The sequence below is a fragment of the Solea solea genome, chromosome 2 (assembly GCF_958295425.1).
Source record: "Solea solea chromosome 2, fSolSol10.1, whole genome shotgun sequence".
Taxonomy (NCBI): Eukaryota; Metazoa; Chordata; class Actinopteri; order Pleuronectiformes; family Soleidae; genus Solea; species Solea solea.
Genome location: NC_081135.1, coordinates 22,504,859 through 22,613,857, shown reverse-complemented (window position 1 = coordinate 22,613,857; position 108,999 = coordinate 22,504,859). Strand labels below are relative to the sequence as shown.

At 42.1% G+C, this 108,999-nt stretch overlaps 7 protein-coding genes across 10 annotated transcripts; 3 read left to right on the top strand and 4 right to left on the bottom strand.

Moving 5' to 3' along the window:
• Positions 1-4,131: 4,131 nt before the first annotated feature.
• Positions 4,132-13,768, top strand: si:dkey-229b18.3 (uncharacterized). Its single transcript, XM_058622528.1, has 7 exons — positions 4,132-5,471; positions 5,821-5,894; positions 6,516-6,741; positions 8,335-10,340; positions 10,870-11,088; positions 12,508-12,648; positions 12,907-13,768. Exons 1-6 carry the CDS (start codon positions 5,123-5,125, stop codon positions 12,610-12,612), a joined length of 2,979 nt encoding a protein of 992 aa, XP_058478511.1. The 5' UTR covers positions 4,132-5,122; the 3' UTR covers positions 12,613-12,648; positions 12,907-13,768.
• Positions 13,769-29,341: 15,573 nt separating this feature from the next.
• bcl9 (BCL9 transcription coactivator) lies at positions 29,342-58,020 on the top strand. Of its 4 annotated transcripts, XM_058612959.1 has the most exons (11): positions 29,343-29,496; positions 29,628-29,875; positions 31,777-31,943; positions 46,127-46,617; positions 49,995-50,308; positions 50,913-51,020; positions 51,162-51,348; positions 52,327-52,423; positions 52,535-54,740; positions 55,181-55,453; positions 55,616-58,020. In XM_058612959.1, the coding sequence occupies exons 4-11, from the start codon at positions 46,331-46,333 to the stop codon at positions 56,653-56,655; spliced, it is 4,512 nt and encodes a 1,503-aa protein (XP_058468942.1). In that variant the 5' UTR covers positions 29,343-29,496; positions 29,628-29,875; positions 31,777-31,943; positions 46,127-46,330; the 3' UTR covers positions 56,656-58,020. The 4 variants fall into 4 exon arrangements, with proteins under 4 accessions (XP_058468933.1, XP_058468942.1, XP_058468952.1 ...); XM_058612950.1 differs by lacking the exon at positions 29,628-29,875 and having other exon boundaries at positions 29,342-29,496; XM_058612969.1 differs by lacking the exon at positions 29,343-29,496 and having other exon boundaries at positions 29,512-29,879.
• Positions 58,021-58,889: 869 nt separating this feature from the next.
• acp6 (acid phosphatase 6, lysophosphatidic) lies at positions 58,890-65,135 on the bottom strand. Its single transcript, XM_058612992.1, has 11 exons — positions 64,998-65,135; positions 62,822-63,044; positions 62,571-62,699; positions 61,535-61,665; positions 61,291-61,370; positions 61,117-61,204; positions 60,820-60,952; positions 60,187-60,287; positions 59,944-60,036; positions 59,684-59,849; positions 58,890-59,593 (listed from the first exon to the last, which is right to left on the bottom strand). The coding sequence occupies exons 2-11, from the start codon at positions 63,035-63,037 to the stop codon at positions 59,459-59,461; spliced, it is 1,272 nt and encodes a 423-aa protein (XP_058468975.1). The 5' UTR covers positions 63,038-63,044; positions 64,998-65,135; the 3' UTR covers positions 58,890-59,458.
• Positions 65,136-67,013: 1,878 nt separating this feature from the next.
• Positions 67,014-69,000, bottom strand: LOC131455456 (gap junction alpha-5 protein-like). Its single transcript, XM_058623094.1, has 2 exons — positions 68,955-69,000; positions 67,014-68,452 (listed from the first exon to the last, which is right to left on the bottom strand). Exons 1-2 carry the CDS (start codon positions 68,998-69,000, stop codon positions 67,707-67,709), a joined length of 792 nt encoding a protein of 263 aa, XP_058479077.1. The 3' UTR covers positions 67,014-67,706.
• Positions 69,001-73,648: 4,648 nt separating this feature from the next.
• Positions 73,649-75,020, top strand: LOC131448315 (B-cell CLL/lymphoma 9 protein-like). Its single transcript, XM_058620648.1, has 3 exons — positions 73,649-73,986; positions 74,558-74,665; positions 74,807-75,020. Exons 1-3 carry the CDS (start codon positions 73,695-73,697, stop codon positions 74,995-74,997), a joined length of 591 nt encoding a protein of 196 aa, XP_058476631.1. The 5' UTR covers positions 73,649-73,694; the 3' UTR covers positions 74,998-75,020.
• Positions 75,021-77,657: 2,637 nt separating this feature from the next.
• On the bottom strand, positions 77,658-85,507 carry LOC131448302 (lysophosphatidic acid phosphatase type 6-like). Its single transcript, XM_058620623.1, has 12 exons — positions 84,259-85,507; positions 83,693-83,900; positions 81,585-81,777; positions 81,334-81,462; positions 80,298-80,428; positions 80,054-80,133; positions 79,880-79,967; positions 79,583-79,715; positions 78,952-79,052; positions 78,709-78,801; positions 78,436-78,601; positions 77,658-78,347 (listed from the first exon to the last, which is right to left on the bottom strand). Exons 3-12 carry the CDS (start codon positions 81,768-81,770, stop codon positions 78,213-78,215), a joined length of 1,242 nt encoding a protein of 413 aa, XP_058476606.1. The 5' UTR covers positions 81,771-81,777; positions 83,693-83,900; positions 84,259-85,507; the 3' UTR covers positions 77,658-78,212.
• Positions 85,508-87,989: 2,482 nt separating this feature from the next.
• On the bottom strand, positions 87,990-101,002 carry LOC131448309 (gap junction alpha-5 protein-like). The gene is made up of 3 exons (XM_058620634.1): positions 100,787-101,002; positions 90,293-93,604; positions 87,990-89,930 (listed from the first exon to the last, which is right to left on the bottom strand). The coding sequence occupies exon 2, from the start codon at positions 93,510-93,512 to the stop codon at positions 92,367-92,369; it is 1,146 nt and encodes a 381-aa protein (XP_058476617.1). The 5' UTR covers positions 93,513-93,604; positions 100,787-101,002; the 3' UTR covers positions 87,990-89,930; positions 90,293-92,366.
• Positions 101,003-108,999: the final 7,997 nt, after the last annotated feature.

Genomic DNA, 108,999 nt, shown 5'->3' with positions numbered 1-108,999 from the left:
AAATAATTCATAAGTATTCAGACCCTTGCTCAGTACTGAGTAGAAGCACCCCTTTGAGCTAGTACAGCCATGAGTCTTCTTGGGAATGATGCAACAGGTTTTTCACACCTGGATTTGGGGATCCTCTCCAGTTCTGTCAGGTTGGATGGTGAACGTTGGTGGACAGCCATTTTCAGGTCTCGCCAGAGATGCTGAATTGGGTTTAGGTCAGGGCTCTGGCTGGGCCAGTCAAGAATGGTCCCAGAGTTGTTCCAAAGCCACGCCTTCGTTATTTTAGCTGTGTGCTTAGGGTCATTGTCTTGTTGGAAGGTGAACCGTCGGGCCAGTCTGAGGTCCTGAGCACTCTGGAAGAGGTTTTCTTCCAGGATATCTCTGTACTTGGCCACATTCATCTTTCCTTCAATTGCAACCAGTCGTCCTGTCCCTGCAGCCGAAAAACACCCCCATAGCATGATGTTGCCACCACCATGTTTCACAGTTGGGATTGTATTGGGCCGGTGATGAGCAGTGTCTGGTTTTCTCCACACATACCGCTTAGAAGTAACGCCAAAAAGTTCAATCTTGGTCTCATCAGACCAGAGAATCTTAGTTCTCATAGTCTGGGAGTCCTTCATGTGTTTTTTGGCAAACTCTCTGCGTGCTTTTATATGTCTTGCACTGAGGAGAGGCTTCCGTCGGGCCACTGCCATAAAGCCCTGACTGGTGGAGGGCTGCAGTGATGGTTGACTTTGCGGAACTTTCTCCCATCTCCCTACTGCATCTCTGGAGCTCAGCCACAGGGATCTTTGGGTTCTTCTTTACCTCTCTCACCAAGGCTCTTCTCCCTCGATTGCTCAGTTTGGCTGGACGACCAGGTCTAGGAAGAGTTCTGGTCCTCCCAAACCTCTTCCATTTAAGGATTATGGAGGCCACTGTGCTCTTAGGAACCTTGAGTGCTGCAGAAATTCTTTTGTAACCTTGGCCAGATCTGTGCCTTGCCACAATTCTGTCTCTGAGCTCCTTGGACAGTTCCTTCAACCTCATGATTCTCATTTGCTCTGACATGCACTGTGAGCTGTAAGGTCTTATATAGACAGGTGTGAGCCTTTCCTAATCAAGTCCAATCAGTTTAATTAAACACAGCTGGACTCCAATGAAGGAGCCGAACCATCTCAAGAAGGATCAGAATGGACAGCATGTGAGTTAAATATAAGTGTCACAGCAAAGGGTCTGAATACTTATGACCATGTGATATTTCAGTTTTTCTTTTTTAATAAATTTGCCAAAATTTCTACATTTCTGTTTTTTTTTCTGTCAAGATGGGGTGCTGAGTGTACATTAATGAGAAATAAAATGAACGTTTTTGATTTTGGCACATGGCTGCAATGAAACAAAGAGTGAAAAATTTAAAGGGGTCTGAATACTGTCCATGTTAACAAATAAACACAACATATTGGCAAATATCTCCCTTTATTTTAACATTACCCTGGTGCCTCCGGATGGAAAAATTTAAATATTCAATCTTGAGAAATTGTGTGGATTGGGGTTTAATGTCACACACTTCCCATCATTTAAGTGTTTTTTCTTTGTATGTGAGGTTATTTGTGTAAGTACAAAGTCAACCACTCATTTACATTTACAAAAAAAGAAAAAACTCATCCAGAATGATTATCAAGAAGATTGTGTTTTTGGCTGCATTGTCTGTTTTTGAGCAGCATAACTCGTAACATAAAGCACTGAAGGTCCTGGACAAGAAACCCTTTTGTTATCATCACTGTAACATTGTCAACAAGTGCAATCTCTTAACTTTTATTAATTTTAAACATTTTATATCTGCTTATCTTATTTATAAAGTTTTACATGGATTAGCTTCCGCACCGCTGACTGAGTTCATTAAACAAATCGTTTAGTTTTCGGCATCCTTTTTTGAAAACGTCCTCTCATTCAAAGGTTGAGCTTTTTGGAACCGTGTCCCACCTTCAGTGAGAGAGTGCTCAAGCCCCGCAACATTTAAAAAGCAGCTGAAACTGTGGTAACCAAACATGTGACCATGTATGAATTTGTGTAATGATGTGTAATGGGGTTTGTGCAATAGGTTTATGTGCAGTTAATTAACATTAACAACCTGCAGCTCAACACCTCAAAGACCAAGGAACTGGTCATCGACTTCAGGAGGGACAGACCCAGTCCGACACCAGTTCTAATAGGAGCAGAGGAGGTGGAGGTTGTGCAGACCTACAAATATCTTGGGCTGTGGCTGGACAACAAGCTGGACTGGACAAGCAACACAAAGCAACTGTACAAGAAGGCTCAGAGCCGGTTGTACTTTCTGAGGAGGCTACGATCGTTTAACATCTGCAAGAAGCTCCTGTGCATGTTCTACCAGTCTGTGGTCACCAGTGTTCTCTCCTACGCTGTGGTGTGCTGAGGCGGGAGCACAACGAAGGCAGACCTCCACAGACTGGAAAAATCAGACGCGCCGGCTCGGTGGTCGGAATGAGGCTGGACCCTCTGGTGACAGTGGCAGAGAGAAAAACACTTGACAAACTGCTGAGCATCCTGGACAGCAACAGGCTGCTCCTCCCAAAGTACAGGACCAACAGGCTGGGGGACTCGTTTGTCCCTGGGGCCATCAAACTGTACAACTCCTCATGGGGGGTTACGAACTAAAGAGTACGAACTAAACAATTGTCCATAATCACAACTCACAGAAATGTGCAATAACCACAACAAAAACTCATAAAAACATGTGCAATAAAACCTTGAGCAATATGGGGTAACTGTATGAGTGTACATGTGTATATATGTATGTGTATGCATGTATATTTGTGTGTATGTATGTATGTATACATATATATATTATATAAATAGTTCATTTTTATTCTATATTTATATTTTATTTTACTTTTTTATTCTATATTGTATGGTTTTTGGTACCTGGGGTGTTTTTCTTTCCTGTCTCCTGTAAAGTGTGACTGACTCTAATTTTAACAGTGCTGTGTGTGGATGTTGGAGCTTTTAATTTAATCTAACCTCCCAAAGGGATTAATAAAGTCGTCTGTCTGTCTGTCTGTCAGTTCCACCAGAGAGCAATATTTTAAGGGGCTGTGTGCAATCAAGCAATTACGCAACAATGCACTTTATGTTTTCTATATAATGTACTACAATTGACCTGTCTTTAACATTAGCACTTTACTATCATCCAATGTCACTGGCACTTCATTAACAGCTGTGTATGTATGTATGTATGTATGTATGTACTGTATATGTTTAAGAGTATGTGTGTGTGGGTATGTATATGTTTGTATGTGAGTATTTCCTCCTTTATGTTAATTTTGTATTTCTGTGAGCTCTCATGTTCCTATGTTTTTGTTTTTTTTGCTTTATAACATATATATATATATATATATATATATATATACAACGACAGGCGGATATATTGCTGCTATGTCTTTCTCTTTTTTTATATAATGTATTGTTTCCTTGTTATTTTATAGAACTCTATCTTTGCTTTATGTGTTTGATACTGGGAATTATTTGCTTATGTTTTTTTTATTTGATTTATAACAAATGTGGAGATGTGAGTAGATGTGAACATAAATGGCCCAGAACAAACTTAGTAATAAAAAAGAAAAAAAAAGAAAAATTCAATCAATATTAAAGCAGCTTAACTGTCCTTTTTTATCAGTTGAAATAACATGAATCTGATTTGTTCTGTTCTGTTAAATTACATTGAATAATAATACTGACATTTGGGACATTGACATCAAACATATTTCAATTCTCAAACAACATGATTCTAATTTGCTCTGATTAGATAACATTGATAATAACTAATTATAATAATTGTGGTTGATATTGAGAGCAGACATGTTCAATTCTGATAAGATTCTCATTAGTTCTGATGAAACGTCACCAGTTTATTGTGGCGGTTGTTTGCTAAACAGGATCCTCCTGAGTGTGAAGATGGACACCGGCTACTGGGTGGATCATATCAACTTCAACTAAAGGCAAACACTAGTGCACTGGCTTCCTGAGTGAACAACCTACCATGACTGCCAGAGGGTCGAAAACTACTTGAGTGACAACTCTCTCAGCCAATCACAGCGCGTCTCGCGCACGGCCTTTAAAGCGTTAACTAATGGCTTTTGTGTGAAGGCGGGGAGGAACTGGCTCGGTTAGGCAGCCGATTAGCAACAAACAGAAGGTTACGAGTTTGATAATTCGGACTGTGCGACCACCGGACAGGCTTTACGGGGACGGGACCGGAGTTAACTATGTCGGGATTCTAATCGGAGCATGTTGAATCGCTTTTGAGTGGGCCCAGTGCGGGATATTTACAACAGTTGACGGCTGAGTGCGGAGACAACCTCGCTTTTTAGGTCGTCGGAGTGGCGATGCTGAGCCCATAGCTGCGTCATCATGTTGCTTCTTCCGACTCGAGTTGTCGAAAAGAAATCTCAAGTTAACGCCGGAGGTGAGGCTGCTCGCCGTCTTACAGCCGCGGAGGCCACTCCCGGACTCTGAAGTGGATGGAATACGGGCTGCTGGTGAGGAGTGGTCGGCGGTGAAAAGCCTGTGTGCGCGGTCGCTGTGAAACTGGTGACTTTACATCACTTGGCGCGTTTACTCTCGGGCTGAATTTATTATCTCCAGTTGGATGGACAGTCGGACATAAGTGATGTTGATGTTGCGTAACGTTTAAAACACACAGAAGAAGCGTACAGAACAGAAAGTACAACTATGGTAAAGAAAATAAACATTTTTAAGGATGTAAGCGTTAGCTTGGAACAGTGATGATTGACTCGGGTACAAAGCAGGACCCTCCAGTGACATGCTGCTGATCTCAGCATCTGACAGAGACTGAAAAACAAAGCAGGTGCAGGAGGTTATGATGTTTACCTTACGCTAACTGACTGTACGGCTACAGAGCCAGGCTGTTTTTGGGGTGTGGAGGAGTGTTTGTTGGGGTTCATTTTTGGGTCTGGTGTCTGCTGTCACCACATCCACGTGGACTTTGTCTGAGGACGGTGGGTAAAGTTTAGCTCGCCGCCGTGACAAGAAGAGAAGGGGGTTCGTTTAATCTACACAAAAGCAGGGGTGTCCGGCTTTATATAAGTTGTATTTTTTTTAAATTAGAAAAATGGCTGGCGATTGCACCCACATCACCACTCGTTACACAAAGTCTGAGACGTTTTGTCCGTCCAAACACTGGTCGAATGGAGACAGGGAGAGACCCAGGAATGTGAATGTGTCAGTCGGCGATCCACACGCGCTTGGACCCTCCACACTCCTGTCGCCCAACTTTGAGGTGATAGACGGGATACTCTACCGCAAGAAACTGGAGAAGGGCTTCATCAACTACCGGGAGGTTTTGGATGAGGACCGGCGACATGAGGCCATCTCCACCTTTCACCGGCGTCGGCCTGGCCAGCGCCACCTTTCCCTGGAGGAAACCTACAAATGTGTGGCTGAAAACTACTGGTGGGATGGTATGAACACCAGTCTGCTTTGTAACCACAGCTTCTTACTTCTAATTGATGATCCTATCTTATCTAATCAGAGTTTATTCATTCATTGTTTTTGTCGTTAAGCATAGGTACTTTTGAAACAGGCACCCATCAATGATTAAATCAGTCAAAGATCAATAAACCTACTGAGTTATGTACAATGCCTTTTAATTATGATCCAAAATTAGTAGCTTTTGTGATTAGTGAGCTAAATGTCATCCAGTGTCTTTATTCAGAATCTTAATCTAATTCTAAGGTTGCTGTTGCAGTTTAAGGTTATTTATTTATTTTGCCTTATTGTCTTGTCTTTGAACAACTGTTTTCCTCACAGGGATGTATTTCCAGATCAGAGATTTTGTCCTGGGATGTCTAGAGTGTCAGAGCCACTGTACCAAGAAAACAGAGGTAAGAAAAGCTGCATTTCCAGCAAATGGTTCAGTACAGTTCATCTTGTCGCAGTATGGTTTGGATTTCGGAACAGTAAACCCTGATCTGGCTTGTGTTTCCATTGTGTAGACACAATGTACCCCGCCTGCACACAGAAATTATTTATTAAAGAAAAAACATAAACAGCATGGAACATGTTGTGTTTTTTGTTTTTCACTTTCCATTCTCGTCACCTGAAAATGATGATTCTCTGTTGACCAATCAAAGGACTGCAGTGTGTATGGCTCATCCTTTGAGGTGCTGGGTATCCCAACAGAAGGGAGCCAAAAAGTGGGACAACACAGATTAGTTATTTTGCTTCCCTACACAACCATTTGCAATCAACACTAATAATTGTATAACCTACTCAACTGAACCAAACTGTAACGCGAGGTGGAAATGGGGCTAGTATACATCAGATTAACAAAGGCTTGTCTGACAAGATATTGCACCTTTTTTGTCTGTGCCTAATTTATATAAAAAAAATAATAATTAATCACATTTTAGATTTGCACATTCTCACTCTTGTTCTCACTTATTGTGTTTCTCCTGCAAGTGCTCATATGTCACACATTTTATTCCTCCCTCTTTGTCTCTCAGACGAGTGGCAGAGGATGTGTCACAAAGACAGTGGTGTCGCACAGTGAGGACATGCTGAGCAAGTTGAGAAGTCAGCGGGAGGCGGGGCTGTTCTGTGACATCACCCTGCGGACTAACGGCCGATCTTACTCAGCTCACAGAGCTGTCTTGGCAGCCGTCAGTGATCACTTCCAGGAAATCTTTACAGAGATGGACTCGAGCATCAAAACAGACATAGATCTCACTGGTAAGAACAGATACCTGGAGGCTAAATTAACACTAGAAGACAACACTGAACTGTGTTTAGTGTAGGAAGCAGGGCCTGGATCTAGAGATCAAACAAGCCTGTACCCTCTCTCCAGATGAATCAGCCTTGTCCCACTGGCAACAAAATAATACATTTGGCCCTTGAACAGTTCCTTTTGAACACGTAAGTTAAACCAAATCAACCCACAGAAGGTTATCAATGCTAGAGATGTAATATTCTACTTCAAAACAGCTTTAAAACCAATTCCTTCCACACAGTGATGTGATGTCAGATTTTGGGATGAGGTTCTGTCCTGCAATCAATACATCTGGCCCATAGCTGCTCAATTTTATCAGAACTGATTTTGAATAGAAACCTAGGTCGAATAAATTTATTGATTTTAGTTTTTTCAGTACTGAAATCTCAAGGTATTTTACCCAACAGTGGATCAATCTTAAAGGAATACTTCACAGATTTTCATTTAGCTTTGTATTACTAGAATAGAGGTAGTATTTTTGAAAAATTTGTGCTTCCCAATAGAGCTGAAACTAACGATTATTTCCATAATTGATTATGTCGATTATTTTCTTGATTAATCGTTTGGTCCATAAAATATCAGAAAACTTTAAAAAATGTTGATGTTCGTCAAAACCTGGAAATGATGATGTTCTCAAATGTCTTGTTTTGTCCACAAACATAAATGATTAACTTGCAATGATTTCTTTGTTATCCAGAGCAAAGACATGAAGACAATTTTCACATTTAAGAAGCTTAAACAATCGGGAATCTTGTTTTGATCAGGAAAAAAGCTTCAAACCGATTAATTGATTATCAAAATAGTTGTCGATTAATTTTGTAATCGATTAATCGTTTCAGCTCTACTTCCCAACCTCAGTTTCTCCTGAGTCGTGAAATATCTTCCATCTTTTCTTTGTTATGTGCCCACAAGTGACACTTGGTCCGAGGCTTGAAACTGCAACGCTAATTCCACATTATTTGTCCCCACTCGTAGGGGGACAGGACCACATTCCCAGAATGTAAATAGTGTCCGCCGTCCGTTAAGCTAACAGGACCAAGTGTCACTGGTAGGCACATAACAAAAATGAGAAAAAATGAACCAAAACCAATCCTTGAACCAAATTACCCATTGTCAAAAACTGTTTGCTTCTTTCATCCATCAGCAACAATTGTGTTCTTAAACATCCAAGTTTATTACCTTTATTACCCTCTCCCCATGGTGCAGGCCCACAAGACAAAACACCAACAAAAATGACTCTCACACTGTAGATAATATACTGATTGTTTAATGTTCCATGTCAATTCAAGCAATAGATGTGCTCTAACTGAGTTACATAACATCATTGCAAAAAAGAAACTTTATATGACTCTCAATTACATCATCACCTGTGCCTGTGAAGGTTACCTCCCCATTTTGAGTTTGAGTTGTGCAGAGTAAACTGAGCAGACACTATTTACTCTTGTCTTTGATGTGAGAAGAGTCTTTGATTAAAGCTATTATAGTTTATCTTGGCCTCCATTTTGCTACCACTCTCTGGTTCTGGATATCTAATCAAAGGCTCCCTTCTCTTCCAGGTTTCAGTGAGGACAGCCTTCTGTCATTGCTGGATTTCTCTTACTCCTCCACTCTGTGTGTTCGCCGGGAGGACTTACCTGAGGTCATTGCCATGGCCCGCCACCTGGGCATGTGGCCTGCAGTTGAAGCCTGCTCAGCCCTCATGAAGGAGCAGGAACAGCAACTTCATCCCCGAAAAGGCTTTAACTTGGCCTGTGCTGGTGCATTCCATGAGCGTCGTCACCAGCAGAGGGAAAGCAAAAGGAAACGAGTTTTAGAACTAGAGGACAATATTAGGGGTGGCTTTAGTCTGATGCTGGATGCATCAGATGAGTCTTTAGAACATAGTCCCAGGCACAACTTGCGCAGAAAACCCCAAAGTCACAACGGCCTCCCTGTGAGTCCCTCACACAGGATGAAGCTCATGGACTTCAAGTCTCCGTCTTTAAAGAAAGCTGCTATACCTCGACACACCACAGCCAACCTTCAGTCACAGAATTACTCACCCATACCTCCATCAAACGCACGTCTTCTCCGTTCCTCTCCGGGTGCTGCAAAGGAGGTTCGGAGGTTTCTGCCCATGCCTGAGAGCCCGCGACGAAACAAAAAATCTCACTCTGTCACTCTGCACTCATGCTCCTCCAGATCAAAGCCCACTGGGGCATGCAGTCCTATAAGGGTGAAGCAGGAAGTAGTGGAGATCGGAGAAGATGAGGAGGATTTTGCAAGAGCACAGGAGAAGTACAAGTTGATGAATGTTCTGGGCTTACAGAGGACTGCTCTCCTTCCCAGACCTGAAGATCTTATTGGCTGGAGACAAAAGAAACGTCTGCGGAAGCTGAAGGCCAACAACTATTCACTGACTAAGAGGCGGAAACCACGCGTCATCTCCCCAGTGCTACCTTACGGGAGTATGACGATGTCTCTTCCCCTCTGTAACCCTGTCAATACTAAACTCCTCAACAAGACAGTGAAAACCAAGCCTGTAGTCCCAGTCATCACAGAGAAGATCGCGGCAAAGAGGCCGAAGACTGTCCTGAGACGTGTCCCTCCAACCGACAGGAGCATGAGAAGTAAAGGTGTGTTACCAGACATGTTCCAACCTGCGTCCAGGCCTTCCTTTGGGGGTAGAGAACTCAGACAGTCAGTGAGGAAGGGAGACCATGGCCTCCTTTCTGCTAAGCAGCCTCTGCGACATAACACCAACAAACCTCGCATGAAAAACACAGTCAGGATAAAATCAGAACCAGCTGAATACTCTATCTCAGGTCTCACTCTTTCATTAAATGGTCATTGTGGCAACACATCTCACAGATCCCCACCTTCACAGAGGATGCCGGCCAGAAATAAGGTCAATGTGGAGGCAGTAAAAACACTGCGTTACAACAGCAGCCGACCTGCAACAAAGGCAAAGCTTAAACGAGGCTCCACAAAACGGGTCGAGAAAACCAAATGTAAGACCAGGGAGGAGGGGAAGAAAGCAGGGAGTCAGCTGCAGAGAGGAGTCATGGACACAAGACTGAGAGTGAAGGATAATGAACCAGGTGGCCTCCAGTTATCGGAGTATGGAACTCCATCTTCCATTTACAACCATCCACTGTACAAAGTCATTAAAGAGGAGCCAGCAGACCCAGTGCCAGTTGCTGGACCATTCCCTGATCCTCCCTCACCAGACCTGGGCAAACGCCAGAGCAAGCCCCCCATCAAATTACTGGACTCTGGCTTTTTGTTCAGCTTTTGTCGGTCTGCAGGGGGGCCCATGCCGGGACTGAAGAAGGAGGAAGAGAGTGTGGATATCTGCTTAACTCGCTCTGTGTCACAAATGGAGGAAAAATTAAGAGCTGAAGAGCCTCCATACAGGACGCTGAGGGCCAGAGGGCCACCCCCCCTGCCTGTGGTGAAGAGGGAGAGGCACGAGAGGAGAGTGAGCCAGATTAGAGTTCAGAAACCTAGGGGAAACCCCCGAAACAACACGCTTCATCCGACCAAATCTGCTGGGACACGGGTCACACGGACTATGTCAAAGGTAGATAATGTATGATGATCTCTTTTCTAGATGTGACTCTAATCACTGACTTGTTCTTATGTGTCACTGTGAGGCTGGGTGGCTGTTGGAGGTTAGCAGACTACTACTGTCGAGGCAGACTACATGGAGTAGCTAACATTGCTGAAGTAATATTGATGTCTGTGTATCTGCCATTGTTGGGTGGCTAAAAAATATTAGCACCTTTGTCCCAGAGCTCTGTTTGAGTCTTGTAGTGTTTAAACTAAACGCCGAAATGGGGTTTGATTGGCTTGAGAATGTGTTGGTATGTTTGCAAAACATGTTTTGATTGGCTGACGCTCGCACTGATGTTTGGGAAGTTGAACATTTCTCAACTTCTTCTCTACGCAATGCGAGCAAAGCAACGCAACGGCCCCTCAATGCGGTTTCGTAATGCTTGTTGTACATGTTAGTCGCCCGGTAATCATCCATGAGTGGGCAATGAAAAAAACTAAAGTAGGTAATCTTCTTGTATTAATGTTGATATCTTCTCTCCTTGCTTTCTCTCCAGCAAAAGGGTAAAGTCCTCGCTCTTAACAGCAGGAACTGTGTCAAGCTGGATGCCGTACGACGGGCACGGCTAAAACAGCTTCGAGGGCCTCGCAGTCAAGCCCCTAAAGTCCCAAAGGCAGCCCATACGTGTCTGCAGTGCTCAGCCTCCTACAAGGACTGTGATGCTCTGATCATGCATCGCCTCAGGCACATTGAGGGCAAGCACTGGCCCTGTCCGGTAAGCACTGGCTTTTGTAATCTATCAACCCCAGAGACAACTGTGACATAGAGCACAAAAAGCCTGCAAATGTCTTATTACCATCAAACATGATACCAGCCAATCACCTGTAGGTTGATTTAATGTAGTACAGACAAAGATAACAACAAAAAGCTTTATTGTTATAGTTCTGTTCCATTTTGAACAATGAACACAGTGGTTATTTTGCATTTCCACTAGCGATAGTACTTGGAGCCTGGTACTTTTTTTAGTACCTGCTCTGGTGAGGTTCCAAGTGACCTGAGGTGATACTATGCGTGACGTCGCCAGACTTCCTGGCCACTGAAGGCTCATGCCACAGGAAGAGGGCCTTGTGTCGGACAAAGTGAATCAAGGCGAGCTGGGACCATAGGTGGAAAAGAGGCTAAAGTGAACAATGCAGAACTGTAGATCAGTTAAAAACATGCATACATTTAGCAAGGAAGTGTCTAAAATCTCAACACTGAAAACAGGAGTCTGGTGTATTGAGCAACAGCACTGCTGACTGGTTATCACTAGGGGTGGAACGGTTCGGTTCATTTCACGGTTTTGGGTCACGGTTTTCGGTTTGGTTCTTATTTTTTTTTTTTTACACTAACAATACCATGTATCAGATATAGAAAACTTAGACTTTTAAAAAACTTTCAGTGGCCCTGGAGGTCCATCCATCTGGAGTAAGAGCCACGTAAGCTGTGTCGGACAATCAGTTGACAATTCATCGTTGTGTCTCTTCATAAAGTTCAGGAACCACTGTGTTGAGTCAAGTGAAGGGGGGATGGAATATTGTACCGCGGCTCAAGTACTTTAATCATATGCTGAAATCCTGCATCCTCCACCACGGCTTAAGGCTGCATATCTTTCGCTATAAACGCCCCCATTGCTTTACTGGTGGCTTTTGACCTGTCCGACTTCACACTGAGTACCTGTTTAAATGCTGTGGGGAACAGATGTGAGACCAAATGTGAAAAAAGTCTTCACTGGGTTACTGGCACAAGACTTGCGCTACATTGCGCGTCATAAACCGAATAATACACACGTCCCGAACCGTGACAAGCGTACCGAACGGGACGGATTTTTTGAATGAACCGTTCCACCCCTAGTTATGAGCTCCATCATAACCCCTTTTGCCTTATTCTAGTTATTCTGTCAGGACGTACTGAACAAATCTTTTTGATTAACTCATTCTAATCCAATCCAAATTATTTATAAAGCACATTTAAAAACAACATTGTTGACCAAAGTGCTGAACAGTAATAAAGCAAATATTTAAAAAAACACAAACAGAGCATGACACACAGACAGGTGAGAGGCAAAAACATACACAGCACAAACTCACACCGAGTCGAATGCCAAAGCGAAAAGATGAGTTTTTAAGAGACATTGATTTTCTGCTCTTTGCAGCTCTGCAGTAAGACGTTCTTTCGACTAAGGAATGTACGAAATCACATCCGCACCCATGACCCCAAGTTGTACAAATGCCGGAGCTGCATTGTTGCTGGTTCCTGAGGCAGCTGGAGGGCCTGCTTGTCCACCGAAACTTGGGTAGGTAACCCCTTTACAAACCTGAGCTGAGAAATGAAAAGCTAATATGTTTAGTTTGCCCATCTGTCATCCTTTGTGGTGTCATGTAAAGTTGTCACAGGATGAGAGGAGTATGTATTTGACTGTCACTCTGTTAACGTCTTTCAGAAGGTGCTGTCAATACACCACTGCAATGGGATCATGTGTGTTCAATATCAGCATTGATTTTCTGTAAGGTGCCATGTCTGTTTCTTAACACAAATGTTAATTTTTTTCCAGGATGAAGGCTGTCGATGTCCGACGCCAACAAAGTGATGTGAAACCAGAGGCACATGATCGATCAGCAGCTTGTACATAATTCATCTGTCACACACAAGCACAACTCTCTGCGGGAATAAAGGCATCATTACTCTGATTCTAATCATCGCCGTTATCACTGATTTGCTAACGATATTTAAATAACCAAACCAAGGTTGCTGTTCCCGTTTTCGTTTCCATAGCTACACAAGGTTAAACTTGAACATTGCTCTCAGGGGGTGGGGAATGTGTTGCCACGATATAAAGTGATGCAACATCACAATTGTGTATAAAATGAAATGTAAAGTGATTGTTATAACTATTACCTGCTACTTATTGGGGTTCAATTACACCCGGTGTGAGGATCCTATTGTAATTGCTCTGTTTATTATTATTATTATTATTATTTTTCTATGTATAGATGAATTTTGAGTGCACTTATTGCTTATGTTGTAAACCTAAGAAGTGGTGATGAAATTGAAGGTGTGAAGGCAGAAATACTTGAAGTTTTGCTAACGTTGGAGGGAATTCTTGAAGTTGGAAGGGATCACAGGAGTGACACTGTCCTTTGGCTGATTTGTTGGGTCTTTGTCCTTGTATGTGCTAACGACTTGACTAGTCTCCCTCCTTTCGTATTGATCCACTAGTCTCGCATAGTCCACAAGTCGGGGGGCTGGTTTGGTGACATCACTGCATGTGTATTTGCCGGGCCTTTTGTCGTCGACTGTTTTTTCTAAGGCTGCCGATTTTAAGACAGGAAATGCGTCTCGTTTTTAATGTGAAATTCTGAATAGATATCAACACAACTGTTTTCATTACTGGTTTTCCTTTCACTTCAAGCCAAGACACTTCAAATCCCCCCTCCTACTGAGTAAATGCAATGTGTGCACATAAAGAAACGTTTCTTCAAAAATTGATTTTAGAAATAAAGAGCTGTCTGCTATCTGTTAAAAGACTGAATAAATTTTTGACTTTTATGTCCTGCCATTTGTGATTTAATTACACTGATATAGCCTTTACGTTTTGGCCTTTACAATGTGATTTTTTTCATTGACTACATGGGGAATTTAAAGCAATTTTCTGGAAGAAAATGTAAGGAAAATTTAGCCTAAAATGAAGTGATGAGAAAAAAATGTTCACAACTTCCTCCTTATTTACTTTTGTTCACAATTCACAACTTTAAAGTTCAACTACACACGTGCACATAAAACAGCAATAACTGTGTACAGTTTGAAACCTGGTGTTTATAATTATATTCACTTTTCTGTGGAGCAGCTGGAAAATACTCCCATGTTACTAACGCCACAGTACCTGAACTCAACACTAGATGGCAGCACACACAAGATAACAATGGCTGTTGAGTAACAATAAGACTAAAAGGCAAAATGGTTCCAGCCACATCGAACCTTACCTCTGGAAACCTCAAGACACTCGTCACATGGAGAGTCTCAGAGTGAAGAACCTTTTTAAGACTTCTACCAATGCATTTAAACATTAATTACTAAATGTTTTTATTAAAAGACAGATGTTTATATTGTTATTGGTTTAAACTCCCAAGTGACCACCATTTGTGAGAGACGTTAACTGCATTAACTGCCCGTGATGACAGGGAAGTGGTGACAATTACATGTAAAACACTGCTTGTGCTTAACGAAGACAGACTAATAATAGGATGTTGTTGTTTCCCTTAATGAAGGCCAAAAAGAAAACATGTCCATGTTAACCTCGCAGTACCATTAGCCTCAGTATCGTTTGCAGCTTATTATAGAGTCGAAACTCTCCGTGCCCTCACACTGCAGCATTATCTGGGGGCCTCGGTGTACTTTTTCAGACCCACAACCAGCGGGGGCTTACTTGGGTTACCCTTGTCCCACCAGCGACCGCATATGTGGGCTTATGTGAGTTTAGGGAGCCATGGAGAGAACGCCCAGGAACAGCTGACAATTTATGCTAGTGGGGCCCCCACATTCTCAAAGAGAGAGAGGGGAGGGAAGGGAAGGGAAGGGGGGAGAGGAGTGTGAAGAAACGAGCGTAGAAAAGGGAAGAAGTGAGGATGGGTGCGAGTAAAGCAAAGCTAAAGTGAAGGGGGGCAGAGGAAAAAAGGGGAGAGAGAAAGAGAGAGACAGAGAGGGGGTATGGGAGGCTGTCTTGTTTGTAGCTTGTCAGCAATTGCTTGAGACAAGCTTCCCCTCCATGTGTGAAAGCTACTTGGCAGGAATGCTTGGTTCGTACCAAGTGTGGCCAGGAGAGAGGGGGTTCCATCCACAAGAGGATTCAGAGGCTAGTGTGTGGTTGAAGTAATCCTTCGTCGGTGTCGGCGCTTTGATGTTGTATCTGTGTGTGTGTGTGTGTGTGAGAGGGAGGGAGGGAGCAGTGTGTGGGTGTGAATGGGGCTGGAGAGAGCGTTCTGCATGGATATGTGCTCTCTCTCTCTCTCTCTCTCTCCCCCCAGCAGCAACAAAAGAGAGGGAATGAGACACCCCCCTCACTCCTCCTCCTCCTCCTCCTCTGGCTCTCGAGAGAAAGAAAGCAAAAAAGGGAAAAGAAGATGATGAAACCTACTGTGGACCCAAGTGGTCCTGCAGTGTGTCTGTGAGTATCTGTGTGTACGCGCACGTGCACGCGCGTGCGCACACACACAGATGCTCACATGTGCATCTTAATATGAGTCTGTGTGTGACTCAGTACGCATGCCAGTGTGAATAGCATCTCCAATTTAATCTGTTTACTAACAATCTGTATGCTATTTGTGTGTGTGTGTGTGTGTGCGCGTGCCATATCTGTGGGCTGGTTTGTGCGTGCAGTGGTCCTATGTGTGTCCACAGTGTGGTCATGTTATGTGTTTCCTCCCCAGTAGGGGCTGTTATTGTCTTAAGAATGTGTGTATGTTAATATGTCTGTGTGTGTGTGAGAGAGAGAGAGGGGGGGGGGGGGTTCTAAAAGTTGTTACTAAGCTTTGAGGTTACAGAGACAGGGAAACAAGTCAGCGTTGGTGTGTGTGTGCGTGCGTGCATGTGTGCAGCAGGGTCAGTCTCCAGTAGCCTGTTGCTTTCAGTCTCTGACTGCTCTCAGCTCTACATCAGGAGGAATGCAGACTGAAATGGATTCCTGCAGGATTCCTCTTCTTTGGCTTCATTACTGCCGCCGCTGAACAAAAACACAGAACAACACGGAAAGACACACACACACACACACACACACACACATTTCAGCTGGTTTTGTGACATGAAGCAGAAATCCTTCAGCACAAACATGTAGCCGTTATTAATGATGAGCTCACCGTTTACTCCTTTTCCCTCAAAACTTAAACAACTAACTGTACTCCACTCTAAACTACAATGCTCCCCTTTACCTCCTGCCATTTTCTTCCCTTTCACTCACTCTGCCATCTATTTCCCTTACCCTCTCTCATACACACACACATGCCGCAGTCACAGGGTTTTATTTCATCCCTCATCCTTGGAGTGTGTGTGTGTGTGTGTATACGTGTGTGCATTTGTGGCAGTAAACTTCTCATCTCAGTAGCGACAGAAGGGCTGGAGCTTCTACGTTACACAAGGAACTAAACTCTCTCTTTTTCTCTTCACCCGTGAAAGGAAGAAAGACATGGGATGCAGTTTTAAAATTAATTGGGCCGTAAATAATTTTCAGAATGTCAAAATGTATTGGGCTGAAGTTGTTTATGTAATTGGAGCAGTTGGTTCACTGGTACACAGCTTAAGAGAGGACATTCTTTATTAGGACTGGAATGCACACGTTCATTTGGTGCACGAATGTGGTCGTGCACAAGTACGCCAACACCTGAGTGATGTGGCTGATGGGCTCAACTGTGCTGACCTCATTTACATGTTCTCCTGAGGTGGTGCACTGTAAAGAGGAGAGGAGAGGAGGAGGGGGGAAAGGTATGGAGAGGAGAGGATGGGCAGAGGAAAGTAACAGAAAGAAGAGCAAAGGAACAGGAATATGAAAGAAGAGGAACATAAATGAGTGAGAGAAGGGGCGTAAGGAGGAATGGAGAGGCTGAATGTTCAGCAAATAGGTGATGATTAAAAGAAGAAGGGCTGCAAACATGGCCTAAAAGAAGACGAGGGAATGCAAACGGAAACGGAAGAAAATAAGGTAGTAAGGTAGCAGAGAGAGAGAGACAGGAAAATGTAAAATGAAGGGGAGAACAGGTTAACGGAGGAGGGAATAGAGGATGAAGAAATAAGGAAAGAGGAAGCAAGGGAGGGCATTAGAAGAGGGTGTAAAGGGCACATGAAAGAGAGGGAAAGTTGAAAGGTAAACGGGGTGGAGTAATGAATGAAAACTGTAGTGAAGCAAGGCAGGGATGGAGAGAGGGAGAGAGGATGACAGAGGAGGGAAGGAGGGAGGGAGGGAGGGGAGTGAAGGGAAAGGGAGGAGGGTTGATCTCTGGGGTTTGAGACACATTAGTATTCATGGGGAAGAGGAGGCCACAGACAGCAGGGAAACAGAGGGACCAGACTGAGAGCAGCACACACTACACACACACTACACACACACACAGGCGCACACACATGCTGTATACGTGCCCACACACATATTGCTGTGTGTTGTTTGGATTTAGATGCTACAGATGCTGCCTAACCACTCCTTGTGCAGAGACACAAACAAAGTGGTGACAGTTGTGCTCCATCTTGTCTAATATCTCCAGGTTACACACGTCGATGTGCACACGGGTTCCTGAAAACCCTCTCAGGAGATGGTTCGTGGTTGAGGCCTCTAAAACCACATGCACCCCCGCTGGCTTTAGATCGAATCCTGCTTCAGAAGCGTCTCTCCTGTGTTTTCACCACTTGGCATCCCTATTCCCTGCCTCCTACTCTGTCAATAAAAGAAGAGGAAAACAGACTGGAGGGCTGTTCATGACGTCTGTCTGTTTTGCTTTAGCTTTTTGAAATAGAAGACCTAAGCAGCTACTGTATTCCTACAGACGTGTGTGTGTGTGGGGGGGGGGGAGACGATGGAGTGCAGGTGACTCATTTCACTGTGGGAGAGAAGGGCTGTGCTGAGCTCCAGGGGGAGAGGGTGGAAAGATTCGTATCTTGTTGGAGGCCACTTGCAAAACACTCGCTGACGGTGGCAGGAGGAGAGCAAAGAGAGGGAAGAGGAGGTGGAGGGAGAATCGGCAACACTCTGTGGGTGATCTATTCTTAGTCTCACTGTCCTCAGAATCTGTGTGCGTGTGTGTGTGTGTGTGTGTGTGTGTGTGTGTGTGTGTGTGTGAGTATGTGTGTGGGCGGGCAGGTGGTGTACAGCTGACAGTTGATTTGCTGTGACACCAGACACACTGGCTGCCATGGACTCCCATGGCCTAGATATAAGTCTCCCTCACACACACACACACGCACACTCATCTCATTGCTCCTCTCGTTCACATAGACCTATAATTTTTGTGATCAGCAAGCATGTGGTCTTTACTGAAGGCTCTTAAGGGTTTGATGGGGGGGGGGGGGGGGAACTTGGTATCCATAACACCAACACATAACGCAATCAGCAAAGCAGCAGGCAAGTGGAGGTGGAGAAAAGCAAAACGGAGACAGTGACGAGAGAGAGATAAATAGAGAGAGAAACAAGGAAAAGGGAGGAAAATAAAATAGGGAGCGGAGAGCAGGAAGCAGATAGAGTGATGGAAAGAGAGAGAGAGATAGAGAGCGAAGAAGAGTGCGAGATCCCATCATGTAAACACTCTGAAGCACCGCATAGAGATGGAGGAGGCTGTTGCCATGGCGGCAGAGGCTGCATCCTTTTGTTAAAGATGTCACTCAGGGGGAATCAGGGCTAATGAGGAAGGACTTTGCGCCTGCGTGTGTGCAAGTGTTTATTCAATGTGTATCTGAGCGACACTGTCTGCTGGTATTCTGGATTGCGGTGGTGGTTTTCATTTTGGGAAACTTGAATAAAAAAAAGGATAAAGAGGAAGAGGAAGCAGGCTAAAAAAAATAGAGGAGAGCTGAAGTCAAGCAGAGGTTACTCTGCCCATACAGAGGAATGCCAATGTCACTGGTCAAAGACGTGAGACCAAAATCTGGTCGTAATGAGGCAGAACCTCATTTCTGAGGATCTAGGACTAAGATTTGAATTGTTGGTTAGGTTAAGGTCAGGGATAAGGCTTTGTGTAGGCTGTCCTAATGAATGGAAGTCAATGTAGTGTCTAAAGAAGAACGTGTGTGTGTGTGTGTGTGTGTCGAGGGAACTCCATCAAGTCAGGATGTGTGGTGTTGGTGTGGTGCTGTGCTGCGTAGGTGGTTGTTTTCTGTGCTCCTCATCTCACTGTAAATTATGAAGAATCAAAGGCAAACAGGTTTACCTGTGGTCCTTCCCTTCCTTCCTTCTTTCTTTCTTTCCCCTTTCTCTCTCTTTTCTGTCTGTCCTCAGCAAACAGCCTTGAGCCTCCCACAGAGTGAATGCAGACATCTGCCTGCACTTTCTCTCTGCCCGTGTCTGTCTCTTTCTCTCCGCCTCTCCCTCTCTTCTGTCTGCAAACCAGCACACAAACACGCGCACATACACACTTAGCATTTGTTTTGCTGTCAGCACCATCATCAAAGAGAGCGAGAGAGGTCTTCGTACTATTCTTCTATTCTACTCTCTTCCCCTCTCCTCACTCATTCCTCCCCCCCCGTTCTTCTCTACTCCCCCCTTCCTGATCTTCCTCTCTTTCTCTCTTCCTCTTCCTTTATAGACAGGGATAAATAATTCGATCTGGAGGGTTTTGAAATTCCACCACTCTAAGAGGCGTGACGTTAATCTTTTATTATCTGCTCTCTCATTCTTCCTCTCCCCTTTTCCTCCATTCCTTTTTCTCCTTATCTCCCTTGCAGACCCTCCCTCCCCTCTCCCGCCTCTCCCCCCAGCCCGTCCTTGCAGTATTCTAATGATTCATATTTCACATCCAGTGCCTTTTCATTTAGCCTGTCTACACCGCTTCAGGGACAGCTACTCACGATCTTAATTGACTGAGGAGATAGACGGGCTGGATAGGTGGCGCAGGCAACGCCACCATCCAACCCCCACATGTATATTATGTGTGTGAGAGTGAAACAGAGATGCATTCTCCTCCAGCATATTCACATTTGCACAAAATGCATCAATGCGCGGGGTAGGCATGCAGATTTGCACACTGTGGTAATTAAGCTGTCGATTTTTCTTAGGGTCAAGGGAGTGACGCAGGAGAGCAGAGAAGAAATGATGATGTGAAGCAAAGGATGTTCAGATGAGGAGAAATGAGAGGATTCACTCCCTCCCTTTCTCACCTCTTTCTCTTTCTTTCTCTCTCCCTCCATCTCTGCCTCTCTCCTCCCCTCTCTGTCTCTGTATCCACCCCCCACCCCCCACCCCCCCCCTTCTCAATGCACCCTCCCACAACCCATCTCTCTGTCTGTCTGTGCCTGTCTTTGATCTCAGCCTCTGTCCCACACTGCATATTAAGATGCCCGGGCCCCTGTTTGGTATTCTGAGGCGGGCACCAGGATGCCAGTCTCCATATCCTCTCCTCGCTTCTCTCTGAAAGAGAGCAAAAACCCCTCTGTCTGTCTCAAGATGCTTATCCCGCTAAATGGGTCTGAAATAGCTGGAGAACAGGGCGGGGGAACGGTGGTGGCAGCGGCAAAGAGAAGAGGAGAGATGCATGGTGGGGGAGAGGGCGGTAGGGGGAAGTATTAGACACACCACAGACGGGTGGTGGGAGAGGAGGAGGAGAGGGGGAGGAGAGGGGGAGGAAAAGCAGGGTAGGAGATGCAGAGTGATGGGGCTGATTTTAGCTGAGAGGATAATTAAACACTATTATCACAATGGGCCAGTAATACAGCCAGCTTGTACATAGAGAAAGCCAGCCCTCCCATGTTTGCCTCACTAAAAGGAGGGAGGAAGTAATAAGGGAGTAGGGGGAAGGAGAGGGAAGCACAGATTAATAGGTGAGGGAAGAGCAGGAGAAACAGAGATGGAGGGGAGAGGAGGAGAGAGCGCGCGCGAGAGAGACGATAAAATAGGCAAACAGAATTAGAACGGGAGAGTGAGTGGGAGAGTTTGGTGGTGGGGTGATTGCTCAGTGTTTGGGATTAGCATGACTGTCTCTCCCTTTCTCTCTCCATATATCGCCCTCTTCTTTTCTCTCCCTCTTCTTCTATAAGCCCTGGGGATGGCACAGCTTTAGTTAAACTGCTCTATTAAACGGCGCCTGCTGAGAAAATCAAATTATAACTTCCTTTAATCAGCGAGTATCAGTGGCCCACACAGGAGCAGCCAGCTCTGACAGCACACACACACACAGAGGAAGAGAGAAAGAGAAGGAGACTGTGACTGTGGGACCTGAGGGAGGCCAATATGAACCTGTCTCCCGTCTGCTTTGGTTCCCATGGCAACAAGATAGAGTGAGGGTGAATATGGGTTGTGGAATGTCTGCATCTATCGTTACCTCTTGGTAAGCATTCACACACACACAAAGATAGGAGAGAGCGAGAGAATGCACTAACTGAGTGAGGGTGCTCTTCTGTTTGGGAGGCACGTGAAAGTACATGTTTACTTCTATGTCGTCTGTGTCCGCCTTTCTCTGTGAGGCGTCAGCACTTAAGTGCAATTAAGATTAAGTTTCAAATGCATGGATGTTGCATTAAAAGCTTCATTCTTTCGTGTTTTCGTCTGCTTTATCCTCTTGAGGGCTGCAAAGGGGAGCTGCGGCCAATCCCAGCTGACATCGGGGTGCAAAGTGGGGGTTACACCCTGAACAGGTCACCAGTCCATTGCAGGGGCGACAACAGCAACAGTCCTTAAATGGGACCTTCCTGGCTAAATAAAGGATAAAGAAAATCAAATTCACTATCACCTTCACACCAATGGTTAGTTGAGAGTGTTCGATTAACCTAGTTATTATAGGATAATGCATTTTTTAAAGATTTCACCATGATTTCTTACCCTTAAAAAACTGCTAACCAGACTTGTCTGTAACCCTTTCTCCTTTAGGTTATCGTTCTATAACACCAAGTTGCTTTCCAACTTGTGCGGTAATGACAAATGTAATCAATGCCACGACGTTCACAGGTGACTGTTTGAGTTATAATAAATGAAGCACTATGTCTATGAAATGCACCAGAGTTACAGGGAGGCAGTTTGGGTGGAGGGACGGCGTACAAAGCACAGGACTGTAACGCCGGGGATCAGGACTCACATCCTGAGTCCTGTCAGTGGTTTGGTTTAGGCAATAAAAACACTTTGATTGAGGTCAGGGCAACGTTGTGGTTTTGTGTAAATGCTAACAGTGATTGTGTTTCGTGATTCAAGGCACGGGAAACTTTTCCTCTATCAAACCAGCGTCATCATCTTTCCAAAAGCTTAACCAAGTGCTGCGAGTGCCTGAACACAACCATATCAAAGTTGATTTTTTCTTAGATTGTTGCTGTGGTTCGTGCATGCATTTCACATTTTAAGTCAGTGTCAATATTTTTTGCAAAATAACAATCTCACAGTATTGCATTTCTTCATGATGTAAATACAGAAATGAATCTGGTCGGCTTTTACGCTTCCTTCAGAGCATAATTTCCAGCAGACAGGATTGCACATTTCAAGGGTCTATGAATCATGAGCAGTTCCACCGAAGAGACGTTTCTTATGTAAACTTCTGAAATGGTTTAATTCAAATAAGAGTTTGAGGCAATTTTCTGTCTCATAAAACACTAATGTCAAAAAAATGAGATAAATTGTTGTATCAGAAATGTGCTTTTTCATTTCTTGTACTCCATGAATCATCTCATGACACCCCAGTTTTACCATATGATTGACTAAATAACAAAGCTGGACATATTGTTGGTAAAGCTCGCTCCATCTTGAGCTACTACAACTGCGTACTGCTGCGGCATTAGTATTATTAAACATGTCATTTCCAAAAATGCTTGTGTACTTTTACTTAAAGCTGCTTGATGATGTTATTATTCTGCGTCTGTTTCGTCTTTTTGAACAAGATGATGGAACGTTACTCATGTGCTGCAAATTCATCTGAAAACAGCTCTGTCAAGCAAACTAACAGCCTTGACTGAGGGAGCGTTTGTGTGTATACAGTGGCGGCGCATGGGGTGGACGGTGACAAGGACCATTTATCTCACTTCCTGTGTGCAGCATGAGAATAAGGCATAAGAAATAACGGAAATACTGAAAGTGTTGTATGGAGCTGATGGGCTTTAATCAGGAGTGTGAACTCAGTTTGACAATTGTTTGAAATAAACTGATATTTGTTTATATTCAAAAGTTACGTACTACAGTTTTAAAATGACAGTCTAATAATATCTATGTGTCCAACCGTCCATCCATTTTCTACCACTTTATCTTCCACATGAGGGTTGCAGGAGGTGCTGTGCCAATCTCAGCTGACATAGGGCGATAGGCAGGGTACACCCTGAACAGGTCGCCTGTCCATCACAGGGTCACATAGAGACAAACAACCATTCACTCTCACACCTACGGTCAATTTAGAGTGTCCAATTTACCTAATCCCCATATTGCATGTTTTTGGACTGGGGGAGGAAACCGGAGAACCCGGAGAAAACCCATGCACACACGGGGAGAACATGCAAACTCCATGCAGAGAGGCCCTTGTTTCGACCGGGTAATTGTATCTAATATTAACAACAAGTATGAAAATCACCACCTACTACAGGTTTATATGTAGGGCCTTTACTTGTGAGTATTTACACATGCGTACATTTACACTTGAACACATTAAAAGAGATCCTGAATACTTCTTCCACCTCTGGACCTGAGTTAGTTTGTGTTTTCACTCCGCAGGCCTCAGCCACATAAGCATGATGGACTCCTGTGATCATAAACCCTTCTTGTTAGACAATCTAATTGCTCTTCCTCTGATTAGTCATTAACAGTCCAGTTAGTGAAATGGTGAGACGCAGGTGGGTGGGCAACTGCTTAGATCTCCGGGGTCTGCCTCGACTCGTTAATGATCGGTTAATTAACATTGTTTCAGTCCTCCTGCTTGTTTACACTCACCTGCCACGGGGAAGAGTCAGAAAACACTGCTGCGGGGGACAGCAAACAAGAGACGGAGGGAACAGGACAACTGGGCAAAAAAAGAAGGGAATGAAAGTGAAACGTTGTCGAGGCTATTGCATTTGTTACAGTCTCCATGTTTGAAGCCTAATGCAGAACCAGAGTGTGAAAGCGGGAGTGTTGGAGAAATGGGAAAAAGAACGGGCCAAGTGGTATCATCTCAGTACATCAGCCATCATTAGGGATCTGCAAGGCACTGCTTGTCGCCGTAACTCATAGCAACACTGCATACCATGATAATAGGCTGACTGATAATTGGTCAGGCTGCCACACGCTGGTAAGTGACCTCACTGCTGTGTGAGTGAGCTCAGTGTCTCATCACCAAGCCAGTCTTGGTCTTCCTCTCAGCAACACTGACATACCTGTTAAAACTCTAATAGGACCAGCCTTAGATGCAACACAAGAGCCAATAAAGGACACAGCTCCATTATTTGGACCCACCTCACCTCACAGCCACCGGTCTGAGGCTGTGGCCAAGTGTCTTTGTTAATGTACTCCATGTTAATATGACAGAGTGACTCTCTGTACTCGTAAAATGTACCGTGCTTCAGCCTCCCTCTCTGCGCCGTGCAGTGTGTCTCACGCACATAAGACTGTTTATTGACGCTTTAAATAATGCAGCTCTGTAATATGATAACTGAACAGTCAATGTAGGTGTCCTGCTAAAACACACACTCGCATGTCGATGATGCGTGCACACCCACACATGCAGGGAGCAAATGGGCAAAATGTGCTCACACATAGATACAGAGTGAAATAAATATGACGATTGTGTGTGTGTGTGTGTGTTTTTCCAGTTGTTTTAATATAACTCTGGGAAGAACCTAGTTTTTGTTTTCCCCCCTTTTCCAAGTATTTTGGGTTAGTCATGCCGGAGAGTTGCAGTGCTGGAGAGCAGAACATCGACCTGAAGAGCTTTGCATGGAGTGTGCATGTCTAATGCAACCCAGTCTGGGAATACTGCCAGTCTACTGTTACTCCACCAGTGGGGTTTATCATACACACATGCACACACCCACACACTTACAGAACGGGAGAGGGAGGGAGTGTGTGTGTGTGTGTGTGTGTGAGAGAGAGAGAGCGGGAGAAAGAAAGAAAGAGAGAGAGAGAGAGAGAGAGAGAGGGAGAGGGCTTTGTGGTTGTCACTGATCTCTGCTAGCATGCGCAAACATGTCCGATGTAGCCATGGCCTACTTGTCAAAAGTCACAAATATGCAGCTCTCATCCCGTGATTCCGTGTCCATGTGCACAATATGTCACCCTACAGTGTTCCTCGCTGCCGTATAAGGCCTCAGCTGTATAGCTGCTCTTCTATGGCCATGTGAAACAGACACTGGGAGGAAAAGAAAGAAAGAAAGAAAGAAAGAACGAAAGAACGAAAGAACGAAAGAAAGAAAGAAAGCAAGGAAGAAAGAAAGAGAGAAACTTAACAAATTAGATTCATATGGGCATAAATATAAAGATTCCTGTACGCACACATATGCTGCTGGACAAAAGAAGAACCATTGCATGTTTAATGGATAATGTATAATGTATAATTATATTCAGTTACATCCCTTAATGATAAAAAGTCAGTTATTGAGCAAATAACATGCAATCAAGATTGTATTTAAGGACACCATTCTTTGGATTTTTCGAAGATTGTGACCAAAGGAAGCCTTGTTGCTAATGTGAGTCAAGTGACAATACTCCTTCAATAAAAGCTTGTATCTTCAACTTGAGAGGGGAAATCAGCTCAGCGCAGTAAAACCCAAACACATGTGCACACTCACTCACTCACTCACAAATGAACGATCGAGCCAACTAATTATGTGTGCACTTAAACACCAGTTCATTCAATCCCCAGTTGTACTGATTATACATTTGGGCTAAATTTGAAATGTATCATGATTAAATATTGAGGAGGACCCCTCGCACACTGTGCCCTTAATGTTTCACTCATCCTCTGAGGCTTGTGGTAGACACTGTGTGTGTGTGTGTGTGTGTGTGCTGTAGCAGAAAATAATATAAATCCACAAATGTTTTAATGTCATTACTTTCATTCAGACCACGAGAACTATGGTATATTATACTACGTGAGTCCAGCTTAAAGTGAGGAAACATTTCTGCAAAGCACTAATAAAGTTGAGAAATCCTTGGTGATAAATGTTGTCTTTTGATCATGTTTTTTTTCCAAAAGACAGCTGTGTACATCCACCACTGATGTAAACTGGGTTGACAAGAACGTTGAAAAACAGTCCACAGAGCAGCCTTTTGACAAAGAAAATACACTGATCGGCCATGACATTAAAGTCAATCACCTATTTTCTGGCTTTGACTTATTTAAGAAAGGCTGCCTTGTCCAACAATCTCACCTTTCTCATTTTCTCACCATGGCTGGCTAACTGTGCAAGGACTATTATTGTCCGCTGGCTTTGAACTTCAGTCTCCAGGTCTGTGTTTCCATTTGTCACTTTGTGTGAACATCAGAGTACAACACTGTGAAGATTATCCTGGAAGGACAGTCTGAAAATGTGGGCAAGAGCCGACCCTAGTGCACTATTCATTAGTGGTACTACTCAGCCACTGCTACAGTTCTATAATGTCTCCTGGAGGCTCTGAAGAGGTCTTTATCAAGTCTGAGTAAATAACACTGATGGTGTGATGAGCAGGAAGACTACAAATTACAGAAAATGTGTTGCTTTAAAAATGTATTTACCTGGCAAAATGAAAAGTCGTCGTTCTTTGCGCACATGATCATTGTCTTGTAAGAGACTATCACTTTACAGAATGGCAATACAATATTGCTGATTAAGTATTTACTTTTGGAAAAAAAAGAAAAAAAAAAAAGACCAGAGATTGTACTACGACTTGGTTAAAAAAAGAAAAACATCAGGGAATAAAATAGCACATTCATCATAGCAGCATTGACACTAACACCATACTGCAATTATTATTTCATAACAGATTAATCTGCCAATGATTTTCTCACTAACATCAATACTGGCTTTGTTTTTTAACAAGATATCGTATTAAATAGTGCCCATCCCAGATTACTAATGCGTAACTCATGACATAAGGTGTGGCTGTTTTGGATGCATCTGTAGTCAGAATGAGTGCAAATAAAAAGCATTTACCATTTCTTTGTGTATTTACAGTACACATAACAAGACACAGAAACTATCAGTTTATCATAACTTTGTGTCTCTTTGTGATAATTTTTGTCTCCATAATGGTCATTTTGCATTTTGTGTCCCCTTGAGGTTGGTGTGCGTCAATATCCCTCTTGGTCATGTCTCACTGTAGTTTTGTGTTGTTGCCATTTTGAGTGTCTTCATGGTCATTTTGAATCATTTGTGGTTGCTTTGGGTCTCTGTACACATTTTGTATCATGCTGCAATAGTTTTACATGCATTTTGTTACATGTGTATCTTTGCAGTTGATTCTCTGAAGCTGTTTGCTCTCTTTTGAGATAATTTGTACATCTTTTTCAAGTCATTGTATGGACTAATTAAAAACTATAAGACATAGTGGCCCCCTTTACACCTGGAATTAAAACGTGCTTTCTGCGATCAGATTGAAAGCGGATAGTGCCTGACCACATGTAAGTACAGGTGTAAATACACCATGTTATCTGATCTGCGGAGATGCTTTGTGACCACATCGAACAGACGCGTAAATGTGTCTCCGATGAGTCTCCGTTCCACCCACAACAACTGAGGTAGAGGTACGAGCACAGCTAACGTGACAGCGGCATCTACTCTGCTATCATTGGTTCCCCTCTTGTCCAAGACTGCGTTAAGTTCACGGATTCTAATAACAGGTATAAAGGGGGCCATAGTCACTTGACTCATATGCCGAGGCCTGTTTGGTGATCTATCTGTGACTAAAGCTACTGTATGTTCAGACATCAGATTTTATTTTATTTCTCAAATTCACTCTGGCAAAGTTAAACAGCTGACATCCACATAAAAAAGGGAATTTATCAGCTTTGTGACATAAAACAGTAAACTTTGTCCGATGACTTCTGCATGCCTAAAGTTACAGTAGTATTTAAGCATATTAAAAAAAAAGAATCAGCATTTGTGTAGTAAGCTTCTCTTTCAAAATACAAACTACACACTTTGGCTGGTTTGAAACATGGTGGTGCATAAGAGTGGCCCCCATAAAGCAAGGCTCTTGCCCACAGAACAGGTTGTATAAAAGGCTCATTCCAAGGCCTGGGTCATTCTTTCTGCAGAGAATGTTCACAGAGGTCTACTAGCATCCATGTGATGTCCACTATGTCAAATGCTTAAATGTCATCAAACCTACAGTTTGAATCTGCACAGACTGTACGCTGCTACTACATATGCTCCCTGTAGCACAACACTTTGCAGTCGAGTTGGTGGCAAAGTCTTTTTTGGTCAGAAGAGACAAAATAACACTGTAACCATGGATTCTTGCTTGAGATTATGTGAGAAACTCCGCTATACATGCATAATCCATCACTTAAAGAATACCAGGACATACAAATCAGGGCTAACCTCTGGTGACAAATCGCTGTGACTGGAACTGAACATGAGAATGATTATGCTTGTGTGGAACGCTACACTGATGCGGGTTCCTTGTTTAGTATAAATGGAACCGGACGCATGTTCTGTATGCACATGTGGCAATGCAAAGCGTCTCTCTGTGGACATGGATTGCAAAAAGTATGACTTGGCCCTACAAAAAACCCAAACACTTATGGGTGATTTATTCAATTACTGCCAGAACACCCTCCTAAATGGACCTTTAAAAGTCTGAGTCCTTGTCTCCAACTTCTGCACCCAAATGCCGTCAGCACTGGAGTCCAAGTCTGAGTCATGAATGCTGGAGTCCAAATCAAGTCACGAGTCCTGGGAAGCAGGACCCCAGAACTAAAACACTACAACCTCTAAAAATGTGGTTTGAATTAGTTTTTCTTTTTTCCTTTTTAAAAAAAAAAAATATTCTATGTGTTTTTTCATTTGTGCTGTCCAGACTTTCCAAACCACCCTGGATAAATATGCAAACATCAGATTTTCTCTGACAATCTGAGAAAGGTCCAACACTGATGTCTAACAGCGCCTTGTAAAAACTTCCACAAGTTTGATGCTTGACTGCTATTAAGTTCCTTCGTGCAGCAGACTTTTATGTTTTAAAACAAAATCAATTTAAACTAACAATTAATGTGTATTGAGCGTAGTGTGCGTTGGTCACCGTGCCACACGCACGAGACCACTGGTATCTCGCGCTGCTGTCACTGGCACACAGACCTGACCTAGAATTGCTACTTAGAATTCGGGCTAAACCATTACGCTGAAACGGAGGGGGGGGAGAGAGACGGCAGGAAATCTTAACTGGGATGTAATGGAGTAGGACCACTGGAAAGCTCGGGCGAAAGGGGGGGAGACACATTTCTATTCTACAATATTATCGTGAAAATGTTGTGATTTAAAAGGCGCGCGGTAATAAAACCGTCGCTAGAAGAGAGCGGAAATTAAGCTAACATTCCAGGTGAGTACTCGGTTTTTATAGAAAGTGTCGCTGTACCACGGCTCGCCTCCTGGCAACGGGCACACGCGGGTCCTCCTCCCGGGGACATCTCACTCCGGTATCCGTTCTTCTCTGCCTCTATCCCCCCGAAGGGCTGGCTAGCAGAAAAACCCACGTCGTGTTTGGCCTGGCAGACTAGCGAGCACCCTCTCAAACGCAAACGCCAATTTTTCCAGTGGAACAAAAGCGGAATATTCACGATGTTTTCGGCACGGCGTGAAACCCGCGGAGAAATACTGGTTTTTACCCCATTATACTGGAGGACCGCCCGTGCTTCGTGAAAATGAAAAAAGGATACAATGCAGCATGCGTGTTCTGCATTCTTCAGGAGTACCACACCGTGGGTATTGTTTCCTTTATTTAAAAAAATGTGCTTGATGTGATTAATAATCGCGTAGCGAGATCACAGGCCTCGGCTGCTGATTGTGTCGGCCAGCCCCGATCATCTACCGAGCGATTTAATTGTTACGTTGTTAACGGAGCTAGCATAACTTGAAAATGAACATTTGCTTTACGGGGCCCTGGTTTGTTTTATCACCAGACACAACCTTTGTGTTTATTAATTTTCTGTGTGTCTTTTGTGTGTGCTTGTTGTAACCGACGTCGTTGTTCTCGCCTCTGAGCCGCCGTCCAGTGCCTCCCTCTTCGGGGAAGACTTTGTTTGCGCTGGCCGAGGCTCCATGAATGCAAGTGCTGAAGTCCTCCCTTCCCCCCAGTTTTTTGGCGAAACAGGAACAACTTCTTTTAGGAAAAAGAAAAAAAAAGTTCCTGGAGTTTCAAGCGCCATGGAATTACTTTGTCCGCCAAGAGTTGTCCAGTGAGGCGCTGAGATTTCACAGGGGGAAGTGTAGTCTGTGTAGTTGCTCTGTGCTTTACGTTTATTTTGCAGTGAGTTTTTTCTCAGCTTTGTAGATGTCTGTGTCTGTGTTTTAGGACGGCTTCCTCGAGTAGGCCGTTTGTGTGTGGAAAAAAAAACTTGTGGCATTGTGTTGTGTGCTTCACCTTTTCTAGACCAGATGGGGGAACATGGCAAAGATTATTTTCAGGGTTTTAGTTTTTTGTGAAGTTGTGCAACTTTGGTAGCGAGTGGGGGAAAAAAGCCACAGGTCCCTTTTTAGTGTAAAAATATACCCGACAAAAACTCCCCTAATCAAAGTGTTGCATTTCATGACTAAATTAAACAACCCGAAGTTATTTCGTTGACTTCATTTAGCATTTTGCAGTATTTGTCCATGATGTTAAATTGCTTTGTTGTCTCAACAACAGCAGCTTTTTTTTTTTTTTGCTTTGTTTCACTTTTTCGCCCACTAGACCTTTAGCTGATGTTGTAATCGAGAGCAATTTGAAAACAAAACCCACTTGCTCACAAAGACTTTTGATGCCTACAATTATTATTCTTACCATTCTTTCCTGAGTTTGGTTCTTTGTGTGTTTTATTTTTTCCCCTACCCGGTAAAGCGTCATAGTAGACTACTAAAGTAGAATCATTTTAATTATTATTAAATTCTGTGTTCACAGGTAAGGGCTCACTCTTGTCCAAGGACAGTTTTGAATGCAGCTGCTGAGATTGAACCTTCCTGTTACAAGACTGCTCTTCTCAATTGCTAGGCAACACCGCTGTCTGCTATTAATGTACATCTGTTGCATAGTTTTGGGGCTGTTTTGTATTTATCTTTTCTATGCGCATTACTTTCCCTTATTGTCTCTGCACTGTCAATGTCTAGAAAAATATGCCTTTAGCACTGTTTGGTGATATATGACTGGGCCAAAATATAGAGTGAAATTAAGTTCTCAAGTTATTGTTTTATGAAAAAAAATGGTACACCTGGTACACATGCTGACTTTTATTTTTCTAAAATTCAGCCTAAATCATTATTCACCTGTAATGACTGGTTAAAGCTGTGTCTGGGTGGAAGGTGTGTGAACCACCTTTGGCCCAGAAAAAGTTTGAGAACCACTGACTTAGAAGGAGGATTTGGTCTAGCATGCTAAGAAACAAGGAAGCTCTTGATAAAGAAACACACAGTACGTTGTCTTGGCGTTTCATATGTGCACATTGGTTCATGGCAGAAATATAAACGGGTGTCAAGGTTAAAAAGGCAGGTATACACCGTTACTGTACCCCCACTGATTACGTGTTGGTTACATGTGAGTCTTGTCGACATGAACAACCGGGTCTTTATCCATGCCATTTGCTTTTCTTTCACATGATGAGCAAAGTTCTCTCCCTCTCTGTTCCAGGTGTGAATGACTTGTGGCTGTAGGGTGTCGTGAGTGGGCCAGGTTTCCTGCACAGCCTCCGTGGCTGACTGGGAGGGGTCGAGTGGAGAGCAGACATCAGTGCCCAGGGGACCCGAGGCCTGGTTCTCCATATGAGGCCCTGCTGAAAGGGCAGGGGGGCTTCTGAGGTAACCCAGCACAAGTCTGCCTGTCTTTCACCTTCTATCACACAGTTTGAGTCAGACGTACATCCAGGGCATATTTAACTGCGGGTAAACATGTTTCTGTCTTAATGTTTTATCACATCTGCTTGTGAAATTCATCAACCATTTATAGTGCGCCTAAAAAAATCCCAAAATGCATTGAATTACTAAAAATAAAAAAATAATCAGTCATGTGATAATTAATCTGTCAGAAATGATGGAAAATGGTGTCATAAGTGGATGCTGCTTACTGTAAACTGTAAAGTTTCAGCACTGAAGATTGGTGAATAAATGAACAATGGAGTCATTTGGACACAGCCAGGTTTTAGCAGTAAAGTATTTTCTGTTTATGAAAAAAATAGACATGCATTTTTCCAGCTTTACCTAACATTTTCAACTTTTGTGAGAATATTGAGCATGATGTAATGATTGTAATGTCCTTCTGGTACATTAGCCAAACTGGTGATGGCTTGCCCCTGCTATGATGCAGCACTAACAGGCACAGCACTGGGTCTCCCTAGCATTGGTCACTATCTCTTTGACATTTATCTACGGAGTTGCCTACATTGATAGCTATATTTTGATGAGGGAAGCCTTGAACTGTCAAGCATTTACCATGTATAACTAATCTTGGTGCTTAGGAAGTCGGCTTGAAGCAAAAAAAAAAGCTGCACTGTTCTGGACTATCAGTGCGATGTTTGGTCTCATTCTCTGATCTGCACTTGGTGAGGACACAACATGGTCAGGGCGCACTTCCGGAGAACAGCGTGCACACTGTTTATATATCTGCTATCTAAGCTGAAGCGTGTTAACCAAAAACCACAGTGAGGTGAAGGATGCAGGAAAATGGATATTGATGTAAAGCGGCAAAGGATTCATTTCCCCCTCTGTGTATTAGCTTCTCATGTTTCCGTGTGTTTGTTTGCTTCATGGGTTTTCTAATTAAAACCCTCAAGGCTTGTGTTGTGTATGACACGGAGGGATGTGTTGGGTTGTCTTATTGCCTGGGTAGTGGGTGGCTGGGGCCTGTCCTCTCATTTCATACAATAGAGGAGACCCACTATGTTCTGCTTGTAATGGGAATATTCACTCTGTATACATTTTGATGTTCATTCATTTCATTTTTTCTCATTTTGAATCTTCTGATTAAGGCATATCCCATCAAAATAAATTAATTAATTCAGTTTCCTGAATTAGTCCTCCTTACAGTCAGATATCAAAAGTACAGTCATAAGGTCGTCTTTGTTTTTGATCATTATTTTTTTGCCTTAATCTAACACAGTAGGTTTGCAAGTGTATATTACTCTTTTTTGGAAAGGTTGTTGAGATATTGCTATAATGCAATAAAGCTGTAATTACCTAAGTGCTTACCACTACTCGGGCCTTGGCAACACTAACATTAGTGAAGTACTGTACATAAAATTATGATGCACAATTATGTACAGTAAATTTTGACATTTCCCACAGAAGACCCATGATGTTTTTGACAGGATGCATGTTTACATTCCTTAGTCTATAGTAAAGCTACTAGATTTAAGTTGTATATGTTAAGGTCGGATGAGATTCAAACTAAGATTTGGCTTTCATCATGGGCATGCCTCTGAAATAAGTAGTGAAGGGACTTGTTACATCAGATCAGTATCAGTCTATAGTGACCTTAGCCTTATGTGACCAGTCCACTTTGAAGCTGTCTTCGTTACAAAGTGGTTTACATGGTTAACAAGCTAAAACCACAGGCAATAATACAGCAAAGTATAAAATATGGATAGAAAATGGTGATATTGGAAAATAAAATAAAACAAGAAATTTATGGGGTATTACTATTTGTTTTTATCCATTACTCATCTTAAAGCTGTTCCTGCCTATGGGCATATTCAGCAAGAACTACTACATTAATTATTTTTAATTTATTAATAATTAGATTAATTTCAAAGCTAACCATTTTAAACCAGCCACCTGTAAGAAAGGCATTTAGATAATAATAAGAAAGGACAACTTTATTTCAAAACAAATACTTCCTGACTCTAAGGACCAGCTCTAACCAGTAAGCTGTTACAGCCCAGTGTGCCTTTCCAAGCAGTTGAAGCTATAAATATGAATGTGTTTTTCTAATAGAACATTTAATATCTTTTCAGTGTAGGAGGTCTTGGTCTCCCGTGGTGATCTGTGGTGGGATTGTTGCACATACAGAGTCCTCTGGGATGTGTCTGGCTGCGCCAGAATGTACCTATCAATCTGCTTTCATGATCCGCCACTGTGATTGACAGTTATGGCAATGATGGGCTGCTTCGAGGGGAGGGGTCATCACAGACAGAGATGCTCTCTGGTAGAGCCTGGGGGTCTGCTGTGATGACCTGAAGTCACCTCAACTATCAGTGCTAAAATCCCCTAGCTAAGCAGAGGGCCTCTTTAGCTGCATGCTACTAGTTAGCCTAGTTTATCATAGCACTATGATTACAGATGAAAGAGTATGACAATTTAAAATCATAGTTATAGTGATCAAAATGAGCTTGGTTACCTTTTCTGTCACAGTAGTATTGAAAATGTTCAAAACTAACTGATACACGCCTAAAATGTTTTTATTGTTATTACTAATATAATTATTATTAGTCATCTCCACACTTCTTTAAATTCTCCAGCTCTGTTGCCAGCCTTTGCCATGTTTTCGTTAATCCACAAACCCACGTTTGGCTGATACTGGACAATATTCACTGAGTTTTTCAAAGTATGCTTTTTTTTAATGATAATTACATTTTGAAACAGTGCTTTTGGTTGTCAAGACTTAACTGTGTTACCATGAATTCAGGAACCTTTCAACCCTTAACATGACATAATGCTGACCACCTAAGGTTTAAAGGAAACGCCACATTTTAAAGTTTTAAAGGTTTTCAATCGCAATTTAACTAGACACAAGCACTGGATGGTGATGGTATGTACATCTATTGTCCTTTGCATTTTGACCACTACATCTCCCGTAGTTTTTATATAAATTTTTTTTGGCCATGTGTTTCACCAACTGGAAGAAAGAGAGATTGAGATTGGATAGCGCCACTCTTAAGTACAGGTGTAAATACACCCAAGAACCGATTGTTATCCAATCTGCCAAACCATTTCGGGAGGTGACATCAATGCTATGCATCTCCAATGTGTCTCCGCTCCACCCACAACAGCTACTTGAGCAGAAATACATTGGTGGCTTCGAGCAGAGCTAACGTGAAAGACGACTTCAGAATGAGAGGCAGAGTCCACACAATAGTACAACTTAACGTGTGGCTAACGTTGTCGTTGTTGATATGGCAGTGTGCAGTGTGTGACGCTGTAGTCTGCAGCTGGAAATCGTTGCAGAAGAAGGGTGGGAGGTGATGTAAGGGGGGTTGACGGTGATTGGAAAGTGATCAGACCTTGATGTGAACACCAGGTGTAAATGGAGGCTTTGTGAATTTACAATAAATCCTGGTTAATGTGACTCAATTCAAAGCTCTTGGTTTTAGTCTGACTTTTTGGAGGCATTTATATGGATCAATCAACGGTGACATATTATCAAGTGTTCTCCGACTGAATTGTCAGTGTAAAGAGCGAGCTCCTGGCATGTCAAGTCCTTTATGTTCTACAGGTAGACTGTCATTCTTTTACCTTGGTGAATTAGAAAACCTACTGAAGGTTTAAATTTTTTAGAATTGTAATGATTGGTCTATCAGTAAGTCGATATTGTTAATAGTTTTTACTGATGTAAAAGAAGAAAAGATTCATAACCTGCCTACTTTAAGATGAACTTAATAGGTGTGCATGGCAGCAGTATTTTTATGCTTTTCTTTGTACTATTTAATAGTAACAAAAAAAAATTCATTGGTCTGACAGAAAATGACATTGAAGATATCGCATTGGGCTTCACAAAGTCATTTTAATTATAAACTATTTCAGTTTGAAGGAGACCATTCCCAATGGCATAAATAGCCATGTGTGGAAAATATGAATAACTGTACAAACTCCTGTTATTCCAATTTCATCTTTTATTCGAAGATGGTCACCCCAGTTGCTAGTCTTGTTGTCACAACATGAATGTTGCCAAAAAACTGTAGTGGTTTTGTTAAACCAGATACAAATCAGCTGAAGTGACTGAATTTAATATTTGTAAATTAAAACTGGGTTCTTTTTTCACCTTAAATGTCACCAATAATGACTCATGTCACCAGTGTGTGGATGTTTTTCTATGTCTTTTAAATAGTAGACTTGGGTATGACTTCATGTTCTTGCTGGCTTCTTGTAACTCTAGTCTGAACAATAACACAAAGTCACCACAAATCAGATCACATGGTTTAGGTTGTTGTATATTATATTTATTTTTTATTGTACAAAGTGTAGTACTCACCAGGGAACTCCCAATAAAATATTGAGGTGCTGTTTTTATATCGATCAGGATTCAATGAATCCTGTTTTTTTCAGTTTGATTATAGGAATGTTAATGTTTTGTGTTTGCCTTTATACATTGGATTAAGTCACAACACAGCAAAGGCACCCCATATAGTTCCTACCTCTCTGCTTCTTCTGTGTTTTGTACTGTCATGCTAGGTGTACTAACATGTTAGTATTTTTTTGTTAGTAACCTTTTATTTTGTTTTCAAATCGCTCTTATTTTATCAGTATTTGTCATTTTATAATATCCCAAATAGTCCCACATGTTGTACTGTAACTGAACTTACCTTCTTTTTCGACAGGATTTGAGTCACTGCTTTTACTCAAACATGGGGTGAATGTTTTTTTTGCTTGTGACTCATCTCTGATCATCATGAATGCAATGGAAACAAATGACATGCCTCAAATGTACTCTATGTAGATTCTAGTAGGCGTAGTCATTTGAGAGCAGCTACTAGAATTATACACCTAATACAAAGCTGTGACAATAATAAATTATCCATGTCTCCTTTCTTGAAAAGATAGTGTTAGGAGTCAGGGTGGGAGTTATTTATGTCTCTAATATTGGGATATATACAGGATTGCCCGGCAGATTGCATTTTGCATAGGTTACATGGCAGTACGCTATATGCTTTCAGCATATTACCTTGAGGGCAATAACTAGGTTAAAGGTTGTAAAGCATGCATAGTTTTGGAGAAACCTAAGAGAAGTTAAAGCAGAAATGAGCAGAGCTCTGACTCGAGGGAATGGTGAATGCTATAAAGTAGCACAGTTTTCAGTGCATCTTGGACATTATTAGGCTAAATACTGCCACATGTGAGTTTTTCCCTCTGTGTGATAGTATGAGGATGAGTGTGTATATTGTTCTGGGCCTGTATATTTAATTGGGTAGTTGCCCACCAGTGTGTTTAAAATTCCATTGGAATGACACCAGTGCGAGGTGGGGTAATTCAGGAACACAATCTGGTTCATATTCTCTCCAGTGTGCTAATTTTGTTGTTTGATAACAGAGGAGACACGGTTTTGTAGTCAAATATATTTTTGTTTGTCTGATGAACTGCCAGGCCAGTGGAGATGGCTTAGGTGTGTCGCATGGTCTGACAGGTGGAGAATCTATTTGTTTATGTTGCTCAGTGACTTTTAATGTGCAAAACTAATCTTTTGGGCAGCACCTTTCTTGACATGTAATTCCTTTCCTGTCTAATGTTGCAGCTGCTCTTAATTAAGGTTTTGCACAGCGTGGGTTGTATTAAGTGCTGCTTGAAATGTGGATCTGTTGCGTTTGTTCTGAGTTTCAGTATCAAGACATTAATGATAATTGTGGACGGTGGCTTATGGCTTACAGGAAGTAAGTAAGCCGTTTGAGCAGCTAGTGAGTAACGTGCATCTCGTTTACACGTTTCGTCAGTGGTCTGCATGGCCTCTAAAGGGCCAGGCCATTGGGATTTCCCACAATGCTTTTGGCCACAGGGAGACGTCCTCCCAGCATGAGCAGAGGAGGAATGTGGCCCGAGTGTGGGAGCAACTGTCTGGATGGAAGGAGGGAGTCACGGACTAAAGAGCACGGTCAAGGGAAGGGAGGAAAGAAGGGGGTCTGCAGAGAGGGCAGCACAGTTTCTCTTTGGCAAATGGTGGTTCTGTTTGCCATGTCATTTGATCTACAAGTGAGAGAAACCTACTGTAAGGAAAGGCTTTTCGTATTTGCTTTGCGTGTATGCATTTGCTCTAGGAGTGGTTTTACGATCTACCTGTAATATAACTATAACAATATATATATATATACACACACACACACACATATATATATATATATATATATATATATATATATATATATATATATATGTGTGTATATATATATATATGACCACATACATGCATACATACATATACAAACAAAATCTATATCGATATACATATATATGTTCAGACCCAGTCGAAATAGACCTGAGGGTAATAAGGTCTAGATTTAAAATGTGTTTAATTTGAAAGGACCCAAGTAGAGAACACCAGCAGTTAATTGGTTGAAGAGAATGATGTGCCACCAATCAACTGTTTAATTTACCCCTCTGCTTCAGCTTTCTCTGGAATGACTTGGATGCAATTGTGCATTAGACGTTCATTCATAGACCAAGGACCTTTTCTAGACCTGAGTGAAAAGGTATAATTTGGACCTAATCCAACCTAAGTCCATTGTCTGACCTTGCGCACCTTACTTTTGTTTGTTTCCACTGATGCAGTGCTGGTGTCTAATATATTGGGTTAGATGTGTTGTCCTGGCCAAGTCTGAATTTCAGACTTGAGGGTTGTATGCTTTGAGCATTGCTGTTGTTGATGTATGAAAAGATTGGCTACTCTTGTTATTGTATTAGCTCCTTATTACTGTGACTTACCTTGTGTAGTCATGCTGGTCTCATTCTTCCATTTTGTTCTATTACTCTCTCGCTTAGATTCACTCAACAAGAGGCACTTGTTTTTGTGATTACGAGTATCGATGCAACAGTCTGGAACTTTAAAAGTACTAAGTTCTGTACCCGACTTAGTCATGATGTTTCTTTACCATTATATTTTTGGCTACAATAATTGTAGTGTTTTAAACTGGCACACCCCTTTTGTAGAACCACACTTGTGTCAGAGAAATAATGGCACATTGTTACCAGTTACCCAGAACTGAGTTGTGTGGGTGTGTGTGTGTTGTACTAATAGCTTAAGGTGGGTTATGGTAAATATTCAGGAAATTGTCTATGTGTGTGTGTGTGTGTGTGTGTGTAAACAAGACACACACCCTTAGTCAGAGATGCGGAGATGGAGAGCAGATGCACAGAGATGGAAGTGCAGGGTGAAGTGTGTGAGATGGAGATCAGAGCAGGCTGTGGTGCTGAGTGCCAGTCCTGCTGCTGGAGCTGGCCACTAAACATGGCACTGTGCCCAGGCTATGCCAGCAGATGTATCACAAGTGAGTCAGCTCTGTGTGTGTGTGTGTGTGTGTGTGTGTAAGAAGAGATCAACTTGTGTAATACCCACCCCCCTATATCTGTATCATCCCCCTGTTTTCATTGCCCTTTCCATCATTGTGATGGACATGGCAATGCTTCTGTCACTTAGACATGATGTAATAAAATATGACGTTACACACATGTTGCCTCCCTGCAGATAAGAAGGGGCATCATCTGCTGACCATAGGGAAGGATGACGATAGTAAGGTGGTTACCTATATTGTGGAGATGTAGAACAGAAAAGGCAGTGTAGAGACCGCTGAGATGAGTGGTGTGAGTGAGAAGGAAAGACTGGTCGGTTTTAAACTGAATGTGTGTGCAGTGTGTGGCAGCAGCACCTCTCACACAGCTTTGTCATTTACACCAGGTGTGTGTCTCCCGGTCACCTCCTGCAGAGCTGCTGTGGAGCTTCTTATATAAAACATACTTTTAAATATTTTTGGTACTCTGTATTCAACAAAATGCCAGTATGAGGCAGCACATCCATTGGTGCTGCACATGTTTCACAATAGAACTTTGTTGGAAAAAATTATTCCACTGTATGTTTTCCTGTGAAACACACATGGCTCATGTGAATAATAGGCAAGAGGTCTATTATCAAAAAGAGACACGCAGTCAGTGAGAACCGTCTCATTCGTTAACATGTGCCTAAATGAAGAGAGACACGCCGCAGCCATAAAGCACTGCACAGTAATTCAGTGTGAAACCAGCCTAACAGACTACAGTGACCAGAAGCGTGAATGTGAGTACAGGATAGTAGAGAAATTTAGCTATTGTGCGTGGGGAGCAGTAAAAGACTTTGGAGAATGCGGAAAAGCTTAAAATTTCATTGCAAATATTTGCGGTTCATGGTTTGAATTTAAACAGGAGCTCACTTGTGTGTCTCCTTCCTGCCACATCAGATGTGTTATGTCAAATGTAATGTCTGTAGTGTCGCAGATCTATCTTTAGTCACAGTCAGCATTCCTTACATTCTGTGTGTGCCATGTGAGCTGTTAGTGCAGTGACCGGCAGGGTGTGGTTAGGTGAGATAGTGCTCTCAGGAAGTCACCTCAACAGGTGAGCATATAGGTGCTCCTTCAGTCTCACAGATGAGCTACGCTTGGCTCAGTGCAGTTTAGCTTGCCGTAGTGTGGTTTGGAATAAGGGCTGAACAATCAATCGAAATTTTATCGAAATCGCAATACAGCTTACTGCAAAATTTGTTAAAGCCAAAATATCATTTTAGATTTATTATTTCACATCTTATTCGACAGACTGAAGAGAACATCTTTATTTTTCACAGAGCTGCACAAATATCACACATTAATCCTTTTAAATATGTATTTTGAATGAAAATGAGAATAAAGATGTAAAAATGACCATTCCCTCTGATATCGCAAATCGTATCGCAATCACATTTCCTGTCAAAATAATCGCAATTAGATATTTATTCAAAATCGTTCAGCCCTATTTGAAATGGTTAACCCAACCCATTTCAAAGTGTGAAGGGCAACCAGGCTACACACTGTATGTAACCACAGTGACATCATGACACAATGTAACCTGCCAAAAAAACGAACAAAGAAGAACACCGTGTATCCCTGATACGTGCCAGCATTACTTATAAGACAAAAAGCAAAAATGGTCTTGAATCCTCTCTCTGTCATTGTGCAGGGTGAATTTAAAATGGCACATTTTGTTTTTCCAATTCCTTTCTTGTTCACATGTGAAATTGATGATTCTCTGTTGACCAATCTATGAATTGCAGATTCTAGCTCCACCATAAAGGTGCTGCACCACTGTCCAATTGGAGGATGACCAAAAGTGGCATGGTACATATCTGATATTTTGGTACTTCTAACAAGTTGTGACAATCAAAAAGCAAATAATTTTGTAATGTAATGAACCGAAATTAACTGAACCGCTTAGTGGAAACAGGACTATAGAGTGTCCTCTAATGCAGTGGAAGTGTTTTTTTCTTTTTTTAAATTGATATTTGTTCTGTTTGCAGTAAAGATATGAGCAGGTAGGAAGAAACAGAAATGAAATCCACTAACTATTAATAATGATAATCTCTTTTTTTTTATTGTGTAAAATTGTCAAACCTATTCCCTGGTTATTAGATTTGAGGATCATTTGCTTGCCTTTTGAAAGTCTCAAGAGGGAAATTAAATGAATACATCACCCCAGGCTGTCAGAAACCTGTCAATACTGAGTGATAACAGAACCACAATAGGAAAAGTATTGGTGGATTATTAGAAACTAATGGTAGCAGTCCATCAACATTTAGTTAAATAATTGTACATTTAAACCTTGTTTTATCTTGAGTATTATCTTTAAATACATATACGTTTTTTTTTAAATTAACAATTAATGGTCCAGACACACACACACATATATATATATATATATATATATATATATATATATATATATATATATATACAGATGCTTACATCAAAAACTCTTGTACTGTTAATCATTCAATAATGATTATCAGTGTACACGATTTTGCCCTCAGGCCCTTTTTGGGTTAAATTCAAATGAGTAAAACCAGTAAATACACACAGTAGCACCAGGCAGGTAATGTTGACTGTTGATTTCAGCTTTTTTGTCCCATTGAACTTGCTCTTCAGACACTAATAACAGCGATACAGCATTCACTGAGATTTATGGAATTTCAATGTGCCCTTATCCAATAATTACCACCTGCGGCTTCTTTTCAACAAAAGGTGCTGGGCTTGCCTTGAAATTTGCATTTATTCTCATCCTCAAAACCAATTAAATGATTTAGTTTGACTCTGGAATTTCAGTGTAAGAAGTGACCTTTGTGTTGCATTTTCTGAATAACATTTGAGACTAGAAGCCAACCCCAGACCTATCAGATTGTAAAAACCGTCTGTCAGTTTCTGTTGCATCCATACCAGGGAACTTGATTAGAATTAAAAATAGGAACATTTAAGTTGTGCCCTTGAATTAGGCTTTTTTTCTGTTCGAGAGAACTGGCTCCAGCATCTTCTGGATGCCTTGCAGATGGCAGTGAGTTGTCGTATAAACTTGCATAAAACTGCCAGGAGAAGTGGAAATAATATTTCTGATATTTGCTTAAGCAAATAATGGGCTAAAGAAATAGCTGAGATGGAGGCTGAGCAGACGGACGCATCAGAACAAGAAAAAGAGAGCAATACTCCATTGTGACTGAACTGGCAAAATGGGATTTGCATAAATAGGACTCAAACATCAGCAGGTCCTTTTACAGCCAACAGCAGGACTTTGTGTGTGCGTGTGTGTGTGTGCGCGTGCGTGTTTTCTGCACATGCCGCCATTAAGAGAAAAAAGTAATCATAGCCATGTGCTAAAATTTAATCTAGTGGACTTGGTTTGCAGCAATGTCATGGTTCCTCTCTTGTTAATCCTGATCCTTGTCAGTGGAATGCACCACGACTACTATGCACTATACTGGTAAAAAATCCTCCCATCTCCCCCCCAGAAAGAATTAGGGTGACGTAGCTGGTAAGGGTTTGCACCCAGCCAGCGTACAGACTGCTACATAAGGATGAAATTAAATGCTCCCCTCTAGTGCCACCCGCATTGAAGAACCCACATCTAATTGAATTGAACTATTTTCTGCCCTCTTTCCATGTGGATCCCTATATTTGTAGCAGAGGCAAAAATCTAATTTCCAGAGCCTCATTATTCTGTTCTCCCATTAACAAGCATGAAACCACAGCTCCTCGTTAGAGCTGTTATCGACAGTTCACCGTCTTTACTGGAGATAGAGGAAGTGAAATCTCTGAATATCTCTACCCTGCTTTGTCTTGTGATGGTACTACTGGCAGCAGCGTGCCTGCCTGATGTGTTGTGTATGTGTTTCAGGACCCTCCTTACAACAGTTGTTTGAGCAAGGCAACTAATTAGTGTCTCGTTAGCATGCGATTGGAAGGAAAGGGTGATTGACAGGTCCTGCTGTTAGTATCTATGCGTACACATGCACATGCATTTATGAATGATTGGAGCTTAGGTTCACAATGCACCGCTTGAAGATGTGCATGCTAGTTTGGGCTAAATAAGAGAGGAGGCTGTTTTTTGACATTGTGCAAAGGACGTTTTTGTTTTAAAAAGGCGTCTATTTGTATGTCTGGACATTTGTCTGCCATGCTGCTCATTTTAGTCAAGGATCCACCTACTGTAGATGCCCCATGCGAGCATAATCACTACACTCCAAACAAAGACCCCTTTACACCTGGCATTAAAATGTTGACATGGCGACACACAGGATGTGACGCTGTAGTCTGCTGCTGGAAACCTTTACAGAAGAAGAGGGGGGCGGTGACGTAAGGATGATCGAATGGCAATCGGATCTAGACGTGGATACCGGAGACGCATGTTAATACGATGTGTGCATGCATATGGTGAAGCGCTATCTGATCATCTTTAAAATAAATGGTTTTGTATTAAGTCAATTTAGACAAAAGCTCCCTTAAAATTAATCTTTTTTTAGTTCTTTAAATCCCTAAACATGTTAATTTGAGGTTATTTACAAAACAAATAGACTAAATGCCAGTTTGCATTTATCTCCCTATGCCTCTCATGTCTCCAACTCATAAACATTGTGTCTATTGCTTAAGAACACAATTGTTTTGCTAAGCAGTTTGAAAAGACAACTGACCACACTAGGTCATAGCACATAATACTGGATCAATGTATCTTTGTGAGAAAACTGGCCTGGAAATTCCTTGTAAACAGCCCTTGAATCTGCCACTGAGAATGTTGTGGGAATCCTGATGATAATGAAATACGGTACTATGTTACTGTGGCACTTTCACTGCTCATCTACGGCATCTCTTCTGCTCAAATATCTTGAAAACAGTTTTGAATTTTGTCCAAACTGCCCATTTTCTACCTGCATGTTGTTGGTGTTTTTGTTCAGAGCAACTCTTTGGAGGGTCTTCACTGTCTTCGACAAGCCTGTTCAGTGCTTTGATGAAAAAATAACTGTCAATAGCAAGCAAATGCATGCAGTCTGTATTTTTGACCCCATTTTGTCTCTTCCCTCCAAAAACCCTACCACCAGAAACAGAAGAACATAATGTCACACTAAAACTATCAGAGCTGTAGTTTGAGATGGAGTTCTATCTGTGTGCTGTATATTATTGCTGCAAAATGACCCATTGTGTTTCTTTGCCTAGTCCTGTCACAAAATGGAAACATTTCTCTTTATTTCTTCTGATTGCTTACTGCTTGTGTAATCAATAATCAACCCACCACAGCCTCTAGAGATATGCCACACTGTATGTTTTAGTATTTAAAGGTTAGCCTAATTGGTGTCATTTGGATATGTGAGCCTCGTGTGTTCTTTGCCTCCTCTTATTGTATAGAAGCCAGCCAGCCCCTGCTTGTGAGCAGTAGTAATCTGTGTCCCTGAAAGTTGTAAATCACTTCTCCCGTAGACCAGCACGAGACGAGAGTGTTGCTGCTGTAGCAGGAGTTGCTGCATTTGTGTGGTTCCCAGTGACAGCCCACCCCCACTTCCCCCAAAACTCTCCACCCCCTCTCCCCAGGGGAACTCTGGAGCCAGTTACAATGTTGAGTGTTTTGGAAGAGCTCCTAAATATTTTCAGGATGACAATGTAATCTGACTGACTAGGCCACTCTCTCTCCAACAGGATTCTCATGCAATTCTCTTGCTCGCTTACCAAAATGCACACACAGAAAGAAACACACGTTTGTTGGATCACAATAATTGCAGTCCTACTGGCACCACCACCCTTCACTGTTTCCTACACATAGAGTCCACTGCTGGTATTTGTGCCTTTAACTTGATACCCCACCCAAAATGTTTAACCGTCTAAGACTATGCTCTGGGCCTAACCTGACTGCTACTTGTTTAGCCAATACCAGCTTTGATATGTGAGAAGTTCAACATTCAGTAGTGTTAATGGTTATGGCCATCAAAAACATTAATGAGATACCATATTTTTAATCTTTAAAGAGTTTTACTAACAATTTGCATTTGTGAAATGCACTTGTCATTGCTCTCTGGTGGACATAGTATGTAATGGTGATTCTATTTTTAGTCAGAATTATACACATGTTATTGCTTTTTTGTGTGTAATTTAATTAACAACATAATGATATGGCGTACCTCATATTATGAACTATTCTTGGCCAGTTCTAATGCTCCTGCTTCATTAAGGATTCAGTGGAGGGATGAAAAGGGTTGCAAACTGGCAGCTCTGCATTCTTGGTGTGTTTACCCAGTATGTTTGTTCAGTACACTTGTAATACCAGGCACACAGAACAGTGTAGATGGTGATTATGCCACACAAGAGTTTTACTGTGAAAACCTATAAGCACAGGTGGTTTTCTCAACATACAGTACTATGTAAAATCCCTGGGGCACTGGAATTGGGCATTTGGATTGCGACTGAAAGTTGAAATTTCTTGTATGTCAGCAAGCTGACTTCATCTGACACAGGTTTTACCAGTAAAATGAATTAGGATTCCACTCCAGGTTTAGGAGAGCCAAGCACTAAATATTTGACACTTTAATGTATAGAAACTTCATTCATGTTTGCAATATTTTCTTAACGTGTTCCAATAATTTGATAGAGACATAATGGTGGCCTAAGACTTTTGGTCACTGCAGGAAACAGGTTTTACCATTTACATAAACAATGGCTAGGCTCTATTTGCTGTGCCACGTTTCAAGCTTACACTGGTAGTTTGTAAGCTTGTGCTTTTCTTAACTTTCTTTTTTCTCTTTCTCTCAACAGTGTGCCCAAGGGCCGATGAAAGCCCCCTTGGGGGGAGTTTCATAAATACACCCCGAACTAGAACAGACGCCTGGACTATTGTTGTTTTTACACACTTTTTCACTCACTCACTCACACTCTCACACACACACACACACATAAATACACACACGCATCCACACACGCATCCACACACACATCCACACAGACAAGGACATAGAGAGAATGTTGGAGGTCCAAGAGGAGAGGCCAGCGGCGGCAGGTACAGCAGCGACACATTTCAATAAGAAGGAGAGAGGAAAGAAAGAGCGAGAAGAGGCAAAGGACAGTCGGGGAAGCCTTTCGAACATCGGGAATCCTGTTCCTGGCTCAAGGAACGTGCGCGCCAAAGCACCGCTCACGCACACAGGCAGTCCTCACCAGCTGATCACTCCACCCTGTTCTGTAGTCCTGGGACCCCCATCAATGCACCCCAATAGGCTAAAGAATTCCCCGTCCACCAACACACAGAGGTGAGTTGAAAGCATGCAGGTCTGATACAGTTACACAGAGGGATGTGGGATGGTAGTGAATAACTTGTGTGTTTGTGTATCTGTGTGACTGATCTGAATGTTAATAGAATGATTAATATTGTGCATTTAATCAAGACTGTATGAGCAGACAGAGGCACAGCATTTTTACTGCACACCACAGCAGTTTTCAGACGTTAACTTGACTTAAATGACTGGAAAATTGGGTCCAAACATATTCTGGAGATTGTTGTTTGAGTCAAAGCATCCAGACTAGGGGTGGTGCCTGATTTGAGCACAGAGCAGAAAGGACAATCGCCACCTGCTTACTATGAATTATCCGGACCTTTTTCTGCTGTCTCTTGAGGGCTCACTCGGACATTATCTGGAATCTGAAGTCCACTGGCAGGAGACATTTGGAGTGACTTTTGTGGACATTTGCGATTTCACACAGAGCTCCTTTGAACAATTTAAGAAACATTGCCCGAGGTCAACTTATGTCTGAAAGCAGCTCAAATAAATGTAATTCTGCATCTGCAGATAATTCTTACAACATCATTATCAACAATTTGCCCTTCATTGTTCTATTAACGGTTGATTAGTTGCATCGTTTCCCATCTTTAACATATTAATAGACTTTGTTGGGAATAGTGAGAATGGAGAAATACACATGCTTAATCATTTGTTCAAGAAAGAATAAATAGATATAATCAGGGCCCTGTAGTACAAGGATATGTTTTTAGTTATCTGGCTTCAGTAAGCCTGACACTTGCCATCCTTTTATTTATAAGGCTGGTGATCAACTCATTTTTGTAACTCTGAGATTAGCCCTGGTGTTTTTGGTGTTTTTGGTGGAGTTGGAGTTCTTAATTACACGAGACATAATCAGAACAACTAAGAATAAAACACTAAATATGGTATGAGGAAAAACCTACAAGTAAACAGAAAAACAAGTGACATTCAAGTAGATTAAATGGTTCAAACTTATTGAATAACAGGAATTAGGGTTTTTGCTTTTATCTGATGAACAAGGTAGCACATTAAAATAAGTAATGCTGCTGAATGGGGAGAAGAGAAGCAGTCAATGTCTGAGGTCAGTCTCACTGAAATGATCATTTATAATCATGGGACACAGTGTGCACATCATTTTTATTATAAAACACATCAGGGGTTTTGTTTTGTTTTCCATCTGTCTTCAGTCTCCTTGTGTTGTAAAATTGATTGTTAAAATATAATAAGGATATAATAGTTGTGTTTTTATTACTTGTTAGAAGCTTTGCACACATAGTAACTCTGTTATATTATGGATCTATTGCTCTTAGTGACAAGTTTTATTCTGATCTACTGACATTAACTTGCTTTAAAGTGGGCTAGGTGTTTAGCATGATACCACGGCATTTTGTGCTACAGTCAAGCAAACATCATTGTAGCTATAAAAACCCAGAGTTGCACTGGAAGTTACCTTGATAACCACAAATTGTCCTATTTGCAGTACAGGCTCAGGTCTTGCTCATATATAGTACTCTGCAAAAGTCTAAGGCCACCATTAGAGTTGTTGTTTTAACAATGCTATAATGATCATCGGAACACTTTGATAAGATATGATAAATATGTGTGCAGTTTTAAAATAAACACTATCCAGTACACGACCCTCGCTCTCTCAAACCTGGAGTGGAAGCCTAATAATTAATGTTACCGGTAAAAACCTGTGATTATCCTACTATTTTGTTGTTACATTTATGAACAGCTTGCTCATATCAGACCTACCTTTACTCGCATCATTTAAATCCAAATGCCAATATTCACAGGATATGACAGACACAAAAACCACAAAGCTGGTGGTGACCTGAAACGTTTGCATTGTACTGTAAGACCACGCAAATACATGTTCTGCTTCAGTTCAGCACAATAAAGTCAAGTCATCTTTTTTTTGCTGATATGAATGTTTGTTAAGTTATAAGTGCATTCTTCATTCCAATGTTTGGTATTTTGCAAACTCATATCGTACCAGTTGCAAGGTGTGTAATGTGCTGAGTTTCAAATTTTGAAAAAGCTGATCAGTAACAAGTTCACACACAACTCCAACTATGGACCTTATACAGCATTTTTCCTCTGTCATATTTTATTTGTCCCTCTGAAGAAAGTTTACTTATCTAATGATTAAGATATAGTGAGCTACCATTTCTAAGGCCAGTAGTTTGCTCATTGGCAGAGGGCTTTACATTACCTCACAAGCAGGATTTATTGTGGGTAAAAATCTGACTATGTAGAGGAAACTCAGGGAAATTTTCTCTACGCACACAAAGGAATGAAGCTCAGATCTACTTGTCAGCCACAAAGGTATCATACAGCAATGGCAAGTGCTTACAGAGTGTGTGTACATGGTTTGTCTCTATGATGTGACTAAATGGACGTAAACCTGTTTAAGTCACATTGTTCTTATGCTTGTTTGGGTGTAAATGCGTATCTAAGATCAGCTTCCCTGCTCCATTATTTTACCTGAATGATCCAGAGTTGTTCTAAGGTTGGGGAGTCCACTATGCTTGAAAGTGATCTTTGCTGACTCAGGGAACAGCTGTGTGGATTTAAAAAAATTCTGGCTTTGCCCTTTTTCCTTCTAGTTTGTATCAGTGTGCTAGGCTGCGGCTGTGCTTTCTGAACATGTTGGCGTTTTCTTCATGCTACAAGTGTGTGTTTATGTATGAGCGAGAGAGACTGACAGACAGAGAAAGAGATTAGGGTGTGGTGAGGGAATTCTCTGCCAGTTGGATGTGTCCTGCTTGCCTGAACTGCTCTCATAACTAGTAAGCAACAGTAATTTGTAGATGGCCTGTCTCTCAACAGTCTTGTTTGTTCAGCTTTAACTGTGTCCACTGAATTCCCAGTGTAATGGTTACAAAGAAAAAACAAGAAAAGAACAAGGGTTTTACTTTTGGTCCACTCCCTGTCCTTCTCCTTGGTGCCACTCTGGGTAACAAGGGTACATGTTATTGTGGGGAGCTGGGGGATATCAGACTTCATGGATGGCCAACTGCCTGAGTATGTACCCCCCTCCCCTTGTCTGGTTTGTCCCCAATTCCAGAACATTATTACTGGGTAACCTAACTTCGAGCCCCAGGCTTCTCGCTCGATATGCCCCATTTCCCCCTTATTGTGTGTGTTTTATAAATTGAAAGAATGGCAGAAAATATAAAAAGACAAAACATTTTTTTTAGAAGTATGCACAGTCTTTTTTAAGCACACATTTTGTTTAGAGGCTTAAAAAGTTTAAATGGACTATAAATAAAACATCAGCTAAATAAAGCAGAACATTTATTTTATTCATGTTTGCAATATTTGAAGTATTAAATTTCCTGTTGTTTTTCTATTTTGTCTTACAGCCCTAAACCTAAGACGGAGGCCATGGTACGATCACCTACTGTCATGTCCCCCTCTACTGCCGCCCAGATGGACTCTAAAATGCCCAATCAGGGGAAACCAGGGAGCACTGGCAGCCAATCACAGTCCTCACCCTGTGATCCCAAGAACCTGGGCAATAAAGGGGCTCAGAATGTGGCAGGGGGTATGGGGCTAAAGAATGGACAGGGTCTGACCTCTGGCCCAAGCTCCAAGGTTAAGGTCAAAAGGGAGAGAAGCACCTCAGTGGAGTCGTTTGAACAGCCAGAGAGCGGCACACCCACAAGTGAAGAAAAAGGTACAAGCCAAAGTATTTAAAAATTGTCAGACTAATCTGATGTTGAAATGGTAGCTGGGGACATAAATGCTACATTTAAATATGAGACTATTCTCACAATGATAAAAAGTTGAACTATGGTAGGTGGGTGAGATGCCAAGATACACAACCTTTTATGACAGCGTTGGGAGAGAAATTAGAAGCTGTGCTTTCATGCTTTGTTACTGAACCTTGTTCTGTTTGTAATGAAATGCCTTAAAAGGCTTCATGTAGAGAAAAGAGCTGTGGTGCTTCAACAATGTTGTGCTGTTATAGTCAGTAATGTTTGTGTTGTAATTATTACTGAGGCAGTTTATCAAATGTATTCAGCCCTGATTACATGGAGAGGAGGCACAGATTTTGCACAGAGATGTTGTTTGTATTCCTATATTGTGCATATTTTAAAAATGTGCAGCACATATTTATGTGTGTATATCTATTGCATATACAATGCAAGTTGCCCAGAGAAAGCAACAGTTGGATAAATGGTACAACAAACAAAACTCATGAATCATGGTGTTTGTGTGTGTGTGTGTGTGTGTGTGTGTGTGTGTGTGTGTGTGTGTGTGTGTGTGTGTGCGTACAGACAGTAGCAGGGTGAAGAGGATGTGTGTGGCAGAGAGAAGGCAGCCGTACAGTGGGGCTGACTGGTGCTCTGGGGGAGAGAGTGATGAAGATGACAAAGGATTCTTCAGTAAGTGTGCATCCAACCATGTTTAGCACTTCCTCTTCTGATCAACTTGACTCCTGACAGCCCCTTAAGTGTCCCACCACTGTATTGCCAATAAGCTTCTCCTGATACTACATTTATGGTTTTCCTGTTGTGTTCCTTTAGACTGTAACTCCAGCGACGTGAAGCCCCAAGACTCAGTCACACATTCTACCTCCAATGCCGGACTCAGTCGCTCCTCGACACCTTCTCACAATACACTGGGAGGCCAGGGCTCCACAACAGAACCAGCCAGCGGCCAGAAACCAGGCACAAAACTTGTTTACGTCTTCTCCACAGAGATGGCAAACAAGTAAGTAACCTGAGTTTCCTTTTGTGTCGTTTGAGACCGTTGTCATCCTTCTATTTGTAACTCAAGCCATAATTGCATATCTAAATCCTGCATGGGTAGTTTATACTGTATACTAGGGGTGGGCGATATAGCAAAACATTTTTTACAGTAAACTCACACAATCACAATTTGATCACAATTTTCTACGACACGATTTTCAACAATTTAGTTTTTACTGCTGTTACTGAACAGTGCAACCAAACAATGTACAATTTTGCCAACTTGTGCCAAGTACAATGGACATTTAACACTTGAAGTACACTCAGTCTGTGTGTTTATGAAGGATGAAACAAATAAGGTATTGATGTGAAATGTTATATGCATGTTGGAAGAAATAAATGTCCACACTCTAAGTGCTGAGTGTCTATATGTTCTTCACCTGCTTGTAAAAGTAAGAGTGTCAAATCAAAGCAGCTACAGATTCTGTCCCAGAGGAAATTTCTCCCCTGCGATTTCTGACCACAGTCTATAAGCTAAGCAGGAAAGTTAATACAGGTCTTGCTGCATTTCAGGTAAAGACAGCATCAGTTCTGGTGAAAGATTACCTAATACAGTTAGAGTTTAGTTAATGTTTTTACATAAAAGAAAACACACTCAGACTCCCTATCTGTGGTTTTTATTGTCTGTAAATGTAAGTGTACTGCACTAGTCCCAACTTTTACCAAAAACAGCCTACAAAGATTTTTGTGTCTCAGCACAAGCCTCAAGAGGTTGCATACATTTAGCTTAGATTAACATTCTCTTTCAGGAATAAGGGAGCAAATATGTGGATGGTTGGGGAAGGTGTATTTGTGTGATTGCTTCGTCAGTTGACCTTGGGATTACCTTCATGGTTCCATCTACCACTCTTTCATTCAGCCCACTGTATGCACACTTGTATATGCACACACTTATTGTATCTGATGACTGGTATCTGAATGTCTGCCTTCTTGTCCTCAGGGCAGCCGATTCAGTTCTAACTGGCCACACAGAAAATATCATTGCCTTCCACATGAAAAACATCTCCAACAGCAAGGACAAAGCTCATCTCCTCTTGGTAAAGACACAGATATGCTTTTTTTTTATTATGTACATTATGCACATTCATCCACATGACTGTGGGTATTTGTATATTATGATTTAATGTGGTTTCTGTCCTTTTTTAAAGAACAATGCAGCAAGCACTCTCCGAAATGACTCTAAGCCTCCTCAGCAGCCCCCATCCCTTGCCCAAGATCCGAGCCACCAGCCTGGATCCAAACCATCCTTACCTGGCATGGCAGAGCCAGCCCCATCCCAGTCTTCAAACCAAGGGAGCCAATCTGGTGTTCTTCCACAGGAAGGGTCATCTGCTGCAGGCATGGAATCCAAGAATCTTCCTGGCAGTAGCCCAAGTAACAATTCAGCTCCAGTTGACCAGGCCCCTGTAACCCAACCCGAGGCAGGCCTCAACCCTCCAACAACAGGTGAAGGAGGGCAGGGTGGTGGCTCAGGTGGACCAGGTCTGACACCCCAGCAGCAACAGCAACAGCAGCAGCTGGCACAAGAGCTTTTGAACATGGAGGCTAACACAGAGGGTTTATCCCAAGAACAGTTGGAGCATCGGCAGCGCTCCCTGCAGACCTTGAGAGATATCCAACGCATGCTTTTTCCTGATGACCGTGATGCCCCCCAAACTGGACCCCCACAGCCCCATGGAGGACCGCATGATGGAGGACCGGATGGTGCACCCCGGAGGTCTGAGCAGGGCCCCCTACAGGCCATGATGGCACAATCACAGAGCCTCAGGCCGCCAGGTGGGCCAGGAGGTCCTCGTCCACAGGGTCCGCCTTTTGGCCCACCACATGGTCCCAGAGACATGCCACCATTTCCACAAGATGAAATGGGCCCACATATGGGTGGTCCAGGGGTCTGTGGAGAAGGAGATCAGATGACCCCCGAACAGGTGGCTTGGTTGAAGTTGCAACAGGAATTTTATGAAGAGAAAAGGAAGAAACAAGAAATGCAACACCGGCCACTGCCACCAGACATGATGATGCATCCCCATGGGCCACGCGGCATGATGCGTGGGCCACCACCTCCCTACCAGATGGGTCCAGGAGAGATGTGGGGGGGACCCGGTGGTCCACCAGAGCATTATCCAGAACGCATGGGCATGGGCCCTGGCCCCGGCCCCGGCCCCGGCCCAGGCCCTGGCCCCAGAGGCATGCCACCACATATGCAGAGGATGCCTGGCTTCTCAGGTATGATGAATCCTGAGATGGAGGGACCCCCGAGGCCTGGAATGGGCTGGCCTGATGACATGCCTCCCCGGATGGGGGATGCACGAGGATTTCCTGGAGGACCAGGGGGGATGTTCGCTGGTCCAGGGGGTCGTGGTGAACGTTTCCCAAATCCTCAGTCAGTCCAAGAAGCAATGTTTCATCAAGGGATGGGGGGAGAGAAGGTCCTCCCTCCTGGGATGATGATGGATATGCAAAGGATGATGGGACATCAAAGAGGTGGAATGGAACCCGGGAATGGAATGGGTATGTTTCCCAGAATGCCAGGTGATGGTCCTATGAGTCCATCATCAAGGCTCCAGGGAATGGGGGGCAGGGAAATGGGGCCTGAGTTTGGCATGGGTCCTGGCCCTGGGCCGCATATGCACCCTTCCAAACTAAGAGATGCTCCAATGAATATGAGTCCAGATGAGATGATGAGAATGAGGGGAGGTGTGGGACCTCAAATGGAAAACATGGGTCCACAAGGCAGGCCCATGCAGGGTCCTGTCTTCCCTGAGCAGACACAGCCTGGAGACTTTCCTATGGGGCCTGGGCGGCCCTTCCCAGGGGGTCCTGGAGTAATGAGGGGTCCACATGCAGACCAAGCCTTTGGTCCAGAGCACAGATCTACACCAACAGGAGGTAATGGTCGTATGAATCACCTCCCTTCTGCTGGTGCCCCTTCACAAGGTCAAAGGGGCCGCAAGCCAGCAGATCTGAATGTCCAAGCAGGAGGGGGGAACTCTCCCAGCGTCAACCCACTCAAGTCCCCACCTCTGAGGCAAGTGCAGTCTCCGATGATGGGCTCTCCCTCGGGAAACCTTAAGTCACCTCAGACACCATCCCAGCTGGCCGGCATGCTCACTGGTCCCACTGGCCCAAATGCCCCTCCAGCTCCTCAAGCTTCAGCACCAATGAAGTCCCCCCACTCCATGATGGGATCAGCAGGTGCCTCTCCAGTTCATATGAGGTCTCCTTCTCTTCCTAACCCCTCCCCCGGATGGGCCCCCTCACCAAAACCACCCATGCAGAGTCCAGGAGTACCATCTCAGGGGGGGAAGCCTCCCCTGAGTATCACCTCACCAAACATGATGGGAAATATGGAGCAAGGTATGTTCTTCCCTTTTCTGTGATCGTCAACTTATCAGCTACTGTTCTTCTTTCAATATTTAAAATTTGCACATAACATTATTTAACTTATAATAATATATAAATATTGGAGTTTAATTTAATTGTTTTAGGAAGTTTGGTGTCAGTGATTGTTTATATTACTTTAAAAATATTCAAATTAAACTCAGATTTTTAATCTCTTGAAATAGAAAAAAAACAAGTCCACAAAACAAAAATATGACAGACTGAAAAAAGTCACACCAGTCCTCACATCTCACATCTTCTGTATGAAGGGTTGTGGTCCTGTGGCTTCCTCACATGGTCACTGGACTATAACAAGTGACATCACTATTACTAACAAAACAAAGAATGAATATTCTAACTAAATAAAGTTCACAATATTCTTGTCTTAGCAGTTTTCTTATCATTTCATCATTCAGGGGGAAATGGTCCTCCCTCAGCCCCTCCTTCATCAGGGGCTCCATCTGGCTCCATGTCCCACCCAGGCAACGTCCCCTCTGGCAGTCCGTACACCATACCACCTGAGCCAACACTATCCCAGAATCCTCTCTCCATCATGATGTCACGCATGTCCAAGTTTGCAATGCCCAGCTCCACCCCACTCTACCATGATGCCATAAAGACAGTTGCCAGCTCTGATGATGACTCGCCTCCAGCTCGCTCCCCTAACCTGCCTTCAGCGAACAATAATGGTAACAAATGTTTTTTGTTTGTTGTTAAATCTGAAGTTTGAGTTCCACCATTTTCAGTTTCACCTTAATTACTCCATGTGTATACACTTTTGTTTTGATGAACTTTTGAAAAGACATTAACAGAATATATATAATCAATTCGTTTTGATGTTTCCCATCCAGGTATGGCAATGAACCACCAAGGCAATCCACGTATGATGGGACCTGGAAATGCTGGACCCATGCCTGCCCTCAGCCCTCTGGGTATGAATCCAATGGGATCCCAGCCCCTCTCTCATGGCATGCCTCCACAGATGCCCTCCCCAAATGCCCCTAATATGGGCCCAGGCATGATGCCCCATGGCATGATGATACCACAGAATCCTCAAGATCCTGGTATGGCAAACCCTCAAATGATGCCCCAAGGACGCATGGGTTACCCTCATCGAGGCCAGGGATACCCCCTAACACAGTCCCCTTCCCAGCAAGGTCCCTTCTCCCCACACAATGGTCCTGGTCCTCAAGGTTTCCCTGGCCATCCCATGGGCTTCCAAGGAGAGGGAGGACCTATGGGAGGACGAATGGGTAATATGTCTCATGGTGGAGGGGGTGATGGGAGTATGTGCAAGCCCAATACCCCAGGCGGGCCAGAGTTCAACAACATGCAAGGTGGATTCAGTGATGCAGATCTTCATGAGGTAATGCGGCCGGGAGCGTCTGGCATACCTGAGTTTGACCTGTCCAGGATAATCCCATCAGAGAAGCCCAGCCAAACTCTGTCTTATTTCCCCCGAGGTGGAGGAGATAACCCGGGGGGAAAACCTCCACACCCTTCTGGCTTCCCCATGCAGGGCATGATGGGTGATGGACCACCACGGATGGGAATGTCCATGCAGGGGATGGGGGGGATGCCTGGGGGCCCTGGTGGGGGAATGGGCCCTCAAGATATGCCAATGGGTAACCCTGGCCACAACACAATGCGGCCACCTGGATTCATGGGTCAAGGCATGATGGGCCCCCAGCACCGGATGATGTCCCCTGGGGGTCCGGGAGGTATGATGCAGGGGAGACAAATGGCCCACCCAGGCCCTGGTGGTTCACCTAACATGATGATGTCACTGCAGGGCATGGGTGGCCCCCCACAGCAGACAATGATGATGGGGGGTCAGATGAGGCCCCGTGACATGGACATGGGATTCAGTCCGGGCCCTGGAATGTTCTAATCTAACAGAAAAAAAACCTTGTATCTAGAATGTTCTTGGACAAAATGCAAGGTTGGAGTAAAGGTCATGGCATTTATTGAGTGTCCAGAAAACTCTTATGGACTCAAATAAAGGAAGTATAATACGCAGCAGTAATGTCCTGTGGGAACTTTTCCAATGGAGACTCAGACAGGCCCAGATTGGAGTACTTTTGCCACAAGAACATTGAATTTTGAACTCATGAACTTCAGAATGTATGGGATTGTTGTGCATCAAATTTGCAAAACTGTTGTGTTTTTTGATTATCTGACTATAACGATGACTTCATCATCAAAGAGGAATCAACCTAACTAAAAGTCAGCGTGGAGATGCTACAGTATATGTCTACTTTTTTTCAAAATTAAAAAACAAATTTGTCATCAAAGTGGTATGGAACAAGAGAACGGAATAAGAAGAATTTGTGCTTTGTGAAGACTTTAGTGGAACTCCATCTTGTCTCTCGCTCCATTGTTTTGACTGTTTCTGTACAGTATATACGTGTGAGAATGTGTACGAGTGTTTGACAGACTGTATGTTTGTGTGGTATGTATGTATGTGTCTGTATGTATAGGCATTCTATCAGTGACCTCTCAACTCCTCTTACCCAACTTTCACTGGGGGAGGAATGCCCCCTTAAAATACTGTACTGTTTACCATTGGTGGGCTATTCGAATTTTAGTCTATTTTAATTTCCTTTGTAACTCCAGTGTATAACAAACCAAACTATGACCTCATTAAGATAATAGTATTATTAAAAAAGCACAAACATGGACCGTCTGTAGAAAGCGTCTTTTTTCTCCGTTTTTACCATTAAGAGCAACACATTATGTGTGAGGATCCTGGCAGCTTTGCAGCACAATAATAACCTTGTCTCCATTTGAACTTGTGGATGATAGTTGATGTGGTGCTCTAAAACTTTCAGGACTCGACTTTCGCCAGTGTGAATAATACTGCAAATACCCAGATGTACTGTGTGTTCTTCTTGTTCCTGTTGTGTTCCTGTTTTGTTTTGACTCTCTTGTTGACTCTGGGTAATAATCATTCCCACAGCAATAAACCCCCAATGGTCAGCAGAATGGGACAGGAGTGGCCCAATGCCACAGCAGGTATGCCAGGTATTATAGAACTAGAACTAGGTAGATCTGGTAAAAAAATTAGTAAAGCAGGTGTGGTGTCCACACTGAGACATGCAGAAATGTAAACAAGTACTGCTTACCATCCAGTTGACTTCCTCTCTTTTCTCTATTGTATAAGCTTGTCATGTGTTTCTCCATTGGCTTTGGTGCAGAATAGCCTACCAGGGCTGTGGTGATGGACTACAAATAAAAGATATTGTTTTGGTATATACATGTTGTCCATGTAGTGTGGTGTATGTGTGCATGTGTCTACGTCGCTCTTGGCTATTCACATCTAGTCAATTATGCAGACTAGTTCATGTCTCGTCATTCTAAATGTCAAAACAACTTACAGTACCAATGTTCAGCCAGAGCTAGTTGTCCCAAGATGCACTATTTTCTACTTTGGCATGTTATCGGGAGGTACTTAAGTGAGAGCTATTTGAGGACACCTTTGACGGATTTCAACTCTATTAACCTGTTGTTAAATAGACTGGTACAATTGAACCAAAAAAAACTACATTGATCAAATGTATTCATTTATGCCTCATCAACCGTATACTTAGAAAGAAGCAGGTCATTACAAACTCCCAACAATGAGGTATAATTAATTCTAACAATGTAGAACTCCAGTCTATGTAATGGGCATGTGTTCATGCATAAATATACTGTATTCCCAGCAAGTCTCTGTAAGGCAGCAATCTAAAAGAAAGTCGCTCAATATATCCATTTCTGCCTGTTCTACTTATCAAAACATTCCGTCCACACACTAATGTACAACCTGCTTTGTGCGCATCTTAAAATCCAGATACAGCACATAAAATGTTTTGTAGTCCCTTGAGGAATTAAACGACTGGATACAAGATGTGATTGTGAGCTCAATTAAACTGGCAAATTAACTGCATCACCAATTAGATGCAGCCTCTTACGGTGACATGTAGTTCAAACGTCAGTATTCAATACTGCGTGTAAAACTAAACGGCAGCAATGTTTTGAACTCTGATGAGAAAGACGTCTGAAGAATTCTGTATTTTTCTTGTCAACAAATTCCAAAAAGAGCTCAAACAACCATTCATCTTAGCAAAAAACTGTTGTCACAAATCAAGTCATGCCTTTTTAATGGGTGATATTTTCTTTATTACAGGAAAAACTGGACACAACCATGTTCAAGAACCATTAGTAAAACTTGTTCAAGTCCAGCCATTATAGGAAAGAACTTCATCTAAATCATCTATTTGCCATCTAATGGGGGTAGCAATGAAATTCAAATGTCTTATGTTTTTGTGATCAATAACTTGACTGATTTACACATGCCAATATTTTAGAGCCACATTTATCTCGACATAGAGCAAAACACAAAAGGATACTCTGCTGCAAGTTCATCAGTGCATCTGTTCCTGCATGATCTATGCATCGTGCTGTTGTGCTTCACCAGTGTTTTGTGTTACATTTCCTCTAAGCTATAAACTTTATTACAGTGTTCATATGGAGAGGTAGACTTTGATTTTAACTACATGATCTCTGAAAATGGCTACAGTATAACTTGTCCATTGTAGTCTGACAGTGAGGTAAAACTAAATGGAGGCTGGATGCTGTGAAAACTGAAGATGTTAAATGAACATGAAGCAAGTATCAGTGTTAAATGTCACTGGTAAAGGTCTGTTGAGGGTTCAGGGCTTGGTTAAGCCCTCAGTGCTGTTACAAAGGGACTGGTGGTTTTCTAAACTCAGCGAGTATGCTGAAACAGCCTTTTTGAACTCCTGCAGGGGGCAGTAGACTCCACTACAACCTGGAATAAGTTGATCCTAAAGAAAGACAAGAGTAAATTAAGTAAATCATACAAGCAAGAAGACGACACAACAGCTTAAAAATGTAGACTTATTCTCACCCCTTACCTGGTCATTGTATGACACTTTAACAAAGGCCTCATTGGTCTTTCTGTGCTGATGCAGCTCCAGGGTGATATCAGCAGCGTACGGAGGCCATTTCATGTCAAAAATCCCCAGAGCCATCAGAAAGGGAACCAAAGTTGTGTCGTGTGCAGAATACAAGAACAGCTTTCTGTTTGAGAAAGGATTTGAATAAAGGACAATGAGTGTACTGATCACAGCCGAGTATGTGCAAGAATGGGTGTGTTCATCCTGAGGCGTCCAACCTGTTTGTCTCCGATGAGTTGCCCTGTAGTTTCTCCTCCATGTTGGTTGACATCATGTGCAGCAGTGGTCCCACACACAGCTGCAAGTTCTCGCTGCCAAAAACAAGGCATAGGAATTAAAGATGACCTGAACTGAACTGATGAACTCTCCTTTTCCACGTCGATTCTGAATTATTGTTGAACCTCAACATCTACACGTTTACAAAAAGTCCGTCATGTGCTCACTCATGTGTTTAAACTCACCTCTTGCTGGGTTCATAGACATAACATATTGTATCGACAGCTCTCTCTTCCACTGTCTTCCTCCATGTGTCCAGCTCTGGTGGGCAGGGCAGATTATGGGCCTGTTCAGGTGCACAAATAAGACACAACATTAGAGATTTGTGTCTCTAATGACTGTAAACCACAATTCTGCCTATTGTTGGAAACGGACAGGAAAAAGGGTCAAGCTGAAACTAAAATGTTGTTATTGCTTCATCTTCTGTTTAAAGGGAATATGGCTGTATTAAGACATGTGATGCATTCATCTGTATTTAGCTTTGGCTTGTGAGTAAAAAGAAAATCACTTCTCTAAAATCAGCTATTATCCAAATTATTCAACGTTCAAGTCCACAAATTGATTTTTCGTAAAAGTGGCTTTACATGTATTGAATGTAAAGTAAAAGTAAAAAATGTCTTCAATTATGCCTGATGACGAAACCCTGGCACTTGTTTATTTTTGCTATTAGATCAACAATTACCTTTATTTTATTTCTACAGAACGAGCAGTTTGCAGAGCTGCAGTGAAGGCTAAGTCTTAATAATATTCGTATGTATTCTGATAGCTTGTGTTGAGACCTAATGAAAGCCATATGAGTCATGATGCGGCAGCGTCACCTCTCTGGCAACGATGTCGTCCCTAATGAGGATGAAGTTGATAGACTGGTGAGCAGGGATGCCCAGTGCATCCTGGATGCTTTGCAGGTCTGCTGCAATGTCTGGCAGAGTGGACGACTCTGCCCAGCGGTGTCTGCACAGAACACAGATACACCATGACAACCTGTCAGAGGCATCTCAACTCTGCTCATAATTTTGCACAACACATTATTCACGATCCCAGTTGTGTGGGGCGAATGCAGAAGATGGTCTGGGCCTTGACAGTGAGCTTGGAAACTGAAAATCTACCCCGCGTACCTGCCAAGGATCTTGAGCAGCTGGCATCCGTGATAGTTTGGATACAGAATTTCATTTTCTGCATCTGTTGTCTCTATATGAACGATTCCTTCAAATAGAGCAGAGAATTACACACACAGGTGAGATAGACCAGAATAAATAACATCATGCATCATGTAGAGGTTTCTACACTACCTTTTTGTTTTTGCTTAAACAGCCCTGCTACCAGACACTTGGCAGATTCAATGGTCCTCACAATGTTAGTGGAGCGCACACTAAAGATGAAGAAAAATAAGAGGTCATGGACGGCAGCCAACTTCAAAATAGCAAAGCATTTAGGCTGATATCCTTTGTGCTGCACTTGTAAACCCAATGCCACTGTACAGTACAGATAAATGCTCATACTCTTTGTCTTCCCATCATGATGTACAACACTTACTAGACCTCAGCTGGGATAAAAGTGGAGCTGAGGAAGGGAATCTCCTCAATGTATTTCGTCCTTAGCCTCTTGCCCAGCTCATACAACTGCTGCATTCCCAGTGTGGTTAGCTGACCAGGAAATGTGCCACCCTGTAAAAAGCAGCAAACAGGATCAAGTTTTACTCACAGGAAGTGAACATAGCACAGGTGTGGCAGAAATGCATACTGTAGGATTTTGCATGTGAAACCCGAATAATGGTGTCCATCTACATGGACACAGTGACCAGCGTATCGGACCCCATCTCACTGGACTGTTCTATAGACAATCCAGAGCAATTACATAGAGAAAGATTGTGAATGAATGAACTTGGTTAAGAGTCCTATGTTGTATGCTGTCGTTGTAGTAAATATCAGTGTCCACTAGAGGGAGGAAAAAAAAACCATCTGAATCAATGAATGAAAACAAGTGCAGCTTTCTCTATACCCACAGGGAGCAGTTCCCATTTTGTGACTCTATAAATCACTTGTCACTATCAATATCTATTAACAGATATTATCTTGTCATAAAAAAGAAAAGCACAGATGAAAACAACATTGTCTATGACTCCCAGCAAGTGTTCAAGTAAATTACACCAGATTCCAGTCACACCTACATCACACCTTCATTAATCATTACACCTGTTACAACAGGTCTGCATATCTGCTGTAACAAAGGCCAAGTGGCTGGACAATAGTCTTTATTGGAAGCACAGTGATTCACTTATTTTATCACGCAAGACTATTGAGCCATCGGTCACACAGCGGTGAACTGCTGCCTTACAGCAAGGTCGAAATCCCAGTCAGTTCGAATCCCAGGTTCAACCGGAGGGCCTTTCTGTGTGGAGTTTACATGTTCTCCCTGTGTGCGTGCGTGGGTTTTGTCTCCTGTTACATTAACACTTTAAACTGATCGTAGGTGTGAATGTGAGCGTGTTTGTCTCCGTGTTTGACTGAATTTGTTCCATCTTCACTTTTCTTATACGGCGGATTTAACAGTGCAAATATTACCTACTTACCGTCAGTGTGTTTGCCCGATAGCTGTCTTCTATAGGAGCTGGGGGCCTGGGGCCACCATGAAGGTCTGTCACTACATAGTTGATGTTCGTGTGTGTTGGAGGCTCCAAGAGCGTCGGCACCCACTGGGCCTTTGACGAGACAGATGTGCCCCAAAAATGAATTGTTATTCACAGACACAGATTATGAGGCAGCGATTCCACATGTATTTTTTAACAAAGCTGATGAAACAGACATGAAAGAAGAGCCTTACCTCTATCACATCAGGTATTGACTTTAACGGGGTTCGAGCACCATGTCGGAACAGGACTTGGACCAGTTTCAGTTTGTAAGAGCTGGAATTTGTGTCAGCGGAGGTGGAACTCAGAGCAGCCGGCTCTGAGTCGGTGGATTTTTGTGACCACAGCACCGAGCCAAAGGCTGCAGTCACTGACCCAAAAACACCACACCTGGACCAAAGATTCCTCATGACTGCGCTGTGAACAGAAAAAGATGATCGTTTTAGTGAGTCTGATTCAAAACACAAATCTCAGCGATACTATTATGAGGAACACAGACTTATTGTTACCAATAGAAATATTATCTTTGATCACACAACAGGCTTTCAACTCATTAGCTCCACCTTCCTGTGCTGTAGTAACCTGCTCAAACAGCTTATTTTGTCAGACAAGCCAAAGAACAAAGACATTCAGTTTATTATGATCAAATACAAAAACACCCCAGAAATAAATCACTCATATCAAGACACAAATCTTTGTTTGTTTTCTAATAGACTTTCATTGATCAACTTTAAATAAAGCGAGAAACGGAATCATAGAATAATGGACAAGTTGATGTCTTCAAAATTGTTTGATTTGTATGAAGAGAAAACCTCCAAGGATATTAATTTACACAAGATGTGTTGGCGTCTAAAAACAATCAGCCAGCAGATAAGGTTTACAAGTGATCAAATATTTTTGTGACAAAATTGATTAATTGTACGGTCAATAAAACGTCAGTAATATTACATTTAAAGCAACTGTAAAATAAAAACTATGACCAGTGCACACGAGAGTGCAGGAAGGGTGTGAGAGGTGATGTGTGACAGAAAGACAGCAGCAAAAGTAAAAGGGAAAGTAGACGGTAGTGATGATGTTTGGCTTGTAGACAGTGCCACTGTCTACAAGCCAGGAGGTGGCAGAGCTGAAGATGCTGAGATTTTCATTGGGACTGACCAGGATGGAGAGAATTAAAAATGTGCATATTTAAGGGACAGCTCAGGTTGAACAGTTTGGAATTAAAGTAAGAGAGGTTGAGATAGTTTGGTCATGTGCAGAGGAGAGATAGTGATTATATATATATATATATATATATATATATATATATATATATATATATATATAGGAAAAAGATGTTAAGATGGAGCTGCTGGGCAGAAGAAAAAGAAGAAGAGCATAGAGAAGGTTCATGGTGTTTTCTAATAATCTTTGGATATCTGGCTAATTCCCAATGCCCCAATCTCAATCAGGTTTGAACAACAATGTCCCTTATCTTTAACTTCAATTCTTAAGAGACCTTATGTCAGGTCACAATTTCAGTGGAAATGAATGACATGACTTTTTCCTTTTACTGGTATGGAGTTGTCATTACACATGTCTTTAATACAATACAATGTGGATATCTCCACCTAAACACAAATACAGTTAGATATATCTACAATTGAATTCTGACTAATTCCAGTTCTTGATATCTTCTGTTCTCCTGAACTTATTGCTAGTCAGGATTGAATTGTAGATATCTCAACCTGGTGTTATTAATATTCAGAATTTGGTTACATTTGAACTTAAAAAGATATATATATATGATGACAAAAAAGTAAAGAGTCATCAGTGATGAATAAAGTTGTGGATATGAAGGATACTATAAGATATGATTTGATGGAATAAAATAAGATAGTCCTTTATGAGTCCCATGAAGGGACAGTAGTCATAAGTAAAGGTAACCCAACAAAGATGCATTCAAACGTTTATGAATATACAAATACTGTATAATCAAATTAAATATTGAGACAGTGAGTATGCGTAGTATATAGAATATTTACACAATGAGCTTTATAACTACAGATGTTCTACCGGTTTGCATATCTGGGACATTCCACTGTCTCTACAGTGGGTGAACATGATGGTGTTATCCAACGATGAGGTGTTCATTTTGACTAAGAAGAACTGAATTACCATGGTTTTTAACACTTCATTATGTCCACACTAGCTGTTTGATGTTATGTTATGTTATGTTATGTTACGACTCGCCATACTTCAACACAGTTCAACACAAGACTGTTTGCGACCACAGAAGCACGTTAATAAACACAACTCAACTGTGACGACAACACGGTAACAGTACGTTTGAGCTCGAGTCGCTTGTTTTCTTTAATCACAGGTGTCACTTACTTTTCAGAAGCGGAGCTAAAGAGGAAACTGCTCAACGTTCAATTCATTTGTCGTTCGGCAAAACTATCGCCTTGCGTTAAAGACGAAAGGCAACATGGGAACTGTAGTGTAGCAGATAGCACTTAGTACGACTTGTACATTAAGGGTAGATAATAAAAAACTACAATACCCACCATTTACAGCTAACGTCAGGGCCTCCTCCTCTTCTTCGTTGTTTACTTGCGTTGGAGGGAAGGTATTAGAGTCTGAGCCTGCCCCCCTGAGGCGATACGTGTACCTGCATTTTAGAACTTAGAACACCAGTGTTCCAACAGTGTCATACTTTGTGCTTGGAATTTTGATTAATTAATTAAAAACTTTTTTTTATTTGTCAAATATGATTTTTGTTATTTACATGGCTTGGAAAAGGGTTGTTTTTGTTGCTTCACTGTCCACCTTGACCTCCTGTATCATGGAGCCCTGGGGTTCATCACCAGCTCTGCATTCATAACCCATCACTTCACTTCATACAGCCTTGCTCACTTTGTGAAGTCTACAACTCTGTTTCCTGTTTGCTAAGTATTTAGAACATAACTTCTGATTCTTTCAAGGCTATCACAATCTCAGGTCACCTTCTTCTTAAAGTTAGTCCACCTATGGTCCCTAATCCTTGATGTCTAAACTCTGGTCTAGCAAATATGAGCTGCAGTCACTTTGATAATAAAAAGGATTTAATTATTGCCGCCTTGTGCTTTGACCTTCATCTGTACTGTTTATACCTGTTATTTTCTGTTGTTTTCTGTTGTAATACACACACACGCACGCAGACATACACACACACACACACACACACACACACACACATCTACTGGTCCCAGCTTCTATAGCATTAGGGTTTTCAGTTTTCTGTTTTATTTCACTGTAAATGAACTATCTTTAGATTGGAGTCTGCAGATGATACAGCTCCTCCTTTGACCTAGTCAGGTATGATTTTGGAAGGCATTTCCTGACAAAATAGTATAATAATAGTCATTACTCAATTATAAATAATTATGAATATAATTGCATGGTTAAAATGCGGGTAACAAAGGAAAGACAACAGTGACGCCAATAAAAACAAACAAGACAGCAGCTCCTGCGACAGCATCTATTTCAGTTTCAGCTGGAGGAAGATCATGTTGGACGCCGGTGCTCAGCTTCCTGGCAGAGCTTTTGTTTGTGTAAATATTCCACATTTTCATCCGTCTGTTACCTGCAACGGGCTGAAAAATCAAAGTGGTGATGTCGGGACACTGATCGGCAGGAAACCCTGACAACATCATCTCTTTGTTCTGATTTCTATTATTCTTTAATTTGTAACCTCAGCTCGTCATCATAGATATACCTAGTTTAAGTTGACATGGAAAACATTGAGATTTAAAAACAATAGCTCATCATTTTAGAGTCTTCAGTTAATCACACACATTGACGACGACAGACCAGACATGATTTATTAAGTTGTGGTGGATTAGTGATGACATTTGTTGATTAAATGACCGTGAAAGAGCCAATAACTGCAGTGAATGTAGGCTGAAGATTTCTGATTCTGACACACACACACACACACACACACATACATACATACATACATACATGTATATATCATAAAAACTCAATTTCCAAAGATGTTCATTCCCAAACCTATAAAATAAAAACAAACAGTAGAAAATAAAATGAAATACATTCAAAGACGTTGACAATAATATACAAGGCATTCAGTCAAATTCAATATTTATACAATGGCTCTAGGAGAAATACAGAAAAAAACACTAGTGCAATGTCACCACCAAGTGGCAGAATCTCCTCATAGCAAGCAGGATCCTCCTATTTTGCCTTCTTTTTTATCCTGACAACAGGAAAATCTTGTAACAGACTACATTCTCTCACCACTTCTACACTAAGGCTCCTGTCAAATACAAATACAAATACAAATGACAAAGTTTTACTCACACAATGTTGTTTTTTGGCCTGCTGGTACTTTATAGTGCAATCCGTTTACCAAGTCAACAAGTGGCAAAGTCACAGCTTTCCCGTGGCTTAAGGAAAACAAATATATAAAACATGTTTCATGTCGAAATAGATTATTTTTTTATAAACATTAGAGCAGGCACTTATAAACTTAATTCATTGCAAATGCACAACACGCTTCACAGTTTATTGTATCATCTTCGTATTTATCTGTTATTGCATCTTTTATTTTTTTGCAGTGGGAGAGAAAACACTTGTGCTTGTGCTCCTTAATATGAAATAATAATCTACAATTACTGAATAGTTGAGATGTGTGTAATATTTCGTTTTATGATGAATGATTCCTAAAGTCAACTCACTCCAAGCAGCGTGCATCACATCACTCTGATCTCTTTCATTCAGTTTTTGGCATCAACTGTTTAAGAAAAAGATAAAATTGTGCAATATTCAGGTATCACACCTGTTACCCTGTTCTCATTCCAAACATGTAGTTGTCAGTTCATCCAGCTCTGGAACCAACTGCTGCTCACAGAGCTCACACATGTCAAGTTTACAGATCTCAGCATTGTTTTAATGTACATATATACTTAAAATGTTCCGCCTCAAACACAGAGTTTGCATAGTGCTGACCTTCTGAAATCCTCTTGTTCAACTGATCCCTGTGTCTCTTTGCTTCTGAAGATCTAACCCACCCTCCTCTCTTGCTTGTTTCCAGCTGTGAGCCTACACGGCCAGGTCGTCTTGGCGAGCCCGGCCGCTGCTCCCACTGGTCTTGCTCAGGCGACGTTTTTCCTTCATGTAGCCTACGTGCAGCAGAGGTGATGGGGAGCAGCTGTTGGGCAGTTCCATTGGTGCCTGGTCATATCGCATCCTCAGGAAGTCGTGCCCGTCCTCCAGGTTGTCACAGCTGTGGTGCCGCTCAGTGGCCATGTTGACTGAGTTCTGCTGCAGCACCATCCTGGTGTTGAAGGGATGAGCGGCCATGGCGGTCATGGGGCTCATGGAGCTCGGGTCAGCGAGACACTGAGTGAAGTCAGGAGGTGGGGTGCAGGTGGGTGGGGGTGGGCTATTGGGCTCCAAAGCTGCAGTCACGGCCACGGTCACAGCTCTGTGCTTGTTTCTCTGCATCACTTTCTTGCGTATGCACTTTCTTAAACTCTTCCACCCAAGGTGGTAGAGCTCCAAAACAGAGAGCAGCAGAGACACACCGGCCACAACCAGCATGAAGACGATGAAGACGTTCTTCTCTGTAGGCCGTGACATGTAGCAGTTGACAGGGTTGGGGCAGGGCCATGACTTGCACAGGTATAGAGCCCTGAGGAACACCCCATAGATCAAGTATTGCACTACAACAAAGGTCACCTCCATTACTGTGTGGATCAAGATACTCAGGATATAAGTCTTAAGCAGTGCTCCTTTCAAGCGAACACACAGTGAAATGGGCGGGTAGTGGACAGGAAAGGGTGTCACTGAGGTGGAGGGGGCAAGAGAGAAGGGCAGAAAGAGAAAAAAAAGATAAATGCAGATGATCAGTCAGTAGGTTCTCGATAGTCCTGCATGTTTGTACTGTATATGGCATCATATAAATGCATAAAAATAGCTTCTCTGTCTGTGAATCGACTGAACACAGTAGCATGAGAACAACCATTCTTCCATGAGAGAGAGACAAACAGAGAGTTTTGTTTTAAGAAGAATTATTAAATATAATTTTGCATGTGTTTACATTCCTTCTCGCCCCCATACCAAATGTTGTATGACAGACAGAGGTTAACTGGCTATCATGGGGGGCAAAGCCTGAGCGGAACATTCTCCATCTGGCCTGTGGCACATAACCAGCAGATGTCACTCACAAGAGCAGAACAGCAGCTTTGCTGTGTGCTGCCCTCTCTGTTCTGATGAAACACTCTTACATTCTGCAATCTCAAAGTATCTGAAAGCATCCATCAGATTTCTACGTATGTGCACTTTCACCTTTTGACTTGACCACGAGTGAGAGTTTGGGTCGGGGCCCAAACATGGCAGTAACAGACTGGTCTAATCTCAGCTGAGAACGACAGTCCACCAGGAAGCTTTATGGGCACCATAAACGACCCCCATCATTGACGAGTTAAGAAAATCCATGAAACTCTTTTACTGTGCAAGCAGAGATCAACGACCGATTAGTTATAACGTGAAGGAGGAGGACTGATGGTTGCAATGTGACAGGTTTTTCCAACACGTCACACATCTGAAGTCACTGCCCTAATGTTACAGATAACATACACATTTCTCAATCTGTGTTAAGAATAACTGTTACTTTAATGGTGTGCCAGGTAGGAAAGAATATACAGTATAATCACCAAGAGTGAAAATAAGCCAAACAGGGAGGTGATGTTATCTCTTACATCCCTTAATTTCCTTTCAAGTGTAATCCAAAAGCGGCTGTTTCCATTTCCCTCACAGACACGAGCTACTTCTATAGCCCAGTGTGTTCAGAGTTCTGAATTGCTTGCTGACACTTATACTACTTATATGAGAAATTGTCTAAATGACCATGACCATCTGTCCCTCTGTCGGTCTCTCCCCCTCCCTTAGTGTCTCTGTAAGTATATATATGGCAATAAGATGGAAAATCAGAGCTTTGTGCTCTTTATCTGGAGATGTGGGAAACAAAACACCCCCATGAGAACATGAGGGAGAGGAAATTTCCAAACTCTATCAACGCCCAAGGCTGAAACACCAATACAGAGCATCAGAAAGTCTGTGTTCAAACACTTGTTTTCCAAAATGCACCTAATACGCGTTTATATCACACTGGTCACAGTTGGAGTCTGGTTGGCTGATGAGCTGGGTCTCTGAGGGGAACTGGCTCAAAGACGTGACTACGGGGTAAACCTATTTTTGTGTCACAGCCACATCTCTCACGAGTATAGGACCACAGTGATTACACCCTTTAGTAATTGATCAATAATTAGTATTTGATAACTGAACCCAGATGTTCTAGATTCTGGGCTAATGCTAAATGTCAGATTTTTTGGGGGCAACGATTCCTTAAATGTTGTTAACAAACCATTGGGTAAAAAAAAAGAACGCATCACTGAAATGATTCATCCTAAAGAGGGATTTAACCAAAGTCCAATCCATCCAATTGTTTAAACATTTCACCCTAAAACACATACCAACCTCACAGTTGTTGTTTTTTGGAAAGCTGTTGAAATATTTTTATTCTGTACCAAAGTGACAGACTTCATCATAATCATCACATCACATCATAATCACCTTCTGTCATTGTCAGAGCACACACAAAGAGAATATATACAGTACACAGTCTGAGTGGTGGGAATGGGTTGTAGCAGACAAACTAAAACTCATGTGCCAGGGGAAAGGCAGCCTCCTTCCTCTGACAGCCTCTTCCTGTTCTCAGAGGAAACAATGTCAAACAATATGATTTCCGAGCGACAAAAGGGACGGGGTATTAAAAGGAGAGGGAGGGAGGGGGGCCAGCTAATCTATTCCCTCTTCTAAAACCACCTTTTGCCACGATTGGCTCTCTGTGATACCTGTGCTCCTGCTGACTTCAAGTAATAACCGAGGATTTACTGAGATAAAATATGCCCTGCGCCGAACAGTCTGGTCTGCCTGTGGACCATCATGGCTGTCATATTTGTTTATAATTTCTGAGGTAGCATGAAGCAGAAGTAATGGACAATCGGGTTATAAGGTAGTCAGAGCGGTGAACTGTGTAAAAAAGGAGTTTATTTCACCTCTGATTAATGTTAAGGAGTTTGCGCAAGTTAACAAAGTCAAGCACGGGCATCAGGAGGACTGAGCAGCAGCTAAAGAGAGGTAAAGAGAGGAAATGCCGCTTCTAAACTTCATCAGTGAGGTTTAGTGACGGCTGCTGCTGAGCAACAGGAGTAAATGCTGTGTGTTTTCGTTACCCTGTAGCACAACAATAAATCCTACAGCCTGTTGGTTGGACCAGCTTCAGTTCATACCTTAGAGGGCAGTGACTTGAGTGTGGGATGATACCATCATCTTACAATGGACAAGCCCCCATTCTGAAGTTTCATGGGTCGATCAAGCTGATACAACTTGCAGGGAGGACTTGCACATCGTGAATACAGATGATTTACACCCAGGTTTCTACATTAAATAATTCAGTATAAGTACAACATACAAAAAAAAGTGCCAAAGTTGAACTTTTTCCCACAGCAGAATGAAAACATGCACGATGAGCCGAGCCAACCCATCTGATAATTGCTCTACAGGTGAAATAGTGATCTGAGGGCTTGATTAGATACATGGAGCCAATTGTCATCAGGACAAGACACGAGACAGATCAGAAAATCAGAATCATATAAAGTAATAAGCCCTATTTGACATGTTAAAGTGGGAAAACCACAGGTCTAAATAAAATTGATGATGCAGTTTCCCAAGTTTCAAGTTACACGCTGGTTCACTGCAAGGTTATTATAGCTGTAGTTAACAGAAACTAACGAAACATTTTCTCGTTAACTGAAATAAAAATAAAAACTAGAGTTAAAAATAAAAGAGAACAACTAACTGAAACTGAATTGTCCTATTGGGTTCATATGAAGTGTATTTATTTTTTCTCTGGTGGCAATTTTGAAAGGTTTTATTTAATGGAGCCTTTTCATACATTCATAATAAAATGTTTTTCATTCATTTGTTTGCAGTGTGGGACATAAGGCTCTACAAGTTAAATATAACATTTGTTATCTAGTCAATTGGGTTGAGTTGAAGCAAACTTTTTATTTTTTTTTATTTTGCTTGTGTTTTTCTCAGATTAAGCTCCTGAGACTCCTGACTCACAAACAATGTAGTGTATCTCATGAGGGTTATTTATTATTATTATTTTTATTGTCATTGTCATTATTATTATTTACGTTGTTATGTTCATGTGTGTCTTTAGACTGTTGGCTATACTAACACACACTAACTGCATCCAAATTTAGCAGTATGATGCACATTGTGCACGTCAGTCTCCTGTCTTGTAGACTGTTATATTTGATTCAGGGATGGTTGTTCATTTGTCTTAATACATTTTTAAAATAGCGTCTATTGCTGGGTTTTTATGACACAATACTCATCATGACCTTTTTGAATCGAACGCTAAAACTAATAAAAACATACTAGCAAACCAGCTCTAAAAAGTAATTTGATCTAACTCATTTTAAAAACAAAAAGTCAAATGCTAAATGAAAACTACAACTAATGAAAAATCCAGAACTATTCTAACCTTGGTTCACTGTCCTCACTTACATGAAGTGAACAGGGCCATCGTTAGTGTGATTAGTAACACCTGTGCTTTTCCCACTGACACATGTCAAAATGGCACACACACACACACACACACACTGATTAATACATACAATTAGTTTGTTTTATATAAACAAATATTCACTGTTTTTTTTAAAAAAAAGTTCTTCATTAAGCCATTGCAGTATGTTTTAGATCTCACATGCTCAAATATAGCATCATTTATAGTTTGTGTGATGACATGAGAAAGATTACAGCTACTGATGAGTTGTGAGTCCCGACACTGGCTGGTTCTTGTCTGCCTGCAGTGAGTCGAGTCCACAGAGCGGGAACAACAGGGGGCAGGGTTGATTTAAACATTTCTCCACTGATGTGCACTTTTCACCACTATATGTCATGTGTGACAGACTCCGGATCCTCATAGAGGACCAGGATACACTGCCCTCGCCACGCTGTCCTCATAAAAAATACAAGCAATTATGTGGTGGGGTATTGTTTGGGTGTAAATGCGTATCTCAGATCAGCTTCCCTGCTCCATTATTTCACCTGAATGATCCAGAGTTGTTCTAAGGTTGGGGAGCGCACTATGCTTGAAAGTGATCTTTGCTGACTCAGGGAACAGCTGTGTGGATTGAAAAAAATTCTGGCTTTGCCCTTTTTCCTTCTAGTTTGTATCAGTGTGCTAGGCTGCGGCTGTGCTTTTGGAACATGTTGGCGTTTTCTTCATGCTACAAGTGTGTGTTTATGTATGAGCGAGAGAGACTGACAAGACAGAGAAAGAGATTAGGGTGTGGTGAGGGAATCCTCTGCCAGTTGGATGTGTCCTGCTTGCCTGAACTGCTCTCATAACTAGTAAGCAACAGTAATTTGTAGATGGCCTGTCTCTCAACAGTCTTGTTTGTTCAGCTTTAACTGTGTCCACTGAATTCCCAGTGTAATGGTTACAAAAAAAAAACAAGGAAAGAACAAGGGTTTTACTTTTGGTCCACTCCCTGTCCTTCTCCTTGGTGCCACTCTGGGTAACAAGGGTACATGTTATTGTGGGGAGCTGGGGGATATCAGACTTCATGGATGGCCAACTGCCTGAGTATGTACCCCCCTCCCCTTGTCTGGTTTGTCCCCAATTCCAGAACATGATTACTGGGTAACCTAACTTCGAGCCCCAGGCTTCTCGCTCGATATGCCCCATTTCCCCCTTATTGTGTGTGTTTTATAAATTGAAAGAATGGCAGAAAATATAAAAAGACAAAACATTTTTTTAGAAGTATGCACAGTCTTTTTTAAGCACACATTTTGTTTAGAGGCTTAAAAAGTTTAAATGGACTATAAATAAAACATCAGCTAAATAAAGCAGAACATTTATTTTATTCATGTTTGCAATATTTGAAGTATTAAATTTCCTGTTGTTTTTCTATTTTGTCTTACAGCCCTAAACCTAAGACGGAGGCCATGGTACGATCACCTACTGTCATGTCCCCCTCTACTGCCGCCCAGATGGACTCTAAAATGCCCAATCAGGGGAAACCAGGGAGCACTGGCAGCCAATCACAGTCCTCACCCTGTGATCCCAAGAACCTGGGCAATAAAGGGGCTCAGAATGTGGCAGGGGGTATGGGGCTAAGGAATGGACAGGGTCTGACCTCTGGCCCAAGCTCCAAGGTTAAGGTCAAAAGGGAGAGAAGCACCTCAGTGGAGTCGTTTGAACAGCCAGAGAGCGGCACACCCACAAGTGAAGAAAAAGGTACAAGCCAAAGTATTTAAAAATTGTCAGACTAATCTGATGTTGAAATGGTAGCTGGGGACATAAATGCTTCATTTAAATATGAGACTATTCTCACAATGATAAAAAGTTGAACTATGGTAGGTGGGTGAGATGCCAAGATACACAACCTTTTATGACAGCGTTGGGAGAGAAATTAGAAGCTGTGCTTTCATGCTTTGTTACTGAACCTTGTTCTGTTTGTAATGAAATGCCTTAAAAGGCTTCATGTAGAGAAAAGAGCTGTGGTGCTTCAACAATGTTGTGCTGTTATAGTCAGTAATGTTTGTGTTGTAATTATTACTGAGGCAGTTTATCAAATGTATTCAGCCCTGATTACATGGAGAGGAGGCACAGATTTTGCACAGAGATGTTGTTTGTATTCCTATATTGTGCATATTTTAAAAATGTGCAGCACATATTTATTTTCTATTGCATATACAATGCAAGTTGCCCAGAGAAAGCAACAGTTGGATAAATGGTACAACAAACAAAACTCATGAATCATGGTGTTTGTGTGTGTGTGTGTGTGTGTGTGTGTGTGTGCGTACAGACAGTAGCAGGATGAAGAGGATGTGTGTGGCAGAGAGAAGGCAGCCGTACAGTGGGGCTGACTGGTGCTCTGGGGGAGAGAGTGATGAAGATGACAAAGGATTCTTCAGTAAGTGTGCATCCAACCATGTTTAGCACTTCCTCTTCTGATCAACTTGACTCCTGACAGCCCCTTAAGTGTCCCACCACTGTATTGCCAATAAGCTTCTCCTGATACTACATTTATGGTTTTCCTGTTGTGTTCCTTTAGACTGTAACTCCAGCGATGTGAAGCCCCAAGACTCAGTCACACATTCTACCTCCAATGCCGGACTCAGTCGCTCCTCCACACCTTCTCACAATACACTGGGAGGCCAGGGCTCCACAACAGAACCAGCCAGCGGCCAGAAACCAGGCACAAAACTTGTTTACGTCTTCTCCACAGAGATGGCAAACAAGTAAGTAACCTGAGTTTCCTTTTGTGTCGTTTGAGACCGTTGTCATCCTTCTATTTGTAACTCAAGCCATAATTGCATATCTAAATCCTGCATGGGTAGTTTATACTGTATACTAGGGGTGGGCGATATAGCAAAACATTTTTTACAGTAAACTCACACAATCACAATTTGATCACAATTTTCTACGACACGATTTTCAACAATTGAGTTTTTACTGCTGTTACTGAACAGTGCAACCAAACAATGTACAATTTTGCCAACTTGTGCCAAGTACAATGGCCATTTAACACTTGAAGTACACTCAGTCTGTGTGTTTATGAAGGATGAAACAAATAAGGTATTGATGTGAAATGTTATATGCATGTTGGAAGAAATAAATGTCCACACTCTAAGTGCTGAGTGTCCATATGTTCTTCACCTGCTTGTAAAAGTAAGAGTGTCAAATCAAAGCAGCTACAGATTCTGTCCCAGAGGAAATTTCTCCCCTGCGATTTCTGACCACAGTCTATAAGCTAAGCAGGAAAGTTAATACAGGTCTTGCTGCATTTCAGGTAAAGACAGCATCAGTTCTGGTGAAAGATTACCCAATACAGTTAGAGTTTAATTAATGTTTTTACATAAAAGAAAACACACTCAGACTCCCTATCTGTGGTTTTTATTGTCTGTAAATGTAAGTGTACTGCACTAGTCCCAACTTTCACCAAAAACAGCCTACAAAGATTTTTGTGTCTCAGCACAAGCCTCAAGAGGTCGCATACATTTAGCTTAGATTAACATTCTCTTTCAGGAATAAGGGAGCAAATATGTGGATGGTTGGGGAAGGTGTATTTGTGTGATTGCTTCGTCAGTTGACCTTGGGATTACCTTCATGGTTCCATCTACCACTCTTTCATTCAGCCCACTGTATGCACACTTGTATATGCACACACTTATTGTATCTGATGACTGGTATCTGAATGTCTGCCTTCTTGTCCTCAGGTGTTGAGTCTGGGGGAGGAATGCCCCCTTAAAATACTGTACTGTTTACCATTGGTGGGCTATTCGAATTTTAGTCTATTTTAATTTCCTTTGTAACTCCAGTGTATAACAAACCAAACTATGACCTCATTAAGATAATAGTATTATTAAAAAAGCACAAACATGGACCGTCTGTAGAAAGCGTCTTTTTTCTCCGTTTTTACCATTAAGAGCAACACATTATGTGTGAGGATCCTGGCAGCTTTGCAGCACAATAATAACCTTGTCTCCATTTGAACTTGTGGATGATAGTTGATGTGGTGCTCTAAAACTTTCAGGACTCGACTTTCGCCAGTGTGAATAATACTGCAAATACCCAGATGTACTGTGTGTTCTTCTTGTTCCTGTTGTGTTCCTGTTTTGTTTTGACTCTCTTGTTGACTCTGGGTAATAATCATTCCCACAGCAATAAACCCCCAATGGTCAGCAGAATGGGACAGGAGTGGCCCAATGCCACAGCAGGTATGCCAGGTATTATAGAACTAGAACTAGGTAGATCTGGTAAAAAAATTAGTAAAGCAGGTGTGGTGTCCACACTGAGACGTGCAGAAATGTAAACAAGTACTGCTTACCATCCAGTTGACTTCCTCTCTTTTCTCTATTGTATAAGCTTGTCATGTGTTTCTCCATTGGCTTTGGTGCAGAATAGCCTACCAGGGCTGTGGTGATGGACTACAAATAAAAGATATTGTTTTGGTATATACATGTTGTCCATGTAGTGTGGTGTATGTGTGCATGTGTCTACGTCGCTCTTGGCTATTCACATCTAGTCAATTATGCAGACTAGTTCATGTCTCGTCATTCTAAATGTCAAAACAACTTACAGTACCAATGTTCAGCCAGAGCGAGTTGTCCCGAGATGCACTATTTTCTATTTGATCACTTGTAAACCTTATCTGCTGGCTGATTGTTTTTAGACATGTTTGCATGTTATCAGGAGGTACTTAAGTGAGAGCTATTTGAGGACACCTTTGACGTATTTCAACTCTATTAACCTGGTTGTTAAATCGACTGGTAGAATTGAACCAAAAAAAACTACATTGATCAAATGTATTCATTTATGCCTCATCAACCGTATACTTAGAAAGTAGCAGGTCATTACAAACTCCCAACAATGAGGTATAATTAATTCTAACAATGTAGAACTCCAGTCTATGTAATGGGCATGTGTTCATGCATAAATATACTGTATTCCCAGCAAGTCTCTGTAAGGCAGCAATCTAAAAGAAAGTCGCTCAATATATCCATTTCTGCCTGTTCTACTTATCAAAACATTCCGTCCACATACTAATGTACAACCTGCTTTGTGCGCATCTTAAAATCCAGATACAGCACATAAAATGTTTTGTAGTCCCTTAATTAAACGACTGGATACAAGATGTGATTGTGAGCTCAATTTAACTGGCAAATTAACTGCATCACCAATTAGATGCAGGCTCTTACAGTGACATGTAGTTCAAACATCAGTATTCAATACTGCGTGTAAAACTAAACGGCAGCAATGTTTTGAACTCTGATGAGAAAGACGTCTGAAGAATTCTGTATTTTTCTTGTCAACAAATTCCAAAAAGAGCTCAAACAACCATTTATCTTAGCAAAGCATGATTTGGTTCATGCCTCAACTGTTGTCACAAATCAAGTCATGCCTTTTCAATGGGTGACATTTTCTTTATTACAGGAAAAACTGGATACAACCATGTTCAAGAACCATTAGTAAAACCTGTTCAAGTCCAGCCATTATAGGAAAGAACTTCATCTAAATCATCTATTTGCCATCTAATGGGGGTGGCAATGAAATTCATGTCTTATGTTTTTGTGATCAATAACTTGACTGATTTACACATGCCAATATTTTACAGCCACATTTATCTCGACATAGACCAAATCACAAAAGGATACTCTGCTGCAAGTTCATCAGTGCATCTGTTCCTGCATGATCTATGCATCGTGCTGTTGTGCTTCACCAGTGTTTTGTGTTACATTTCCTCTAGGCTATAAACTTTATTACAGTGTTCATATGGAGAGGTAGACTTTGATTTTAACTACATGATCTCTGAAAATGGCTACAGTATAACTTGTCCATTGTAGTCGGACAGTGAGGTAAAACTAAATGGAGGCTGGATGCTGTGAAAACTGAAGATGTTAAATGAACATGAAGCAAGTATCAGTGTTAAATGTCACTGGTAAAGGTCTGTTGAGGGTTCAGGGCTTGGTTAAGCCCTCAGTGCTGTTACAAAGGGACTGGTGGTCTTCTAAACTCAGCGAGTATGCTGAAACAGCCTTTTTGAACTCCTGCAGGGGGCAGTAGACTCCACTACAACCTGGAATAAGTTGATCCTAAAGAAAGACAAGGAATTTGAGTAAATCATACAAGCAAGAAGAAGACACAACAGCTTAAAAATGTAGACTTATTCTCACCCCTTACCTGGTCATTGTATGACACTTTAACAAAGGCCTCATTGGTCTTTCTGTGCTGATGCAGCTCCAGGGTGATATCAGCAGCGTACGGAGGCAATTTCATGTCAAAAATCCCCAGAGCCATCAGAAAGGGAACCAAAGTTTCGTCGTGTGCAGAATACAAGAACAGCTTTCTGTTTGAGAAAGGATTTGAATAAAGGATTTGAATAAAGGACAATGAGTGTACTGAACACAGCCGAGTATGTGCAAGAATGGGTGTGTTCATCCTGAGGCGTCCAACCTGTTTGTCTCCGATGAGTTGCCCTGTAGTTTCTCCTCCATGTTGGTTGACATCATGTGCAGCAGTGGTCCCACACACAGCTGCAAGTTCTCGCTGCCAAAAACAAGGCATAGGAATTAAAGATGACCTGAACTGAACTGATAAACTCTCCTTTTTCACGTCGATTCTGAATTATTGTTGAACCTCAACATCTACACGTTTACAAAAAGTCCGTCATGTGCTCACTCATGTGTTTAAACTCACCTCTTGCTGGGTTCATAGACATAACATATTGTATCGACAGCTCTCTCTTCCACTGTCTTCCTCCATGTGTCCAGCTCTGGTGGGCAGGGCAGATCATGGGCCTGTTCAGGTGCACAAATAAGACAACATTAGAGATTTGTGTCATTAATGACTGTAAACCACAATTCTGCCTATTGTTGGAAACGGACAGGAAAAAGGGTCAAGCTGAAACTAAAATGTTGTTATTGCTTCATCTTCTGTTTAAAGGGAATATGGCTGAATTAAGACATGTCATACATTCATCTGTATTTAGCTTTGGCTTGTGAGTAAAAAGAAAATCACTTCTCTAAAATCAGCTATTATCCAAATTATTCAACCTTCAAGTCCACAAATTGATTTTTCGTAAAAGTGGCTTTACATGTATTAAATGTAAAGTAAAAGTAACAAATGTCTTCAATTATGCCTGATGACGAAACCCTGGCACTTGTTTATTTTTGCTATTAGATCAACAATTACCTTTATTTTATTTCTACAGAACGAGCAGTTTGCAGAGCTGCAGTGAAGGCTAAGTCTTAATAATATTCGTATGTATTCTGATAGCTTGTGTTGAGACCTAATGAAAGCCATATGAGTCATGATGCGGCAGCGTCACCTCTCTGGCAACGATGTCGTCCCTAATGAGGATGAAGTTGATAGACTGGTGAGCAGGGATGCCCAGTGCATCCTGGATGCTTTGCAGGTCTGCTGCAATGTCTGGCAGAGTGGACGACTCTGCCCAGCGGTGTCTGCACAGAACACAGATACACCATGACAACCTGTCAGAGGCATCTCAACTCTGCTCATAATTTTGCACAACACATTATTCACGATCCCAGTTGTGTGGGGCGAATGCAGAAGATGGTCTGGGCCTTGACAGTGAGCTTGGAAACTGAAAATCTACCCCGCGTACCTGCCAAGGATCTTGAGCAGCTGGCATCCGTGATAGTTTGGATACAGAATTTCATTTTCTGCATCTGTTGTCTCTATATGAACAATTCCTTCAAATAGAGCAGAGAATTACACACACAGGTGAGATAGACCAGAATAAATAACATCATGCATCATGTAGAGGTTTCTACACTACCTTTTTGTTTTTGCTTAAATAGCCCTGCTACCAGACACTTGGCAGATTCAATGGTCCTCACAATGTTAGTGGAGCGCACACTAAAGATGAGGAAAAATAAGAGGTCATGGACGGCAGCCAACTTCAAAATAGCAAAGCATTTAGGCTGATATCCTTTGTGCTGCACTTGTAAACCCAATGCCACTGTACAGTACAGATAAATGCTCATACTCTTTGTCTTCCCATCATGATGTACACCACTTACTAGACCTCAGCTGGGATAAAAGTGGAGCTGAGGAAGGGAATCTCCTCAATGTATTTTGTCCTTAGCCTCTTGCCCAGCTCATACAACTGCTGCATTCCCAGTGTGGTTAGCTGACCAGGAAATGTGCCACCCTGTAAAAAGCAGCAAACAGGATCAAGTTTTACTCACAGGAAGTGAACATAGCACAGGTGTGGCAGAAATGCATACTGTAGGATTTTGCATGTGAAACCCGAATAATGGTGTCCATCTACATGGACACAGTGACCAGCGTATCGGACCCCATCTCACTGGACTGTTCTATAGACAATCCAGAGCAATTACATAGAGAAAGATTGTGAATGAATGAACTTGGTTAAGAGTCCTATGTTGTATGCTGTCGTTGTAGTAAATATCAGTGTCCACTAGAGGGAGGAAAAAAAAAACATCTGAATCAATGAATGAAAACAAGTGCAGCTTTCTCTATACCCACAGGGAGCAGTTCCCATTTTGTGACTCTATAAATCACTTGTCACTATCAATATCTATTAACAGATATTATCTTGTCATAAAAAAGAAAAGCACAGATGAAAACAACATTGTCTATGACTCCCAGCAAGTGTTCAAGTAAATTACACCAGATTCCAGTCACACCTACATCACACCTTCATTAATCATTACACCTGTTACAACAGGTCTGCATATCTGCTGTAACAAAGGCCAAGTGGCTGGACAATAGTCTTTATTGGAAGCACAGTGATTCACTTATTTTATCACGCAAGACTATTGAGCCATCGGTCACACAGCGGTGAACTGCTGCCTTACAGCGAGGTCGAAATCCCAGTCAGTTCGAATCCCGGGTTCAACCGGAGGGCCTTTCTGTGTGGAGTTCACATGTTCTCCCTGTGTGCGTGCGTGGGTTTTGTCTCCTGTTACATTAACACTATAAACTGATCGTAGGTGTGAATGTGAGCGTGTTTGTCTCCGTGTTTGACTGAATTTGTTCCATCTTCACTTTTCTTATACGGCGGATTTAACAGTGCAAATATTACCTACTTACCGTCAGTGTGTTTGCCCGATAGCTGTCTTCTATAGGAGCTGGGGGCCTGGGGCCACCATGAAGGTCTGTCACTACATAGTTGATGTTCGTGTGTGTTGGAGGCTCCAAGAGCGTCGGCACCCACTGGGCCTTTGACGAGACAGATGTGCCCCAAAAATGAATTGTTATTCACAGACACAGATTATGAGGCAGCGATACCACATGTATTTTTTAACAAAGCTGATGAAACAGACATGAAAGAAGAGCCTTACCTCTATCACATCAGGTATTGACTTTAACGGGGTTCGAGCACCATGTCGGAACAGGACTTGGACCAGTTTCAGTTTGTAAGAACTGGAATTTGTGTCAGTGGAGGTGGATTTTTGTGACCACAGCACCGAGCCAAAGGCTGCAGTCACTGACCCAAAAACACCACACCTGGACCAAAGATTCCTCATGACTGCGCTGTGAACAGAAAAAGATGATCGTTTTAGTGAGTCTGATTCAAAACACAAATCTCAGCGATACTATTAAGAGGAACACAGACTTATTGTTACCAATAGAAATATTATCTTTGATCACACAACAGGCTTTCAACTCATTAGCTCCACCTTCCTGTGCTGTAGTAACCTGCTCAAACAGCTTATTTTGTCAGACAAGCCAAATAACAAAGACATTCAGTTTATTATGATCAAATACAAAAACACCCCAGAAATAAATCACTCATATCAAGACACAAATCGTTGTTTGTTTTCTAATAGACTTTCATTGATCAACTTTAAATAAAGCGAGAAACGGAATCATAGAATAATGGACAAGTTGATGTCTTCAAAATTGTTTGATTTGTATGAAGAGAAAACCTCCAAGGAATTAATTTACACGAGATGTGTTGGCGTCTAAAAACAATCAGCCAGCAGATAAGGTTTACAAGTGATCAAATATTTTTCGTGATCAAATAATGTGACAAAATTGATTAATTGTACGGTCAATAAAACATCAATAATATTACATTTAAAGCAACTGTAAAATTAAAAACTATGACCAGTGCACACGAGAGTGCAGGAAGGGTGTGAGAGGTGTTGTGTGACAGAAGGACAGCAGTAAAAGGGAAAGTAGACGGTAGTGATGATGTTTGGCTTGTAGACAGTGCCACTGTCTACAAGCCAGGAGGTGGCAGAGCTGAAGATGCTGAGATTTTCAATGGGACTGACCAGGATGGAGAGAATTATAAATGTGCATATTTAAGGGACAGCTCAGGTTGAACAGTTTGGAATTAAAGTAAGAGAGTGAAGGTTGAGATAGTTTGGTCATGTGCAGAGGAGAGATAGTGATTATATATATATAGGGAAAATGATGTTAAGATGGAGCTGCTGGGCAGAAGGAAAAGAAGAAGAGCATAGAGAAGGTTCATGGTGTTTTCTAATAATCTTCGGATATCTGGCTAATTCACAATGCCCCAATCTCAATCTGGTTTGAACAACAATGTCCTTTAACTTCAATTCTTAAGAGACCTTATGTCAGGTCACAATTTCAGTGGAAATGAATGACATGACTTTTTCCTTTTACTGGTATGGAGTTGTCATTACACATGTCTTTAATACAATACAATGTGGATATCTCCACCTAAATACAGATACAGTTAGATATATCTACAATTGAATTCTGACTAATTCCAGTTCTTGATATCTTCTGTTCTCCTGAAATTATTGCTAGTCAGGATTGAATTGTAGATATCTCAACCTGGTATTATTAATATTCAGAATTTGGTTACATTTGAACTTAAAAAAAGATATATATATTTATGATGACATAAAAGTAAAGAGTGATCAGGGATGAATAAAGTTGTGGATAGGAAGAATACGATAAGATAATATTTGATGGAATAAAATAAGATAGTCCTTTATGAGACCCATGAAGGGACAGTAGTCATAAGTAAAGGTAACCCAACAAAGATGCATTCAAACATTTATGAATATACAAATACTGTATAATCAAATTAAATATTGATACAGTGAGTATGTGGAGTATATAGAATATTTACACAATGAGCTTTATAACTACAGATGTTCTACCGGTTTGCATATTTGGGACATTCCACTGTCTCTACAGTGGGTGAACATGGTGGTGTTATCCAACGATGAGGTGTTCATTTTGACTAAGAAGAACTGAATTACCATTGTTTTTAGCACTTCATTATGTCCACACTAGCTGTTTGATGTTATGTTATGTTAAGACTCGCCATACTTCAACACAGTTCAACACAAGACTGTTTGCGACCACAGAAGCACGTTAATAAACACGACTCAACTGTGACGACAACACGGTAACAGTACGTTTGAGCTCGAGTCGCTTGTTTTCTTTAATCACAGGTGTCACTTACTTTTCAGAAGCGGAGCTGAAGAGGAAACTGCTTGTCAAGTTATGTGTTGTTTAGTGTGTGTTTGTTGGCCACAGCTCTGCCCAAACTTGAGAAACGGCTGATCAACTGTTGAAGTACGACGATGGACAACTCAATTCTGTTCACTCTTCAGTTTTTTATTTTTGGGGCAGAATGGGATGAACGGGATGTTACAGAATAGGTTAATAACCTAGGATAAACAGAAAAACAAAGCCATTAATAGCATATCATTTAAATTCATACTTCTAAATATAAATAATAATAATAATAATTTTAATTTTACTTGATAAATGAACTTATTCAGATTAATTAACTCAAATCACTCCAAAATGTTAATCATTAAAGTAACAAAGCTACACCAAAGGTTATGACTAAAGTACTAGTAGCAAAAGCACAAGTAACAAAGTACTTCAAATCAATATCCCTATCATTATAAATCATATAAGTTTCAAAATTATTCAATTTAAATACACATTGCATCCACAACCACACAATCAAAGGCGTTTGGGAAGTATAGCCTCCAAACTTAAAGTTCCACACTACTATACCAGTGGTGTCTTCAATCGTTCATCAGGAGCTGTGACTGTGAGGTGTCTCCAGGGGAAAGCAGACTGACTGAACCAACTACAAACATTTTAACACCATGCTTCCTGTATTCCTCAGGCACTTCCTTCCTGTTACCTGGGGCTCCACCACTGATGTGGTTGCCCCCTGCAGGTTTGGAGTGTCAGGGATCTGTTGGTATGTGGGATTGTGGCTCTTTGCTGAGTGAACCAGGTTTTGACATAACACCTCTCACTTGACCTCCTGGTTGTTCAACCCAAGGAGGTCACACCAGCTCTGTGATGCATTGGATTCAGTTGTTCCCTTGTCGCTGCTCTTCAACTGGAAGCAGGACGACTATCCGTCTGACATCTCTGTGAAGAACTGTTGCAGGTTTTTTGGTTGATGGCTTTCTCAACTTTTGAGTGGGCTTCACAGTTGAGACTGGGTAGCTGGGAAAGGTTCTGACATGCACATCCCTTACAATTCCGTTTTTGTCAGCATTGACATCAACGACTCTGGCAAGCCTGAACTGACCTCGCAGAGTGTTTTGGTCAGCAAGCCAGACAACATCCCCCATGGCCACGTTCCTGTGTGCTGTGTGCCACTTGGTCCTGACAAAGAGGTTTGTCCTGCCAACTGGCTCCATTTCCTCCAGAACCGGTCAACTTCTGTTTGGATAGCTCTTAATCTCTTGTAGCTGTAGCCTTCAAAGTTAAAGGTCCCTGGGTCTCCACTGGGTCCAGCTCTTCCAAGTAGAAGTGAATTTGGGCTGATGTACTCTACACAGTCCTCCCGACTCTGAGTCCTGGCATCAATAGGTCTTTCATTGGCGAGGTTGGAAGCCATATAAAGGAAGGTTTGAAACTCACCCCATGTGAAGACTCCATTTCCTCCTAGATTGTGCAAAGCCCGCTTCACGGTGTGGACAGCAGCTTCAGCAGCTCTGTTCCAGTGAGGCGAATCTGCTGGATGGATTTTCCAGCTCCACTCTGTACCATGTTTGGAGGCTTCATTTTCAAGCTTTGACTTTTCCAGCCCGTCCAAATACATGTAGAGCTCCTTGAGGCTAGGTCTGGCTCCGACAAAGTTTTTTCCAGGATCTGACCACAGTTTCCTCGGATGTCCTCTCAATGCTGTGAATCGTTGGTAAGCCAACAGGAAGCCTTCAGCTGACTGGTCACTGACAAGGTCAGTGTGCATAGCTCTGGACGCCATGCAGCAGAAGACAACTCCCCACACTTTGAGCTTCCCTTTTTTCCTCACTTCGTCCTTCACTTCAAAAAGGTCCAAATAAGTCCACTGTTGTGTACTCAAATGGATTGGCCGGTGTTATGCGCTCTGACGGAAGGTCGCTCATGATCTGCTGGCATCTTCTGGCCTTGGCTTTTCTGCATGTCACACAGTTGTCAACAATCTTCTGAGCTATTTTCCGGCCTCTTACCACCCATGCTTTCCTTCTCATCCGGAGGAGTGTGCCTGCGATTTCTTCATGGTTTGCTTTGTGAGCTTCTTGAGCTAGAAGAGTGGATACCCATGATGTGCAGGGCAAGATTGGTACTGCAGTTTTTTCCTCATTAAAGATTTGGAATCTTCCTCCACGGAGCAAAAGTCCAGTGTTTTCATCTCTGACAACAGCAAGTCTGCTGAGAGTGGTGTCTGGAAAAGTTATCTCCTCTTGAGCTGCCAGGAAGAGATCCCTGACTGCATCTTCACACTCCCTGACGGTAAGTGTTGCTTCTTTGGCTCTAGATTTGATCTGGGCTGAAGAAGTTCTCTCCTTCTTTGGCTCCTTTGTAACTGAAGTTCTGGCCAGCTTTTTCTTCCACTCTGTGGCAGCTCTCCACACCCACGCAATGACTCTAGTCAGCTTAGTTAAACTGCTGAATTTGCTGATGTCAAGGATATTTCCCACTGCAAAACCAGCGGGTGGTCTCCGGACTTGGATTTGGTGTTTATTTCCACTAGGGCTGCTTTGCAGGTCCTTGGCTTGGTCAGTTTTACTTTGATCAGAATCTGGAGACATTGGAATTGCAGTGGCAGATGGGGCATTTTGGTTTCTCCTCACCTGTGCTCTGGTCAGCACAGCTGTAAAACATTTTCTTTGGAGCTTGTTTATACCTTCTTTGGCATATGCAGCGACATCTTTGGCTGACTTTGTCGGCCACTCATCCACAGGTCGTAACAGAAACTCTGGTCCATTCTGCCATACAGAGTCCTCTTTGAGGTCTTCTGGGCTTCCTCCTCTTGTTATGAGGTCAGCAATGTTTTGCTCACCTGGAATCCACCTCCAGTCGTCAACTGATGTGGATTTCTGGATCTCTCCCACCCTGTTTGCAAAAAAGGTCTGGTACCCATAACTGTCTCTTTGTATTGCTCCCAGCACGGTTTGGCTGTCCAGCAGATGGAGCCAACTTTCCACTTGCATTCGACTGCGCTTTTCGATGCATCTTCTGAGTGTTGCAGCAAAGACGGCACCACATACTTCTGCTTTCACTGGTTCTCCTTTTTGGTCAAGTGGTGTGAGCTTTGCTTTGGCCTCAACAAGCCGGACCAGGATGCCTCGCTCAGTCTCCCACCTGAAGTACACAACAGCGCCATAGCTCTGGTCACTTCCGTCAGAGAATGTTACTCCCCAGGGTCCTCCAATCCTTTTGACTGGTGGGAGGCTTCTGTGGAAGGTGATTTGGTTGAGCCGGGTGTATTCCTCAAACAGGTGGATAGCTTCTTCTCTAAGTCTTCCAGACAGAGGTTTGTCCCGTGTGTCTCGTGTTAGAGCTTTGCCTCCAGCTTCCTGAAAAGCTTTTCTGACTAGGATGGCTCCCTTTTGTTTGGTAGGTGTGGCCAGGCCTATGGGATCATACAGGCTAGCCACTTGGCTAAGAAGTTGTCTTCTAGTCAGTGGGTTTGAAGTTTTTTCTCTTACCTCTTCTCCAAGAAGATTTTGGCTGATTCTCATCTTCTTTTTTCTCTTTGAGAAGTTGGTTGAAGTCATGAGATACAGTTTGTCAGATTCGACCAGGAACCCAACTCCAAGGGCTCTGTTGTCTCCTTCTCTCCTTTGGTTGGGAAGAATGAAGACTTGATCTGATGATTCTGGATGTTCTGATGCATTTGTCTGCCTCCCACTTTGGCCTGACCGGACCCACGGCTTGAGGAAGAATCCGCCTGCTTTCAGGACTTCTTCGACTGTTTTGGTGGTTTTGTCTAGCTTGTCCAGGTCATTATGGGATGTCAGGATGTCATCCACATAGGCATCCTCTTCAATGATCCTATGCTCCTCCTCCAGGTAAGTGAACATAGGCAGTTTTGCCGTCTCTCTCATGGCCAGTTGTGCGATGCACCCTGCTGGTCGATCATCAATGTTAACTCTGGTGATGGCATATTCCTCAATTTCTCCATCTTCACTCTCTCTCCAGAGAAATCTGTGGAGATGCATCTCCAGGTCTTCAAGCCACACAGAATTGTACATTTTCTTGATGTCACCTAGAGCAGCATGGACTCCTCTTCTGAATCTCAATAACACTGCTCGGATGGGGTTGAGGACATCAGGCCCTTTCAGAAGGAGGTCGTTCATGCTGAGCCCTCTAAACTTCTGGCTGCTGTTCCATACCAGTCTCACAGGTGTTGTAATGGAGTGTGGGTTTGGCGCCACTAAGTGGCTGACATACCATACTGGGCCTTTCCAGTCAGCGATGGTTTCCTTGGTGAGTTTCTTTGCTGCTCTCCTCTCTACCATCTCATGGACTTGAGTTGTGTATGCCGCCCGCCACTCTGGTTCTTTCTTGAGCTGTCTCTCTGTCTGTAGAAAAGTGGCCTCCACTGCATTTCTGTTCTTGGGCAGGGAACTTGGATCTTCAATCAGGGGTATTTTGTGTCCCAGTGAGCCTCCTGAATGTGCGCATCCTTTTCCACGTAGGTGAGGCCTTGTCTGATAATCTCCAGTTCTTTCTCCTCACTCAGAGTCATGTCTTTACCTCCCGGTTGACAGTTTCCACATCTGCATCCTCCACACATGGGTTCGCAGGCTGCTCCAATGCTGTCCCATTTCCACCAGTCTAAGAACTCTTTGCCAGCGACTGTGCTTTTGGTTTCAGCAATTTCCTCATACTTCACTGCTGTGGTCCTCATTGATCGTGCAAAGTGAGTCTCAGAGTTGTGTAGGGCCATGTCCCCTACTTCAAAGAGGTCTGGATGCGCTGCGCCGACTGTCTTTCCTAAAGGGCTCTCCCAAAGGACAAGATCTCCTACTACCTTTACTCTTTGTGGGGCGAGTCTTCCTTCACGGTGGCTGATGAGAAGCTCTACGCACTCTGGTCTGTGAAGGTCTTCCAGACTGGTGTCAGGGAAAAACTTCTTAAGTTGTTGCGGTTTGATGACTCTGTGCACTCTTGCAATTTCATCCAAGCCATAACAGATGAGCTCATGAGCTCTCTCCGTGCCTCTAGGTGTCTTGACTCTTACTTTGAGTAAGTATCTTTTGGTCTTTACCTTCATGGCCATGCCTCCGACTCCATGGACAACAAGTGTGATCTTTTCACTTCGCAGTTCCAGTCTTCTGGCAGCTCTGTGAGTGATGTAGTTGGTGTCTGATGCTAAGTCAATGAGTGTTCCAATCTTCTGCCCCGCATTGGTGGTTACCTCAAGAAGCATAAGCATAACTGGTAACTCGCATGTTTTTAAATCCATCACTCCCGGTAGGTTTTTTTATTTCGGTAGACTGGTTGGCTTTATTCTCACCACTGCTTGTGGAACCGGCTGTGGAACTGCCATCAGTTGAGGCTCTGATCCTCTTCTTTCCTCTTCTGCAATTCTTTGTGCGGTGAGGAATTCTGCTCTCCTGGCCTCAAGGTTGCTGCCGAATGTTCTCAGGTCTTTTAATCTGCCTTTCAGGTGTGCTGTCTGATCATGTGGAATCCATTTTTCCCAGTCTTTCAGGCTTGCTATTGCCTCATGGATTAGCCTCTCCGCTCCTCTCAGCTGCAGTTCAAAGCCGTCTCTATTGATAGCAGTGATGGGGCTTCCTTGGGCTCTTTCACAGGCTTCTTCTGCTTTTTCAATTGCAGAGTATATCTCTTCTTCACCATATCTTGGCCAGAGGTTGGATTGGACCGCTTCACGGATGTCCCCCAGTCTCACATCACACTCTTCTATTGTCTTTTCAATCCCAGCCTGCTGGTGCATGTCGAGCTTGACTTCTTCACCCTTCTCAGCTCCTGCTTCAGCGTCTGCCAGTAGTCCAGCCCTGTAGTCCTCATTCGCATCGCTGACACACCTTGCCAGGGAACTGAGCTTGTTGAACTCCTCTTGTAGTTCATGTTTGACCAGGCCATCTGCAGCTTTGCTCAGGTAGTTTGCCTGTTTGGTGAAGGCACCTTTAGCTGAGGTCCTCTCTTGCTTCAGTTGCTTGACTGTTTTGCCAAAAGCCTCCTCCGCCATGGTGAAGAGTTCCCAGTCCTTGCCTTTAATCCTTGTCCTCACTGTCCACGATGGTTATTAACTGTCAAGTTATGTGTTGTTTAGTGTGTGTTTGTTGGCCACAGCTCTGCCCAAACTTGAGAAACGGCTGATCAACTGTTGAAGTACGACGATGGACAACTCAATTCTGTTCACTCTTCAGTTTTTTATTTTTGGGGCAGAATGGGATGAACGGGATGTTACAGAATAGGTTAATAACCTAGGATAAACAGAAAAACAAAGCCATTAGTAGCATATCATTTAAATTCATACTTCTTAATATAAATAATAAATGATAATAATAATGTTAATTTTACTTGATAAATGAACTTTTTCAGATTAATTAACTCAAATCACTCCAAAATGTTAATCATTAAAGTAACAAAGCTACACCAAAGGTTATGACTAAAGTACTAGTAGCAAAAGCACAAGTAACAAAGTACTTCAAATCAATATCCCTATCATTATAAATCATATAAGTTTCAAAATTATTCAATTTAAATACACATTGCATCCACAACCACACAATCAAAGGCGTTTGGGAAGTATAGCCTCCAAACTTAAAGTTCCACACTACTATACCAGTGGTGTCTTCAATTGTTGATCAGGAGCTGTGGCTGTGAGGTGTCTCCATGGGAAAGCAGACTGACTGAACCAACTACAAACATTTTAACACCATGCTTCCTGTATTCCTCAGGCACTTCCTTCCTGTTACCTGGGGCTCCACCACTGATGTGGTTGCCCCCTGCAGGTTTGGAGTGTCAGGGATCTGTTGGTTGGTGGGATTGTGGCTCTTTGCTGAGTGAACCAGGTTTTGACATAACACTGCTCAACGTTCAATTCATTTGTCGTTCGGCAAAACTATCGCCTTGCGTTAAAGACGAAAGGCAACATGGGAACTGTAGTGTAGCAGATAGCACATAGTACGACTTGTACATTAAAGGTAGATAATTAAAAACTACAATACCCGCCATTTACAGCTGACATCGGTCCTCCTCTTCTTCTTCGTTGTTTACTTGTGTTGGAGGGAAGGTATTAGAGTCTGAGGCTGCCCCCCTGAGGCGATACGTGTACCTGCATTTTAGAACTTAGAACGCCAGTGTTCCAACAATGTCATACTTTGTGCTTGGAATTTTGATTAATTAATTAAAAAAAAAATTTTATTTGTCAAATATGATTTTTGTTATTTACATGGCTTGGAAAAGGGTTGTTTTTGTTGCTTCACTGTCCACCTTGTCCACCTTGACCTCCTGTATCATGGAGCCCTGGGGTTCATCACCAGCTCTGCATTCATAACCCATCACTTCACTTCATACAGCCTTGCTCACTTTGTGAAGTCTACAACACTGTTTCCTGTTTGCTAAGTATTTAGAACATAACTTCTGATTCTTTCAAGGCTATCACAATCTCAGGTCGCCTTCTTCTTAAAGTTAGTCCAACTATGGTCCCTAATCCTTGAAGTCTAAACTCTGGTCTAGCAAATATGAGCAGCAGTCACTTTGATAATAAAAAGGATTTAATTATTGCCGCCTTGTATATATCATAAAAGCTCAATTTCCAAAGATGTTCATTCCCAAACCTATAAAATAAAAACAAACAGTAGAAAATAAAATGAAATACATTCAAAGACGTTGACAATAATATACAAGGCATTCAGTCAAATTCAATATTTATACAATGGCTCTAGGAGAAATACAGAAAAAAACACTAGTGCAATGTCACCACCAAGTGGCAGAATCTCCTCATAACAAGCAGGATCCTCCTATTTTGCCTTTTTTTTTATCCTGACAACAGGAAAATCTTGTAACAGACTACATTCTCTCACCACTTCTACACTAAGGCTCCTGTCAAATACAAATACAAATACAAATGACAACGTTTTACTCACACTGTTTAGGATTATTGAATTACATGTTGTTTTTTGGCCTGCTGGTACTTTATAGTGCAATCCGTTTACCAAGTCAACAAGTGGCAAAGTCACAGCTTTCCCGTGGCTTAAGGAAAACAAATATATAAAACATGTTTCATGTCGAAATAGATTTTTTTTTTATATAAACATTAGAGCAGGCACTTATAAACTTAATTCATTGCAAATGCACAACAAGCTTCACAGTTTATTGTATCATCTTCGTATTTATCTGTTATTGCATCTTTTATTTTTTTGCAGTGGGAGAGAAAACACTTGTGCTTGTGCTCCTTAATATGAAATAATAATCTACAATTACTAAATAGTTGAGATGTGTGTAATATTTCGTTTTATGATGAATGATTCCTAAAGTCAACTCACTCCAAGCAGCGTGCATCACATCACTCTGATCTCTTTCATTCAGTTTTTGGCATCAACTGTTTAAGAAAAAGATAAAATTGTGCAATATTCAGGTATCACACCTGTTACCCTGTTCTCATTCCAAACATGTAGTTGTCAGTTCATCCAGCTCTGGAACCAACTGTCTGCTCACAGAGCTCACACATGTCAAGTTTACAGATCTCAGCATTGTTTTAATGTACACATATAATTAAAATGTTCCGCCTCAAACACAGAGTTTGCATAGTGCTAACCTTCTGAAATCCTCTTGTTCAACTGATCCCTGTGTCACTCTCTTTGCTTCTGAAGATCTAACCCACCCTCCTCTCTTGCTTGTTTCCAGCTGTGAGCCTACACGGCCAGGTCGTCTTGGCGAGCCCGGCCGCTGCTCCCACTGGTCTTGCTCAGGCGACGTTTTTCCTTCATGTAGCCTACGTGCAGCAGAGGTGATGGGGAGCAGCTGTTGGGCAGTTCCATTGGTGCCTGGTCATATCGCATCCTCAGGAAGTCGTGCCCGTCCTCCAGGTTGTCACAGCTGTGGTGCCGCTCAGTGGCCATGTTGACTGAGTTCTGCTGCAGCGCCATCCTGGTGTTGAAGGGATGAGCGGCCATGGCGGTCATGGGGCTCATGGAGCTCGGGTCAGCGAGACACTGAGTGAAGTCAGGAGGTGGGGTGCAGGTGGGTGGGGGTGGGCTATTGGGCTCCAAAGCTGCAGTCACGGCCACGGTCACAGCTCTGTGCTTGTTTCTCTGCATCACTTTCTTGCGTATGCACTTTCTTAAACTCTTCCACCCAAGGTGGTAGAGCTCCAAAACAGAGAGTAGCAGAGACACACCGGCCACAACCAGCATGAAGACGATGAAGACGTTCTTCTCTGTAGGCCGTGACATGTAGCAGTTGACAGGGTTGGGGCAGGGCCATGACTTGCACAGGTATAGAGCCCTGAGGAACACCCCATAGATCAAGTATTGCACTACAACAAAGGTCACCTCCATTACTGTGCGGATCAAGATACTCAGGATATAAGTCTGAAGCAGTGCTCCTTTCAAGCGAACACGACCAGGCCCATCAGGTCCCACTTCCGTCCCACTATCCCTCTGCTGAAGATACTCCTTCTCTCTCTCCATGTCTCCTTCACCCTCACTTCTGTCCTCCCTCTCCTCCCGCTCCCTCCTCCGCTTCTTCTCCTCCCTGCGCACTATGTGCATGGCATGCCCCATGTAGATTAGGGATGGTGTGGAAACAAAAACAATCTGCAACACCCAGTAGCGGATGTGGGCGATGGGGAAGGCACTGTCATAACACACGTTGGTGCAACCGGGCTGCTGAGTGTCACACAGGAAGTCGCTCTGCTCGTCGCCCCAGGACGACTCGGCCGCTGTGCCCAGCACCAGGATGCGAAAGATAAAGAGGATGGTGAGCCACACTTTCCCGACTGAGGTGGAGTGTTCCTGGACCTCCTCTAGGAAATTCCCCAGGAGACTCCAGTCCCCCATCACTGCTCACAGGCCGAGTGCACTCCTGAGACAAGAAGACAGGGAGGAAAAGGAGAGTGAAATGGGGGGGTAGTGGACACGAAAGGGTGTCACTGAGGTGGAGGGGGCAAGAGAGAAGGGCAGAAAGAGAAAAAAAAGATAAATGCAGATGATCAGTCAGTAGGTTCTCGATAGTCCTGCATGTTTGTACTGTATATGGCATCATATAAATGCATAAAAATAGCTTCTCTGTCTGTGAATCGACTGAACACAGTAGCATGAGAACAACCATTCTCCCATGAGAGAGAGACAAACAGAGAGTTTTGTTTTAAGAAGAATTATTAAATATAATTTTGCATGTGTTTACATTCCTTCTCGCCCCCATACCAAATGTTGTATGACAGACAGAGGTTAACTGGCTATCATGGGGGGGGGGCAAAGCCTGAGCGGAACATTCTCCATCTGGCCTGTGGCACATAACCAGCAGATGTCACTCACAAGAGCAGAACAGCAGCTTTGCTGTGTGCCGCCCTCTCTGTTCTGATGAAACCCTCTTACATTCTGCAATCTCAAAGTATCTGAAAGCATCCATCAGATTTCTACGTATGTGCACTTTCACCTTTTGACTTGACCACGAGTGAGAGTTTGGGTCGGGGCCCAAACATGGCAGTAACAGACTGGTCTAATCTCAGCTGAGAACGACAGTCCACCAGGAAGCTTTATGGGCACCATAAACGACCCCCATCATTGACGAGTTAAGAAAATCCATGAAACTCTTTTACTGTGCAAGCAGAGATCAACGACCGATTAGTTATAACGTGAAGGAGGAGGACTGATGGTTGCAATGTGACAGGTTTTTCCAACACGTCACACATCTGAAGTCACTGCCCTAATGTTACAGATAACATACACATTTCTCAATCTGTGTTAAGAATAACTGTTACTTTAATGGTGTGCCAGGTAGGAAAGAATATACAGTATAATCACCAAGAGTGAAAATAAGCCAAACAGGGAGGTGATGTTATCTCTTACATCCCTTAATTTCCTTTCAAGTGTAATCCAAAAGCGGCTGTTTCCATTTCCCTCACAGACACGAGCTACTTCTATAGCCCAGTGTGTTCAGAGTTCTGAATTGCTTGCTGACACTTATACTACTTATATGAGAAATTGTCTAAATGACCATGACCATCTGTCCCTCTGTCGGTCTCTCCCCCTCCCTTAGTGTCTCTGTAAGTATATATATGGCAATAAGATGGAAAATCAGAGCTTTGTGCTCTTTATCTGGAGATGTGGGAAACAAAACACCCCCATGAGAACATGAGGGAGAGGAAATTTCCAAACTCTATCAACGCCCAAGGCTGAAACACCAATAACATCAGAAAGTCTGTGTTCAAACACTTGTTTTCCAAAATGCACCTAATACGCGTTTATATCACACTGGTCACAGTTGGAGTCTGGTTGGCTGATGAGCTGGGTCTCTGAGGGGAACTGGCTCAAAGACGTGACTACGGGGTAAACCTATTTTTGTGTCACAGCCACATCTCTCACTAGTATAGGACCACAGTGATTACACCCTTTAGTAATTGATCAATAATTAGTATTTGATAACTGAACCCAGATGTTCTAGATTCTGGGCTAATGCTAAATGTCAGATTTTTTGGGGGCAACGATTCCTTAAATGTTGTTAACAAACCATTGGGTAAAAAAAAAGAACGCATCACTGAAATGATTCATCCTAAAGAGGGATTTAACCAAAGTCCAATCCATCCAATTGTTTAAACATTTCACCCTAAAACACATACCAACCTCACAGTTGTTGTTTTTTGGAAAGCTGTTGAAATATTTTTATTCTGTACCAAAGTGACAGACTTCATCATAATCATCACATCACATCATAATCACCTTCTGTCATTGTCAGAGCACACACAAAGAGAATATATACAGTACACAGTCTGAGTGGTGGGAATGGGTTGTAGCAGACAAACTAAAACTCATGTGCCAGGGGAAAGGCAGCCTCCTTCCTCTGACAGCCTCTTCCTGTTCTCAGAGGAAACAATGTCAAACAATATGATTTCCATGCGACAAAAGGGACGGGGTATTAAAAGGAGAGGGAGGGAGGGGGGCCAGCTAATCTATTCCCTCTTCTAAAACCACCTTTTGCCACGATTGGCTCTCTGTGATACCTGTGCTCCTGCTGACTTCAAGTAATAACCGAGGATTTACTGGGATAAAATATGCCCTGCGCCGAACAGTCTGGTCTGCCTGTGGACCATCATGGCTGTCATATTTGTTTATAATTTCTGAGGTAGCATGAAGCAGAAGTAATGGACAATCGGGTTATAAGGTAGTCAGAGCGGTGAACTGTGTAAAAAAGGAGTTTGTGCAAGTTAACAAAGTCAAGGACGGGCATCAGCTGGACTGAGCAGCAGCTAAAGAGAGGTAAAGAGAGGAAATGCCGCTTCTAAACTTCATCAGTGAGGTTTAGTGACGGCTGCTGCTGAGCAACAGGAGTAAATGCTGTGTGTTTTCACTACCCTGTAGCACAACAATAAATCCTACAGCCTGTTGGTTGGACCAGCTTCAGTTCATACCTTAGAGGGCAGTGACTTGAGTGTGGGATGATACCATCATCTTACAATGGACAAGCCCCCTTTCTGAAGTTTTCATGGGTCGATCAAGCTGATACAACTTGCAGGCAGGATTTGCACATAGTGAATACAGATGATTTACACCCAGGTTTCTACATTAAATAATTCAGTGTAAGTACAAAGTACAAAAGTGCCAAAGTTGAACTTTTTCCCACTGCAGAATGAAAACATGCACGATGAGCCGAGCCAACCCATCTGATAATTGCTCTACAGGTGAAATAGTGATCTGAGGGCTTGATTAGATACATGGAGCCAATTGTCATCAGGACAAGACACGAGACAGATCAGAAAATCAGAATCATATAAAGTAATAAGCCCTATTTGACATGTTAAAGTGGGAAAACCACAGGTCTAAATAAAATTGATGATGCAGTTTCCCAAGTTTCAAGTTACACGCTGGTTCACTGCAAGGTTATTGTAGCTGTAGTTAACAGAAACGAACGAAACATTTTCGTTAAGTGAAATAAAAATAAAAACTAGAGTTAAAAATAAAAGAGAACAACTAACTGAAACTGAATTGTGCTTGTATAAAACTAATTAAAACTAACTAAAATCCTATTGGGTTCATATGAAGTGTATTTATTTTTTCTCTGGTGGCAATTTTGAAAGGTTTTATTTAATGGAGCCTTTTCATACATTCATAATAAAATGTTTTTCATTCATTTGTTTGCATTGTGGGACATAAGGCTCTACAAGTTAAATATAACATTTGTTATCTAGTCAATTGGGTTGAGTTGAAGCAAACTTTTTATTTTTTTTTATTTTGCTTGTGTTTTTCTCAGATTAAGCTCCTGAGACTCCTGACTCACAAACAATGTAGTGTATCTCATGAGGGTTATTTATTATTATTATTTTTATTGTCATTGTCATTATTATTATTTACGTTGTTATGCTCATGTGTGTCTTTAGACTGTTGGCTATACTAACACACACTAACTGCATCCAAATTTAGCAGTATGATGCACATTGTGCACGTCAGTCTACTGTCTTGTAGACTGTTATATTTGATTCAGGGATGGTTGTTCATTTGTCCTTATACATTTTTAAAATAGCGTCTATTGCTGGGTTTTTAGGACACAATACTCATCATGACCTTTTTGAATTGAACGCTAAAACTAATAAAAACATTTACAAAAGCCTTTACAAAAAGTAATAACAACTAGCAAACCAGCTCTAAAAAGTAATTCTATCTAACTAATTTTAAAAACAAAAAGTCAAACGCTAAATGAAAACTACAACTAATGAAAAATCCAGAACTATTCTAACCTTGGTTCACTGTCCTCACTTACATGAAGTGAACAGAGCCATCGTTAGTGTGATTAGTAACACCTGTGCTTTTCCCACTGACACATGTCAAAATGGCACTCACACACACACACACACACACACACACTGATTAATACATACAATTAGTTTGTTTTATATAAACAAATATTCACTGTTTTTTTTTTTTTTTAAAGTTCTTCATTAAGCCATTGCAGTATGTTTTAGATCTCACATGCTCAAATATAGCGTCATTTATAGTTTGTGTGATGACATGAGAAAGATTACAGCTACTGATGAGTTGTGAGTCCCGACACTGGCTGGTTCTTGTCTGCCTGCAGTGAGTCGAGTCCACAGAGCGGGAACAACAGGGGGCAGGGTTGATTTAAACATTTCTCCACTGATGTGCACTTTTCACCACTATATGTCATGTGTGACAGACTCCGGATCCTCATAGAGGACCAGGATACACTGCCCTCTCCACACTGTCCTCATAAAAAATACAAGCAATTATGTGGTGGGGTATACGTTTTCTAGGCCTGCTTCCCTTTAATGGGATATGTTTAGACTAACATCAATAAGTAACATAAAAAAGTATGTGCACGATGTTGTACATTAAGTGCAGTTGTGCTATTGTGTGCGTAAGCGGATTTGCCGGAGATGAAGACTTTTCGGCAATCTCTCTGCACACCAGGCTGAAAACCACGTCACCTGACTAACTAATGCACCGTTTTCATTATAAACACACAGTAAGAAAAAGGTATTAATATCCGAGAAAACATTATTTGACATATTCTAGAGGGAAATATTTGGCCTCACAGAACAGAACTCAAAGTTCTAAAACCTCGACCGACATTTTGGTTGTTTTTATTTAGTCTTTGTTTGTTTTAAAAAAAAATATATATAAAAGTTAAACCACTCCAACTCAAAATGTTAATTTAAATGCAGTGGAAATAATTTAATCAGTAATGACACATTTCACTCTTGTCATTATGGACTCTCTTACAGACACAAAGGTTACTTTTACTACTTTTGACTACTTTTAATACCGCCAACCTCATTACATTATTATTTAAACACCCCAATACCGTCCAATAAATACTGTAGAAGTAATGATTGCTTATTATTATTATTTCACAACCCTTTTTTAAAAAATATTAATATTAGCTGTTGCTTGGTAATTATTTGTGTGAAGTTATGTGTTGCTCCTCGTGCGCTGGTCCTGGGAGCTTAATAATAAAAATATCTTTGCCAGTAAGAATCAGTGTTACGCTGTTGTGACAGCTCAGTAACGTTTCAGTGGAACAGCCACAGCACCAGGGGAAGAAGTAAACCAAACCACACAACTGCTCGATGCACTTACATTGAAATGGTACACAAGTTCCTTTTGTCTCGTTTGAAATCAACAGATGCCAGGATGCCGAGCATAGTTGTTCAGCTCAGTGATGGTTATTTTTACTCTCTGAGGGCTCAATACTGTTTTATAAGATGATTAAGTTATAATGGAGAGTTTAGAAGACAGAAAAAGGGCTTGTTTTTATTTCATTTAGTTAGTACAACTACTTGTTGTAAGTTCAAAGTGTTAAACTTAAACTTAAACGTAAACTTAAAAGTGTGGAGAATGGATTTCACCGTGCACTGCCGCAGCTGTTTGGCTGCAGCGTGCACGTCACTCCCGACGAGTGCCAGGATTACGGCCAAGGATGAGCATGTTTAAGTTTAGCTGTGTTGGCTTGTTGGAGGCGGGAGTCAGGGCTAGTGTGACCTCTGAGTGGATCTGATGTGAGACGAGGGGGGAAAAAACCCACTCATGTAAGTCACCTGTTGTCACCCCTAAACAGACCAGCATGAATCTCGGCTGCCATATATCAGTCACACCAGCAGAAGCCAAAGGGCCGATGTGCTGCCTGCTACCTTACATGGCTGTCTGGCTCTTCATCTGCCCACTAGTGTAGTGTACACAGACCCACAGCCCTGCTATGATCTATTGCTTGGCTGCAAATGGCATTACATTGGCGCTGTCAGGCCAGACAACTGCAAGATGTTTAATCGAGGAAAAATTGTGCCGAGCACACTGCTGACTGAAATGTCTGGAACGCTGCTAGTCCTGTGTAGTGACAGACTCGATGTTTGGCTTTTTGTTTTCATCCTTTTAAGTCCAACTTAATTGTTGATGACATCAGTTCATTCCTTATGGTAATGACTTCAGTGTTACTGGATCAGTGATGTTTACCTTGCTATAAATCCTTCCACTAAACTTCCTTTTCTTTAAGCGTCTTTAGTGTCAAATAGAAAATAACTGACACAGACACTAATTAATGTACATTTAAATTTCTATTTGGTTAATCATTTAAGCAGCATTTTACGTGCTGTTTTTTACTCACTGGTGGATGGTAACATTTACTCTGGTACTGTGCAGTGCTGAGGTTCATGTTCACTACTTTTTAACGTTTTAAAACATTTTTGCAACTTAACCATTATTTCAGAAAGACATTTTGTGATTCCCCCCCCACATTATTTAGGATATTCAGATTTATTTGATTATTGGTATGTAATATGTCATTTAAACATGGAACTCTAGCCTCTAACCTTGCTCTAATAGTACTGAAATGATTTTTATCCTGTGCTCTTGACGTTTCTCATCTGGAGCGATATGACTGAAGCGATGCATTTACTTAAAAACTATATCTGAAAATGTGTAACACAGACCACAACACTTACACATGTATTAATAATGTATTATGTTAACTGTTAAATACTGATATAGAGTTATCTGTATTTTTAATATTTGGCTTTATGTTCTTGTACACTCTAGAATAAATGCTTTTCTTCAGTTTTTCTACATCGGTTTATATTCTTGTTTAGTAATTGATTCTGTTAATTCAGATTCATGAACAACAGCTGCGTTTCTGTCGGTATCAGAGCAAGAAAATCACCTTAGAATTTTTAGTAGACTTAAATAGTTATGCTACTGACAGCAATTGACCTTACTGGTGTATTTTGTAACCATTTAATGTCAGAGAACACTCTCTCAAAGACTTCATTCAGCACAAGCTCATTGCTGGTGGCTTTTGTGTTTTAAAGTCTCTTCTTTGTTTGAATACATGTGTCTCTGGGAGTTATGAGGAGAGAGCAGTTGGAGGCAGACACGTTGAAATGAAAGGAGTGAGAGTGAGCGGGATGACAGCTGTACCTGCACACTGAAGACAGGGACGGTGCTCACACACACCAGGCCTCCCAGACCATCGTCCCAGAAATCCCCAAGCTTATACAGAAATAAAGCAGGAACCTTACAGTGTTTACTCAAATGTCTGCATCCCTGTCGTCTACATCAGAGCGTTCCTGATATTCCTACATCTCATGTTTGTTTATTCAGTGGCTCACCTGCTGTTCTGCTGGTCTTGGACGAGTGCTTTTAGAGAAGTAGAAGCTCCATGTCTGAGCTGTGGTGAGACGTTGTCTTCCTTTGGACAAATGGCAGGTGAAGATGAGCAGACGACTACGAGCTGAGCGCGATGCAGGACAACCTTCTCCTTCTGAACTCCAACAGCAGCTTTTCTGTCATTAACGACGTCTGAGCTTGATGTCGTCCCAACACCAAACTGTTAGTCCACACATGGGACACAAGAAGAAATGCAGGGCCATCACGAGAGCCCCCCCCCATGGCCCTCCCTTCTGTCTCCTCCTCCATCTCCTCCTCCTCTTCCCCACCACCCCCCTTTCTTCTTACATCCCTGGTGCTCTATTTTCTGCTGGGAAGTGTTCTCCGGCAACAGGGGAGGAAGTGGAATTGTTTTCTAGGATCAATGGCAATTCCACTCAAGAGCAAACTTCCAGAGTGCTCTTACCAAGTCTTCTATTGCATTTACAGTACCAGTGACGTTCCTGCAAATTTAAAAGAGATTTTCTATTTTTATTTAAAAGGTAAAACAAGAGTGTTTTCTCAGGTTGTGAGCATTTCAAGCAAAATTGATGACTGAATGGAAAAAAAAAATCATAATAATTTATTTCTTTTCCCATATGCAACCCATTGACGGATTTCAATAGGCCCAAATTTAGGGTTCAAACAGCTAAAAACAAAGTCCCGTAAAGACAGAAGAGAACACGATAAAGATAATAAATAAATACCTACTTTGTTCAGAATTTCTTCTCATTGGTTCCACTTCTACTCCTCTTAAGGCTTGTGCTGTTCTGAAACCGCCTCGCTGAAAAGTCTGGGACACAAACAAAGAGTACCAAACAAAACTAAAAAAGAGCTCATCCTTCTCCTCTTCGCTGCCTCCTCCTTTCCGTTCCTGCTGTGTGTGGTGTGAGTTTCAGCCTCCAGGTATATCGCTCGGTTCTGCAGCCGGCCTGCAGATACATGCTATTATTATAATATGATGGAGTTCTTTTATGTGCGATTCCTCCTTGCTAAAGGGCCAATGTTCATTCAAAGGCATTCATTTGGCTGAACAGTAGAGTATGAGGGGAGGGCACACAAACAAATGTGACTTTTCTCATGCATCATAGTCCTTTCTTTGACTTGGCCGACATCATGTTTCTGTCAGTGCCACTCGCGCATCTTTGCATAAAAGGGATAAAATGTTCTATTCTATATCTAATCTAAGAATAGCTGCTCATTTGAGCCAGGTCTTCTCTGTCTTTGTGCTAAGCTAACAGGCTAGTGGCTGTAGTTCCACATCTACCATGTCAACACCGATTTGCTCTTGTTCACTGGGTCATTCATTTCCACGTCCTCCAGTTAACATGGCCTAATGAGGGAGCGCTAAATTGCTGAACCCCTCTCTCCAACAACTGGGTCTTTGATTAAAAAAGCAGGGAAAACAGTTTTGTATTCATAAATAACAGAGGAAGCCACGTAATAAGGATCTCATGACAAACCCTGAAAGACATATGACCGGGAGCAATGACCCTGAAACTTCATCTCTGGAGAATCCCTCTTTAAAACATGACATCTGTTTCTGTTTATTCATCTTGCACTCATTTGTTTCTTGCTTTTTTTTTAAAAACAAAAAAAACAACTTTTGCCATGCAAAGTGTCTTTGCGTGAACGGGGTCCATATGGTCTCTGTAAGTGCAGCAACCAAATGTTTTTTGGTTGCTGGTTTCTGACGTTCCTTGAACAAAGACCCATGGAGAGTATAACATCCCCTCTGGTCTATAGTCAGTAGTTTGAAGGGATGGAAAAGCTGCTGCAAATTCTTAATCATGAAGCCTTCCACAGTTAAATGAGGCTCCTTGCTGATTTCCACTGTGCTGCTCATCACGGTGAGGACTTTCACACAGAGTAACAGAATGAAGTGACTGTGACTAAGAAATCGTGATCCACAAGTTCATTTAGGCCTGAATGTGTGCCGCACATGAAGGTCAGCAGACAACTGCGTGTGTTTATGGCGTGCATCTGCGCTTGAATGTAGTGCACGGAAAACAGTGCACAGTGCCAGGATGCATTAGTGTAACCCTCGCCTCCCCACTCCACCCACCAGCCTGACCCCTGTCTGCCCATGATACAAAGCCATTTTAGCTCTGCCTCACCCACGTCTGAGGGAAGCCAGGCTTGATGGACACATGTGCCTGACCAGTCATCTCAACCTCGTATACACTCTCTCCAACTCTTCACAGTCATCCACAGTGTGACAATATGACGTTTTGTTATACTTCACGCACATAATGTTGAACTGTTATGTTGAAATAAACCTGGCCTGAGTCACTGCACTGCCTTTGCACATGTCATTGCACTGGCATGTTGTTTTGTCACAGACTTCCTCTAGATCAGCCTCATTTACCGCACTTTACCCACTTTACAGTGACTGGTGACCAGGGTTACACAATAGATTTTAAAATTCTTTTATTTGTTTACAAATGTATTATGATACCCTACCTCTCTGATTTGTTGGAGTTGTATGTACATTTGCAGTCTCTGTTGTAGTCTTTACTAGTACATTGTGCCTAGACTATTTTTTATTTATTTAATTTTACTTGTGAAAAGCAACAGATATCAGAGCCCAGGAAAAATGTTAGGCGTTGGTTACACAGGCAGCACTTGTTGTATTAATTTGCAATTTATTTTGGAATTTTGTTGAAAAATAAGAACTATGAAAATACAATTTAATTGAATAACATACATATATACAAGGGCCACACGGTGGTGTAGTGGTTAGCACTCTCGCCTTGCAGCGAGAAGACCCGGGTTCGAGCCCCGGTTGGAACAAGGGCCTTTCTGCATGGAGTTTGCATGTTCTCCCCGTGTGTGCGTGGGTTTTCTACGGGTTCTCCGGCTTCCTCCCACAGTCCAAAAACATGCAATGTGGGGATAGGTAAATTGGACAATCTAAATTGACCATAGGAGTGAGTGTGTGAGTGAATGGTTGTTTGTCTGTCTCTCTATGTGGCCCTGCGATGGACTGGCGAACTGTCCAGGGTGTACCCCGCCTATCGCCCGATGTAGCTGAGATTGGCACAGCACCCCCCGCGACCCTCTAGCAGAGGATAAAGCGGTAGATGATGACTGACTGACTGACATATATACAAAGTAAATGTGCATGTTCTCCCTGTGTGTGTGGGGGTTTTCTCTGGACACTGTGGTTTCCTCCCACAGTCCAAAATCATGCAGAGATTAATTGAACACATTAAATTGCCCACAGGTGTGAATGTGAGAGTGAATGGTTGTTCGTCTCTGTATGTTGACCATGTGTTGGACAGGTGACCTGTACTGGGTGTAACCCTCCTTTTGACCTGTGTCAGCTGGGATTGGCTCCAGTGACCCTGTGACCCACATGTGGAGGACAAAATGGTAGTAATGGTAATTAAATGTCTTAGTACAAGATGTTTCCAGACAAGAGACAAAACCGGAATAAGTAACATTTTGGTTTGACCTCAAAAGAAGATACAACCTCATTAATCCCTCACTCGTCTCATCTCATGATCATCGTCACTGTCGGGAGCTGGAGGTTATTCCGGGTCTTCTCGCTGCAAGGCGAGAGTGCTAACCACTACACCCCCGTGTAGCCCTCATAGTATAGTATGTCGTCCAAAATCGGTCAAAAATGTCATAGTATAGTATGTCGTCCAAAATTAATCAAAGGGTCATAGTATAGTATGTCGTCCAAAATCGGTCAAAAATGTCATAGTATAGTATGTCGTCAAAATCGGTCAAAAAAGTCATAGCATAGTATGTTGTCCAAAATCGTTCAAAAAAGTCATAGTATAGTATGTCGTCCAAAATCACCCAAAAAAAGTCATAGTATAACATATCGTCCAAAATCGGTCAAAAAAGTCATGGTATAGTATGTTGTCCAAAATCGGTCAAAAAAGTCATAGTATAGTATGTCGTCCAAAATCGGTCAAAAAAGTCATAGTATAGTATGTTGTCCAAAATTGGTCAAAAAAGTCATAGTATAGTATGTTGTCCAAAATCAGTCAAAAAAATCATAGTATAGTATGTCGTCCAAAATCAGTCAAAAAAATCATAGTATAGTATGTCGTCCAAAATCGGTCAAAAAAGTCATAGTATAGTCAGTCATCATCTACAGCTTTATCCTCCACCAGAGGGTTGCGGGGGGTGCTGTGCCAATCTCAGCATCGGGCGATAGGCGGGGCGATAGGCGGGGTACACCCTGGACAGTTCGCCAGTCCATCGCAGGGCCACACACATAGAGACAAACAACCATTCACTCTCACACCTATGGTCAATTTAGAGTGTCCAATTTCCCTCATCCCCACATTGCATGTTTTTGAACTGTGGGAGGAAGTCGGAGAACATAGAGAAAACCCACGCACACACGGGGAGAACATGCAAACTCCATGCAGAAAGGCCTTTGTTCCAACCAGGGCTCGAACCCGGGTCTTCCTGCTGCAAGGCAAGAGTGCTAACCACTACACCAACCTTGTAAAGTGACTCTAATGTATTTTGTCCTAAATGACACTAAAATATCGTAGCATAATATGTCGTCCAAAATCGGTCAAAAAAGTAATACTATAGTATGTGGTCCAAAACTATTAAAAAATGTCATAGTATAGTATGTCGTCTAAAATCAGTAAAAAAGTCATAGTTTTTATAAGCACTTTGAGTAACCATGGCGACAAAAAACTGCTAATTAGTTTCACATACACATGAATGGGAAACGGTCGAAAGTTGGTGAAAAACCAAGCCCACTTTGGAACATTCACTCCCATGTAAAAAAGTCTGCTTTGGAGTTTTGGAAAAATCAACCCGAGGGTGATTTTAAAACTGTGATTTCTCTGTCAATTCACCCCCGTTTCACACAAATTTAAATGTGGGAGTTGCTGAAAGCCTCCTGACGCTCACAAACCAAACATTTTATCTCTATCATGAGATATGACAACTTTAAAACATGCTGTTTTCTCTGCATCTCAGAGGTTTTGGACAGTTAGGGACAGGTGTGTGTGTGGGTGTGTGTGTGCGTGGAAGGAGGAGGGTGGAATTAGGGAGGGGCTTGTCAGTCTCTGTATTGAATTGCTATTCTTCCACCCAAAACTTTGCTGTGTAACTCCTCCCACAGTTTTGAGAAAACCTCCACACATGTTATATCAAAACGTGCGGTTTGACCGGGAATGGTGTGCTATTCTAAGCGTTTTAAGTAACCATGGTGACAAAAATTGCAAAAAAAGGTGAAGAATTTCCACATACACATGAATGTGAAACAGAGGGGCTGGTGAATCTCTCTCTCTCCCATCCTCCTTTAAAACTTGGTGTTTTAAAGGGTGATTCCACCAAAATACCACTTTGTCTAAATACTTTTAAAGGTTCAATCCACATTTTCAGATTTTATAATGCAGGTGTTAGAAACAGATTTTTGGAAGGGGGGGGGGGGAGACAGGGGTACTCATGAAATTTCGGCACAGAATTGTCTAGTTATTACTCTAATGTTGACCCAGAGAACAGAACATATGTACTGAGTGTACAACAGGTGAGGGATTGTGAGAATCTGACATAGGAGACGATCCGTGAGTCGTCATGTATTTTTGTCTCCTGTCACTTATGACTATTTCGATTGTTATTTTTAAGCTGATCTCCGATGCTGACAGAAATGCTGACCCACACAAGAGGTTATGATGATGACAGGGTTTTTGATTCATACACAATAACTGACATTGTGGTAGTGATGATTTTCTCTAATATAGATTATGCAAAAAAACAATACACAACTGCAAGTTTCACCAGATGACTCGAATAGCTTTATTCTGAAGGACCTCATTCAATCTTTCTCATTACCACTCTTTCTTGAACTTGAAAGAGCATTAAAGTAAATTAACTTCATTACCACATTAGGGAATTAACACAAGTGACTAAATATTGTTTTTTATTTTAAAGTTGTGGTTATAGCTGACAAAATGTGTTGCAGATAACCTGTCACTCACACCAACAAAGTCATTGTCGATACAATGTCATTTGTATTAAAGCAGCAGAGTGAGATGGAGGACCACAGCTGTGGAGAGAAGCACATGCAACTTTATTTCTTGTTACAGTTTCTAATAAAACAATTGGAAAGTTTATCCATGGAATACCACACACCGTCACAGTAGCACAAGCACAGAAGAGTCATAAAGTCAGTTATTTGGTTCAGTGATGTAAACTAAACAGACCCACCTATAAAAACCTTACCAACTAAAGTGGCAAATTGATCTTTTAAAATAGAAAGAGATAAAGTAAAAAATGGTCAATTAGGCATGGATATGCATACCTGTAATCCTATAAAAGTGTTGAAGGATTAAATATTACATAAGTGTTAGAAATTATAGAAAATATTTCCAAAAATTATTGTTTAAGACTCTAGGAACTAAAATATTTTTTTATGAGTCATTGAATATTGGTCTGTCACGCAACATAAGTTAAACTGTTATGGTACAGTTGGCAGTAAATGTCATTCTGGAAGGTCTGGAAAAGGTCTTGAATCATGTCTTTGATTTGGAGAACGTTGGCAGCACTCTGATAGAAAAAAACATGGTATTTCCCATCATTTAAAAATAAAACCACCCTGGAAATGATCCAAAATACCCCCAAAACATACAGTATTTCACAGGGACAAAAAAAGTTCCTGTGATGAGAGTATTATTAAAGTTCAAAAAACCAAACAAACTGTTATCTGTCTATACATTAAAATCTTACATTGACTCATATTGTAATGACAATTTCTTTGATAAAAAACCCCTCAAATATTTAGCAGACAAAATGTCTGCTACGACAAAGACCCATTAGTCCCTGTATCAGTGTTTTCATTCTAAAACAGTTTTCATAAGATTATTTTGCTGTTAGTTTCTTTGTGAAACTGATGGTTTAGCAAAACGAAAGCAAACAAAACTCATGCACTAGACCTTGTCAGTTCCTCCTCCGCCCCGCTTAGAACAAGGTTATCAAGATGTGGACGGAGTCAGAGGAAACTTGGACTCTTAATGACATTTTTTTCCTCTTGCTCTCTGTCACCACCGTGGACTTACAGCATCCCAGTTATCACAAATAAGGAGAGGCCAAACAAACACAGGAAGTGGGATAGCTGTAGGACCCTTCACCCAAGACGATCACCAAACCCAGACTTCAGACCTGAGGACAGACGGGTGCTGTGTGACAGACGGATTGACTTCAGTCAGTGTATTTTTTATGTGTGTGTGATGACTAAACAGGGAGGGACGGCTGCATGTGTGCTTATATATGTGCACCGTACATCCCTGAAAACATACAGTGAATGAAAGGACGTTATTGTTCATCAGGTCCAGTAGACGTGGCAACATGCAATCACAGACCTAAGAGCGAAGAAACAAAGGCAGTCAGACTTCAGCCTCTTCCCCTTTGCCAAACTCTTTTAGATCAAACAAGTAAATCGTAAAAGTTTTACAGCTGATTTGACACGTTTATACAACCACGAGTGTTTTTTTTCTAATTCTGGGAGGTGCGTTCTGTCTCATACACGGCAGTGTTTTATGATTTCCTGTTCTTCCTGGTCATTGTTAAATGTGACTCTGTTGCATTTGAGGAAACAACATTGACATATAAATCATTTCTTTGACCCACTCAAAGTGTGTGAGAAACTCTTGCGGGTGTTTGGAGGTGGATGGTTGACCGTGTGTGCCAGCAGTCCTATCTGCAGATAACATTGTGTTGGGCAGCCGGCGAACCACGGGAACCTACACTCATGAAATCATCCTGTGCTGGGCCACGTTTTCCCCTGATAGAGACACAGATGGTGGTACCCACGTCTGAAACCTCGTCTGAAAACTCGCTCCAGCTTATCAGGCAGCGCTTCCTGCCCCGAGCAATACATAAACAACCTGATGCCATTTTTCTCAGCACCTTAGTCACCCTTCAAGCTCTTTTTTTTTAATCTAAAATCAACATCTTCATTCATCCTCCTTTTGTATTACATCCTCAGATGTTGAAGACATTAACAACACTTGGCTGATTCTCATGCAGTGCCAGAGTATATTTGTACATAATAAACTGTAAAAAGGCTAAATGTTAAAGGTGCTCGGGTCAGTGTTTTATTAACAATGGAGCATGTGACAATATGAGGATGTTGTTAACAGTCGTGATGAACACACAGATAACAAGAGAAAGCACTCGGCGAGCACAAGGCTGC

Excerpts from the sequence above, each read along its gene's own strand:
- LOC131448302 (XM_058620623.1), bottom strand. The coding sequence starts at position 81,770 with ATGAGGAATCTTTGGTCCAGGTGTGGTGTTTTTGGGTCAGTGACTGCA. Across the intron at positions 80,134-80,297 it reads TTTATCCCAGCTGAGGTCTA|TGTGCGCTCCACTAACATTG; the intron begins GTAAGTGGTGTA and ends CCTCATCTTTAG. Across the intron at positions 78,348-78,435 it reads AAGTGTCATACAATGACCAG|GATCAACTTATTCCAGGTTG; the intron begins GTAAGGGGTGAG and ends GTCTTTCTTTAG.
- LOC131448315 (XM_058620648.1), top strand. The coding sequence starts at position 73,695 with ATGGTACGATCACCTACTGTCATGTCCCCCTCTACTGCCGCCCAGATG. Across the intron at positions 73,987-74,557 it reads ACCCACAAGTGAAGAAAAAG|ACAGTAGCAGGATGAAGAGG; the intron begins GTACAAGCCAAA and ends GTGTGCGTACAG. Across the intron at positions 74,666-74,806 it reads AGATGACAAAGGATTCTTCA|ACTGTAACTCCAGCGATGTG; the intron begins GTAAGTGTGCAT and ends GTGTTCCTTTAG.
- acp6 (XM_058612992.1), bottom strand. The coding sequence starts at position 63,037 with ATGAGGAATCTTTGGTCCAGGTGTGGTGTTTTTGGGTCAGTGACTGCA. Across the intron at positions 62,700-62,821 it reads CAATACCTGATGTGATAGAG|GCCCAGTGGGTGCCGACGCT; the intron begins GTAAGGCTCTTC and ends GTCTCGTCAAAG. Across the intron at positions 59,850-59,943 it reads AACTCATCGGAGACAAACAG|AAAGCTGTTCTTGTATTCTG; the intron begins GTTGGACGCCTC and ends TTTCTCAAACAG.
- bcl9 (XM_058612950.1), top strand. The coding sequence starts at position 46,331 with ATGTTGGAGGTCCAAGAGGAGAGGCCAGCGGCGGCAGGTACAGCAGCG. Across the intron at positions 50,309-50,912 it reads ACCCACAAGTGAAGAAAAAG|ACAGTAGCAGGGTGAAGAGG; the intron begins GTACAAGCCAAA and ends GTGTGCGTACAG. Across the intron at positions 54,741-55,180 it reads GATGGGAAATATGGAGCAAG|GGGGAAATGGTCCTCCCTCA; the intron begins GTATGTTCTTCC and ends TTCATCATTCAG.
- si:dkey-229b18.3 (XM_058622528.1), top strand. The coding sequence starts at position 5,123 with ATGGCTGGCGATTGCACCCACATCACCACTCGTTACACAAAGTCTGAG. Across the intron at positions 6,742-8,334 it reads AACAGACATAGATCTCACTG|GTTTCAGTGAGGACAGCCTT; the intron begins GTAAGAACAGAT and ends CTTCTCTTCCAG. Across the intron at positions 11,089-12,507 it reads GCAAGCACTGGCCCTGTCCG|CTCTGCAGTAAGACGTTCTT; the intron begins GTAAGCACTGGC and ends TGCTCTTTGCAG.
- LOC131448309 (XM_058620634.1), bottom strand. The coding sequence starts at position 93,512 with ATGGGGGACTGGAGTCTCCTGGGGAATTTCCTAGAGGAGGTCCAGGAA.
- LOC131455456 (XM_058623094.1), bottom strand. The coding sequence starts at position 69,000 with ATGTTTGGGCCCCGACCCAAACTCTCACTCGTGGTCAAGTCAAAAG. Across the intron at positions 68,453-68,954 it reads ACTCGTGGTCAAGTCAAAAG|TGACACCCTTTCCTGTCCAC; the intron begins GTGAAAGTGCAC and ends CCTCCACCTCAG.